A 144,179-nucleotide genomic window follows, 5' to 3' on the forward strand; every position below is an offset into this window, starting at 1 on the left:
CAAAACAAAACAAAACAAAACAAAACCCTGAAAACAACAGGGACATAGTGACTCAGCTGTAGAGAACAGTGGAGAAGAATCATCAGCTATAGGTCTCAGTATTAAACATACGGCTGAATTAATAACCATGGATAAATAATTTCAGCTATCCCAGCCTTCCCACTTGTTTTTCTTTCTAGATCACTTCTCCTCCTCCCTCAAAGCCAGCATGGGCTGGTTTCTCATCATTCAGTTGTCTGCTCAAATATCTACTCAGTTAGGCCTTTTTCTGAAAAGCCATAGCTGAAATAGCTCCCTTATTTCAGTTACTCTCTATCTCACTGCTTTGCTTTGTTTTCTTCATATGACTTAACATTATTGAAATTGTATAGGTTATTTATCTACATAATTGTTGTTTTTCCCCCTCTCTGAGAATCTAAGCCCCCTAAAAGTATGGACCTTATCTATCTCCTTCATCACTATTGGCCAAGTCCATCAAATATAGTTGAATAAATGAATGATTTAACCTACAAAATAGGATACACCTTGCCCTCCTAACCACCCAGGAATGTTATGAAGATTAATGAGTTCTCTGAGAAAGTTCTCAGGAAAGGAAAGAGCTTTGTACATCCAAAGAATTATTTAAAGTCACATTTCAGTAACAGAATTTCTGGACTGTATTCACTAGCTAAATGTCACTGGTGCATTCCTAAATATAAAGGTTTACCAAAAGGACATGGGCTCTACCCTCTTGAGAACTAAACGGAATTCATCTTTATTAAGTACCTGCACTGCACTATGTTATATGCAAGTTTCTAAGTTATATGCAGTTTCTTGTTTAGTTTTCAACAGAACTGAGTAAGATAAGGATTATTATCCACAATAATAGGCTTAGGAAGATTAGGTCACTTGCCCAAAATCACAGAGCTAGTGGAGTCAGGAATTAATGCCCACTCTACTGACCTCACTCTTTCTCCTAGTCTATGTTCTTTTGAGGAGCATGTGGCCTTCAGATCTATGTTTCTTAGGCCAAAGTTAACCATACTATCTCCATAGTTGAAACTGGTCTATCTGAAAATAGTTAGGGAAGAAAATAGAGCTTTGATAGCTTAGTTACTTGTTTGCTGAAATCCTAGTTGAAAGAGATCTGGGTAATTTGGAAACTTGTAGGATTGGAGAAGCCAAACTTTTTTACCCTAAACTAGGTTTTCTGAGAGCAAGGGCAAGGTGATGGGAGACTTATCAGGAAATAAGATTAGGGGCAAGAAAAGACTAATTTCCCAATTGGTATTGATGATGATAAGAATCATCTGGGATGTCTGGCAGAACTTTTTCAGGTCCCTCCACTACCCTGCCAAGAGATTTTGATTCATTAAATTTAAGGTGGGGCTCTGGAATTTATATTTTAGCAAGAATTCAAAGTAAACTCATTTCAGGTAAGTTAAGGAAATAATGACTCTGCCTTCAATTTCCACCTACAAGTCAGTGATTCTCAATGTTGGGTCCCAGGACCAACAGCATCAGTCTCCTGTGAGAACTTGTTAGAAATATAAATCCTTGGGCCCCACCTTAGACCTAGTGAAGCAGAATCTCTGTTGACGGGTCCCAGTAATCTGTAGTTTAACAAGTTCTCCAGGTGATTCTAATATGTGCTAAAGTTTGAGAACTACTATATTAAAGAAACCCCAGTCCTGGCCAACAACAAAAAAACCTGATTATTTAACCCAAGACAACTCTAAGGCACAAAAAATGGCATAAGATGAAGTAGACTGGTAAAGATGTTCATCCCCCTTAAAGTGCACCCATTCAAGATATGTCTCCAAGGGAGACCTTTTCAGAGAACAAAAAGAGGCTGGCTGACCAGAGAACCCCTGCCAGGGCAGAGAGTCTTTGTCTAACAGGTTAGGATATAAGCTTCGAGTCAGAAACCACTGTGTACTGTTTCCTATTTTCTCCCTTTTTGAAATGGTAGTTTTCAATATATTTCTTTGGTTATTTCTCCACAACTGCATATTGGCTATGTTGGGGTAAAGGGTAGTTTGTAACTTAATTACAAATGATGAGACCACTAGGATGATAGATCTGAAAAAGGCTTCATACCAACTGGAGATCCTAAATTTAATACTAAATGCAGTAACTGGATAAGACTTTAGGTTCTTTCTCCTCTGAGGACATGAATTCACTACATGTAGGTGTGGGCATTTTTGAAAGCAGATCTGTGGGAAGAATGGTGTCCATGGATGCTTACTACCTAAAGGAAGAAGCTATACTAAACATTTCTGATTAGTTCATGGCATTCACTCCACACATCACTGATTTTATTAGTAATCCATTTGGTTTTAGGGAGATATATCCTAGAGTTCAGGGATGGAACACATGCCTTGGCTAAGCCAATCAGTGCATTTTATCCATGAGACTTCAATGATTAGTCCAGGTAAGCCAATTCAGAATGCATCACAGGACATAGATTGTCTTTCTCTAGACTAGAACTGCTATAGCCTGGAACTGCTGGTCCAATTTTGCTACTGTGAAGAAAGGAAGCCTGAGAATGAAAATGACATACAGAGGAGGGACAATGCTAAAGAATCATAGACTGAGCCTGAAGACCAATCAAACTGTGCATGAAGCCCATCTAACCTCTGGATTATTTTAGTTACATGAATCAGTGGTGCTTGGTAACTGTTTAAACCTGTTTAAAATGGTCTTCCTATTACAAACAGGAAAGCATTCTGTCAGAAAAGGCAAATAAAAACTATCAGCATTAATTTGCATATGCCAGTAGATGTGAGTGCAAGCTGGAATAAAAACATGATTGTTCATGTCATTTTTGTATTGTTGATTATGTTACCCTCTTTTTTCCCACAGCTTCAATTTATAGTTGATTCTCCCTTATTTTCCCTCACTAAAAATAAACTGGCCTCTCTCAAGGGGATCCTTTAACAAATTTGATCATCTTCACATATATTTCACATTCTACTAATCATAAAAATTTGCCTGGAAGAAATAATGGGTTTTCAGGGACACGTAAGTTTTCATTAAATTAGGTTGAGGTTTGAAGGTTTGAATTAATTACACCTCCTTCCCTTATAGACTCAGAATCAACTAAAAAATATACACAGCAATAAAAGAGGGATTAAAATACCAGTTTTAATATATTGTTAAGTGAAAAAGCAAAATTCAGAACAGCATGTACAGATGCCACCATTTGTCTTAAAAAACCGATACACATACATATATAATATGCTTGTAAATACATGGATTATCTCTGGAAGGATAGATACCTAGTAACTGCTAACAGTGGTTTCCTCTGGAAAGTAGGACTGGGAGACTGAGGTCAGGAGTAGGAAGGAAGAAAGGATACTTACTTTTTACTGTATACCCTTTTGTATTATTTGGATTTTACCAGAGGCATGTGTCTTTTTTTCAAAAACAATTTATATATTAAAATTTTTAAAAGAATAAAAACAGATACCAGCTTTATTGCAGATAGATCTGGACTGGAGTACATGGTTTGGATTTCAGCCTGAAACGAGCTTCTACCCCAAGTCTAAAGACAACGAGATCTCACTCCAGAGGGAGAGAGGAGTCTATAGAGTGACATTTACCCAGCCACGTAGTGAAGGACTGCAGTCTTTCCCATACCTTACCATAAGGAATTAGCTCAAGAGCCAAGAGGGGCCTACGCTGCTTCTCCGTAATAACCATTTCCCCAATTTCACCAAGTTATTCCTCCTCCCATATGGAAGACTGAATGGGTGGCAAGTGGAGATGGGTAGAAATTTTCTTCCAAATATTTTTGAGAAGTTCAAGTCCTTTTTTTTTGGTCAGGATCATGGAGAGAGGCAGAGGATAGATCCCATCATACTCTTGGATCTTTATTCTCTTAAGCCACAGTGGTCAACACCCAAGACTATGGTTAACAAAGAGGGCTTGGCTGTCCCCTTTGGGGGAGACCAGCAATATCTTAGGAATGTCTTGATCATCTCTGTGTAAGACTGGTGAGTAGTTCTGCTTTTGCCCCTAGAAACCTCTGAAATAAGTTAGAAAAGAAGAGTAATTACATTAACTCCAAGGTTACATTACACTCTAGGCTGAAAATTCACTAGGTTAGTCTCGATTTACAATTATGTCCAGCCATATTATCTGGAATTAGCTTACAAAGATTATATAATGAGCCCCAAAGATAGCAATATAAGACTTCAAATAGTACAATGTCAACAACAATATAAAAATGCCTTAATTTGAACTATATGTAATCCATACCAACTATTAAACTCCAAGGGAGAAATAAATGCCCCAAATTAAATTTCTATTTAAAAGTCCAAAGGAATTAAAGTCCAAAATTCTGCCTTTCTCAATTTCTTGTTTTTCTCATTTCAGCCATACAGATCTCATAAAGATGTCTGGACAGATATAGGGTTCCTTCAGCAGCTGCAGCCTGGGCTGTCTTCCCCATGATTGGGTATACTTTCTTCAGGTCTTCAAGGGCTGAATTAATCTAACCCTACAACTGCATGTCATACATTTTTAAGAGTCCACAGGGTTAATAGGACATAAGACTATCACAGTATCAGCCTCACATCCAAAATATTAGAAAGCATAGTAATCTCCAGTCACTAGAACAGATATTCCAAGCAAATTTATGTCCCCAGGACTTAGTACATTGGGTAGTACAGATGCACATTGCTGTTGTCAGTAAAATATCTGAGCAGAGACTTAGGGGCATCAAAGATAAGAGAAGTAGACAGAGAAAACATAAGAGAAAAGAGAATATCTTTTTGGTTTCATCCTCAGTGGGCTGCCCGTCTGTCTGTGCTGGTAGTCTGGACTTTATGGCCTGTGAACCTAAACTAACTTGGAAGATATTTCCCAAGTGCTTGATTGTAAATGCCATAAGTCACAACCCCAAATTTTCAGAAGTCCAAGGCCTGTTACTGCTAATGTAGTTTCTATCAGAAGCTCAATGAGAAAGCATTGGCTTTGGCTAGGTGCTTCTCTCCAAAACCTTGCTTACTTTTCAATCTTGCTTTCCTAGGCTTTGGCTAACCTTCACTAAATCCTTCAATAATGGAAGGTACAAGGCCTGTTCCATTATTTATTTTTCTGCTACAGTAGGGCTCACCCTTATCTGCACAGGAGTTTCTTAGGGCCAGCCAACAAAGAAGGTAAAGTTGAAACACAACACTAACAAATATCTATTAAATTTCTATCTACCAATGCCAGCACTTAAAACATCATTAAGCCTATTGATCATCCAGCACTGATTCTAATCTATGTGTTCCACAGTCTTGCTAGGACACCATAATAGATGAGCCCACCAGTTCCTACATGGGAGCAAAGCCTATTTTCAGCCTCCCTTAGTTCTAGCAAATGCCTTGCACACCTCATATGCTGGAACTTGGAAGTCCCCTAGGAATCAAATCTAAAACCTAATCTAAAATTTCTCAGAGTCTCTCTTGGTATAGGAAAGAAATTTGTATCTCAGTCTGATTCCAAATTTTTGCTCTTTCACTTTGAGGTCTTGGACAGATCTACGAATCCTTGCTAAACCCAGCCTTTACCCTGTGACTGAGGACTCTACTTAGAACCTGGCTTAATGCTCCATTGGGCTGGCAAAGCCAATGTGTGCTAAAGTCTGTCTGCACAGCCTGCGTCTGTAAAAAACCACTCCATGTCTGCAGGCACCAGACAGAGCCATTGCAGACAACAGAAACCCTAAATGCCACTGACGACCAATCTTAATTTCTCCACTTCTAGTTTGGTTCCCAAATGCTTGCCCTCTTATCAATTTTGTAAAGTTTCTCAGCCTATGCTCATGTATTAAAATGCAAAGTAATTACCCTCTTGATTTTGAACCAAGTTGAGCAATAGGTTCAAGAATCAGAAAGGGGGCAAAATGTTAGCCTTACTTTTAGTACAGTTAGAACTGAAAACGCAATTTGGACAGGAAACCAAAATAGGCTTCCCACTCCTCCTCAAACCAGACTTTTAAAGCTACCTGAGGGGCCCGCCTGGTGGTGCAGCAGTTAAGTGTGCACGTTCCGCTTTGGTGGCTTGGGGTCCACCGGTTCGGATCCCGGGTGTGGACATGACACCACTCATCAAGCCATGCTGTGGCAGGCATCCCACATATAAAGTAGAGGAAGATGGGCACGGATGTTAGCTCAGGGCCAGTCTTCCTCAGCAAAAAGAGGAGGATTGGCAGATGTTAGCTCAGGGCTGAGCTTTCTCAAAAAAAAAAAAAAAACATACCTGAGGGGAGAGTTGAAGTTGCAAAGACACACAGCTAGTCACACTGAATATCTCAGGAAGCTTGACACTTCATTAAGTGCAGACAGTCCAATCGCCCAAAAGAATGAAGCAAGAAGTGTTTAGCTATCTTTAACCTATTAACACCACCAAAGATAAAAATATGGGCCAGTAGATGTCAGACTTTACTCTTTTCACTAATTAGATCAATCAAACATTCTCTTGGGAGGAGGAACTAAGTAAAAGGTTTGGAGAGAAGGGCAAAAAGTTTCTTCCAAAAATGTCTGAGAGGGTAGAAGTTCCAACTGGTCGCCAGGCAAAAGCATGCAAAAAGGGAGAAGATGGTTCTTATAAATTGGTAAGCAATCAAGACTTTCTGCGTGCACAAATTTTACAAGTAGTCTCACATATGTGGCAATTTTCAAGATGATCTCTAAAATGTTTTTACCAAATCATAGACATAGATATGGAAATCATCATCAAATTTGATGAAGTACACAGAGGGCTTTGCTTCTACCTGATGAATAACCATGCCTGTTCTCTTGGAGCCATCGTCTTTGGCATATTCCACCTGTTTGCCTACTAAGCTGTCTATGACTTCTCCTGGCTCCCTCTCTGAGGGAAGAGAATCAGGGGAATCTGGAAGAATGTGTAGGTCACTGTCTTCATAATCATCTAAGAGCTGGTACATATATAATACAAGATCTTTCTCATAGGTAATGTAAAACCACATGCTCATGATAGGTGCCTGAGCTAAGACCATTTCCCTCCATTCATTTTTGGAACCTTCCTCTGTCTCAAAAATATGTTCCACTGCTTTGCCAATCATAATTTCTGTTAAGTGTGTATCATTAATTCTAGATGATGCAACTTTACTAGGAAGGACTTCAAGTGAGGACACTCTTTCATCTCTGTGAAGTTCCAATCCATAAACAGTCAAATCCATCATATTTGATGAGATACAGAGAGGGATTTACAGGTACCTGATCCAAAACAGTTCCCTTCTACTGTGTCAGAGGTTCATCTCCATCCTTCCATCCATGCTGAATTCTGCAGCCCACGATGTTCCTCCGAGGCTGGGAGGTGGGTCTGCTCCTATGCTGCTTGTGGGCAACCTTTCTCTTCATCACGGTAACAGACACACTTGCATCACCTGTGCCTGTTTTGGACTGCTGCCCTGCATCTGCCTTTCCAAACGGGGTCTTCATGCCTGTGAGGAGCACAACAGCAAGGCGGGCCGAAAAACGAAATTAAGAAAAAAATTCAGTGCATGACACGGTGAGCTTTTTCTCCTACTTAGTGCACTCCGTGCCCCCGCGCCTGTTTTTCCCGAAAGCTACACAGGAAAGCTTGAAATCAGGGCCTCCTGGCTGCGTGCCTGCAGTAATCTTCTTCCCCAGCTCATTCCGCCTCAGCTAAAGCAAGGGAGGTGCGGTTAGAGTCAACGAAATAGGGCGAAGCCCCCTATTCCTACCGCCTGGCATCCAACACTGTCCAGGCCCAGGGGCACAGACTTCTCAAGGCCGAGAATCACAGGCCTCAAATCGGACACCTCGCTGCTGCCTCCGCTGTGAGCCTGTGGTGAAAGAGGATAAGCAGCCAAGGAGTTGGGTGCTTGTAAGACCTGGGAAGGCAGGATCCGTAGGCGAGGAGCGTGTGTTGGAGTGCGGCGGGGCAGGCGAAGAGGATGGTGTCTCCAGCGCTCGGCTCGCGGGCCCTCCACCTCCCTGTCGGCGGCAGCGGCCACTCCGCCACATTGGGCTCCCACCAGCCGCTGTCGCCACCGTGGCCATCTCCTCCCTCTTTCCGAGGGGCAGCTTCCCTCCAAGAAAGAGACCTCCCCTTCCTGCCAAACAGCGCGCGGCCCACCCTTTCCCCAATTCTCATGCCCACCACTGCCCTGGCCGGGAAGGCGCTCATTAGCTCCAGGTCCCGCCCCGCCCCTTTCCAAAATCAGCAGCAGCCGGCCCATAACCCTTCTGCCTAACTGCCTGGCTTCCCTTCCCGGTTCAGGGCTTCCAGGCTCCCCACCCTCACCCCCACCTCAGTGCCCCTGCCCCATCTGCTTTCCATCTTCTAGGACTTTGCTCTTCCCTTTCCCACGTGCCCTTCTGGAGTTATTCTTTATTTAGAGAACCCTCCCTTTCCCATCATTAAGGGGCTTTGAGGTAGGCGAGAGAAATGCGCTAGTGCTCAATCTGCCATCTTGACCCCATCTCTAGGTAATTTTTACCGACTGGTCATTCTTGGATTTTATTTCTTGAGGAGATTTTTTTCTTTTTCCTTTTTTCTCTTGTTCACCAATTGCAAATGAATTGTATGCACTATGTGGGCATGGCGTAAAATTCAGAAAATTTACGTGAAGAAGAAAATGATCAACTATAAACCCACCTCCTATTTCCAAGGGCTCGTAGCAAAATATTAACACTTTACATTCCATTTTTAATAAGCTCTTACAAAGTTGGGATAACTTTGCATATGCATTTTCATGGCATGCCCTTTTCCATACAGAATAAGCATTTGCTTAGGTTATTAGATACTATCTTAAACAGGTTTTATAGTAGTTTCATTAAAATCAGCATAAGAACATTTTCATAATTTAACCATTCCATCTGATCTTCAGATGTTTAGTTTTTAAAAAAAAAAGATTATAAATGATCCTTGCACACAAATTATTAGTCTGTTCTCTTGAACAGAATAATCTAGATAACAAACCTATAATCAAAACTTTTACTATAATTATAATAGGAATTTAGTATTTCAACACTAGATTTGTGAGATTATACATCTTTAATGACTCATTTTAGAAATGTTTCAACCATTCTTTCCATTACAGCTCTCCTAGTGGATGTAAAGTAGTATCTCCTTGTGGTTTCAATTTGCATTTCTCTAATGACTAATGATGAGCATCTTTTCATATGCTTGTTTGACATTTGTGTATCTTTGGAGAAATGTCTATTCAAGTTCTTTGTTTATTTTGAAATTGGTTTCGTTTCTTGTTGTTGTGTTGTAAGTGTTCTTTATAAATTCTGGATTTGAGACCCTTTATCAGATATGTGATTTAAAAATATTTTCTCCCTTTCTGAGGATTGTCTTTTCACTTTCTTGATAGCGTTTTTAATGCACAAAGTTTTTCATTTTGGTGAAATCCAATTACATATTTTTTATTTATTGCTGTTCTTTTGATGTCATTGCTAAGACGACATTATCAAATCCTCGGTCTTGAAGATGTACCCGGATGTATTCTTATAAATATTTAGTTTTAAGCTCTTATATTTATGTCTTTGATCTATTTTGAGCTAATTATTATATTTGGTGTGAGGAATAGGACCAAATTCATTATTTTACCCATGGATATCCCATTATCCCAGAACCATTTGTTGAAGAGACAGTTCTTAGCCAATTTAATTGTCTTGGCACCCTTGTTGAAAATCAATTGACCATAGATACATTGGTCTATTTCTGAACTCTCAATTCTATACCACTGATCTATATAGGTCTATCCTGTGCCAGGACCACACTTTTTTGATTACTGTAGCTGTGTAGTAAGTTTTGAAATCAGGAAGTGAGAGTTCTCCAAAAATGCTACTCTTCAAGATTGTTTTGGCAGATCACGGTCCCTTTCAATTCCATATGAATTTTAGGATTGACTTTTCCTTTTCTGAAAAAAGAATGGGCCATTGTGATTTTGATAAGATTTGTGTGCTGAATCTGTAGATAAATTTGAGGAGAATTGCCATTTCAACAATATTGTCTTCCAATCCGTGAACATAGGGTGTTTCATGAGCATGAGGTATCTTTCAATTTATGTAGGTCTTCTTTAAATTCTTTCAGCAACGTTTGTAGTTTTAGTTAAGTGTATTTCTAAATTATTTTGTAGTTTTTGTTTTTTAGACCGGCACCTGAGCTAACCTCTGTTGTTAATCTCTTTTTTTTTCTTTTCTTCTTCTTCTCCCCAAAGTGCCCCAATTGTAGTTGTGGTCCTTCTGGTTGTGTTATGTGGGACGCCACCTCAGCATGGCCTGATGAGCAGTGTCACGTCCGCATCCAGGATCCAAACTGGTGAAACCCCAGGCCACTGAAGCAGAGCGCACAAACTTAATCACTCTGCCATGGGGCCGGCCCTAGCTTTTGTATTTTTTGATGCTATCATAAATGGAATTGTTTTCTCAATTTCCTTTTTGAATTGTTCACTGACTGTGTATAGAAATACGATTGATTTTTGTGCATTGATATTGTTCCTGAAACTTGGCTGAATTCTTTTAATAGTTCTAATAGTTTTTCAAGGGTTCTTTAGGATCATCTGTATATAAGATTGCGTCATCTGCAAATAGAGATAGGTTTACATCTGTCTTTCTAATCTGAATGCCTTTCATTTATTTTTCTTGTCTAATTTCCCTGGCTAGAAACTACAGTATAATATTGAATAGAAATGGTGAGAGGAACTATTGTTCTCCTGTTAATCTTAGGGAAAGATTAAATATTTCACTATTGAATATGAAGTTAGCTCTGCATTTTTCACATATGTCTTTTATCTTGTTGAGGAAATCTTCTATTCCTAGTTTGTTGATTGCTTTTTATCATGAAAGGAGTTGGATTTTGTTAAATGCCTTTTCTTTGTCAATTGAAATGATCATGTGTTTTTAACAACTTTATTGAGATATCTTTGACATATAGAAATTATATGTATTTAAGGTGTACAACTTGATGTTAATATATATGTTTATATAAATATATATTCTCTTTGTCTTTTGATGTATGTATATACACACACACACATTGTGAAAAGATGACCACAATGAAGCTAAATAACTTATCCACATCTACATAGTTACCTGTGTGTATGGGGGGGGGTGCATGTGTTTTTTTTCTTCATACTATTAGATGTATTACAGTCATTGATTCTTTTTGGATTTTTTAACTGGAGTAAAATAGACATAACATAAAATTTACCATTTTAACCATTTTTAAGTGTACAGGTCAGTGGCATGAAGTGCTTTCACCTTGTTGTACAACCATCACCACACTCCATTTTCAGAAATTTTTCATTATCCCAAACAGGAAATATATACCCATGAAAAAATAATTTCCCATTACTCCCTCCCTCAGCCCCTGGTAAACTCTTTTCTCCTTTCTATCACTATGAATTTGCCTTTTCTTGATTCTGATTCCACTTCACATGAGTGGAATCATAAAATATTTGTTCTCTTCTGTCTTTTAATCTAGCATAATGTTTTCAAGGTTCATCCATGTTATAGTGTGTATCAGAATTTGATTCCTTTTTAAGTCTGTATAATATTCTATTGCACATGCCACATTTTGTTTGTCTATTCATCTTTTAGTAGACATTAGGGTTGTTTTCGACCTTTGGCTGTTGTGAATAATGATGTTATGAACATTAGTGTACAAGTATCTGTTCGAATTCCTGTTTTCAATTTTTTTGGGTATGTACTAAGAAGTAGAGTTGCTGGATCATATGGTAATTTATATTTAACATTTTGAGTAACTGCCAAACGTTTTTCCACAGTGGCTGCACCATTTTACACTCCCATTGACAATGCACAAAGATTCCAATTTCTCCATGTCTTTGTGCAGAGATGTTATTTTTGGTAAGAGCCATTCACTTGGGTATGAAATAGTATCTCATTGTGCTTTTCATTTACATTTTACTAATGATTAGTTATGCTGAATATCTTTTCATTTTCTTTTTTGTTTTCTCTGGAAGATTGGCTCTGAGCTAACATCTGTGCCAATCTTCCTTTTTTTTTCTTTCTTTCTCTCTGAAAAGCCCCAGTACATAGTTGTATATCCTAGTGGTAGGTCATTCTAGCTCCTATGTGTGGGATGCTGCCACAGCATGGCTTGATGAGTGATGCATAGGTCTGGGCCCAGGATCTGAACTGGTGAATCCCTGGCTGCTGAAGCAGAGCCTGCAAACTTAACCACTTGACAACAGGTCTGGCCCCCTCTTTTCATATTCTTATTGGCCATTTGTTCACATTCTTTGGAGAAATGTCTATGCAAGTCATTTGTCCAGTTTTTATTGGGTGGTTTGTTTTTCATTGTTGCATTGTAGGAATTCTTTCTATATTCTGGACATTAATCCTTTAGAAGATATATGATTTGCAAATATATTCTCCCATTTTGTGGGTCACCTTTTCGCTCTGTTGATAGTATCCTTTGATGCACAAGTTTTTTAATTTTGATGAAATAGAATTTATCTAATTTTTCTTTTGTTGTCTGTTTTTTGTGTCATATCCAAGAAATAATTGCCAAATCTATTATCATGAAAGTTTTCCTCTATGTTTTCTTCAAAGAGTTTTACAGTTTTATAAAACTCTTACATTTATGACTTTGATTCATTTTGAGTCCATTTTTTGGATGTGATGTAAGATGAGTCCAGCTTTATTCTTCTGCATGTGGATATCTAATTTTCCCAGAAATGATTGTTGAAAAGACTTTCCTTTTCTCATTTAATGGTTATGGCACCCTTGTCAAGAATCCTTTAATATAGAGCCAGCCCTGATTGCCTATTGGTTAAAGTTTGGTGCTCTCACTGCTTTAGCAGCCTGGGTTTGTTTCACAGTTGCAAAACTATGCAACCCATCTGTCAGTTGAGATGCTGTGGCAGTGGCTCACATAGAAGAACTAGAAGGACTTACAACCAGGATATAGAACCATGCACTGGGGCTTTGGTGATGAAAAAAAAAGAGGAAGATTGGCAACAGATGTTAGCTCAGGGCAAATCTTTCCCTGCAAAAAAAAATGGTTTGACATATATATGCAAGGATTTATTTCTGGACTCTCTATTCCATTCTATTGATCTATATATCTATCATCATGCCAGTACCACACTGTTTTGATTACTGTAGCTTTGTAGTAAGTTCGAAATCAGGGAGTATAAGTCTTTCAACTTTGTTCTTCTTTTTCAAGTTGCTTTTGCCTATTAGGGTCCCTGAGATTCCATATAACTTTTGGGATGGTCTTTTCTATTACTGCAGAAACATCATTGGGATTCTGATAGAAATTGCATTGAATCTGTAGATAGCTCTCAGTGTTACTGTCATCCTAAAGGACTAATTTTAGCATTTCTTTTAGGACAGGTCTAGTTAATGGGCTCCCTTGGTTTTTGTTTGTCTGAAAATATCTTTATTTCACCATCATTTTGGAAGGACATTTTTGCCATTATAGAATTTTCAGTTAAAGTTCATTTTATTTTCATCACGCTAAATGTATTATCTCATTGGCTTCTGGACTCCAAGGTTTCTGCTGATAAACAACTGAAAATCTTTCTGAAGATCCCTTACACATGATAAGTCACTTCTCTCTCTGTTTTTTTCTTACAAGCCTTGTAATTCCTTTTCTCATTTACAAAAGATCCACTTAATACCATGTTCAAAATTAATATTAGAAGGTAATTTTAATATAAGCTTATTACTTGTTTTTTCCCCCCCTCATAATACTAGAACTAGAATGGGAAAACATTACCTCCTTGGGCTTTTTTTGTATTTGAATAGAAGATATACTGTCTTATTCCTTCCTCTTCTCCACTATTTTAGAACAGAGCAGTAGTTTTGTTTCTGTTTTTGTTTTTTACCTGAGGTAATATCTGTCTATAACATAAGACAGATTTCAGATGTACAGCATTATAATTTGACTTCTGTACACACTAAATTGTATTCACCACCAAACGTCTAGCTGCCATCCATCACCATACAAATAACTCCCTTTACCCATTTTGTCCTCCCCTCACTCCCCTTCCCCTCTGGTAACCACCAATCTGTTCTCTGCATCTATGTATTTGTTTGTTTGTTATTGTTGTTTTTAATCTTCCATATATGAGTAAAATAATACAGTATTCATCTTTCTCTGTATGACATATTTCACTTAGCAAAATACCCTCAAGCTCTATCCACATTGTTGCAAATGACAAAATTCCATCTTTTTATGGCTGAGTAGTATTCCATTGCATATATGTATACTATATCTTCTTTATCAAATCACTTGTTGATGGGTACTTGGGTTGTTTCCATGTCTTGGCTATTGTAAATAATGCTGCAGTGAACATAGGGGTGCATATATCTCTTTTTTTCCAGTAATTTTATTGAGATCACAATGGTTTATAACATTGTGTAATTTGGGGTGTACATTTTTATCAATTTCTGAATAGAATTCATTGTGCTCACCACCAGTGGTCTCCTTTTTGTCCATCACCGTGCATATGTGCCCCTTTACTCCTTTTGCCCAATCCTGAACCCCCTTCTCCTTTGGTAATCACTAATCTGTTCTCTTTATCCATGTATTTGTTATCTTCCACATATGAGTGAAATCAGACAGTCTTTGTCTTTCTCTGTCTGGCTTATTTCACCTAAAGTCATACCCTCAAGGTCCATCCATGTTGTTGCAAATGGGACAATTTTGTCTTCTTTTAATGACTGAGTAGTATTCCATTATGTGTGTGTGTGTGTATATATATATATATATATATATATATATACTACATCGTCTTTGTCCACTCATTTGTAGAAGGACACTTATCTTGTTTCCATGTTTTCACTGTTGTAAATAATGCTGCAATGAACATAGGTGTGCATATATCTTTTTGAATTAGTGTTTTTGTATTCTTTGGATAAACACCCAGAAGTGGAATAGCTGGATCATACGGTAGTTCTACTTTTAATTCTTTGAGGAATCTCCATAGTGTTTTCCATAGTGGCTGCACCAATTGACACTTCCACCAGCAGTGTATAAGGGTTCCCTTTTCCTCATATCCTCTTTGTTATTTGTTGTATTTTTAATAATAACCATTCTGACAGGTGTAAGGTGATATCTCATTGTGGTTTTGATTTGCATTTACCTAATAACTAGTGATATTGAACATGTTTTCATGTGCCTGTTGGCCATCTGCATATCTCCTTTGGAAAAATGTTCAGATCCTCTGCCCATTTTTTTATTGAGTTCATTATACTTCACATCATTGTGAAATTTCAGTTCTACGTTATTTCCTGTCACCACATAAGTGTTCCCCTTAACCCCTTGTGCCCATCCCCACCCCCTTCTCCTGAAACCATTGAACTGTTTTCTTTGTGTGTTTGTTTATATTCCACATATAAGTGAAATCATATGGTGTTTGTCTTTCTCAGTCTGGCTTATTTCAATTAGCATAATACTCTCCAGGTCCATCCATGTTGTTACAATTGGAATGATTTTGTCCTTTTTATGGCTGAGTAGTATTCCATTGCATATATGTATACTATATCTTCTTTATCAAATCACTTGTTGATGGGCACTTGGGTTGTTTCCATGTCTTGGCTATTGTGAATAGTGCTGCAATAAGCATAAGGGTACACACGTTACTTAGGTTTGTTGATTTCAAGTTGTTGGGGTAGATGCTCAGTAGTGGGAAAGCTGGGTCATACGGTATTTCTATTTTTAGTTTTTTGAGGAATCTCTATACTGTTTTCCATAGTGAGTGCACCAATTTGCATTCTCAGCAGCAGTGCATGAAGATTCTCTTTTCTCCACACTCTCTCCAACATTTGTTATTTTTAGTCTTAGTGATTATAGCTATTTTAACAGGTGTTAGGTGGTATCTTAGCGTAGTTTTGATTTGCATTTCCCTGATAATTAGTGATATTGAACATCTTTTCATGTATTTATTGGCCATCTGTATATCTTCTTTGGAAAAATATCTGTCTATATCCTCTGCCCATTCTTTGATCTGGCTGTATGCTTTGTTGTTGTTCAGTTGTGTGAGTTACTTATATCTTATGGAGATTAACCCCTTGTCTGAAATATGATTTGCAAATATTTTCTCCCACTTGATGGGTTGTCTTTTTGTTTTCATCCTAGTTTCTTTTTGCCTTGCAGAAGCTCTTTAGTCTGATGAATTCCCACTTGTTTATTTTTTCTATTGTTTCCTTTATCCGAGAAGACATGCTATTTGAAAAGATCCTTTAAAGTTCTATGTCAACGAGTGTACTACGTATATTATATTCCAGGAGTTTTATGGTTTCAGGACTTATCTTCAAGTCTTTGATCCATTTTGAGTTTATTTTTGTGTATGGCACGAGATAATGGTCTAGTTTCATTCTTTTGCAAGGGTTTGTCTAGATATCATAACAACATTTATGAAAGAGACTATCTGTTCTCCTTTGTATGTTTTTTGACCTTTGTTGAAGATTAGCTGTCCATAGATGTGTGGTTTTATTTCTGGGCTTTCAGTTCTGTTCCATTGATTTGTGTGCCTGTTTTTGTACCAGTACCATGCTGTTTTGATAACTATGGTTTTGTATTACATTTTGGAGTCAGGGATTGTGATGCCTCCAGGTTTGTTCTTTTTTATCAGGATTGCTTCAGAAATTCGGGGTCTTGGGTTGCCCCATATAAATTTTAGGATTCTTTGTTCTATTTTCGTGAGTAATGTCACTGCGATTCTGATTGGAATTGCATTGAATCTGTAGATTGCTTTGGGTAGTATGTACACTTTAACTATGTTTATTCTTCCAGTCCATGTGCATGGAATCTCTTTCCATCTCTTCATGTCATCATCTATTTTTTTCAATAATGTAATAGTTTTCGTTGTATAAGCCCTTCACCTCCTTGGTTAAATTTATCCCTAGATATTTTATTCTTTTGCTGTGATTGTAACTGCAATTGATTCTTGAGTTCCCTTTCTCTAAATTCATTATTAGAGTATAGAAATGCAACTGATTTTGTACCCTGCAATTTTACTGCAGTTGTTAATTATTTCTAATAGTTTTCCAATGGATTCTTTATGGTTTTCTATATATAAGATCATGTCATCTGCAAACAGTGAGAGTTTCACTTATTCACTCCCTATTTGGATTCCTTTTATTCCTTTCTCTTGCCTAATTACTCTGGCCAAAACCTCCAGTACTGTGTTGAATAAGAGTGGTGATAGTGAGCATCCTTGTCTTGTTCCTGTTCTCAGAGGGATGGCATTCAGTTTTTCCCCATTAAGTATGATGTTGGCTGTGGGTTTGTCATATTTATTGTGTTGTGGTAATTTCCTTTTATCCCCACTCTTTTAGGAGTTTTTATCAGAAATGGCAATTGGCCTCCAGAACTGTGAGACAGTAAATTTCTGCTGTATGACCTAATTTGTACTACTTTGTTACAGCAGCCCTAGGAAACTAATACAATGTTTAAAGGTATTGTGGAATAAATGAACTCTCTTATAGTATAGAAACACTTTTCCAAAGTTTAATAAACCCCAGTTTTACTTCCATTTATATATTTTTCTGTAAAATTAAGTAAAATCTGTGGAATGGTTTATTTTCCTAATAATAGCATTATATGAGACTATTTTATGAAATTATTTCCATTTAATCCAAACACTTACCAACTGACCTCTTTCTGCATACAGGTTCAGAAATGTATCTGGAATGTGGTCACTTTATTTTAATGGTGGTGGATACTAAGTGGTAAGATTTTGGTTGATTGTTTTTCTCTTTATTTGTACTTGTTTTTGTTTGAAATGTTTTTCAATGGGCATGAATCCTTTATTTAAAAGTCCTAATGTTGCAAAAAAATATCCTTGTATTTCAGTCCATATCTACATATCTCCTTTTTTGAAAGCTATGGAACCTTAAATGGAGTTTGAATATTATTAGGGCTTATTCAAACCTGTGGTTAAATTCCTTTCTAGACTATAACAGTTTATAATCATACAAGCAATGCATTATGATGCCTGCCTTATCACACTATTGCAGCGCTTAGTATTATTATTAAAATTTCAATTCTGTGGACTGAAAAAAAAAGAAATGGCCATTGGATCTTGTGAAATGCTTCCTCTGCATCTATTGAGATGATCGTGTGATTTTTATTCCTCCTTTTGTTAATGTGGTGTATCACATTGATTGATTTAAGGATCTTGAACCATACCTGTGTCCCTGGTATAAATCCCAATTGATCATGATGTATGATCTTTTAGATGTATTGCTTTACTCAGGTTGCCAATATTTTGATGAGGATTTTGAATCTATGTTCATCAGTGATCTTGGCCTGTAATTTCCCTTTTTTTGTTGTCCTTGTCAGGCTTTGGTATCAGAGTGATGTTGGCATTGTAGAATGTGTTAGGAAGTGTTCCATCTTCCCTGAGTTTTTGGAATAGCTTGAGAAGGATAGGTATTATATCCTCTCTGAAAGTTTGATAGCATTCTGCAGGGAAGCCATCTGGTCCTGGGCTTTTATTTTTTGGGAAGCGTTTGATTGCACTTATAATCTCTTTACTTGTGATTGGTCTATTCAGATTATCTATTTCTTCTTGATTCAGCTTTGAGAGGTTGTACGAGTCTAAGAATTTATGCGTTTCTTCTAGACTGTCCATTTTGTTGGCATATAGCTTTTCATAGTATTCTCTTATAATCCATTGTAGTTCTGTAGTTCTGTTATTTCTCCTCTTTCATTTCTAATTTTGTTTATCTGAGCTTTCTCTCTTTTTTTCTTTGTATGTCTGGCTAGAGGTTTGTCAATTTTGTTTATCTTCTCAAAGAAGCAGCTCTTTATTTCACTGATCCTTTCTACTGACTTTTTTTGTTTCAGTTGTATTTATTTCTGATCTGATTTTTATTATTTCTCTCCTGCTGTCTTTGGGCTTTGTTTGTTCTTTTTCTTATTTAGTTAAGTGTAGTTTGAAATTGCTTATTTGGAATTTTTATTGTCTGTTAAGGTGAGCCCCTATTGCAATGAATTTCCCTCTTAGTACCACTTTTGCTGCATCCCATATGAGTTTGTATAGTATGTTCTCATTTCCACTTGTCTCCAGATATTTTTTGATTTCTTCTTTAATTTCTTCAATGATCCATTCGTTGTTTAATAGCATGTTGTTTAGTCTCCACATTTTTGTCCTTTTCTTAGCTTTTTTCTTGTAATTAATTTCTTGCTTGCTGCCATTCTGATTGGAAAAGACGTCTGTTATTATTCAGTCTTTTTAAATGTATTGACGCTTCCTTGTTTCCCAACATATGGTCTATCCTTGAGAATGTTCCCTGCGCACTTGAGAAGGATGTGTATTCTGCTGTTCTTGGATGGATTGTTCTCTATATGTCTATTAAGTCCAACTGGTCTAGCTTTTCATTTAATTCCACTGTTTCCTTGTTGATTTTCTGTCTGGGTGATCTATCCATTGATGTGAATGGAGTGTTGAGGTACTCTACTATTATTGTGTTGTTATTAATATCTTCTTTTAGGTGTGTTAATAGTTGTTTCATGTACTTTGGTGCTCCTGTATAGGGTGCATAGATATTTATAAGTACTATGTCTTCTTGGTGGAGTGTCCCTTTGATCATTATATATTGCTCCTCTTTGTCTTTCTTTCTCTGTCTTATCTTGAAGTCTACCTTCTCTGATGTAAGTATTCTGACACCTGCTTTCAGTTTGCCATTAGCTTAGAGTATCATCTTCCATCCCTTCACTCTGAGCCTGTGTTTGTTTTGGAGCTGAGATGTGTTTCCTGGAGGCAGCATAATGTTGAGTCTTTTTCTTTAATCCATCTCACGACTCTGTGTGTTTTTATTGGAGAATTCAATCCATTTATGTTTAGGTTGTTTGTTGATATATGAGGGCTTAATGCTGCCTTTTTATCACTTGTTTTCTGATTCTCCTGAATTTCCTTTGTTTCTTGTCTTGTGTTTTTTGGTTTATCAGTTGAGTTATGTAGTTTATTATGTTGTGTTTCTTTGTTTTATCCCTGTTTATTATTTGTGTCTCTGTTCTGCTTTTTTGTTTAGTGGGTACCATGAGGTTTGTATTCAGAATCTCATAGATAAAATGGTCCATTTTCTGATGGTCTCATCTCCTTCAACTAAACTGATTCAATCTCTTTCCTCTTCCCAACCTAAATTGTTTTTCTCACATCTTATTCCGTCTTGTGTTGTGAGTTTGTGGTTAAAATGACAAGATTGTCTTTGTTTTTGTTTTCCTTCCATTTATCTTTAATGTTATACTTGAGATTTGCTAGCCTCTTCTAATATATAGCTACAATTTTCTGATTTTGTCTACCTATTTATCTCCTTACTCCATGCTTTGTAACCCCTTTCTCTTTCTCTTTTTTTTTAAGGTATGAGGGCATTGTTGAGGATTTCTTGTAAGAGGAGACTTCTGGCTACAAACTCCCTTAGCTTTTGTTTACCTGGGAAAGTTTTTATTTCTCCATCATATCTGAAGGATATTTTCACTGGATAGAGTATTATTGGCTGAAAGTTTTTGTCCTTCAAAGATTTGAATATGTCATTCCAGTCTCTCCTAGCCTGTAAAGTTTCTGCAGAGAAATCCACTGAAAGCCTGCTATGGGTTCCATTATGGGTTATTTTCTTCTGCCTTCTCCCCTTAGTATTTTTTCTTTGTCATTCACATTTTCCAGTTTCATTACTACATGCCTTACAGTAGGTCTTTTTACATTGACATACTTAGGAGATCTGATAGACTCTTCCACATGGATTTCCATCTCCTTCTTTAGGTTTGGGAAGTTCTCTATTACTTCTTTGAACAAGCTTTCTTCTCCATTCTCCTTCTCTTCTCCCTGTTGAATACCTATAATTCTTATGTTGCATTTCTTAGTTGAGTCAGATATTTCTCAGAGACTTTCTTCATTCGTTTTTAGTCTCTCTTCTCTCTCCTCCTTTATCTGGAGCATTTCAATATGTCTATCCTCGATTATGCTTATTTGGTCCTCTATGACATCCACTGGAACATTCAGGGAATCCATATTTTGTTTTATCTAATTGATTGTGTCTTTCTTCTCCAATATTTCTGATTGAGTCTTCTTTGTAGTTTCAATCTCTTTTGTGAAGTAGCTCCTGAACTCATTGAATTGTTTCTCTACATTCTCTTTTAAGTAATTGAGCTTTTTGATGATAGCTATTTTGAATCCTCTGTCATTTAGATTATATAGTTCTGTGTCTTCACCACTGATTTCTGGGTACTTGTCATTTTCTTTCTGGTCTGGAGATTTAATATAATTTTTGATACTGCTAGAGGTTGTGGCTTTGTTTTTTCACATCCTGGTATTATTTGGTCTCAGTTACCACCTATTGCAACTGCATGGGGGTCAAGAGCCACATATTCTGAGCCTTCTGCCTTTTGCCAGGATCCCAGGCACTAGAGCTGGGTGCTGGGTGGGAAGGAGGAGAGCTTTATTCTGCATGCTCTTGCAGGCTTACTTGCTCTGCTCTTGTTATCTTCTCTCCTGGGTTGTTGGCTTGATGAGCTCATCCCCATGTCAGCTTTCACCTTGGCAGGGGCTTTCCCCTAGGCTTTGAGGAAGCTCAGTGATCTTTGATGTTCTCATGAATGAGCATCCCCTCCCACCTGCCTTCCCTCTTGGAGGCTGTGTGCAGTCCCAGATCGCTGTCTTTTGGGGAGTGAGTGAATTTTTCTCTTATCCCCTTCCACCTCCTCTGAGGGAGGCTCCAGCCTCTCCACCTTCTGACATGTGACTGCATGGGTCTCTCAGATGTCTTTTGTGTTGTATGGATGTCCTCTGTTGGAGTATGAATGTCTTTTTTATTGTATGGTGGAGGAGAGAGATTGCCACAATAACTCACTTCACCATGATACTGACATCCTCATGCTCATTTTTTAATCGTTTTTTTTTTTTTAGTTATATAAGTTCTTTATATATTTTGGATATTACCCCTTATTGGATGTATGATTTGAAAATATCTTTTCCCAATTGGTAGGTTATCTTTTCATTTTGTCAATGATTTCCTTCACTGTGCAGAAGCTTCTTGGTCCCGATGTAGTCCCATTTGTTTATTTTTCCTTTTGTTTCCCTTGCCTGTGGAGACATATTCAAAAAGATACTAGAGCAGTAGTTTTAATTGCTCCAAACTCAACCCAATATTTGACACTGAAATTAATTTTATGGTTAATTTTACTACACTTAGGACATAAATTATATTGTGAAAAAGCCAGCTTGTGAAAAATTTAAAAGCTGTCCACATTTCCCACGTGCCTCATCCTGCAGTTTACCGGTTAACGTTACTGTTTCTCTGATGAAAAGTATCAATTTTAGCAACACTTCTCCCTTTTTAATTTTACCATCATTTGAGGTTTCATACCTTGCCTGGAACTGCTTGTCAAATTCGGAGGTCTGAATGCTACAATCGTCTTACAGTCACTAACTCACTAAGTGTTTATTGTGGATTCCAGGATGCTCAACACTCTCTTGGCCTTGTAGGGGAGAGAAAATACCAGAAACCGTCCCTGCTTTCAAAGAACTTAAAGTCCACTTATGGGAGGAGGTCATGGACCAAAAAAACATTGTAAATAAAGCAGATTTAAGAGAGCAGCTCTGATATGAAAGAAGACATGCTATTTGCATCCTGAGTAGGAGAGACTGGGAATGGCAGGAATGGCCAGGTTGGGCTTCAGAGAAGAGGAGAACTTTGGCCTGTGTGTTCCAAGTTCACATCCTGCTTAAAATTATCTTCCTAGAGTTCCCTGACTTGGCACCCCCCCCCCCCAAGTCAATCATTCCCTTGTCTGGGTTAGCATTGTATTTTGGATATTCTTCTGGTAGTGCAATCATCATATTGCATGACAAATTGTAACTTTGCTTACCCTACTGAACTGGGAGTTCCACCAGCTCACAAGCTTTGTATTTTGGCAGCCCAAGCCCCCAGATCAGCCCAAGGACTCCAGAATGTGAACTGAATGAAGGAGGGAGTATTTAATGAAGGAGGAAAATGACTAGAGTACAGTGTGTGACACTTGGAGTGGGTCTCCCTTTCCCCCACCCTGGCCTCCCTTTCCCACCCTTCTAGGTTTGTATTTGCATATGGGGCCATGGGAAGCATGGTGGAAGAGTGCATCAGAAAGCCAGACAGGACAGGGAGTTCTCCCTAACGATCATCTGGGAGGGGAAGCTGAGCTCTGACTGTGTCTCATACATCGAGGATTCCCAGAGAATTCACACACCACTGTCCCAGTCTCTGGGACTTCAGATCCACCATATGAAAGCTTGGGAGGTTGAGTGTCCTCTCTTGATTTCCCGAAAACACAGACAAAAACAGAATTTGAGGTGGACTTTTGTGGGGAATGGCTCTGTGTGTGGCTAGGGTTGATTGATCTCCCCAGATCTGCAGGTCTGGGATCACCTGAGTCCATATTGTGAGCCTGGTGAGCAGACAGCTGTCAATGGTAGGCTTTTGATTGGATGGTTCCCTGCTGAAAACTGCTCTCCCTGGGCTCTTTCATGTTTCTGGGGTGGATGACATGAGATGATGTCTGGAATGCACCTGGCACTCAGTGAGTGCTCAGTGTGCTCAGATTAGGATGGCTAATCTTTTCATTGGCCCTCATGGCCAAGTATGCCAGGGAATGACAGAATCAGAGGAAGGAGCCTTCCAGGTTCCCTCTTCTTTGGTCTCCTCCCTCATAGGAGGACCGAACTGAAAGCCAAAACATTTCACTGTCTTCCCGGGGGGCCAGAAAGGAGGGAGGACTGGGTTGTGGGAGCTGGAGGAAAGAGGGGACCAGGTCAGCATGAGACCCTTGGGTAGGGTCGTGACACCCTGGGAGGCCTGAGTCCCTGGGAGAACATGCCTGCTGGAAGCACCCACTGGGAATAGCAGGAAGAGTGACCTGAGCAGGTAGTGAGAGTTATAGAAGGCTGGAGAACAGGGGACACTGAGGGTCAGGATCTCAGGAGACAGAGATACAGGGAAGAGGATGGAACCAGGAGAGAGGGCTGAGTATACATGGGGAGCTTCACTTTTCTGTCTCATTTCCCCTCAGAAATGGTCTCTTTATTCTTTTATAATGGATGTGTTTATAGCTAAAAATTTCTTTCTAACCACTACTTTCACTGCATCCCATACATTTTGATATGGTTTATTTTTGTCATCACTGCTAAGTGTTTTCTAATTTCCTTTGACCCCCTGGATATTTAAGTGTGTTATTTAATTTCTACCTACTGGTGAATTTTCCAGTTTCCCTTATGATATTGTTTTCTATTTTCATTTTTTTTGGTCACAGAAGATAGTTTGTATGATTTCAATCTTTTTAAACTTATTGAGATTTGCTTTGTGGCCTAACACATGATTTATCCTGGAGAATGTTCCATGTGCACTTGAGAAGAATGTGTATTCTGATCTTGTTTCATGGGTGTTCTACAGATGTCTGTTAGGTATCTTTGCTCTATCTTGGTGTTCAAGTCCTCTTTTCTTTACTGATGTTCTGTCTAGTTGTTGTAATACATTATTGATAATGAGGTATTAAAGTCTCCAACTATTGTTGTAGAACTATTTCTCCCTACATTTTTCCCTTTAATTCCCTCCATTTTTGCTTCACATATTTGGGAATCTGTTGATAGGTGTGGATATGTTTGCAATTGTTATATCTTATTTATGGATTGATCCTTTTATCAATATAAAATGTCTTTGTCTCTTAAAACAATTTTTGACATAGTCTATTTTCCCTTTTATTAGTATAGCAACCACGCATCATTTTTGGTTACTATTTGCATGGAATATTTTTTTCATCCTTTCACTTTCTACCTAGTTGTTTCTTTGGATCTCAAGTAAGTCTTTTGCTGGTGGCATATTTGGAAAGTTTGATTTATTTACATTTAAAGTAGTTACTGATAAGGAGCTACTTCTGCCCTTTGCTATTTGTTTTCTACATCCATTATACCTTCCTTACTCCTCAGTTTCTCCATTAGTGCCTGCCTATTCAAATGACTTTTTCTGGTGTTCCATCTTGTTTTCATTTGCATTTCTGTGATAGCTAATTTTATGTGTCAACTTAACTAGGCCGCAAAGTGTCCAGATATTTGGTTAAACAATATTTCTGGATATATGAAGGTGTTTCTGGATATGATTAGCACTTGAATTAGTAGATTTATTAAATCAGATTGCCCTCCCAAATGTGAGTGAGCATAATCAAATCCATTGAGGGCCCACATAGAACAAAAAGGCAGAGGAACAGAGAATTTGCTCTCTCTCTCCCTCGCTGCCTGACAGCTTGATCTGGGACATCAGTCTTCTGCTCTCAGACTATGACTTACAACACCTCCTTTCCTGGATCTCAGGCCCTCAGACTTCGCTTGAAACTCAACCACTGACTCTCCTAGGTCTCCAGCTTACTGACTGCAGATTGTGGGACTTAGCCTCCATAAGTGTATGAGCTCATTCCCTACAATATATGTGTACTATTGGTTCTGTTTATCTGGAGAAACCTAATACAGTAATTGGCACCAAGAAAGGAGGTGCTACAGTAACAAATATATAAAATGAGGAAGCAACTTTGGAATGGAGTAATAGGTAGAGGCTGGAGGAATTTAAAAGTACATGCTAGAAATATGGACGTTAAGGGCAATTCTAGTGAGAACTCAGAAGGAAAAGAGGAGAGCTGTAGAGAAAACATCCATCTTCTTAGAAAATATGTAAATAATTATGAACAAAATGTGGGTAGAAATATAAACAATAAAGGCCATTCTGGTGAGGTCTCTGATGGAAATGAGGAACACATTATTGGATAATAGAGAAAAGATGATCCTTGTAATAAAATAGCAGAAAATGTAGCCAAATGCTATCATTGGGTAGAATGTAGAACTTGTAAGAGATTCTGGGGACCTTTCAAACATTCTTTTTGGATATACCTTCTCTAGACTTTTGTGTGTAGAATCCTAATTAGAGGGGTTTGCTGGTTTCCTTTTTTTCAGGAGCTCATAAACTATTGTTCCCTAGGTGTTTGTCTGCTGTACCATATGAGTCTTTTGAAGCAGTGGCACACAACCTAGCTTTGTTTTGTTCTTAGTAGCCCCCAGGAATTTAGAATATGCCAGGTCTCGTCAGTGCCCTGTGTCAGGCTAGACAGAAAGAAGTCCCTGGGTCCACTCCCCTGGAAAGTGAGAATGTTGTATGTAGAATCCAGTCTTCTCCAGAGAGTGGACAGAAACTGGGAGTTTCCTTCCTATTGTGTGATTCTGTTGCAAAGGGAGAGCTATAGTGAGAAGGTGCCATAAATTTTCCTCCTGGCTTTGAATTGGTTGGTTTCACAATTGCCTAGAGTGCAGAGTCTCTTAACTGGTTTCTGGATTTTCCATAAAATAACAATTCTGTGTATTGTTGTCGAATCAGTGTTTCCAGGGGAGGAAGGAGGGTCTAGGACTTCCTATTCTGCCATCTTGCTGACACCATCCCTCTATTGAAGTACTTTTTCTCTTTAATCAAAAATAAATTGAGGGGCCAGCCCAGTGGCATAGCAGTTAAGTTCACATGCTCTGCTTCCATGGCCCAGGGTTTGCCAGTTAGGATCCTGGGCACGGATCTATGCATCACTTATCAAGCCATGCTGTGGCAGGCGTTCCACATATAAAGTAGAGGAAGATGGGCACAGATGTTAGCTCAGGGCCAGTCTTCCTCAGCAAAAAGAGGAGGATTGGCAATGGATGTTAGCTCAGGGCTAATCTTCTTCAATAAATAAATAAATAAATAAATAAATAAAGTAAGTAAGTAAGTAAGTAAGTAAGTAAGTAAATAAAACTGAGCATATTTGTGTGGGTCTAATTTTCAGTTCTATATTCTGTCCATTGATCTGTGTGTCTATCTTTCTGCCAATACCACAATGTCTTGACTAATGTAGCTAGATACAAAGCCTTAATATTGAGTAGATTGATTTATCCTTCTTTATTCTTTTTCAAAACTGTTTAAGCTCTTTTAGGGCCTATGCCTTCACATATAAATTTTATAATAAGCCTTTCTCTGTCTGTACCCAAAAAAATCTTGCTGAAAGTTTGACAGGAATGGCATTAAACCTATAGATCAAGTAGACAGCTGATATATTTACTGTGTTGAGCCTTATGATCTGTGAACATGGTATGTCCATTCCTTTATTTTGTTGTTAGTGCCATGAGTCAATTCTGACTCCTAATGACCCTGTCTATAGCAGAGCAGAAAAACCTTTCCCAGTCTTTTTTGCACCATACTCTCACCTTCCAGGTGCTATATCAATGTGTCATTACTATTTATAGGGTTTTCATGGCCAATTTTTTCAGAAGTGGGGGGCCCGCTAGATCCTTCTTTCTAGTCTATCTTTCTAGTCTGCTGAAACCTGTTCACCTTGGGTAACCCTGCTGGTATGTGGAATTCCAGTAGCATAGCTTTAAGCATTATACCAACACTCAGCCACCACAGTATGACAACTGACAGATGGGTGGTGTGGTTCCCTGACAGGGAAAAAACCTGGGCCATGGCGGTGAGAAGAGCCAAATATTAACCACTAGACTACCAATTATTTTATTTAGATCTTATTTAATTTCTTTCATCAGCATTTTTAAAGCTCAGCATACCAATCCTGTACATGTTTTGTTAGGTTTATTCCTATTTCTTTTTCATTGGAGTGATTGCTAGCAGTGTTGTGTTTTTAATTTCAGTTTGCATGTTTTCATTGTTAATATGTGAAAATGTGATTGTGTATATGCTGAGCTTGGATTCTGTGACCTTCCTGAACTCATCTGCACTCTATTAGTTGTAGGAACTTTTTTTCGATTCCTTAGGATGCTTTACATAGATAATTATGTCATCTGCAAATATACTTTTATTTCTTCCTTTCCAATTTGTATGCTTTTTGTTTCTTTTTCTTGTCTTATTATGCTGGCTAGAACTTCCAGTACTATGTTTAATAAAATTGATGAGTGTGAATATCCTTGCTCTTTTCCTGATCTTAGGGGAAAGCATTCAGTCTTTCATCACTAATTATGATGTTCCTGTAGGTTTTTTGTAGGTGTTCTTTGTCAAGTTGAGGAAGTTCCCTTCTATTCCCTATGTGCTTAAAGTGTTTTAAAATTGTTATTGTGAATAGATATTGCACTGCAACAAATACATTTTCTGCATCAATAGATATGATTGTATAATTTTTCTTTATCTTGTTGATATGGTAGATTATTAGCATTGTGTACCTGCAGCAAATCCCACTTGGTGGTTTAATTATTTTCAAACTTTGTTAGAGTTTGTTTGCTAATATTTTGTGGATAACTTTTACATGTATGTTCACGAGAATTATCAGGATGAAGTTTCCTTGTTTTTGATACTGTGGTTTTGATACCAGAGTAATATTGGCCTCAAAAAATGATTTGTAAAGTATTCCTTCTGCTTCCATTTTTTTTTTTGCAAGACATAGTGTATAATCGTTATCTTTTAAACTTTTGACAGAATTACCCAGTGAAACTATGCAGGCCTGGAGATTTCCTTTGGGGATATTTGCAAGTTATGTATTCAATTTCTTTTCTTTTCTTTTCTCTATCTCTTTTTTGTTGTTGTTGAGGAAGTTTGGCCCTGAGCTAACATCTGTTGCCAGTCTTCCTCTTTTTAGCTTGAGGAAGATTGTCACTGAGCTAACATCTGTGCCAATCTTCCTCTATTTTGTGTGTGAGATGCTTCCACAGCATGGCCTGATGAGTGGTGTGTAGATCCACACCTGGGATCCAAGTCAGTAAGCCCCAGGCCCTTGAAATAGATTGCATGAACTTAATCACTTCACCACCAGGCTGGCCCCTCAATTTCTCTTTTTAAAACATTGTTTGATTGAGGCCATATTGGCTTATAACACTGTATACATTTCAGGTGTACATTATTGTATTTCAGTTTCTGTATAGACTGCATTGTGTTCACCACCAATAGTCTAGTTTTTATCCATCAGCATATGTATGTGTTACTTTATCTCTTTTGTCCTCCACCCACCCACTGGTTACTCTGGTAACCACTAATCTGTTATCTTGTATACAGTATTTGTATTTCTCTGTCTGACTTATTCTGCTTAGTTAAATACACTCAAAGTCCACCCATGTTGTTGCAAATTTTGTCTTTTTTATGGCTGAATAGTATTCCATTTTATGTGTGTATGTGCCACATCTTCTTTATCCATTCATCCATTAATGGGCACTTGGGTTGCTTCCAAATCTTGGTTATTGTAAACAATGCTGCAATGAACATAGGGATGAATAAATCTCTTTGAATTGTTGATTTTATGTTCTTTAGATACAAAAGAACACTAGTGGGATAGCTGGGTCATATGGTATTTCTATTTTTAATTTTTTGAGAAATCTCATACTGTTTTCCATAGTGGCTTCACAAGTTTGCAATCTAACCAGCAATGTATGAGGGTTCCCTTTTCCCCACATCTCCAACATTTCTTATTACTGATCTTGTTAATTATAGTCATTCTGAGAGGTCTAAGGTGATATGTCATTGTAGTTTTAAGTTTAATTATCCCTAATGATTATTGATGTTGAACATCTTTTCATATGCCTATTGTCCATCTGTATATCTTCTTTTGAAAGAATGTCTGTTCATATACTCTGCCCATTTTTGGATAGGGTTCTTCATTCTGTTTTTGTTGAGCTGTACGAGTTCTTTATATACTTTGGAAATTAACCCCTTGTCAGATATGTGATTTGCAAACATTTTCTCTCAGCGTATGGGTTGTCTTCTTGTTTTGTTGATGGTTTCCTTTGCTGTGCAGAAACTTTTTAATCTGATGTAGTCCCATTTGTTAATTTTTTCTTTTGTTACTCTTGCCTGAGTATGCATGGTATTTGAAAAGATACTGCTAAGACCAATGTCAAAAGTATACTGCTTATATTTTCTTCTAAGAGTTTTATGGTTTCAGGTCTTACATTAAAGTCTTTAGTCTATTTTAAGTTAATTTTTGTGTATGATGTATGATAATGGTCTACTTTCATTCTTTTCCTTGTGGCTGTCCAGTTTTCCTGACATCATTTGTTGAAGAGACTTTCTTTTCTCCATTGTATGATCTTGGCTACTTTGTCGAAGATTAACTGTCCATGGATGTGTGGTTTTATTTCTGGGCTCTCAGTTTAGTTCCATTGATCTATGTGTCTGTTTTTCTGCCAGTACCATGCTGTTTTGATTAGTATAGTTTGTAGTTTAATTTGAATTCAGGGAATGTGATACCTCCAACTTTGTTCTTTTTTTCTCAGATTTATTTTGGGTATTTGGGTCTTTTCTTGTTCCTTATAACTTTTAGTATTCTTATTCTATTTCTGTGAAGAATGCCATTGGGATTCTGATTAAGATTGCATTGAATCTGTAGATTACTTTCTGTAATATGGATATTTTAACTATGTTTATTCTTCCAATCCATGAGCATGAAATATCTTTCTGTTTTTTATGTCTTCTTCAATTTCTCTCAATAATGTCTTAGAGTTTTCGGTGTATAAGCTTTCACCTCCTTGGTTGAATTTATTCCTAGATATTTTATTCTTTTCATTGTGAGTGTAAAAAGGGTTGTATTTTTGATTTCTCCTCCTGCTCTTTCATAATTAGTGTATAGAAATGCAACTGATTTTTGCATGTTTATTTTGTACCCTGCAACTTCACTGTATTTTAAAATTATTTGTAACAGTTTTTTGGTGGATTCTTTATGGTTTTCTATATACGGAATCCTCTCATCCAAAAATAGTGACAGTTTTACTTCTTCGTTTCCAATTTGGATATCTTTTGTCTCTTTTTCTTACCTAATTGCTCTGGTGAGGATTCCCAATACTATGTTGAATAAGAGTGACATGAGTGGGCATCCTTGTCTTGTTCCTCTTCTCAGAGGAAGAGCTTTCAGTTTTTGCCTTTAAGTGTTATGTTGGCTGTGGATTTTTCATATATGTCCATTATTATGTTGAGAGACTTTCCTTCTATAATCATTTTGTTGAGAATTTTTATCATAAATGGATGTTGGATCTTGTCAAATCCTTTTTCTGCATCTCTCATTAGCGTGATTTTTAGTGTTTGTTTTGTTAATGTGTGTTTATTGACTTGCAGGTATTGAACCATCTCTGCATCCCTGGAATAAATCCTGGTTGATCACGCTGTATGATCCTTTTAATGTATTGTTGTATTCAATTTGCTAATATTTGGTTGAGAATTTTTGCCTTTATGTTCAGCAGAGAGATTGTCCTCTAATTTTTCCTTTTTTGTGTTGTCCCTGTCTGGTTTTGGAAACAGGGTAATGTTGGCCTCATAATGAGTTTGGAAGCATCCTATCCTCTTCAATTCTTTGGAAGTCTTTGAGAAGGATAGGTGTTAAATTTTCTTTGAATATTTGGTAGAATTCACCAGACAAGCCATTTGCTCCTGGAATTTTGTTTTTTTGTAGATTTTTGCTTCCTGTTTCAATCTCTTTACTTGTGATTGGTCCATTCAGATTATTTATTTCTTCTTGGTTCAGTTTTGGAATGTTGTATGATTTTAAGGTTTTGTCCATTTCTTGTAGGTTATCCAATTCACTGGCATATAGCTTTTATAGTATTCTCTTATAATCCTTCGTATTTCTGTAGTGTCCTTTGTAATTTCTCCTCTTTCATTTCTGATTTTGTTTATTTGAGTCTTCTTTCTTAGTGAGTCTAGTGAAGGATTTTTCAAATTTGTTTCTTTTTGAAGACTCGGGTCTTAGTTTTATTGATCATTTCTATTTTATTTTAGTCTCTAATTTCTTTCTGATTTGAATTATATTTCCTTCCATCTACTGACATTGGGTTTTGTTTGTTCTTATCTTTCTACTTCTTTCAGATATAGTGTAGGATTGTTTATTTCAGATTTTTATTTTCTCAGGTAGACCTTTATTACTGTAAACTTCTCTGCGAGTACCACTTTTGCTGCATCCCGTCCATTTTGGTATGTTGTATTTTTATTTTCGTCAGTCTCTATGTAGTTTTTGCTTCCTCCTTTGTTTTCTTCATTGATCCAATGTTTTTTCAGGAGCATATTGTTTAGTCTCTACATATTTGTGACATTTCCTGCTTTTTTCTTGTAGTTGATGTCAAGTCTCATACAATTGTTGGAAAAGATACTTGACATTATTTCAATCTTCTCATCTTTATTGAAGATGGCTTGTTTTCCAACATATGGTCTATCTTTGAGAATGTTCCATGTGCATTTAAGAAGAACGTGTATACTACTGTTTAGGATCCAATGTTCTCTATATATCTATTCAGTCCATCTGGTCTAGTGTTTCATTTAAGGCTGCTATTTCCTTGTTGACTTTCTGTCGAGATGATCTATCCATTGATGTAAATGGGGTGTTAAAGTCCCATACTATTATTCTGTTGCTGTCAATTTCTCCCTTTTGTTCTCTTAATAGTTGCTGTATATACTTTGGTGCTCCTGTGTTAGGTGCATATATGTTAACAAGTGTTATGTCCTCTTGGTGAAATGGCCATTTTATCATTATATAATGCTTGCCCTTGTGTTTTTCTTTTTGTCTTGAAGTCTTTTTTTCTGATATAAGTATAGCTACACCCACATTCTTTTTCATGCCTTTTGCATGCTTTTTGCTTCTGTGCCTTCATTCTGAGTCTATGTTTGTCTTTAGAGCTGAGATGTGTTTCCTGGAGGCAGCATTGTTGGTTCTTGTTTTTTGGTCCATTCAACCATTCTGTGACTTTTGATTGATGAATTCAGTCCGTTTACATTTAGAGTGATTGTTGATATATGAGTTCTTAATACTGCCATTTTGTCTTTTGTTTTCTGGTTGTTCTATATTTCTAATGTTTCTGTTTCCTTGTATTTCTGTCCTGTCCGTTTGGTGGTTTTCTGTAATATTTTTCTCATTTTCCTTATGATTTGTGACTCTGCTCTCATTTTCTGTTTTACTATTACCATTAGGTTTGTATAAAATATTTCATAGTTGAGATAGTTCTTTTTCTGAAAGCCTCTTATCTCATTAGATTATGCAGATTCTGTCATTTTCCTCTTCCCCTTCTATGTTTTTGTCATCACAACTTATTCTTTATCCTGTTGTCAGTTTGTGACCAAATTGAAGTTGTTCTAGTTATTTTTGATGCTTTCTTTCCCTTTATCCTCTATGTTATAATTAAGTGTTAACCTACCTATTCTGATATAGAACTGCAATTTTCTGATTCTGTTTATTTATTTCCTTTCTCCAAGCTTTGTAAATCTTTGAATTTTTGTTTCAGGTAGGAGGGCTCTTTTCAACATTTGTTATAAGGCAGTTTTAGTGGTGATGAACTCCCTCAGCTTTTGTTTGTTTGGGAAAACTTTTATTTCTCCATCATATGTGAAGGATAATTTCACTGAATAGAGTATTCTTGGCTGATAGTTTTTGTCTTTCAATGTTTTGAATATATTATTCCACTTTCTCCTAGCCTGTAGAGATTCTGCTGAGAAATCCACTAAAACTTGATTGTGGTCCCTTGTAGGTTATTTTCTTTTCTCTTGTTGCCCTTAATATATTTTCTTGGTCATTGAGTTTTGACAGTTTTAATATTTATGTCTTGGAGAAGGTCTCTTTACATTAATGTAATTAGGAGTTCTATTTCATGTACTTGTATATCCAGTGCCTTTCCCTGGTTTGGGAAATTTTCAGGTATTATTTCCTTGAACTAGATCTCTCCTCCTTTTTCCCTATCTTCTCCTTCTGGGATACCTATTACTCTTGTGTTTCTTTTCCTGAGTCAGGTATTTCTCAAAGAATTTCCTCATTTTAAAACAAATCTTAGTTTTCTCTCCTCCGCCTTCATCATTTCTAGATTTCTATCTTCAAGCTAACTAATTCTCTCCTCCATATGGTTTCCTCTATTTTTAATGCTTTCTACATTATTTTTCATCTCATTAATTGTTCTTCATCTCCAGAATTTGTGGGGATTTTTTTAGAGTTTCATTCTCCTTGGTGAAGTACTTCTTCTGTTCATTAATTTGAACCCTGAGCTCATCGAAGTGTCTTTCTGAGTTTTCTTGCAACTCACTGAGTTTCTTTATGACAAGTATTTTGAATTCTCTGTCAGATTGTAATCTGTGTCTTCTAGTTTGGTTTCTGGAGAGTTGTCATTCTCTTTCTGTTATTCCATATTACTGTATTTTTTCATGGTACTTGATGAATTTATCCTCTGCCAGAACATTTTTGGTAGTAACCACCTTTCTTATTTGCCTATGTCTTTTGTTGATTTTGTTCTGAGCACCTTCTGGTTTTGAGTGTCTGCACTTTCCACTCTCCACTGCCTCTGCTAGAGGCATTGTGTGTGCCCTCCTTGTGCCACTTGTGCCTATGTACTTTCTAGTGCCTTGCTTCTTACAGTGTCTCTTCAGTCTCAGGTGTTGCCACTGGGGTCACTAGGGTGTGAACACTTCTGCTTCTGAGGTTGCCCGGGTCTAGTGTTCCTCCACTGGCTTTCTGCAGGCTCTCCACGAAATCATATGCTACTGCCCAGATGCCACCTCTGTTTCTGCTCCCAGTTTGTCTGTGGGTGCTGTCACAGGTGTTGCTGTCTCTGCTGGAGGCCCAGGGCTCCAGGGAGTTGTATGCAGCCCTCACTGCTCTTGAAGCCAGTGTCAGGAGTGCTGCCACTGCAGGCTGGGTCACTAGTTCTTCTGTGGTTCCTGAAGCATTTGATCACAGGTTTTACCTGCCTCTGCTTTGGGGGAGCAGGGGCTAAGCAGGAAGAGGGTGTTGGTGCTGCTTGCTCATGCAGCCTCTGTTTCTGGTGTTAGCTGGTGTGTTTTGAAAACTCAGGTCAGGTGGCCCCACCCCAGCTAGGAAAATTCGAGTTTTGCATGCTGTCCTCACTGTTGGAAAGACCTGGCCACTGCCAGGGAGAGGAAGGGGGAACATATGCTGAATCTATCCACAGATGGACAGGGAGCAAGCCACATACTTTTTTCTGCCCTTGCAGCATCCACTTGCAGGCAAACAGGCTGCATATTGTTTTTGCTCATGTAGTGTCCAATCAGAGTTACATGAGCCAGATCCACTGGGGGAGGTTTAGGGACCCAGTGGCACCTGCTGTATTGACTTCTGTAGTCTCTAGTCATAGGTGCACATGCTGGGTCCACTGGCAGGTGGACAGGGAGCAAGCTGCACCTGTTTTTTTCTGCCCCTGCAGCATCTTCTCACAAGTGTGCAGACCACGTATGCTAGGGGATGTGTAGAGATGCCTTTTGTTTCTGCTCCTGCAGTATCCTCTTTCAGGTACACATGTTGGTGTGAGGATCCATGCCCTGGATTACCACTGCTGGGGGAGGAGGAGGAGCCTGCTCTCCTAGTTCACTGCCTCCTTGGGGTCCAATGCACCCACCTTTTAATGTATAGATGCATGGCTCTCTTAAGCATCCTGTTGTGCTGTGTAGGCAATCCTCTGTTGGTCAGTGGATGTCTGATTCATTGTAACTTAAAGGGGAGAGACAAAGGGAATAACTCACTCCACTGTGTTGTTGACATCACTCAACTCAATTTCTTTCATTTTTATAGGACTATTCAGATTATTTTATCTTGGTTTTGTTTTGATACTTTGTGGTTGTTGAGTATTTGATACATTCCTTCCAAATTGTCAAATTAATGAGCATAATAGTGTTTATAGAATTTCCTTATCATTTAAATGGCTGTAAGAACTGTAATGATATCCTTTGTTGCATTCCTATTAGTGATTTGTGTCTACCCTCTTTGCATCTCTGTCCATCTTAGCTTGCTACATGTTTATCAATTTTATTGATATTTCTGAAGAATAAACTTTTTATTTTATTGACTTTTTTCAATTCTACCAATTTTTATTCTTATCTTTATTATTATTTTCCCTTCTGCTTGCTTTGGGAATAATTTACTCTTCTAATTCTAGTTTCTTGAATTAGGAACATGGATTATTGTTTCAAGGCCTTTCCCATTGTCGCATGTAAACATTAAGTGCTTTAAATTTTCCTCGTATCACAGTTTTAACCTCATCCCACAAGTTGTAATATATTGTATTTTAAATAGTATTTGGTTCTATGCATTTACATATTTTTATTTTTTTAAAGTGTATCATTCAAATTTTTTGACAAATGAATATATTTGTTTAACACAAATTCTTATCAGAAAACAGAATATTACCATCATTCTGGCAGTTCCCTCATTACCCTTCTTTCATCTCCACAACCTCAGAGGTAACTACTTTGAATTTTTTTTGTCAGCATAGATTAGTTTTGTCTGTTTTAGAATTTCATATAAATGTAATCACACAGTATGTACTTTTTAAATATATCTTCTTTCACTCAGCTTAATGTTTTAAAGCTTCGTCCACACTATTATGTGTATCAGAATTTTTCTTTATATTGCTGATTAGTATTCCATTGTATTAGTATACTTTATTTTGTTTAGCAATTAAAGCTGCTATGAATGTTTTTTTATGAGCCTCTTTGTGGAAATGCTTTCCCAAATCTTGGCTACATGCCTAGGAATGGAATTGCTAGGTTATGAGTAGGTGTATGTTTAGTTGCATAAGAAACTGTCAAACATTTTCCCAAAGTGGTTATACTATCAACAGCATATTAGAGTTTACATTGTTCTTCATTCTTTCAACATTTAGTGTTGTCAGCCTTTTTTTATTTTAGCCGTTCATGTGGGTAGTAATATCTCATTGTGGTTTAATTTGTATATTACTTGTGATTAATGGTATTAAGCATCTTTTAAATTGCTTATGGGCGATTTATATATCTTTGTGAATTGTCCTGTTCAAGTCAATCCAAAATGACTTATTTTTAAAAAACTTTTTGAGGTATAGGAATTCTTTACATATTATAGATACTGATTCTTTGTCAAAAATGTTTTGCAAACATTTTATCTCAGTCTGCAGATTGCTTCTGTATTTGATTAACTCTGTCTTTTTATAGGCAAAAATTTTACATTTTGTTGTAATCAAATTTATCAATTTTTATATGGTTATTGTTTTTTGTATCCTGTCTAAGAAATCTTTGCATACTTAAGTTGTGAAGATAATCTTCTATATTTTCTTCCAGAGGCTTTATAGTTTTCACATTTACATCTAGGTCTGTGATCCATCTTGAATTAATTGTTTGTGTATAATACAAGGTAAGAGTTAAGGTTTATTGTTTTTCCATTTGCATACCCAATTCCACTATGTAATTATTTTTCCAGCTATATTGAATATAATTAACATATAACATTGTATAAGTTTAAAGTGTACAATGTGTTGATTTTATACACTTGTATATTGCAATAAGATTAGCATAAAGCATTAGCTAACACCTTCAGTATGTCAGAAAATTACGATTTCTTTTTTGTGGTGAGAACCTGTAAGAGCTATTCTCTTAGCACTTTCAAGTGTATAATACAATATTACTAACTATAATCACAATGCTATGCATTAGATCCTAAGAACTTATTTATTTTATAACTGGAAGCTTGTACTCTTTGATCAACATCATCCCATTTCGCCCATACCCCAGTCCCAGATAACAACCATTCCAGTCTCTGTCTCTACAAGTTTGACATTTTTAGATTCCACATATAAGCATATAAGTGAGATCATACACTATTTGTCTTTCTATGTCTGACTTATTTCACTTAGCATGATGCCCTCAAGGTTCATCCATGTTGTCACAAATGGCAGGATTTCCTTCTTTTTTTATGGCTGAATAATAACCCATTATATCTATATATACACCACATTTTCTTTATCCATTCATCTGTCAATAGACACTTAGGTTGTTTCCATGTCTTCTTGGCTACTGTAAATAGTGCTGCAATCAAGGTGGGTGTTCAGATATCTCTTCAGGATCCTATCTTCATTTTTTATGAATATATGCCCAGAATTGGGATTACTGGATCATATGGTAGTTATATTTTCAGTTTCTTAAGGTACCTCCATACTGTTCTCCATAGTGGTTATACAAATTTACAATCCCACCAATAGTGCACAAAACATTTTTTCTACACCTCTTTGCCATAACATATCTCTTGTATTTTTGATGATAGCCATTCTCAAAGGTGTGAAGTGGTGTCTCATTATGGCTTTGATTTTCATTTCCCTGATGATTAGTGATGTTGAGCATTTTTTCATATACTTGTTAGTTATATGAGTGTCTTCTTTGGAAAGACGTCTACTTAGTTTCCATGCCCATTTTTCAATTGAATTGTTTGGGTTTTTTGTTAGAGTTGTATGAGTTTTTTCTCTTTTTGAAATGAACCCTTATCAGATATATGGCTTGCAAATATTTTCTCCCATTCTGTAGGCTCCCTCTTCATTTTGTTGATTTGTGTGTGTGTGTGTGTGTTGGAGCTTTTCAGTTTAGTCTAGTCTCACTTATTTATTTTTGCCTTTGTTTCTCGTGCTTTTAATTTCATATCTAGAATATTGTTTCTAAGACCAATGTCAAGGAGATTTTTCTCTGTTTGAAAATTTTTACCATTTCAGGTCTTATATTTCAGACTTTAATCCCTTGTGAGTTACTTTTGGTGAGTGGTGTAAATTATTGGTTCAATTTCACTCATTTGTATGTGGTATCCAGTTTTCCTACTCCACTCATTAAAGAAACTATGGTTTTTCCATTGAGTATTCTTGGTTCCCTTGTTGAATATTTGTTGGCTATATATGCGAGGTTTTATTTCTGGACTATTGACTCTGTTCCATTCAACCAAGTATCTATTATGGTACCAGTACCCCACTGTTTTGATTACTATAGCTTCGTAGTATAACTTGAAATCAGAACTTCTGATGCCTCCAGCTTTGTCCTTTTTACTCAGGATTGCTTTCGCTATCTAGGGTCTTTCATGTTTCCATACAAATTTTAGCATTGATTTTTCTATTTGTGTGAAAAATACCATTGGCATTTTGATGGAGATTGCATTGACTCTGTAGATCACTTTGGGTAGTAGGGATATTTAAACAGTATCAGGTTTTCCAATCCCTGAACATGGAATATCTTTCCATTCACTTGGGTCTTCTTCAATTTCTTTTACCAATGTTTTACAGTGTTCAGTGTACAAATGTTTTACCTCCTTGGTTAAATTTGTTCCTAAGTATTTTATTATTTTTGATGCTATTTTTAATGAGATTATTTTCTTTATTTCTTTTTCAGATATTTCACTAACATATAGAAAAACAACTGATTTTTGTATGTTGACTTTATATCCTGCAACTTTACTGAATTTGTTGATTAGTTCTAACAGTTTCATGATTGAGTCTTTAGGATTTTCTACAAGCAAAATCATATTATCTGCAAATAAAGATAATTCTACTTTTTCCTTTCCAATTTGGATGCCTTATGTATTTTTTCAACTAAATACAGACTTTGTTCATTTAAAAGTTTTTCCATTTTGTTCCAGAATCCAATCAAGGATCCCACATTGCGTTTAATCGTCATTTTTTTTTAGTTTCCACCAATCTGTGATAGTTTCTCCATATTTCCTTGTCTTTCATGACCTTGACACATTTGAAGACTACTGGTTATGGATTTTGGGGAAGGATAGCAGAGAGGTGACGTACATTCATATTTGTGTCATATCAGAGTGTCCATCACATCAACTTGAATTATCACTGGTAACCCTGATCACTTGGTTAAGGCGGTGTCTGCCAGATTCTCTATTGTAAAGTTATTCCTTTCCTCTTTCCATACTCTCCTCCGGAGGTCTGCAGTTTTTTTCTGTAAAAAGATGATAGCAAATATTTTCCTCTTTCTGGCCATATGGTTTCATCTGATAGACCATATTAACTCTGCCTAAATAGTAGAAAAGCAGCCATAGACAATACAAAATCATGTTCAAATGTGTGTTTCAATAAAATTATCTGATCTCTGCTCTTTTCATTAGAAGAGAGTCGCTAAATATATGCTTAAGGGGTGGGGAATTAAATTCTATATCTCTTGAGGGAGGAATATCAAAGTATTTGACATAAGTTAAAAATTATTGATTTATTGATTATCATAGTAATCAATAAATATTTTGGAGGAGATACTTTGAGGCTATACAAATATCCTCTTTCTTCCTAAAGTTTCTCCCACTAATTTTAGCATTCAGCAGTGAATCTTGCCTGAAGTAATTATTATTGTTCCATTCTCATGGTGATTTTTAATTTCCCTCATTTATTCTATAAGCTGTAATTATTTTGTAAGGAAGAGTTGTCCCTGCTCCATGTACTTATTATTCCAATCATTTATATATTAATATGGCGTCTTGGATATTTGTCTTATTCTTTGAGAAATGATCTATTATTTTATTTATTTTATTGCTCACATTGTCACAGCTTTTGCTATCAGGAGCCCATCTATTTGGGCTCCTGGTGCATGTTTTTTCTTTCCTGCCCCAATGCTAGAGTTGACCACTGCTCCAAAAAGCACTAGTTCCTTTTTTTGGAGAATGGTATTTAAAAACCCATATCTGAGATGTAGGTGTGTTCATTGCTGCTGGAGTGTTACTTCTTTTTGGTCCTTTCAGTAGACAGAGCTAGGGAATGTTATATGTTTACTAACCTATGTATAGGAATATATCTATATTTATTTATTTTTTCTTTTTATTTATGTATCATTCATTTATAACGTAAAAATTTCAAGTGTACATCATTATATTTCAATTTCTGTATAGACTACATTGTGTTCGCTACTCAGATTCTAATTGCCATCTGTCACCACACACCTATGCCTTTTTACCTCTTTCACCCTCTCCTTCCACCTTCCCCTCTGGTAACCACCAATCTATTCTCTATATCTATCTTTCACATATGACTGAAATCATTCGGTAATTGTCTTTCACCATCTGATATTTCATTTAGCATAATACACTCAAGGTCCATCCATGGTGTCACAAAAAGCAAGATGTTTTTTGTGTTTGTCTTCTGATTTTTTTTAAAGGTAGCACTAAGCATTTAATTGTTATTTAATTTTTTTAGGTTAGTCTTACTTTATTATCCAAACTGACAATCTGACATTTTTTAATTGCGGTAACATTGGTTCATAACATTATATAAATTTCAGACGTACATCACTATATATTTTCTTTTCTGTGTAGATTACGTCATGTTCACCAGCCAAAGACGAATTACAATCCATCACCACACGCATGTGCTTAATAACCCCTTTCTCCTTCTTCCTTCCCCCCTTCCACTCTGTAGCCACCAATCCAACCTCTGTTTTTGTGTGTTTATTTGTCGTTGTTTTTATCTTCTACTTATGAGTGAGATCCTATAGTATTTGACTTTCTCCCTCTGACGTATTTCACTCAGCATAATACCCTCAAGTTCCATCCATGTTGTCACAAATGGCTCGATTTCATCATTTCTTATGGCTGAGTAGTTTTCCATTGTGTATATATACCACATCTTCTTGAACCATTCATCCCTTTATGGGCACCTAGGTTGCTTCCAAGTCTTGGCTATTGTGAATAAAGCTGCAATGAACATAGAGGTGCATACATCTTTATGCATTCGTGTTTTCTTGTTCTTTGGATAAATACCCATCAGTGGAATAGCTGGATCATAACTATTTTTAATTTTTTGAGGATTCTCCACCTTGTTTTCCACAGTGGCTGCACCAGTTTGCATCCCACCAGCAGTGTATGAGGGTTTCCTTTTCTCCACATCCTCTCCAACATTTATGGCTTCCTGTCTGCTTAATTATAGCCATTCTGACGGGAGTGAGGTGATATAGCATTGCAGTTTTGACTTGCATTACCCTGATAGCTAGTGATATTGAACATTTTTTCATGAGTATTTTAGCCATCTGTATCTCTTCTTTGGAGAAATGTCTGTTCAGATCTTTTGCCCATTTTTTAATTGGGCTTTTAGTTTCTTTGTTGTTGAGTTGTATGTGTTCTTTATATATATTTGGATATTGACCCCTTATCAGATATATGGTTTGCAAATATCTTCTCCCAATTGTTAGGTTGTCTTTTCATTTTGTTGATGATTTCCTTTGCTGTTCAGAAGCTTTTTACTTTGATGTAGTGCCATTTGTTTATTTTTTCTATTGTATCCCTTGCTCAGTCAGACCTGGTACTTGAAAATATGCTGCTAACACAGATGTTGAAGACTGTTCTGCTTGTGTTTCTTCTGGAAGTTTAATGGTTCCAGATATTACATTCAAGTCTTTAATACATTTTGAGTTATTTTTTGTGTATGTTGTAAAATAGTGGTCTAGTTTCATTTTTTGCATGTGGCTGTCCAGTTTTCCCAACACCATTTATTGAAGGGGCTTTCCTTTCTCCATTCTTGTCTCCCTTGTCAAAAATTAGCTGTCCATAGATATGTGGGTTTATTTCTGGGCTTTTGCTTCTGTTCCCTTTGTCTGCGTATCTGTTTTTGTGCAAATACCGTGCTGTTTTGTTTACTATAGCTTTGTAGTATACTTTGAAATAAGGGAGTGTAATACCTCCAGCATTGTTCGTTTTTCTCAGGATTGTTTTGGCTATTCAGAGTTTTTTTGTTCCACATAAATTTTAGGATATTTTCCTCCATTTTTGTGAAAAATGTTGATAGGGATTGCATGGAATCAGTATATTGCTTTAGGAAGTATGGACATTTTAACTATGCTAATTCTTCCAATCCAAGAGCGTGTAGTATCTTTCCATTGTTTTTTGTCTTCTTCAGTTTCTTTCAACAATGTTGTATAGTTTTCAGTGTACAGAACTTTGACCACCTTGGTTAAATTTATTCCTAGGTATTTTGTTTTCAGGTTTCAATTGCTAGTGGAATTGTATTCTTAATTTCTCTTTCTGCTACTTCATTGTTAGTGTAAAGAAACATGACTCATTTTTGTATGCTGATTTAGTATCCTGATACTTGACAATATTCATTATTTCTAACAGCTTTTGGTGGATTATTTAGGGTTTTTTAGATATAAAATCATCTCATCTGCAAATAGTGACAATTTCACTTCTTTCTTTCCAATTTGCATCCCTTTTATTTCATTTTCTTGCCTGATTACTCTGACTAGTACTTCCAATACTACATTAGATAAGAGTGGTGCAAGTGGGTATCCTTATCTGTTTCCTATTTTTAGAGGGACACCTTTCAGTTTTTCTCCATTCAGAATGATATTAGCTGTGCGTTTGTCACATATGGAATTTATTATGTTGAGGTCCTTTTCTTCTATATCTATCTTATTCAGTTTTTATCATAAATTGATACTGTATCTTGTCACGTGCTTTCTCTGCATCTATCGAGATGATCATATGATTTTTATTCTTCATTTTGTTAATGTGGTGTATCATGTTGATTGGCTTGCATATATGGAGCCATCCCTCCATCCATGGACTAAATCACACTTGATCCTGGTGTATGATCCTTTTAATATATTGTTGTATTTGATTTGATTTGATCATATTTTGTTGAGGATTTTTGCATCCATGTTCATCGGTGATATGGGTCTTGTAATTTTCTTTTTTTTGTGTTGTCCTTTTCTGGTTTTGGTGTCAGGGTAATGCTGGCTTTGTAGAATGAGTTAGGAAGTTTCCCCTCCTCTTCAATTTTTTGGAAGAGTTTGAGAAGGATAAGTATTAAGTCTTCTTTGTATATTTGATAAAATTCACCAGTGAAGCTGTCCAGTCCTTGACTCTTATTTCTGGCAAGATTTTTGATTACTGTTTTGATCTCCTTACTGGTGATTGGTCTATTCAAGTTCTTTATTTCTTCTTGATCAGTTTTGGAAACGTGTATGGTTCTAACAATTTATCCATTTCTTCTTGATTATCCAATTTGTTGGCATATAACTTTTCATAGTATTGTCTTGTAATCCTTTGTATTTCTGAGGTGTCTGTTGTAATTACTTCTCTTTCATTTCTGATTTTATCTATTTGCACCTTCTCTCTTTTATTCTTGGTTAGTCTAGCTAAAGGTTTGTCATTTTTGTTTATCTTTTCAAACAAACAGATCTTGATTTCGTTCACTTTTTTCTATTGATTTTTAGTCTCTATTTCAGTTATTTCTGCTCTGATTTTTATTACTTCCTTCCTTCTACGGATTTTGGGTTTTGTTCTTCTTTTTCCAGTTCCAGTTCCTGTAGGTGCACTTTTAAATTGTTTATTTGGGGTTTTTCTTGTTTGTTGAGGTAGGCCTCTATTGTTATAAACTTCCCCCTTAGAATGACTTTTGCTGTATCCCATAGATTTTGGCATGTCATATTTTCATTTTCATTTATCTCCAGGTACTTTTTGATTTCTCTTTTGATTTCTTCATTTACTCAATCATTGTTCAGCAGCATTTTGTTTAATCTCCACATATTTATCACTTTTCTGATTTTCCTCCTGTATGTGATTTCTATTTTCATACCTTTGTGGTCATAAAAGATGCTTGACATTATTTCAATCTTCTTAAATTTATTGAGACTTGTTTTGTGGCCTAATATGTGATGAATCCTGGATAATGTTCCATGTTCACTTGAAAAGAATATGTATTCTGTGGTTTTTGAATGGAATGTTCTATAATGTAACTACTAAGTTCATCTGGTCTAATGTGTTGTTTAAGGCCAATGTCTCATATTGATCTTCTGTTTGGATGATCTATCCATTGGTTTATGTGGAGTGTTACAGTCCCCTACTATTATTGTCTTACTGTCTATTTCTCCTTTTATGTCTGTTAACAATTGCTTCATATATTTAGATACTTCTATGTTGGGTGCATAGATATTTATAAGTGTTTTTCCTTTTGTTGGATTGTTCCTTTTATCAATTTGTAGTGCCCTTCTTTGTTTCTTGTTACAGCTTTTCTTTTAAAGTCTATTTTTTATGATATAAGTATTGCGACCCCAGCTTTCTTTTCATTGTCATTTGCATGTAGTATCTTTTTCCGTCCCCTCACTTTCAGTTTGTGAGTGTCTTTACGTCTGAAGTATGTCACTTGTATGCAGCATATATTGTTCTCTTGTTTTTTATCCAATTGACCACCCTATGTCTTTTGATTGCAGCATTCAGTCCAGTGAAATTTAAAGTACTTATTGATAAAAATGTACCTATTGCCCTTTTGTTACTTTATCTCTGGGTGCATTAATAGGTCTTCTCTTTTCCTTTCTTCCCTTGCTCTCTTCCCTTGTGATTTGATGGCTTTCTTTAGAATTATTCTTTCTTTCCTTGGTCTTATATCTTTTGCATTTATTATAGGTTATTGATTTGTGATTTCCATGAGGTGCATATATAACAGTCTACACATCTAGCAATCTATATTGAGTTGATTGTCTCTTTAGTTTGACCTCTTTCTAAAAGCTCTATTCATTTGCTCCCCTCCTCCAACCTTTTATGTTTTTGATGTCATATCTAACCTCTTACTTTGTTTCTGGGTTTCCATTACCTCTTATCATTGTAGTAGATAATTTTCGTATTTCTGCCTTTTGTCCTTCATATTATCTTCATAGGTGGTTGGTTGGCTGATTTTACTATATTTTTGCCTTTACCAGTGGTTTTATTGCCTTATTTTTTGATAATTTTCTTATTCCTATTTGTGGTCTTCTTTTTACCACTTAAATAAGTCCCTTCAAGCATTTCTTATAAAACTATTTTCTTTGTGATAAACTCTTTAATTTTAGCTTGTCTGGGAATCTCTGTCCTTCCATTGTGAATGATAACCTTACTGGGTAGAGTATTCTTGGCTACAGGTTTTGTCCTTTCAGCAATTTAAGTATATCATGTCACTCCCTTCTGTCTCATAAGGTTTCTGTTGATCAGTCAACTGATAGCCTTATGGAATTTCACTTATATGTCACTTGTTGCCTTTCTCTTACAGCTTTTAGGATTCTCTCTTTATCTTTAATTTTAGACATTTTAATTATAATGTATCTTGGTGTGGGCCTCTTTGGCTTTATCTTGTTTGGTACTCTCTGCACTTCCTGTACTTGGATGTCTGTTTCCTTCCTTAGGTTAGGAAAGTTTTCAACTATTATTTCTTCAAATAGATTTTCTGCCCCTTTGTCTCTCTCTTCTCGTTCTGGGACACATAATACGAATTTAAATGCACTTGATGTTTTCCCAGAGTTCCCTTAGAGTATTCTTATTCTTTTAAATTCTTTTTTATTTTGTTTGTTCAGCTTGGCTGATTTCCTCTAGTCTTTTGTTCAGCTTGTTGATCCATTCTTCTGTAGCATCTATCCTGCTATTGAGTCTCTCTAGTGAGTTTTTCATTCCAGTACTGTATTCTTCATTTCTTATTGGTCTTTTTTGGATTTTCCAATTATTTGTTGATGTTCTCACCATCGTCTTTGAGTATTCTCCCAAGATCAGTGAGCATCCTTATGACTTTTTGCTTGAACTCTTTGTCAGATAGATTGCTTATTTCTGTTCCATTTAGGTGTTTTTCTGGGGTTTTCTCCTGTTCCCTTGCTTGGAATGTATTTCCTTGCATGATCATTTTGCCTGTTTGTGCTTATATCTATGTATTAGATGGGTCAGCTACGTCTCCTGATCTTGGAGAACTGGCTTTATGTAGGAGACACCTTTTGATGCCCAGTAGTGTGCTTCTCTCTTGTCACCAGTTCCAAATGTTCCAGGTGTGACCCCTGTTTGGGATATCACAGGGTTGTGACAGGGTTGCTCTTGCTTCAGCTGCCCAGGGAGTCCAGGATGTCCCCCTGACTTGCTGGTTGTAGTTCTCAGCTGCATGTGGCTCCTATGGCCTCTTCAGTCAGTTTGTCAGGTTTGGGGAGCCCTAGCACTGTTGACTACAAGTCCTAATAACACAATCCTATTGTAGTTTTTCTGTTCAGTAAGTAGGCCCCCTGTGTGGCTGGTTGCTAGGCTCAGGGGCTTACAATTGCTTTAGGCCTCTGGTCTGCAAGGCTGTTGTCATCCTTCTCAAGATTTCAGCTGAGTGGAGCAGGCCCCAAGCATGGGAGTACCCAGTTATTTCAGGCTTGGGAAACTGGGGCTCATGCCCTATGTGGCTGTTAGAGAAGCACAGGTATTTTACCCCTCATAAGCCCCATGGCCCACAGGCCCACAGCCACCATCAACACAGTCCTGGGCAGTGCACACTTCCAGACTCCCTGGAGAGGACCCAGTTGCCTCATTGTGGAGGCCCTCACACACTCCAACACCCCACACTCTCCAACTGCTCCCCATGTGTGCCTTGCCCCACAGATTAAGACCCACTTGCCTGCCTGCAGATGGTCCAATCACCCAGTCCATGCAGGCTGTAAGGTTGCCCAAGGGCTTGCTGTTGTGTGGGGTCATTCCCTAGGGTGGGCTGCCTGCCCTGGATGACTGGATTAAATCAGTGTTCTAGTCGGGGAGGAAGACCCTGGGCTAACAGGCCAGGGGAAGGACTCCAATGGTGTCCGCCAGTGTCTGTTCTCATTTCCTTTGGATTGACCTTAGGTGTGGAACTGCTGGATCATATGGCAGTTCTATTTTTAATACTTTGTGGAACTACCATACTGCCTTCCATAGTTTCTGCACTAATTTACATTCCCACTAACAGGGCACAAGGGTTTCTTTTTCTCCACATCCTTGCCAAGACTTTCTATTACTTGTCTTTTTGATAATAGCTATTCTAGCAAGTGTGAAGTGATATCTCATTGTGATTTTGATTTGCATTTTCCTGATAATTAGTGACATTGAGCATCTTTACGTGTACCTATTTACCATTTGGATGTATTCTTTGGCAAGTTGTCTGTTTAGTTCCCTTGTCCATTTTTAAATATGATTGCTATTTATTTATTTTTGCTATTGAGTTCTTTGAGTTTTTTTTAATATGTTTTGGGTAGTAACTATTTATCAGATATATGATTTGCAAATATTTTCTCCCATTTGGTAGATTGCCTTTTCAGTTTGTCAAGACCAATGTCAAAGAGCCTATGTTTTCTTATGGGAGTCTTATGGTTTCTTGTCATATGTTCAACTTTAATCCATTTTTTTGTTGATTTTTATGTATGGTGTAAGATAGTGTCCAGTTTTATTCTTTCGGATCAACATCATTTATTGAAAAGACTGTCCTTTCCCCATTAGATATTCTTGAGTCTTTTATCATAAATTAATTGACCATGAATGTATAAGTCTATTTCTTGGCTTTCTATTCCTTTCCATTGATCGATGTGTCTATTTTTATTCCAACACCATACTGTCTTGATTACTATACATTTGTAATATAGATGGAAATCAAGAACTGTGTGATACCTCCATCTTTGTTCTTCTTTCTCAAGATTGCTTTGGCTACTTGGAGTTTAGTGGTTCCATACAAATTTTAGACTTGGTTGTTCTATTTTTATGAAAAATCGCACTGAATTTGATTCTAGTTGCATTAGAATCTGTACATTACTTTGTGTAGTATGGACATTTTCACTTCCTTAATTCTTACAATCCATAATTGTGAAACATCTTTCAATTTATTTGTGTCTTCCTCAATTTCTTTTGTCAGTGTCTTATAGTTTTCAATGTACAGGTCTTTCACCTTCTTGGAACCCTTATTATGTGAATTTTGGTCTGCTTGATGTTATTCTGTAAGCCCCGTTAGCTATCTTCACTTTTTTTCTTTCTGCAGCTCTGATTCAGTGAGTTCTATTGCCCTGTTTTCAGGTTTGCTGATTCTTTCTTTTGCTTCATGGAGTCTGTTGTTGAACCTCTCTATTGTAGTTTTCCGTTTAGTTATTTTATTCTTCAACTCTGTGATTTCTTTTGTAACTTTCTTATATTTTCTATCTGTTGACATTCTTACTTTGTTAATTTATTGTTCTCCTGACATCAATGAGCATCTTTATGATTATTATTTTGAACTCTTTATCAAGTAAATCACTTATCTCTGTTTTATTAAGGTCTTTTTCTGAGGTCTTATCTTGTTCTTTCATTTGTAACATATTCCTTTGTTTCTTCATTTTTCTTGACTCTCTGTGTTGGTTTCTATGCATTAGATAAAACAGCCACTGCTACTAGTCTTGAACAAGTGGCCTCATGTAGGAATAAACCTTATTGTTTAACCCTGTCCTAGCTCTTTGTTGTCTCTCAAACCTTTGTGATTGTCTGACTAGCCTACTTTGTTCTTAGGGCTCTCAGTAGTTGATTGTGTGACAAGACCTGCCAGTGTCTCAAAGGGAAGAAACTCGATCAGCACCTAGATTAAGGCTGATTGGAAGCCAGACACTAAGGAGGCAACTTTTACCTCTTTCAGGGGAAGAGTGGGAAACGGGTATTTCTATCTTCTCCCTTTCCACTGCGTCCTGTGGTAATAGCCGGTGTTTCTTTGCTTGCTACCATCTCATTGAACCCATGAATACAAGCCTTGCTGGCCACCAGAGCCAGGCTACCAAGGGATGTGTCTTCTGGGAAGCAGCCAAAAAACCCAGCATGCCATGCCTGTGCACCAGCTGCTTTCTCAGCGACACTGGAAACCAAACATGGGGCAAAGGGAGAGAGTGAAGGTGGCAGCCACCAGCATCCATAGTCTCTGGAAAGGATTTTAGTCAGCCTCTAGCTGTGTGTTAAACTACAAATCTGCCCTTCAGGCCACAGTTATGAAGATAAGCTAATAGGCTGCTTTCACAGAAAGGCTGCATGCACTCCATTCAGTCAGCTGCCTCTATGCTTATCCCTGGGGCAGGTGAGTCCAAGCTCACATGCCCTTTAAGAATTGTTTATCAGTTTGCTATAGCCTGTGTGCCTCATGGATGCAAGCCCCATTGGCTTTCAAAGATAGATGTTTTGGGGGCTCATCTCCCAGGAGTAGTTTTTAAAAGTTGGGTTTCAGATGTGGAGTTCAAACCTTCCACTCCTCAGGGAGAAACGTAAAGTTTTTCATTCCCTCCTGATTGTAGGTTGCTGCACCAGGGGTGGAGTTTATGATGAGGTTGTCTGAGCCTTTCCCACCTGCTTTGGTGTGGGATTTTTCTCATTTGCCTGATGTGTAGGAGTCGCTCAGCTAGTTTTTGGGTTTCTTTGAAAGGAAATTGGCTTGTGTTGAAGCAACTAATCCATTATCAATTTATAAATAAAAATTGAAGTGAGGTTATTATGAGCCCATTTGAGGACTATAGCTCATGAAATCTTTTCCACCCAGGAGGGAAGCTCTCTAAAGAAGTGGGATGTACAGAGTGGTTATATACCATCTTGGAACAAGGAACATGCATTACATATGACTGGAATATCTCTTTTACTCCTGTCATGAGATACTTAGCTAGCACAGCAGGTCAGTAGTCATAAGAACACAGCAAGTCAGCAGTCAGCATATCAATGGTCACAAGATGAGTTAAAGCAGGTCAGTAATAAATCCTTAGTTTCTGGTAAGAAATGTTTATCCTTAAATACATACTGATAAGGGGGAGGCAACATCCCTATCTTTAAGGGCATCATTCTTGGCTTTGGGACATAGTAAATGTTTAAAGCAGGTGTACAATGCATGCTCAACAGGAACATCAGGCTGTTCTGGAAAAACAAGGTCAGACCAAATTAGTTTTAAGCCAAATAGCTCCCTCATATATTCCAATATATCCAATTACTTTTCATTTATTTGTCATCTGTATGTAGCTGTAGATTTGGTGTGCCTGTGGGAGGAGGTAAGATCCTCCTACATCACCATCTTGAACCAGAATTCCTATGTATTTAAAAATTTCTCTTGATACTTCCTTTTCCATCATGGAGTATTTAAAAGTATGTTGTTCGATTTCCAAGTATTTAGAGATTTTCCTTTTGTCTTTTTGTTATTGACCTCTAGATTGATTCCCTTGTGGTCGGAGATCATACTTCATATGATTTCAATTCTTTTGAATGTTGAGGTTTGTTTTGTGGTCCAGGATATGGTCTTTCTTGGAAAATGCTTCATGGTTACTGGAAACAAGTGTATTATGTTCTTGTTGAGGGGATTGTTCTATATATGTCAATGAGATTCTCTTGGTTGATGGTGGTGTTCCATTCTTCTATATCTTTTAAAAATTTCTTGTCTTGTCATTCTATCAGTTGTTAATTGTGGGATGTTGAAGTCCTCAGCTATAATGGTGAATTTGTATCTCCTTCAGCTGGGTCACTTTTGGATTCATGTAATTTGAAGCTCTGTAGTTTGATGCATACCCATTTAGGATCAGTGTGCTTTCTTCGTGATTGATCCTTTTGTCATTATCATTATTCCTCTTTTCTCCTTGTATTGTTCTTTGCTGTGTTATTTATTTTTTCCTGCTGCTGTTGTGACCATGCATGCTTTATTTTAATGAAAGTTTGCATGATACATATGTTTTTCCATTCATTTACTTTTAGCCTCCTTATTGGTCATGTTTTTTATCCACTTAGCAAATTTATCTTGTAATTGATGTATTTTGATTATTTACATTTAAAGTAATTATTGCTACGTTAGGGCTTCAGTTTGCCATTTTTTATTCTTTTATGTTCACTTCATCTGTTTCTTCTTCCTATATTTCTCCTTCTTTTTCATTTCTGTGAGTTACTTGAACATTTTTTAAAAATTCCTTTTTGATTTTTATAGTGTTTTTGAGTACACCACTTTGTGTAATTTTCTTAGTAGTTGTTCTTATTATTACAATATAGATGTATATCTTATCACATTCTACTGGTTTTGGCTTTTTACTATTTTGATTGAAGTGTACAAACCTTACTTCCATTTAAATTCCTTTTTCCTCCCCACTTTTTCAATATAACCATCTTAAATATTCTATCTGCATGCATTGAGCACCACTTCAACTGTTATAATTTGTGCTTAAATCATCAAATATGAATTAAACAACTCTTGAGGAGAATTTTAATCTTATCTTTACCCATAGTTTTACCCATTTCAAAATTCTTTTCTTCCTGAGGTTCCAAGACTTCTTCTATTATCATGTCTTTTCTGTTTGAAGGACTTATTTTAGCCATTCTTTAAGGGTGATATGGGAGCAACAAATTCTCCTAAGTTTCCTTTTCTAATAATGTTTGTGTCACCTTTATTCTGAAGCATATTTTTACCAGATATAAAATTCTTGATTGATAGTTATTTTCTTTTAGCGCTTGCAAAATAGTATACCTTTTCCTTTGGAAGTCCATGGTTTTAGATGAGGATTCTGCTGTTATTCATATTGATGTTATCTTATTAGGCAATATGCCATCTCTGTCTAGCCTCTCTCATAATTTTTTCATTTTCTCTAGGTTTCAGAAGTTTGATTATGATGTGATTTGCTGTGCAATTCATTTGGTTTACATTGTTTGATGTTCACTACCTTCTTGAATCTGTAAGTTTATGCCTTTCACCACAAGTGGGAAGTTTTCAGTCAGTCTTTCTTCAAATATTTTTTTCAGACCCACACTTTTTCTCTTCTTCTTGTGGGACTCTGATGATGCAAAAGTTGGATCTTTTGTCATTGTTCCACAAGTCCAGAGACTTTGTACCCCTGCCTCATTTTAGTCTATTTTCTCTCTGTTGCTCAGATTAGATAATTTCTTTTGGTCTTCTTTTGGGTTCATTTTAATTTTGAATCCATTATTGTACTCATCCAGTAAAATTTTTATTTCTGTTATTCTATTTTTCAGTTATAAAAGTTCCCTTTGTTCCAGCCCCAGTGGCCTAGTGGTTAAGTTCAGGATGCTCCACTTTGGCAGCCCAGATTTGGTTCCCAGGCACAGACTTACACCACTCTGTTAGCAGCTGTGCTGTGCTGGTGGCCTACATACTAAAAAACAATAGAGGAAGATTGACATCTATGTTAGCTCAGGGTGAATCTTCCTCAGCAAAAAAGTTCCCTTTAACCCTTTTTCTTATTTTCTATATCTGAACTTTTATTTTCTACACTTTCATTTGTTTTAAGAGTGTTAGTAATTGCTCACTGAAGGATTTTATGACTTTGCTTATAGTGCTTGGCAGTTACTTCTAACATCTGAATCCTGTCAATGTTGATGTCTGTTGATTATCTTTTCTTGTTCAAGTTTTGATTTTCTTGTTTCTTAGTATAATGAGTAATTTTCTGATGTATCCTGGGCATTTTGTGTATTATATTGTTAGAATTGGAATCCTAATTAATCTTCCTTTTTTGCAGATAGTCACCCTGTTTAGGTGTTGCCTGCCATTCCTGGTGCTGGAGGATGTTCAGATTTCTACTAGGCCCTACTGTCACCAAAGAAGTGGAAAGTGAAGGATTGAATTTTACTATATTATTTGGGTGGAAACTCAGCTCCCCACTGGGCCTTGCTGACACTGGGATGAGTGAGGAGTGCTGTCTAGATCAACCTCTCATTGCTTTATTCTGCCTCACTGATGCCAAGAGAAAGTGGAGGCTCAGCTTCCCTGCTGCCTCTTCTTGCTACTGCTCTGGCTAAGAATTGGAGTGCTGGCTTCTTTTTCCAGACATGGGATCGAAAATAACCTTTCTGCTCAGTTCCACGGGCACTACCCTAGGAGGGGAGTTGCAGCATCACCTATTTCCACTGGGTGGAGGTGGGACGTTCAACTGCCTGTTCAACCATGCCAACATGACTCTGGTAAGTAATTGGATAATCTCCCACTTCTGCGGAATGGGGGATAAATCATCTCCCCATTTATCTTTACCAATATTACCATGGTGGAGTAATTGGAGCTCTGCTGCCTACTTCCAAGAGACAGGAGCTGGGTAAAAGATCAGCACTCCACTCTGTCCCACTGAAATTGATGATGGAGGTGTTTTTCTCTTTGTACTTGGCTAAGATAGGGTAAGTATTGCCAAAATGTTTTTCTATTCTATTAGGCCACACTTTTCTCAGTTTTCTGGATAGAGTGAACAGGCTTTTCTTGGAGCCGTTTTTGTCTGTGCTTGTTGGCAGTACTGGTTTTGAGGCCTCTGCAATGCTTTGTCTGGGATATATGGGAGGCCATTAAATTAACAGAGAGAATGCACTGTCAAGTCATTTCTCAGGACTGAGGTTCCCTAGATAGTTCACCTACTTTTTTCCACTTGTCAGAGATTTCCTATATTTGTAGTCTTATGTCCAGGGATTTTTACTTGTAAGGAGGAGAACCTGGGAGGAGTGAGGCTACTCCATCTTGGCCAGAACTGAAAGTTCCTCTGGACCAGAAACACACTCACTTAAGCTATCAGGATGAAGCCTGGTCAGTCCTCAGGCTAAGAAGTTCCAAGAATAGCGGATTCCACTAATGTAATTTTTTTTTAAAGATTTTATTTTTTCCTTTTTCTCCCCAAAGCCCCCCAGTACATAGTTGTATATTCTTCATTGTGGGTCCTTCTAGTTGTGGCATATGGGACGCTGCCTCAGCGTGGTTTGATGAGCAGTGCCATGTCCGCGCCCAGGATTCGAACCAACAAAACACTGGGCCGCCTGCAGTGGAGCACACGAACTTAACCACTCGGCCACGGGGCCAGCCCCATTCACTGATGTAATTTTAAGACATAATAATTTTATCTGTGCTCACAAGCATGAGATAAAAGACAGAAATATATGGCTTGGGAGAAATATATGGCTTTGGTAAAATTCGTAAACGTCTCCAGAGAGCAGTTTTCATTATTTATAAGCTATAAAAATGACCATTACCTGAGCAAATAGTTCTACCATTAAGATCTATCATGAACAAACAAACAGAGGTACAGTAAGTGATTCAATTTAGAGGGCATTCATTTTTAAAAGAGAGGTATATAATTAATTGGAAATAATATAAATCCCCAGTGATATGCTAATGGTTACATGATGGCACATCCATGTATTAGTATTTGCACTATGTACATAAAATTTCAAAGATTATTGAATGACTTGAAATGCTTAAAATATACTATGCTAAACAGTATCACATAGAATGTGTAACAGAACATAGAAGCAGTAGCACATAACACATATTTGCATATAACCCCAATGTAGTAGAAATATTGAATGTCTTTATGTGTGTGTGTGTTTAGTATATTTGTGTATATATGTTTAGTACAGGATTTATCACTTTTTAATGTAAAAATAGTCAATAGTCGTGGTAAAAAATGTGAGAAGTGAAGAGAGGTATTTATTGACTCTGCCTGATCTTAAGTTTCAACAAAGTTTCCATACAATGCTGCAAAGTGACTGTATTAGTTAAAATGGTTTTGGAGGCAAACCATAGAAACTGAACTCAAAATAGAATGCATGGTTAATTTATTTTCTCATGTAATACAATTCTCAAATTTGGTCAGGAGACTGTTTTGTTAAGACACTCATGCCTTTTCTCTAGTATTCTCTTAACTCTTCCTTCCTCTATATACTGCCTTGATCCTCAGTCTGATTTCTCTTATAGCAGTGACAAACCAAGTTACATGCTCTCTTATCATAGAAAGAAATAGAATTTATTCCACAAACTCTGAACTACAGTATTTTTATTTGGTGATTCTAGATGTATCTTTGAAATTAGACCTGGGTTACTTTAATAATTTACATTGATAAAGAGAATTACATTAACATAAGAAGCTTATATTAGTCAGAACCCACCCAAAGAGTGTGGTATGTCGCTGTTCCACAAGGGGAAATAGGAGAATAGATATTTCAGACAATACCACATTACCCACTCCAGGGTTATGGAGTCTATTATTCTTTGCCTTCACATTTCATTGATTGGTTTAGTAGGATTCCTTTTACTAGGGGAAAGAGATGAGATTCCTTTGGGAGCATATGAAACCAGGACAGAGAGTCTGGAGATATAAATGACCTTGTTATTATGTCATTTAAGAACTACTAGAACAGAATTTCTTAGGAGCTGTCAGTTGTCCGTTGTTCCTACTAAAGGAAAAAACACTGGAAATGGGAAAATTTTCTAGTATTCTATCCAAAGAGAGTAAACTAAAAATAAGATACATATACAAAGTTATTTTAAAACTCCAGCATTCAAAGCCTTTCACAATTAAGCATCAGCCTACTTTTCCAATTTCATGTCCTGTGACTTATTTCAATCAATCATATTCTTTAGCCATATTGTACTAGCCACCATACTCAAAACAGGGCAATTTTAATTTTAAGCATAAAAAAAAAGCATAAAAAAAAGCAATTGTAATTTTAAGCATAAAAAACTTTCCTGGTGAAAATCTGTACACTGAAAGCTATCAAACATTATTGAAAGAAACTGAAGAAGACATAAAGAAATGGAAAGATATTCCATGTTTATGCATCATAAGAATAAATATAGTTGAGATGTCCATATTACCTAAAGCAATCTACAGATTCAGTGCAATACCAATCAGCATCTCAATGACATTCTTCACAGAAATAGAACAAAGAATCCAAAAATTTCTATGGAACAACAAAAGATCCCGAATAGCCAAAGCAATCCCGAGAAAAAAGAAAAAACCTGGAGGCATCACAATTCCTGACTTCAAAACATATTACAATGCTATAGTAATAAAAAAAACATGGTACTGGCACAAAAATAGACAAGTAGATCAATGGAACATAATTGAAAGCCCAGAAATAAAACCACACATCTATGGAATGTTAATTTTTTATAAAGGAGCCAAGAACATACAATGGAGAAAGGAAAGTCTCTTCAATAAATGGTGTTGGGAAAATTAGACAGCCACATGCAAAAGAATGAAAGTAGACCATTATCTTTTGTCATACACAAAAATTAACTCAAAATTGATTAAAGACTTGAATGTAACTCCTGAAATCATAAAACTCCTCGAAGAAAATATAGGCAGTACAGTCTTTGACATCTGTCTTAGCAGTATCTTTTTGAGTATCTTTCTATTCAGGCAAGGGAAACAGAAGAAAAAATAAACAAATGGGATTACATCAGACAAAGGTTTCTGCAAAGCAAAGGAAACCATGAACAAAATGAAAAGCCAACAGACCAAGTGGAAGAAAATATTTGCAAATCATTTTCCAACAAGAGGTTGATCTCCAAAATATATAAAGAACTCATACAACTGAGCAAAAAACCCAAACCAAAACAAAACAAATAGCCCAACCGAAAAATGGGCAGAGGATATGAATAGATAGTTTTCCAAAGAAGATATTCAGATGGCCAATAGACACATGAAATGATGTTCAATATCACGAATTATTAGGGAAATGCAAGTCAAAACTACAATGAGATATCACCTTACCCCACTCAGAATGGCTATAATTACCAAGACAAAAAACAAATGTTGGAGAGGATGTGGAGAAAAGGGAATCCTCATACACTGCTGGTGGGAATGCAAACTCATGCAGCTACTATGGAAGACAATGTTGAGATTTCTCAAAACATTAGAAATACCATATGAGCCAGCTATCACACTACTGTATATTTATCCAAAGAACTTGAAATCAATGATAAAAGGAGACTTATTCACCCATATGTTTATTGCAGACTTATTCACAATAGCCAAAATGTGGAGGCAACCCAAGTGCCCTTCTACACATGAATGCATAAAGAAGATGTGGTATATGTATACAATGGAATACTACTCAGCTATAAAACAAGACAGAACCGTCCCATTTGCAGCAACATGGATGGACCTTGAGGGTGTGATGTTAAGTGAAATAAGCCAAACAGAAAGATAAATACTGCATGATTTTGCTCATATGTGGAAGATAAATACTTGGATAAAGAGAACAGTTTAGTGGTCACCAGAGGGGAAGGGGTTTGGGGGTGGGCAAAATGGATAATAAAGGGGTACATATGTATGGTGATGGATAAAAATTAGACTACCAGGGATGAGCACAATGAAGTCTATTCAGAAACTGATAAATAATAATGTACACCTGAAATTACACAATATTATAAACCATTATGATCTCAATAAAATTACTTGGAAAAAAGCTTTCCTGGACTCAATATTTAAATAAAATAATACTATATCTTTTTTAAAATCAGAAATCTAGCAGATTAATCAACTTTCCCCCCATCATGCATGTAGGAGAAGAGGAATATATCAATGGCCATTTTATGATTTGATAGAGCAATTTTAGAAATATTTACTTTAAGATCACAGAGATATAAATTAAAACATTATTACCAAGGAAAAATTATCAAATATGACAATAAATCAGAATTACAGAATGATTCATGAAGAATACACTTACTGGACATGGCAACAATTTCTTAAACTTAGGCGTTCTTAAACAATCTTTTATTCAAATTATACTTCTAACGACAGAGTTCTATTAACAGAGAACAGAATACATTGGTAAAGCTATGAATATTAACAGGTTGGAAAAAAATTAGTAATTATGTTAGCTTACTGGGCCTGCCATAATAAATTACCACAACTGAGGCAGCTAAAACAACAGTAATTTATTCTCTCACAGTTCTAGAGGCCAGAAGTCCAAGGTTTCAGCAGGGTTAGTTCCTTCTGGAAGCTCTGAGGGAGAATCTGTTCTATGCCTCTAGCCTAGCTTCTGGTGGTTACCAGCAATCTTTGGAGTTCCCTGGTTTGTAGACACATCACTCCAATTTCTGCCTCCATTTTCACATGGTATTCTTCCCTGTGTCTTTTGTCCAAATTTCTCTCTTGTAAGCATACCAGTCATTGAATTAAGGCCCACCATAATCCAGTATGACTTCATCTTAATTTGATTATATCTGCAAAGACTTTATTTACAAATAAGCTCATGTTTACAGGTGCTGAGAGACACGACTTAAATATACCTTTTGAGGGAACACAATCCTATCCATTACACTGACAAAATACATAATGATGGCATTGTATTATAACTGATGGTATAAACTAAGTATTTTTAGTTCATACTGCTAAAAAATAAATAATTTAATTAATAAAGGAGAAGAGACAGCTATGACTTATGGAAAAATTCCAGTTAATAAATGTAGAAGGATTGAGGGAAATATAAGATCACTATCAGACAGACACCACAATAATAATTTTTACCGGCAAGATTTACCAGTAAATGCTATAATTGGTGGGCAAAAGTTGTAAGAGAAACAGGATATTTGCAAAGATTTAAAGTATTTCCTCCAAGATATTTATTAATTATAATGAGAAAAAGGGTAAATTTACAGTGGAGAAAACCTTAACCAAGTAATCAAGTTTATAATCAATAAGTCATAGCAGTATCACGTACTCCCTAACATAATGCACTGAAGAGGATAAAATATTTCTTCTATGATATTCTTGCCAAAGATGCATGACCTCCACCTGCTTGACAGAAAACATCAGAAAGCACAAATTGAAGGCTATTTTACTTCAAAAGTGAATCAGTATATTGCTTTAGGAAGTATGGACATTTTAACTATGCTAATTCTTCCAATAGAAGAGCATGGAATATCTTTCCATTTCTTTGTGTCTTCAATTTCTATCAACAATGTTTTTTAGTTTTCAGTGTACAGATCTTTCAACTTTTTGGTTAAATTTTTTCCTGGATATTTTATTCTTTCCGTTGCAATTGCAAATGGGATTGTATTCTTAATTTCTCTTTCTGCTACTTTGTTGTTAGTGTATAGAAATGCAACCGAGTTTTGTATGTTGATTTTGTATCCTGCAACTTTACTGTATTCATTTATTATTTCTAGACATTTTTTGGTGGGTTCTTTGGGGTTTTCTCTATATAAAATCATGTAATCTGCAAATAGTGACAGATTCACTCCTTTCTTTCCAATTTGGATCCTTTTCATTTATTTTTCTTGCCTGATTACTCTGGGTAGGACTTCCAATACTATGTTAAATAAGAGTAGTGAACATGGGCATTCTTGTCTGATTCCTGTTCTTAGAGGGATAGCATTTAGTTTTTCTTCATTGAGAATGATATTAGCTGTGGGTTTGTCATACACAGCGTTTATTGTGTCGAGGTACTTTCCTCCTATACACATTTTATTCAGAGTTTTTATCATAAGTGGATGCTGTATCATGTCAAACACTTTCTCTGAACCTATTGAGATGATCATGTGATATTTATTCTTCATTTTGTTAATGTGGTGTATCACGTTGATTGACTTGTGGGTGTTGAACCATCCCTGCATCCCTGGAATAAATTGCACTTGATCCTGGTGTATGATCTTTTTAATGTATTGTTGTATTCTATTTGCTAGTGTTTTGTTGAGGACTTTTGCATTGATGTTCATCAGTGATATTGGCCTGTAAGTTCATTTTTGTGTCATGACCTTGTCTGGTTTTGGTTCAGGATAATGTTGGTTTCATAGAATGAATTAGGGAGCTTCCCCTCCTCTTCAATTTTTTGGAAGACTTTGAGAAGGATAGGTATCAAAGTCTTCTTTGAATGTTTGGTAGAATTCACCAAGGTAGCTGTCTGGTCCTGGACTTTTATTTGGGAGACATTTTTGATTACTGTTTTGATCTCCTTACTGGCCATTGGTGTATTCAAATTCTCTATTTCGTCTTGATTCAGTTTTGGAAGGTTGTATGATTCTAAGAATTTATCCATTACTTCTAGATTATCCAATTTGTTGGCGTGTAAGTTTTCATAGTATTCTCTTATAATCTTTTGTATGTCTGAGGTGTCTGCTGTAATTTCTCTTCTTTCATTTCTGATTTTATTTGCACCTTCTCTCTTTTCTTCTTGGTGAACCTACCTAAATGTTTGTAAACTTTGTTTATCATTTCAAAGAGGTAGTTCTTGATTTCGTTGATATTTTTCTGTTGTTTTTTTGGTCTTTGTATCATTTATTTCTTCTTTTATTTTTGTTATTTCCTTCCTTATACTAATTTGAGGCTTTGTTTGTTCTTCTTTTTCCAATTCCTTTAGGTACACTGTTAGATTTTTTATTTGGGATTTTTCTCTTTTGTTAAGCTTGGCCTGAATTTCTATAAACTTCCCTCTTAGAACTGCTTTTGCTGTATCCCGTAGATTTTGGCATGTGGTATTTTCATTTTCATTTGTCTCCAGGTACTTTTTGATTTCTCCTTTGATTTTTTCATTGACTAAATCGTTGTTCAGTAGCATTTTGTTTAATCTCCCCATATTTGTGGCTTTTCTGATTTTCTTCCTGTAGTTGATTTCTATTTTCATACCTTAGTGGTCAGAAAAGATGCTTGGTATTATTTCAATCTTCTTAAATTTATTGAGACTTGTTTTGTGGCCTAATAAGTGATCAATCCTGGAGAATGTTCCATGTGCATTTGAAAAGAATGTGTATTCTGTGGTTTTTGGGTGGAATGTTCTATATGTATCTACTAAGTCCATGTGGTCAAATGTCATTTATGGTCAATGTTTCCTCATTGATCTTCTGTTCAGATAATCTATTCAATGGTGTAAGTGGAGTGGTAAAGTCCTGTACTATTATTGTGTTAGTGTCTGTTTCTCCATTTTTGTTTTTTAATAATTGCTTTATATATTTAGGTGCTCCTATGTTGGCTGCATAGATATTTATAAGTGTTATGGCCTCTCGTTGAGTTGTTCCCTTTATCACTATGTAGTGCCCTTCTTTGTCTCTTGTTACAGTGTTTGTTTTCAATTCTTTTGTTTTTGATATAAGTATTGCTACCCCAGCTTTCTTTTCTTTGCCGTTTGCATATAGTATCTTTTTCCATCCCTTCACTTTAAGTTTTTGAGTGTCTTTAGGTCTTAAGTGACTCTCTTGTATGCCGTATATATATGGGTCCTGTTTTTTTTATCCCGTTGGCCACCCTATATGCCTTTTTATTGGAGCATTTAGTCCATTGAAATTTAAAGTAGTTATTGACAAAAATGTACTTATTGATACTTTGTTACTCTTTCTTTGGGTGTTTTAGTAGGTCTTCTATTTTCCTTTCTTCCTCTGTTGCTGTCTTCCCTCGTGGTTTGGTGGCTTTAGTGTTACATTTGAATTCATTTCTTTTAATTTTTGTGTGTTTATTATTGGTTTCCAGTTTGTGATTTTCATGAGGTTCATATATAACAATCTACGTATTTAGCAATCTTTGTTCATTTGATTGTCTCTTTAGCTTGACGTCGTTCTAAAAACTCTTATCTTTTGCTCACCTCCTCCAACATTTTCTGTTTTTGGTATCATATCTAACATCTTATTTTATGTCAATGCCTCTTATCATTGAAATAGAAAATTTTAATACTTTTTTCCTTTGACCTCCATATTATCTTCATAGGCAGTTGACCTACTACCTTTACTGTATTTTTTGCCTTTTCAGTGATTTTATTGCCTTTTGAAAATAATTTCTTATCCATATTTGTGCTCTTCTATTTCCTACTTAAATAAGTCCCTTTAGCATTTCTTGTAATACGAGTCTCTTGGTGATAAACTCCTTTAATTTTAGCTTGTCTGGGAAATTCTGTATCTCTCTTCCCATTCTGAGTGATAACCTTGCTGAGTAGAGTATTCTTAGCTGCAGGTTTTTTTCCTGTCAGCACTTTAAATCTATCATGCCACTTCCTTCTAGCCTGTAAGGTTTCAGCTGAGAAGTCAGGTGATAGTCTTATGGCATTTCCTTTGTACATTTGTTGCCTTTCTTTTGCAGCTTTTAGGATTCTCTCTTCATCTTTAATTTTGGACATTTTAATTCTAATTTTGTCCTTGTGGGCCCCTTTGGGTTTATCTTGTTTGGTGCTCTCTGTTCTTCCTATACCTGGATGTCTGTTTCCTTCCTTAGGCTAGGAAAGTTTTAAGCTATTATTTCTTAAAATAAATTCTCTATCTCTGTGTCTTTCTCTTCTCCTTCTGGGACACCTATAACACAAATGTTAGTGCACTTGATATTGTCCCATTGTTCCTTATACTGTTTTCATTCTTTTTAATTCTTTTTTCTTTTATCTGTTCAGCTTGGGTGATTTCCTCTAGTCTTTTATCTACCTCACTGATTCATTCTCTGTATCATCTACTCTGGTATTGAGTCCCTCTAGTGGATTTTTCATTTCCATTATTGTATTCTTCATTTCTATTTGTTCATTTTTATATTTTCCAATTCTTTGTTGATGTTCTCACCATGTTCATCTAGTCTTCTTCCGAGATCAGTGAGCATCCTTATGACATTTTGCTTGAACTCTTTGTCAGGTAGATTGTTTATTTCTGTTCCATTTAGATTTTTTCTGGGGTTTTGTCCTGCTCCCTTGCTTGGAACATATCCCTTTGCCTCCTCATGTTGCCTCTTTCTCTTTGCTGTTGTCTGTTTATTAAGTGGGTCAACTATGACTCCTTATCTTGGAGAAGTGGCCTTATGTAAGAGACACTTTCTGAGGCCCAGCAGTGTACTTCCCTCTTCCCACCACTTCCAAATATTCCAGGAGTGACCCCTATTTGGGCTGTGTTTGTCATTTTGTTATGATAGGGTTGCTTTTGATGCAGGTGCCTCGGGAGTCTATGCTGTCCCCCTGGCTGGCTGGTTGTAAAGCTAAGTTGTATATAGCTGCTGTGGACCCTTCATTCACTTTATCAGGTTTGGGGAGCCCCAGCACAGTTGGCTGCAAGGTCTAATAGCACACTGCTGTTACAGTTTTGCTCTTAAGTGAATAGGCCCCCAGCATGGCTGGTTGTGAGGTTCAGGGGCATACAATTTCTCTAGGCCTCTGACTTGCAATGCTTTTGTCAGCTCTCTCAGGACTGCAGCTGAGTGGGGCTGGCTCCAGGCATGAGAGCACCCTATTGTTTCAGGCTTTTGAAGGCAGGGTTCATCCTCTATGTGGTTGTTGGAGAAGCACAGGTCTGCCCCTGATAAGCCGCTTGGCCCACAGGTCCACACACACCATCAATACTGTCCTTGCCCATGCACATGTCTCGACCCCCTGGTGTGTACACAGTTGCCCCACTGCAGATGCACCCACGCACTCCAACAATGCCCCACCCACTCCACTTGCTCCTCTCACATGCCCTGCCCCACAGAGGCAGACCCCTTCACCTGTCTGCAGAGGATCATTCACCTAGACTATGCAGGTTGAAAAGTTGCCAAGGGATTGTTGTTGGGTGGGGCTAGCCTCTAGGGAAGGCTGCCTGCCCTAGAAGAGCTGGATTGAATCAGCAGTCTAGTGGGCAGGGAAGATCCTTGGCTAACAGGCCTGAGGAAGAACTCCAACGACATCTGCCAGTGTCTGTGTCAGTACACCTGTACTAGGTCACAGTAATGGCTGCTGCCAATTTCTCAGTCCCTGGAGAGGTCTCACATCTCACCAAGATGCACCCATAGCCTATCAAATTAGTGTCTTTTCACCAAAGGACACTTTTCTTTCTGGTGATTTTAGATTGCTTTCTGAAACAGGTGAATTTATGCATTGGCCCTTTAAGAGCTGTTTCTTTTCTGCTTATGTGGAACAGGTTTTCTAGGGGTATTCCCTGTTGCAGTTAATAATGAGCAAAGCCAAATATTATGATACTCATCTCAGTTGTGCTGAGTCTGAAGGATGCTTATAGTGATAATTTTCCACCACTCAGGTTCCGCACTGCTCACGGGAAGGCTGTGTACCTTAGGATTGCTCCTGGATGGCTGTGAAGTGCCATGGCTTATGAAGGTTGCTTTTTTCTCTCCAGAAAGGGATTTCTGCCTCTTCCATCTCAGTCAGGACTGTCCCTGTTGCAGGTTATTTTTATCCACTGTTCAATTCTCTCTCAGGGGTAATGTTTGCAAGAATAGTTTCAACTTCGTTGTGTTTGTGGGAGAAGGTGAGCTCAGAGTCTCCCTATGCCACCATCGTGACGCTAACTCCTGGTGTGTGATATTCTGACCCAGCTTAATGGCAGTTGTCACTGTAGTATATTGGATTGTATAGGTGGCCCTTATCCACAAAAATTATGAGCTCTTACAAGGCAAAGACCACTTCTTACTAACCTGTGCCTCCTCAATACCTGGCACAGAGCTGGAGACATTATTGTCTTATCAATACCTGGCAAATATGTGCACAGGCACACACAGCAGAGGGTGAGCTAGGATAATGGAAGACACTTAAAAATGTATGATTTAATCATGTTAAGGTCTTCCTTATGAAATGCAAAGGGAGGGCAGAGAGGGACTCCACAGAAAACAGGAGAACCCTTCTGAGGGAAGTGAGGCCTAGGTCTCTAAGGAATACTGTCTTGAGTCAGATGACTCCCAGGACTTCTGATCTACCTGCACCAGAGCAAATTCTCCTCAATCTGCATGCAAACTACTTCCTCCTTTCAATGGATAAAATAGCAATGGGCTTCCATGGATGATATTTTTACATGTCTAAAAGCTTCACACTTCTGTTTCAACAATCAAAAATAGAACATTGTCTCCTAAGCTCAGAAAACTAGGGGTCCAATTGATGACAAACACCAAGAAGATATCTGAAGAACAGGTGAGTGGTAAAAGACAACGTATCAATCAAGAGGAAAACTACAGAGATAGGAAAAAAATGCCTCCTTAAAGGAATGATATTCATTATATCACTGAATCTACATCTATCTCCTGTTCCTTCCCAGGAAGAAACTGATTTCACTATCTTTTGTGTCTCTCCTTGAATAGCCATCTCAATTTACCTCAGAAATATATTTCTGAAGACAGAAGATAATCTTGATACTAGAGAGAGAGAGAGAGAGAAGGGAAAAATGGAATACATATTCCAAGATAAGATTGGATTTTCATTAAATTTCTCTTCAAAATATTAAAAACCTAAATTATATTCAACACGGTCTGATTTGTATACTTCCACATCTTTCCCCTGTTCAGATAAACACATATGCAATAGGGCTGCTTTCATATTATATCTATTATTATGAAATTTACTTACTCAGGAATACATTATCTTTGTCACTCCCCACCAAGATAAGTAGCTATAAATCTATCACATAAAACATAATTTTATATTGAAATAGTTTGACTCACAAAAATTTGAAAAATTTTACAGAGTTCTCTTCTGTTTCACCTAGGTTTCCCTGGTGATAATACCCTTTCATTTTTATTTTGTGCAGCTTCATTAGCATATAATTGACAAAAAATCCTTGTAATATAAAGTGTACAACGTGATGTTGATATATATATATGTGTATATACATTGTGAAAGGATTCCCACAATCAAGTTAATTAACAGCTCCAACACACACGTACTTCTTTTGTTAAGAACATTAAAGATCTACTTAGCAAATTTCAATTATAAAATAAGTATTATCAATTAAAGTCACAATACTATTCATTAGATCTTCAGAACATATTCATCTTATAACTGAGAGTTCATACTCTTTCATCAACCTCTCCGCATTTCCCCACCCCGCCCCATCCCCTGGAAACCACCATCCTACTCTGTTTCTTTGAGTGCATTACATTTATTCCATTTGTAGGTGATACTATGCAGTATTTGTCTTTCTTTGTCTTACTTATTTCACTTAGCATAATGCCCTCCAACTTCATCCATGTTGTCTCAAATGGCAGCATTTCTTCTTTTTTGTGGCTGAGTAATATTCCATCATATATGTATACACCACATCTTCTTTATCCATTCGTCTGTTGATGAACACTTAGGTTGTTTCCATATCTTGGCTATTGTGAATAATGCTGCAATAAACATGGGAGTTCAGATGTCTCTTCAAGATCCTGTTTTCATTTCCTTTGGATGTATACCTAGAAGTAGGATTGCTGGATCATATGGTAGTTCTATTTTCAATTTCTTAAGGAACTACCATACTGCTTTCCATAGTGGTTATACCAATTTACATTCCCACTGTGAACAAGGGTTCCCTTTTATCCACATCCTTGGCATAGCTTGTTATCACTTGTTTCCTTTATGATAACCATTCTTAAAGTTGTGAGGTAAGATCTTACTGTGGAAATGATTTGTATTTCCCTGATGATTAGTGATGCTGAGCATTTTTTTCATGTTCTTGTTAGCCATTTGTATGTCTTCTTTAGAAAAAAAAAATGTTGGGGCTGGCCAGGTGGCGCAGTGGTTAAGTTTGCACGTCCCGCTTCTTGGCAGCCCAGGGTACGCTGGTTTGGATCCCAGGTGCAGACGTGGCACCACTTGGCATGCCATGCTGTGGTAGGTGTCCCACATATAAAGTAGAGGAAGATGGGCACGGTGTTAGCTCAGGGCCAGTCTTCCTCAGCAAAAAGAGGAGGACTGGCAGTAGTTAGCTCAGGGCTAATCTTCCTAAAAAAAAAAAAAAGAAAGAAAAATGTCTATTCAGTTCATCTGCTCATTTTTTAAATTGGAATATTTGTGGCTTTTGTTAAACTTGTCTGAGTCCTTTGCATTTTGGATATTAACTCCTTATCAGATATATGGTTAGAAAATATTTTCTTCCATTGCATAGGTTTCCTATTCATTCTGCTGATGGTTCCATTGCTATACAGAAGATTTTTAGTTTGATGTAGTCCCACTTGCTTAGTTTTTCTTTTGTTGCTGTGCTTTTTGTTTTGTATACAAAAATTTGTTGCCAAGACCAACGTGAAGGTTTTCCCCTATGTTCTATTTTAGGATTGTTATGGTTTCAGGTCTTATATTTAAGATTTTAATCCATTTTGAGTTGATTTGTGTTTATGGTCTAGGATGGGGGTCCAGGTTTATTCCTTTGCTGTGGACATCCAATTTTACCGGCACCATTTATTGATTAGACTGTCCTTTCCCTATTCTGTATTCATGGTGCCTTGTCAGAAATTAATTGACCAAAAATGCATGGGTTTATTTCTGGGCTGCCTATTCTGTTACATTGATATATTTCTTTTTTTATGTCAATACAATATTGTTTTGATCATTATCACTTTGTACTATAGTTTGAAGTCATTCGGAAGCATGATACCTGCAGCTTTGTCCTTTTTTCTCAAGATTGCTTTGGCTATTTGGAGTCTTTTGTGGTTACATGTGAATTTTAGGATTGTTTGTCTTTCATCTGTGAAAAATGCCATTAGGATTTTGATAGAGATTGCGTTGAATCTGTAGATGACTTTGGGTAGTAGGGACATTTTAACAGTATTAATTTTTCCAATCCAAGTGCACTGAATATCTGTCCATTTATTTGTGTCTTCTTCAGTTTTTCATCAATGTTTTATAGTTTTCAGTGTTCAAATCTTTCACCTCCTTGTTTAAATTTATTCCTAAGTACCTTATCCTTTTTGATGTTATCGTAAGTGAAATTTTCTTAATTTCTCTTTCCAATAGTTCATTATTAGTATATAGAAATGCAGCTGAATTATGTGTATTGATTTTATATCCTCAATGTTACAGAACTTAGTTCTAACAGATTTCAGTAGATTCTTTAGAGTTTTCTATAAATAATATCTTCATCTATAAACACACATTTTACTACTTCTTTTCCAATTTGGATGGCTCTTATTTCTTTTTCTGACAAATTGTTATGGTTAGGACTTTCATTAATATCTTAACTAGAAGTAGCAAGAGTGGGCATCCTTATATTGTTCCTGATCTTAAAGAGAAAACTTTCAGCTTTTCACCGTTGTGTATGATGTTAGCTGTGGCTTGTCATATATGGCGTTCATCATGTTGAGCTACATTTTAACTAAACCTAGATTTTTGAGAGTTTTTATCATGAAAGGATGACAAATTTTGTCCAATGCCTTTTCTGCATCTATTGAGATGATGACATAATTTTTATCCTACATTTTGTTAATGTGGTTTATCACATTTATTGATTTGTGTATGTTGAACCATCCTTGCACCCCACAGTTAAATCCCACTTGGTCATGGCGTATGATCCTTGTATGGTATTGTTGAGTTCATTTTCCTAATTTTTTTTGAGGATTTTTGCTTCTCTGTTCATCAGAAATATTGGTCTGTAATTTTCTTTTCTTGTAGTCTTCCTGTCTGGCTTTGGTATCAGGGCAATGTCCTCATAAAACGAGTTTGGAAATATTTTTTCCTCTTCTACTTTTTGGAAGAGATTGAGAAGCATTGGTATTAATTTTTAAATGTTTGGTAGAATTCACTGATGAAGCCTTCTAGTCCTGAACTTTTCTCTATTGGGAGATTTTTGATTACTGGTTCTAGCTCCTTAGTCATTATTGTTCTGTTCATATTTTCTATTTCTTCATGATTCAGTCTTGGTAGATTGCAGTTTCTAGGATTTTATCCTTTTGTTCTAGGTTTCTAATTTGTTGGCCTCTAATTGTTCATAGCAGCTTCCTATAATACTTGATATTACTTTCTTATTAGTTGTAATGTCTCCTCTTTCATTTATGGTTTTATATATTTGAGACACCTCTCTTTTTTTCTCAGTCTAGCTAAACTTTTGTCAATTTTGTTAATCTTTTCAAAAACCCCTTAGTTTTATTGCTGGTTTTGGATGTTTTCCTATTTCATTTATTTCTGCTCTCATCTATTATTTCCTTCCTTATGCAAACTTTAGGCTTCATTTGTTGTTTTTCTAGTTCCTTATAGTTTAAAGTTAGGTTGTTTTTTTGAGACCTTTCCTTTTTCTTAGAATACAAGTTCATCGCTGTAAATTTTTTTCTTAGAATCACGTTTGTGGCATCCCTGAAGTTTGGTATGTTGTATTCCATTTTCATGTGATTCAAGTTATTTGTTTTTAATTTTGCTTTTGATTGCTTCTTTGACTCATTGGTTGTTCAGAAACATGTTGTCTAATCTCCACATATTTGTGAATTTTCTGGTGTTCCTCTTGTTATTGATTTCTAGTTTCATAGCCTTGTGGTTGGAAAAGATGCTTGCTGTCATTTTAATCACCTTAAATTTCTGAAAACTTCTTTTGTGCTCTAAAATATGATCTATCCTGGAGAGTGTCCCATGTGCATTTTCAAATAGTGTATATTCTATTGCTGTTGGATGAATGTTCTATTTATGTCTGGTGGGTTCCTCTGGCCTAATATGTAGGTTAATTTCAGTGAGGATCTATCCATTGATAAAAGGGGGGTATGTAAGTACCTTACTATTATTTTTATTGCTGCATATTTCAGAGCTGTTAGTGTGATCTTAATATTGTTAGGTGTTCCAGTGTTGGGTACATAAATATTTACAATTGTTATATTGTTTTGATGAACTGAACCATTATATAATGACCTTCATTGTCTCTTCTTACAATTTTTGGCTTAAACTCTATGTTGTCTGATGTAAGTGTACCTACTCCTCCTCTCTTGGTTTCCACTTGCATAGAATATCTTTTCCATCCTTCTATTTCAGTGTATGTGTGTTCTTAAAGTTGAATTGAGACTCTTGTAGGCAACATACAGTTGAGTCTTTTCTAAATCGATTCAGCCAGTCTGCTCTTTGATTTTAGAATTCATTCCATTCATATTTAATGTAACTATTGATAGGTAATGAGTTACGATTGCCATCTTGTTTGTTGTTTTATGGCTGTTTTGTTTTTCCTTTGTTTCTTTCTTCCTCTTTTGCTCTATTCCTTTGTGATTGGATGATTTTGTGTAGTGGGATGCTTTGATTCCTGTCTCTTTTCATTTGTGTCTACTATGGGTTTTTGTTTTGTAGTTACCTTGAGGCTTACAGAAGACATCTTACAGATATAATTGTCTATTTTAAGCTCATAACAACTTAACTTTAAACATGCAAAAACTCTACATTATTGCTCTCCTCTTCCTATCTTGTGCTTTTTAAATTGAATTCATAAGCGTTTACAACATTGTGAAATTTCAGTTGTACATTATTAGTTGTGTGCCACCTTTTAAGTTCTCACCTTCACCCTTTGTGCCGACCCACAGACCCCCTTCACCCTGGTAACCACTGAACTGTTCTCTTTGTCTGTGTGTTTATGTATCTTCCACATATGAGTGAAATCATCTGATGTTTGTCTCTTTCTGGCTTATTTTGCTTAACCTAATATACTCCAGATGCATTCATGTTGTTGCAAATGGAATGATTTTGCATTTTTTGTGGCTGAGTAGTATTCCTGTGTGTGTGTGTGTGTGTGTGTGTGTGTGTGTGTGTGTATGCCACATCTTCTTTATCCAATCCTCGGTTGATGGGCACCTGGGTTGCTTCTGGTTTTGGCAATTGTGAATAATGCTGCAATGAACATAGGGGCACATAAGTCACTTTGAATTGTTGATTTCAAGTTCTTTGGATAGATACCCAGTAGTGGGATAGCTGGGTCATATTTCTATTTTAAGTATTTGAAAAATCTCCCTACTGTTTTCCATAGTGGCTGCATCACTTTGCATTCCCACCAGCAGTGTATGAAGTTTCCCTTTTCTCCACAAATTCTCCAACATTTGTTATTTTTTGTCTTAGTGATTCTAGCCATTTTAATGGGTATAGGGTAATATCTTAGTGTAGTTTTCATTTGTATTTCCCTGATGATTAGTGATGTTGAACATCTTTTCATGTGCCTACTGGCCGTCTGTATATCTTCTTTGGTGAAATGTCTGTTCATATCCTCTGCCCATTTTTTGATGGGGTTGTTTGATTTTTGGTGTTCACTTGTGTGTTTTCTTTATATATTATGGACATTAACCACTTGTTGCATATATTATTTGCAAATGTTTTCTCCCAAATGGTGGGTTGTCCTTTTGTTTTGATCTTCATTTACTTTGCCTTGCAGAAGCTCTTTAGTCTGATGAAGTCCCACTTGTTTATTTTTTCTTTTGTTTCCTTTGTTCAAGAAGACATGGTATTCGGAAAGATCATTTTAATATTGATGGCAAAGAGTGTACTACGTATATTTTCTTCTGAAATTTTTATGGTTTCAGGTCTTACCTTCGAGTCTTTGATCCACTTAGAATTTATTTTTGCATATGGCATAAGATAATGGTCTACTTTCATTGTTTTGCATGTGGCTGTCCAATTTACCCATCACCATTTATTGAAGAGACTATCTTTTCTCCACTGTATGTTCTTAGCACGTTTGTCAAAGGTTAGCTGTCCAGAGATGTGTGGTTTTATTTCTGGGTTTTCAGTTCTGTTCCCCTGATCTGTGTGCCTGTTTTTGTACCACTACCATGCTGTTCTGATTACTATAGCTTTGGGGTACATTTTGAAGTCAGGGATTGTGATGCCTCCAGCTTTGTTCTTTTTTCTCAAGATTGCTTTAGCTATTTGGGGTCCTTTGTTGCCACATATGAATTTTCAGGTTCTTTGTCCCATTTCTATAAAGATTGTCTTTGGGATTCTGATTGGGATTTCATTGAATATTTAGGTTGCTTTGGGTAGTATGGACATTTTAACCATGTTTATTTTTCCCATCCATGTGCATGGAATATCTTTCCATTTCTTTATGTCATCATTGATTTCTCTCAGTAATGTCTTATAGTCTTCATTATATAGATCTTTCACCTCCTTTGTTATTTTTATTGCTAGAATTTTTTTTCTTGTTTTTGCAATTGTAAATGGGATTGCATTCTTGAGTTCACTTTCTGTTAGTTCATTATTGGAGTATAGAAATGCAACTGATTTTTGTAAGTTGATTTTGTACCCTGCAACTTTGTTGTACTTGATTATTTCTAATAGTTTTCCGATGAATTCTTTAGGGCTTTCTATATATAAAATCATGTCATCTGCAAACAGCAAGAGTTTCACTTCTTCATTTCCTCTTTGATTCCTTTTATTTCTTATTTTTGTCTAATCGGTCTTGCCAAAACCTCCAGTACAATGTCAAACAAGGGTGGTGAGAGTGGGCACCCTGTCTTGTTCTTGTTCTCAGAGGGATGGTGTTCAATTTTTCCCCAATGAGTATGATCTTGGCTGTGGGTTTGTCATATATGACCTTTATTATGTTGAGGTACTTTCCTTCTATTCCCATTTTGTTGAGTTTTTATCATAAATGGGTCTTGAATTTTGTCAAATACTTTCTCTGCATCGATTGAGAAGATCATGTAGTTTTTATTCCTAATTTTGTTAATGTGGTGTATCACATTGATTGATTTGTGGATGTTGCACCATCCCTGTGTCCCTGGTATAAATCCCACTTGATCATGGTGTATGATCTTTTTGACGTATTGCTGTATTCTAGTTGCCAATATTTTGTTCAGGGTTTTTGAATCTATGTTCCTCAGCTATATTGGCCTATAGTTTCTCTTTTTGTGGCATCTGTGTCAGCCTTTTGTATCTCGGTGATGTTGGCCTTGTAGAATGTGTTAGGAAGTGTTCTGTCTTTTCTAATTTTTTGAGATAGTTTGAGAAGGATTGGTATTAAGCCATCTTTGAATGTTCGGTAGAATTCTCCAGGGAAGCCATCTGGTCATGGACTTTTACTTTTTGGGATGTTTTTGGTTACTGTTTCAATCTCTTTACTTGTGATTGGTCTATTCAGATTATCTATTTCTTCCTGGTTCAGATTTGCGAGGTCATAAGAGTCTAAGAATTTATCCGTTTCTTCTAGATTGTCCAATTTGTTGGCATATAGCTTTTCATAGTATTCTTTTGTAATCTTTTGTATTTCTGTAGTATACATTGTAACCTCTCCTCTGTCATTTCTAATTTTATTTATGTGAGCTTTCTCTCTTTTATTATTTTTAAGTCTGTCTAGAGGTTTGTCAATTTTGTTTATCTTCTCAAAGAACCAGCTGTTTGTTTCATTGATCCTTTCTACTGTCTTTTTTGCTTCAAGTACATTCATTTCTGCTCTTTTTGTTATTATTTATGTCCTTCTGCATACTTTCAGCTTTGTTTGTTCTTCTTTTTCTAATTCTGTTAGGTATAGTTTAAGATTGTTTATTTGGAATTATTCTTGTTTGTTAAGGTGAGCCTGTATTGTGATGAAGTTTCCTCTTAGTACCACTTTTTCTGCAACCCATATGAGTTGGTGTGGTATGTTTTCATTTTCATTGTCTCCAGATATTTTTTGATTTTTCCTTTAATTTCTTCAATGAACCATTGGTTGTTCAGTAGCATGTTGTTTGGTCTCCACGTCTTCTTCCCTTTCTCAGCTTTTTTCTTTTTAATTTCTATTTTCATAGCATTATGGTTGGAAAAGATGCTTGGTATTATTTCAATCATTAAGTTTATTGAGGCTTGCCATGTTTCCAAACATGTGGTATATCATTGAGAATCTTCCATGTGTGCTTGAGAAGAATGTGTATTCTGCTGTTTTTAGATGGAGTGTTCTATATATATATCTATTAAGTCCATCTGGTCTAGTTTTTCATTTAATTCCACTGCTTCCTTGTTGACTATCTGTCTAGATGATGTATCCACTGATGTGAGTGGAGTGTTGACATCCCTGACTCTTACTGTGTTATTGTTAATGTCTTCTTTTAGATTTGTTAATAGTTCCTTTGTGTACTTTGTGCTCCTGTGTTGGGTGGATAGATTTTTTTTTAAGTACAAAGACTATGAATTTTTTAAAAGATAGTCCCCTGAGCTTACTTGTGTTGCCAGTCTTCTTTTTTTCTTTCTTCTCCCCAAAGTCCCCTAGTGCATAGTTGTATATTCTAGTTGTAGGTCCTTCTGGCTGTGCTATGTGGGACACTGACTCAGCATGGCTTTATGAGTAGTGCCATGTCTGCATCCAGGATTTGAACTAGAGAAACCCCAGGCTTCTGAAGTGTAGCATGCAAACCCAACCACTCACCATGGGGCTGGCCCATGAATAGAAATTTATAAGTGTTTTGTCTTCTTGGTGTAGTGTCCCTTTGATCATTGTATACTGCCCCTCTTTGTCTCTTTTCACCTATCTGATCTTAAAGTCTTCTTTGTCTGATATACATATTGCATCCTCTGCTTTCTTTTGTTTGCCATTAACTTGGAGTATCATCTTCCATTCCTTCACTCAGAGCCTGTACTTCTCATTGGAGCTGAGATATGTTTCTTGGAAGCAGCATATGGTTGGGTCTTGTTGTTTAATCCATCTCACCACTCTGTGTCTGTTGATTGGAGAATTCAATCCATTTACATTTAGAGTGATTATTAATATATAAGGGCTTAATGCTGCCATTGTATCCCTCATTTTCCAGTTCTCCTTCATTTACTTTTTTTCTTGCCCTGTGTACTTCAGACTACCAATTCACTTAGGTAGTTTTTATGATGGTTTTCTTAGTTTTCTCCTTATTTATTATTTATGTCTCTGTTCTTCTGTTTTGTTTACTGGGTACCATGAGAGTTGTAGGCAAAATTTCATAGATGAGATAGTCCATTTTCTGATGACCCCTTATTTCCTTAGACTCAACCAATTCAGTCACTTTTCTCTTACCCTCCTATCTTTTTTTTGACATCTTATTCCATCTTGTGTTGTGAGTTTGTAGTTAAAATGACAAGATTATCTTTGTTTTTGGTGTTTTCCTTCCCTTTATCTTCAATGTTTTACTTCAGTATTTGCTAAGCTGCTCTGAGGGATAGCTACAATTTTATGGTTTTGTCTACCTATTTGTCTCCTTACTCAGGACTTTGTAACCCCTTTCTTCCTTTTCTTCAGGTATGAGGGCCTTCTTGAGGATTTCTTGTGGAGGGATCTTGCGGTGATGAACTCCCATAGCTTTCGTTTATCTGGGAAAGTTTTTATTTCTCTATCATATCTGAAGAATATTTTCTCTGGATAGAGTATTCTTGGCTGAAAATTTTTTCTTTCAAAGATTTGAATATATAATTACACTCCCTCTTATTCTGTAAGGTTTCTGCTGGGAAGTCTGCTGAAAGCCTGATTGGGGTTCCTTTGAGATTATTTTCTTCTGCCTTGCTGCCCTTAGTATTTTTTCTTTGTCATTGACTTTTGCCATCTGCACTACTGTATGCCTTGCAGTAGGTCTTTTTACATTGATATTGTTAGGAGATCTGTTGAACTCTTCCATGTTGATATCCATCTTCTTCCCCAGGTTTGGGAAGTCCTCTGCTATTATTTCTTTGCACAAGCTTTCTGTTGCATTCTCCTTCCTTCTCCCTCTGTAATACCTATAATCCTTATGTTGCATTTCTTAATTGAGTCACATATTTCCTAGAGACTTTCTTCATTTCTTTTGAGTCTTCATTCTTTCTCCTCCTCCATCTGAAGCATTACCATATTTCTGTCCGCAATTTGCTGATTTGTTCCTCCATGATATCAGCTCTATTGTTCAGGGAATCCATATTCTTCTTTATCTCTGCCATTGTGTTTTTCATCTCCAATATTTCTGATTTGTTTTTCTTTATAGTTTCAATCTCTTTTGTGAAGTAGCTTCTGAATTCCTTGAACTGTCTATCTGCATTGTCTTTTAACTCATTGAGTTTTTTAATGATAGCTATTTCAAATTCCCTGTCATTTAGGTTATAGGTTTCTGTTTCTTAAGGATTGATTTCTGTGTACTTGTCATTTTCCTTCTGCTCTGGATATTTAATATATCTTTTTATACTGCTGGACAGCATAGATTTGTGCTTCCACATTGTGGTAGTATTTGTTCACCACTCCCAACTGTCACCAGTGGGTGGGGTTCAGGAGCTGCATATTCTGAGCCTGTTGTTACCTGAAGGACGGTGCCCAGGTGTTGGGCTGGGCCCCTGGACAGGGGCAAGGGGCACTTGCTTTCTCTTGCATGATCTCAGGTGCTTCTCATTCTGCCATCACTCTATTCTCTCCTGGTGTGTTTGCTTGATGAAGACACGCCTGAGATAGCTAGTCACTTCTGTGTGGGCCTTTACCCTGTGCTGTGAGGGACCTCAGAGATTTATGGTGTTCCTGCAGAGGGCTGCCACTCTTCCCTCTCTTTCCCCTCAGAAGGTGCATGCAATCCCTGGGTCACTGCCCTTCAAGGAGCATGAGAAGCTTTCTCTTACCTTGTTCCACTTCCTTGTGGGGGCCTCTCACACCTCCACCTTTCCACATGTGGCTGCATGGATCTCTCAGACATCTTTTATGTTGTGTGGATACCCTTTGTTGGAGTATGAATGTCCTTTTCATTCTATCTTAGAGGGGAGAGTTTACAGGGAGGGCTTAGTCTGCCATGATGCTGACGTCACCTCCCCCATCTTGTGTTTTTGATGTCACAATTTACATCTGTTTATATTGTGTATCCATTAACAAATTAGTGTAGAAATAGTTACCTTAATACTTTTGGTTTTCAACCTCTACATTTAAGTTGTTATTTATGCACCACCATTACAATATTCAAGTATTCTTTGTTTTACTATATATTTACCTTTAGCATTTTCATGGTCTTTCATGTCACTAATTTGCATCATTTTGTTTATGCTTGAAGAACTCCCTTTAATATTTTTTATAAGGCCTATCTAGTGGTGATGTACTCTTTCACCGTTTGTTTTTCAGGGAAATTTTTATCTTCAGTTCTAAAGGACAACCTTTCTGGGTAGAGTATTCTTGATTGGCAGTATTTTTCTTTCAGTGCTTTGCATTTATCATCCCATTCCCTTCTGGGCTGCAAGATTTTTCCTAAAATATCCACTGATTGCTTTACAAGAGTTCCCTTGTATGTAACAAGATGATTTTTCTCTTGCTACTTTTAAGATTCTGTTTTTCTTTAACTTTTTACAATTTAACTAAAATGTGTCTTGATGTTTCTCTCTTTGGCTTCATTTTATTTGGTATTCATTAGATTTCCTGGATCTGGATATCTATTTCTTTCCTTAGGTTTGGAAAATTTTCAGCTACTATTACTGTGATAGGCAAAAAACATAAGCTTTTTCTTTCCTCTTTCTCTCTTTTCCTTTCTCTCTTTCTGTAATACCTATAATGCATATATTGATCCATTTGATGGTTTCCCATAAGACCATTAAGCTATCTTCCATTTTTTATTCCTTTTTTATTTTTGTTTCTCTCAGATTATCTCCACTGCCCTGTGTTCAAGTTTGCTAATCCTTTCTTCTGCTTGATCTTGTGTATTATTGAACCCCTAATTAAATTTTTCTGTTCACTTGTTGCATTTTTCAGCTCAGTGTTTTTTATTTGATAATTAAAAAAATATTTTATATCTCCTTGATGAAATTTTTACCTTTATATGCATTGCTCTCCTGACCTCAGTGAGCATCTTTATGACTATTATCTTGATCGCTGTGTTTGGTATAAGTCACTTATATACCTTTCATTAGGGTTCGTTACTGGAAACTTATGTTGTTCTTTTGTTTAGAACATATACTTCTGTTTCTTTGGTTTTCTTGACTCTCTGTTTTGGTCTGTACATTAGATAAAACAGACTTGCCTCATGTACAAGATGAACTTCATCACTTAGCCCAGCCTGTGCTCCTGGTTTCTCTTAAAGCTTTGTGATTGTCCAAGTTGCCATCTTTTTTGCTTAGTGGCTCCCAGCAGTGTCCAAAATGCATAGGAAATGCCCACACACCTGTTCAGACTCCCAGAGGGGTACTAATTGCCTGGTCCTTCAGTTCTTTGATATAAGCTAATTGAAAGTTGACCTTCAGCATCTTGTAAAGTCAGAACATTAGATATGAAGTCTAACCCCTATGATGGAGAAACCAGGAGCAGGATGATTTTCCTCCTCACTCTGTACTGAGCCAGAGGGAATAATCACTGGGAGTGCTCATGTGCCCAAATAGAACCATCTCTTTGTTGTGTGTGGTCCCAAGGGACTCATGAGTGCCAAAGTTCATCAGCTCCCAGATGTAGATGAGTTGGGATCCTGTTCCTCAGGTGGCAGCCACTGATTGGGAAAGTATGCAGTCAAATCCCTTCTTGGAAATAACTGAGGGATGAATGGTTTTGCCTGCTCCCTCTGCACTGAGCCTGGGGGTATAGATTTAGGAGTCCTCACACACATGTTTATAAACTGCTTCTTTTGCTATAGTCCTGTGGGACTTGTGAATGCAAGCCTCATTGTCTACCAGTGCTAAGAGATTTCAGGGCCCATTCTTCAGTGGTAGCCTTAAAAGTCAGGGTGCTAGACATGTTTTCTAAATCATTCACTTCACTCTTTAGGGAGAAGCTGGGAGTTGAGGGTTTCCTCCTTATTGTAAGACACTGTGCCAGGAATGGGCTTCATGGTGAGAGTATGGCTCAGCCTTTCTTACCCATTTTGTTGTAGATATTTTCTCAGGTGTGCAATGTGTAGGAGTCAGTCAACTAGTTTCTGAATTTTTCTCAGAGAAAATTGATCCATGTACAACCATATATTTAGTTCATCCATGCAAGGAGGAAAAGTCAGGAGCCTCCTATCTGGCCATTTGGTGATGTCAGCAGAGATAATACATTTTTAAAATTACTTCTTTGCTGTTTAAAATAAACATAACTAAAATGTGCCGCTTTACCATTTTATTTTTGGTGAGAAAGATTACCCCTGAGCTAACATGTGTTGTCAATCTTCCTTTTTTTGCTCAAGGAAGACTGTTGCTGAGCTAACATCTGTGCAAATCTTTCTCTATTTTGTATTTGGGATGCCACCGCAGCATGACCTGAGCAGTGTTTAGGTCCTCACCCGGAATCTGAACCTGCCAACCCTAAACTGCCAAAATTGAGTGCATAAACTTAACCACTATGCCACCAGGCCAACCCCCATTTTACCCATTTTTAAATGTATAATGTAGTGGCATTAAATACATTGACACTGTCATGCAACTATCAATACCATCTATCGACAGAACTTTTCATCTTCCCAACCCAAAACTCCATACCCATTAAACAATGACCCCCATTCTCCTCTTCTCCCAACCCCTGCCAACCACCATTCTACTTTCTGTTTCTTTGAAATTGACTTTTCCAGGTAACTAGTATAAGTAGAATCATACAATGCTTGTCTTTTTATGTCTAGGTTACCCCAGCATGATATCCTTAAGGTCCATCCATTTTGTAGGTATCATAATTTTATTTCTCTTTAAGGTGGAGTAATATTACATTATATGTATATATCACATTTTTTTAGTGATTTACCCACTGATGGACACTTGGATTACTTCCACCTTTTGGATATTGTGAATAATGCTGCTATGAACATGGGTATACATATCTCTTAAGCATCTTATTTTATTGTTTGGATATACACCCAGAAATAGAACTACTGGATTATATTCAAACTCTAGTTTTAATTTTTTGATGAATTGCCATACTGTTTTTAATAGTGACTCCACCATTTTACATTCCCCCCAACTGTGCACAATGGTTCCAATTTTTCCACATTCCCACCAACACTTGTTCTTTTCTCTGTTTTTTTAAATAGCCATACTAATGGGTATGAGATGATATCTTATTGTGATTTTAATTTGCATTTCCCTGATAATTACTGATGTTGAGCATCTTTCTATATACCTGTTGGCCATTTGTACATTTTCTTTGAAGTAATCTCTATGCAAGCCATTTGCCCATTTTTAACAGAGTTTTTTGTTGTTGAGTTGTGGGAATTCTTTATATATTGTGGATATTGACTACTTATACATAATTTAAAATATTCTCTCCCATTCTATAGGGTGCCTTTCCATCCTTTTGATTGTGTTCTTTGATACACAGAAATTTTAATTTCGATGTCTTCAAATTTACCTATTTTTACTTTCATTACCTTCACTTTTGGTGTCATATTCAAGAAATCATTGCTAAGCCAATGTCATGAAGTGTTTTGCGTTTGTTTTTTTTTAAGAGTTTTATATTTTTAGTTCTTATCTTTATGTCTTTGATCCATTTTATGCTCATTTTTATATGGGGTGTAGGATAAGGATCCTACTTCATTTTTTGGATGTGGATATCCAGTTTTCCGCCACTGTTTGTTGAAAAGACTGTCCTTTCCTCATTGAATGGCCTTGGCAACCTTGTTGAAAATCATTTGGCCATATCTGGGAAGATTTATTTCTTGCTTGTCTATTTTACTACATCAGTCTTTATGCCAATACCACAGGATTTTGATTATTGTAGCTTTGTCATAAACTTTAGAGTCAGGAATTGTGAGACCTCCAACTTTATTCTTGTTTTTCAAGATTGTTTTGACCATTTAGAGTCCCGTGTGATTCCATATGAATTTTAGGAGTCATTTATCTATTTCTGCAGAAAAATCTATTGGGATTTTGATAGAGATTGCATTAAATCTGTAGATTGCTATGGATGCTACTGACATTTTAAGAATAATGTCTTCCAATCCATGAACACAGGATGTGTTTCTGTTTATTTTTTGTTCTTTAATTTCTTTCAGGAACACTTTGCATTTTTCTTTGTACAGGTCTTTTATCTCCTTGGTTAAGTTTATTTCTACATATTTTAATCTATTTGATATTGTAAATGAAATCAATTTTTTTAACTTCCTTCTTGCATTGTTTATCATTAGTATATAGAAATGCAACAGATTTTTCACGTTGATTTTGTATCCTGTAACTTTTCTGAATTATTTTATTAGTTCTAACAGGGTTTTTTTGTGAAATATTTAGGATTTTCTACATATAAAACCATGTCATCTATGAAACAAGATAATTTTATTTCTTGCTTTCCAGTTTGAATGCCTTTTATTTCCTTTTAATGTCTGATTGCTCATGTTAGGACTTCCAGTACTATGTTAAATACAAGTGGCAAACATGAGCATCCTTGTCTTGTTTGTGATCTTAAAGGAAAAGCTTTCAGTTTTTCACCATTGAGTATGATGTTACTTGTGGGCTCTTCATATATGGCCTTTATTATGTTGAGATATTTTCTTCTAATCCTAGTTTATTGAGTGTTTTTATCATGAAAATGTGTTGAATTTTCTCAAGTGCTTTTTTTATCAATTAAAATTATCATGTAGCTTTTTTTCTCCAGTTTGTTAATGTGGTGTATTACACCTATTGATTGTCATATGTTGTACCATTCTTGCATTCCCAAAATAAATTCCATTAGCTCATATTGTATAGTTATTTTAATATGCTCCTGAATTTGATTTGCTAGTAATTTTTTGCATATTTTTGCATCAATATTCATAAGGGATATTTCTCTGTAGTTGTCTTGTCTCTGTCTGACTTTGGTATCAGGAATGAGTTACAATTTGTTCTCTATTTTAATATTTTGGAAGAATTTCATAAGGATTGGTTTTGATTCTTTAAATATATGGTAGAATTTACCAGTGAAATTATTTGGTCTCAGGTTTTTCTTTGTTGAGAGGTCTTTGATTACTGATTCAATCTCCTTATGGGATATAGGTCAAATGGGATTTTCCACTATTTTACAATTTAATTTTGGTAGACTTTGTTTGGCTAAGAATTTGTCTATTTCATCCAGGTTATCCAATTTGTTGGTATACAATGGTTTCTAATATGCTTTTATAATCCTTTTTAGTTCTGTAAAATAGATAGCAATATCTCCACTTGTATTTCTGACTTTATAATTTGAATCTTCTCTGTTCTTTCCTTTGTGTTCTTAGCTAGTCTTTTCAATTTTGTTAACTTTTTCCAATGACCAACTTTTGGGTTCATTTATTTTCTCAATTTTCTAGTCTCTGTTTTATTTATCACCACTCTATTTCCTTCCTTCTGCTATCTTTGAGTTTGGCTTGCTTTTCTTTTACTAGTTCGTTAAGATTGAAAGTTAGATTATTTTGTTGTTTGTCTGCTTTTAAAATGTATGCATTTGTAGCTGTAAATTTCCCTCTTAGCTCTACTTTATTTGCATTCTATAAGTGTTGGCATGTTATGCTTTTTATTTTCATTTGTTTCAAGGTATTTTCTAATTTTCCTTGTGATTTTTTCTGATATATAAATGACAACAAATAAGATATATTGGAGTATATGAGGAAGCCATTTGGGTTAAAACTAATTTGGCCTGACCTTGTATTTCTAAAAGGGCCTGATGTGACCTGTTGAGCATGCATTGTACATCTGCTGTAAATATTTAGTGTGTTCCAAGGAGAAGAGAATGATGCCCTTCAAGATAGGGATGTAAATTTCCCCATTGGGCATTTCCTTAAGGATAAGCATCTCTCACTAAACTAAAGATTAATTACTGACCTACTGTGCTCACCTTGTGAGCACTCACCATCTGACCACCAACGTACTGTGTTCACCAATCTGATGTGCCAGCAAAGCAATCTTATGACTATTATAAAAAGGACATTCCTATCATATGTGATGTATGCTCTTTGTTCCAAGAAGGTATGTAACCACTCTGTACCCCCCACTTCTTTGGAGTGCTTCCTTCTTTTGTGAAGGGACACTCCTAGGCAATCTGGTCCTCAGGGTTGGCTCATAATAAACTCACTCCAATTTTGATTTATAGATTGTTTATGGATTATTTGCATCACAGTTCTTTGACTCATTGTTTAAGAGTGTTATTTATTTTTTTACATATCTCTGAATATTCTAGTTTTTTCTTATTTATGTCCAGTTTTATTCCACTGGGATTGGAATATACTTGTATGATTTCAATATTTTAAACTTAATAATACTTGTGGTTTTACCTATTATTTTGGTCTATGCTGGAGAATCTTCCATGTACACTTGAGAAAAATGTGTATTCACCTTCTGTTGGATGGAATGTTCTGTATATGATTGTTAGGTCCAATTGATTATTTTTTAAGTCCATCATATCCTTATTGATATTCTATCTGGTTGTTTTATCCATTATTGGAAGTGGGATATTGAAGTCTCCGATTATTTTTCTAGAACTGTGTGTTTCCCCTTCAATTCTTGTAATGTTTGCTTCATATATTCATCATGATGTTTGGTGCATATATGTTTATAATTATTATATGTTCTTGATGAATTGATCCTTTTATCAATATATAATGTCATTCTCTGTGTCCTTTAACAGGTTTTGACTTAAAGTCTCTTTTTCTCATATTAGCTTAGTCATTTCAGATTGTTTTTGTTTATGATTTGGACAGAATATTTTGTTCCATTCTTTCACTTTTAACCTATTTGTGTCTTTAGATCAAGTGAGTCTCTTGTATGAAGCATATAATTGGACCAGGGTTATTTAAAACTGATTCTTCCAATCTAAGTGTTTTGATTTGGAGAGTTTAATTTATTTACAGTTGAAGTCATTACTGCTATGGATTACTGTTTTGTGTCAGTCTCAGCCTATTGATAGTAATGCTATTGGCTACAAATGCCTGAGGGCACTCACTTAGGCCCTGGTGAACTCCCCACAGGCATCTCCCATTTTGAAATCAATGTTACAACTGGACCAAAACTTTTGGTTCTCATTATGATTACAAGATGCCCTTCAAAACAACCATTCCGAAATTTTGAAGAAAAAAGGAGTTTATATTACCTGCAGGCCCTGAAGCATACAAGGCACACCTGGCACACAGCAAGGTTGTAGGTAGAGATAGAGAATGGGCCTGGGGTTGTGCTTTTATCCGTGTTGAGGGTGTGAGTCTAAGGTTTCACAGGCTCACTCATTATTGGCCAATTTTTTTAATTGGCCAATTGAAAACATAAGTGCAGGAATTTAAATCATAGGAAGAAAGAAAAAGAAAAAAGCAGCCCAAATGGCCAGTTATCTAAAACAACAAAGATTTCTAAAACCAGTTTGCCTCATGGTGGGGGTGGGAGTGCACATCCTAGCTCTTTGTCTAGTCAGATGTCTGGCAACGTGTTTATTTGAGATAGACTTTGATGAAGTGGATGCCTCTTTGAAATGGATGCCTTGGCAATCAAGGCTTAAGTCAAGTACTTGCATTACAAAAATTAAATACAACTGTCAGGGCTTATACTACAATCCACCCTGTGATGCCAAGGCTTCAGAGTCAATAGTGAGGACATTAACAGCCTGGGTAACAGATATGTTAAAAGTCAGGAGTAGGATGCATTGTAACCAAGAAAATATACATCTAAATAAAATTATAGGAATGAGTCTTATAATAATTATACAGCCAATAATCTGAAATACAGTCCATAGCCATTGTCCCAAACTTGAAGGGTCCAGCCATGAAAATAGGTTGGTGATCTTGGGGGCCCTGGGAATCTGTTCAAAGATTTGGGTAATATTGGGTCATTTGCTGTAAGTAGGCTTGAACCTGTCCTGAGTTGTTGATTTACATGCTGTAAGTGGTCTCAGGGAGGGCACAAACACCTCCCTCCTTGGCCAATAGATAATCTAGGGCCAAGCAGTTATTCAAAACCATTTTAGCAAATTTATAAGACTGTTGTACAAGGACAAGTGTTTTATGGAGTCACTGTACATGTTGGGTTAAGGTGGCCAATAATCGTTGGTTGGCCTCAATTACCTGATTCTGGGTGGCTAGGGCCATTGCACCTGTGCCCAGTTCAGCTAGTCCTAGTAAGAACTAAAATACCCAGGACTAAAGGAATGAAAATAGCTCTTTTGGGTTGGTGGTAACCAGCCAGGTTAACAAATGCAGGGGATTTTTAAACTGCAGGACAAACTTCCAGTAGCAAACCAAGGGAGACAATGGTGCCTTGTAATATGTGGCCAGGGGGAAGCTGATCAGAGGGCCGAGAAAGAGAATAATGCACTAGGTGAGAGCCTTGCAACATGGGCCCTCAATAAAATCCAAAAGTGGAAATTCCCAGTGTAAAGTATTCACTAGAGCCTCTGGCAAGAAACCCGAGAATTTGTACCCATTCATTGGCCATCTCTGCTGTATGAGTTCTGGTGGTACAGTAAAAGGGGTCTACAGGCCAACAGCTGCTTGTGCCTGGGCACAGAATGAACAAGGTGGCCTCAAAGGCTACTCCAAAATGACTCCTTGAGGAGTAATTGGAGTGAAAAATGGGTGGGGCATCTAATTGATGAAGAGTCTGGGGCTATAATGTTGTTGTTAGAGTTGGCTGAAATTGAATATATCAGCTGAGTAAGCATTTAAGGTGGGATACAGGTGGTTCAAGACCAAACAACAAGTCTAGCAATTTCTGACTCCCAGGATGTAGGTAGCCTTCTCAGCCCATTGGATGAAAATGTTTGTGGTGTTTGTGAAGTGTTTTGCCAGTGTCATGAAAGATATAGAGGGAAGTGTGGTGAAAGAGGTCATAGTGGCATTGGAGTAATCATGGAAGAGATCATAATAGTCTTGGAGGAAATCATGGTAAGAGCTTAAGAGCTTGCTCTGGCCAGCAGAAGCCATGATCAGGAATTCCTGTGTAAGCACATAAAATTGGAAAGTCAAGGGGAGCCCGTAAGGGCCATAGTCTAAATAGGCTGTATGTGTAGGCTGGGGAGCTATCTGCTTCTGAGTGCATATTTTGGCCTGCCACAATGAAGAAATATGATGCAATGCTGCCCTGCAGTCAGCAGGAGACATACTCATAGTCTTACAGCCTTCTTGGTATAGGGTAAGGTCAGCTGGCAAGCACCAGGCAAATATGGCAAAATAATATTCCAGTGGACCATCCCTTGATTCTGTCAGGGCAATACATTTTGTCCACTGTTCCTAGAAAGTCTTAGTCCCCCTTTTGGTGTTCTGCGGAGCTTGCTGTAAATTGGGAAGTGGTGCCATCTGGATGAGCGGTACAGTCTCCAATGTGGTGATATGTCTCTGAGGTGTCATCTCCAGTGTAGGAGGCACAGTCATCTCCAGCAGTGAGCTCTTGGGTTGTGGCAATGTCATCTGAAATGGTGTCCTCTCTAGTGATGAGTCTGTTTCCTTCAGGAGTGAGGTCCTCTGGAATGGTGGCCACTCAGGGGCGGGTGATCCTCCTATGCTGCTATCTAGTTGGGGTATTGGTCATTGGCTGGGGGTAGGCTAGCCTGATATAACCTGGAGGCTTCCCTGAGGATTGAACTGAATATCTGATGCCTTCCGCTAGTGTAAGACATTGTTAAGAGCTCGCTGGGGTCATTAAGGACACATTTAGCCATGGAATGGGTGGCTGCCTCTTCATTCTCTGAGGAGTTCATCCAAAGCACATAAGGCTTCTGGGCACATTTATATCCCAAGCTAAGGGAAATCTTATGGATGCTATTTAGGCATTCTTAAGACTAACCCATGATGGCAATGGACAAATCGTGAGAGCACAGTCCTTGTAAGCAGATGGTTTTATGTACAGGCAGTCACCGGGCCAGTTAGCTTCTAGCAATATTTTATGTACAGAAATCAGGGGGGATGAGTGTCATTTAAACATCACATCCAGAGGGCCCATTCCCTGTAAAAGGATTCAATCCTTTTGTCAGTCAGACTCAGTGTCATGCTAGCCTGAGTCCCTCCAAGAGGGCTCTCTAACATTCCCTGCTTTTCTACCCTGTGATGCAACTGTGAGCTGGATCAGTATTATTCCAGCATTATATCTGTGTGATGGTTAGGCCCAAGGGGTCTACCAGTAACCCTATCACCCAGGCCATACAAGGCAATAAGAATAGACATAGCCATACAGAGCATCAACACTTGATGAGTTTGGGTTGGGTTCTTTCTGGCTGAGCTACTTTTATATTGATTAACAGCTGAAGGTGGTTGCTCTCAGTGAGAAAAACATGGGTTACCTCTTCTAGCCTGGGGTAAGGCCACAATTTGTAGCTTTCTCACCATACTCTCATCTCTGAACATGGCTTACATCTACAAAGTGGAGAGCTTCTTTTCCTCTTTCAGACACCCAAACTGAGCCACTGGTTGGTCTTGGAGTGCTGATTTCTACTTCCCGTAAATTAGGAGCAAAATTTAATTTTATCAGCCAGCACTTTTAGGCACTATATTCAGAAAAAGTGGCCAGCGTGTAGGTGGCTCTGTCATTGACTAGTAGCCCTGAGGAACTCAAGGGTTTGTTTGGAAGTATTTCACTGTTTTTCCAAATTGTTTTTTCCTTTTGTTATGTTAAGGAGATGCAATCACCAACCACCCTGAACCAGACCAAGCCTCACCATAAAAGCTACACCTATGGCCTTTGCCTTAGTTTTAGTGCTAAGATCTCTCCAGGGGGAGCTTAGGCCTTATTGCTGCAACCTGCAGTTTATGTGGAAGCATGTTTGCCAACTGAGCATGCACAAGTGAATACCCACCTCTCCCTCTTGAATATTCATTCTCCATCTGAAATAAACGTTCTCTACTTTCCTTTGTTCAGGGACACCATTACTTTGGAAATGATTCTGCATGGTCTCCTATTTGCTGCATATATACTTTTCTGTGTGAGACACTACTTCTGGTGGAGAGTCTTATTTAACTTGCCAAGAGATGAACCCACTTTGATTTTGGTAACAGCTCCTTTGGGAGAGTCCTCACCATTGTCAGTATTTTCAAAGAAATGATCTTGCACTAACTTAGTGGGCTTTTGGCCAGTGGGCATTCAATGGTGAGAGGCTCATACTGGAGTATCCACCCTGGATTAGGTCAGCGTGAAGCAGATGGTGAGATGATAAAAAATTCATAGTGGAAGAGGGAAGTGGAGTCAGAGGACAAAATAAAAAGGACATCATCTTGGAGGGTAAAAGCTTGAGAATTGCCAGAAATGAGAAAAAGTGGAAATTTGAGGGGTATATAATAATTGATATATGGGGTATGAAGGCCCAGGGGGTGAAAATTAAGTAAAATGAGGGCATGGAGCAAGAGTTAATTCTATTTCAGGGACCATTTGCCTGAAAATAATTAAAGTAGTGTCTCTTTAAGAAGGCCGTTGTGATGCTCAAGGAGGCCAGCCGCCTTGGGGCAGTAGCCTAGATGGAAATTCCAAAGAATATTATGATGGAAAGCCCATTGTTGAGTCTCTTGAGAGGTAATGTGGGTGCTGGTGGTCAAAGTCAATAATGTCTGGTGATCCAAAATGAATAAGAATAAATTTACTAATAAAAGAGATTACCTCTTTTGAGGAGGAATTCTGGGCAGGAGTCGCCAAGAGTCACCAATACTTTCTGTGAAAGTATTAATGATTGTGATGGCATCTGGAAGCCTCAGCAGAGGGGTTCAGTGAGCCAATAAAATCAATCGGCCAGGGGAAGTATGGTCTGTCTCCTTGGGGAATATGTCCCCATCTGGATAGTTTCCAGTATTTGGTTTGGGAACAGTGAATGCACTCATCTATCACAACTTGGCTGCTGCTGAGAGGGAAAGTCCCCTTACTTGAGCCCAAGTTGTTAAGGCATAAATTTTCTGATGACCCAAGGTTGTGTGAGCCCATTTCATGAATTTCTTGGAAGGGTTGTTACCCTGAAGAGTCTGTACCTGGCAAAATATGGAGGGCTTAGTAAAGAAGTCTGAAATATTGTTAAAAATAGCTTCTGGTGTGGAGTAGTTAGTGTGTGTGGAAACATGAGTAACAATTATAGGAATTGGGGGCTCTGCTAATTTCTTCTATATCTGGGCACCCCAGATGGGCTTGCCTCTTATGAGAAAATGGTCCCTTAGCTATCGGCCAATCAAACTGCCAGGCCATTATCAGCAGCTCAGGAATCTGTGATAATGTAAAGCTGCAAAAACCCCTGTTTTATGGCTTTCTTAGGGGCTAGGTGAACAGATACAATTTCCACCAATTGGGCTGAGCCGGGAGTGCCCTCCTTGCCTGGAGAGGTACCAAAGGGCAGGTGGAATGCCCAAGGCCTCCAGACAGTTACATTGCATACAACGGTGGTGCTGTCATCAGTGAAGAACACTGATTCTTTGTCCTTCTCAGACAGTTGGTCCAAAGGGGCTCCTCAAGCATCTAGACAGAGGGGGTGGTGCTGCTATGACTTCCTGAAGGCTCTAGGGCAAGGGGCTGAGTCTGGTGAAAGCCACATCCTCCTGTAATTTGGAAAGGCCTTTGACGTCAGATTTAGCTCTCTCCTGAAGTTACCATTTCCAATTCACCAAAGAGGCATCAGTGGTTGTGCTGAGCTTCTCCTTGGAGGCATCTCTAACCCAGGGGATTATAGGAACTTGTGTACAGAGTAGTACTGGGTGGGGGCTGGTTAGGACCTTGGTTTCTAAAAGAGACCAAGAAGATGCAAAATCCGGCATTCAAGGAAGTGTGTCGTGCTGCCATTGGGGTTAGACCCTCAAACAAAAACTCCATAGGAAGCCAGGTGAAGTCATGTTTGGTCCAGAGACTCCAGGAGGCAAAATCAGATGTGGCCAAGGACTCGACTTGGGATGTAGAGCAAGGACTAAAAGTAAGGCTTGTTCGATGGCCTACTAAGAAGTGTTGATGAAAATAATCCATAATCAATCTATAAAGTGAAAATTGGCGTGAGTTTATTCTGAGCCAGATCTGAGGACGAGCTTAGCCTAGGGCCTTCCTTACCCACGGAAGGAAGGACATCAAAGAAATGGGATGTACAGAATGGTTATATACCCTCAAAGAGCATGTTTCACATCTGATTAAAATGTCCCTTTTACAATAGTCACAAGTTTTCTCTCTTGGCACAATGATTGATGGACACAGCAGGTAGTAGGTCTGCTGTCTTGGTGAACACAGCAGGAAGCAGATCTGTTGCTCAAGCTGGTTGGTCACAGGTGAGTGCAGCAAAGCAATTCCTAGCCTAGGGAGAGATGCTTATCCTTAAGGAAATGCCAATGTGGGGGAAGTTGCATCTGTATCTTAAGGCTATTTGTTCTTCTCTTTGGGACATAGCAAATGCTTAAAGCAGATATACAATGCATGCTCAGTGGCCATGTCAGGCTCTTTCAGGAAAACAAGGTCAGGCTGAATTAGATTTACTCTAAATGGCTTCCTCATCTACTCCAGTACATCCTATTGCTCACCATTTGTTTGTCAGAAGCTTCCAAAGCACGCTGTTGAGTTTCACCCTAATGGCAGATGGCAGACTTGTGTATGATTGCATATATAGGGTGAAGAATTAGTGAGAGATGAAGGATGAGTTGTCTCTACAATATAAACAAATCTAGTATGTATTGTGCCTAAATGTGGTAGCTGGTTTAATGGTGAGCAACTGATGTTTGACTTGGGGGTAATTTCAAGGCCCTGAGAGGACCAGATGATGCCTAGAAATTTGACAGATGAGGTGGGGCCTTGGGTCTTGTGAGGAATGATCATCCAGCCATGCTGGTGTAGGTAGTCTGTGAAGGTGTGCAAATCTGCCTGTACTGCTTCCTCAGAGGGATCCTTTAGCATAATACCATCAATATAATGACAAAACAGCACCTTTCCAAATGTAAGGTTTTTAAATATTGGTGGAAGAGGTTATGTGCAGTTGCAGGGCTGGTTAAATATCTAAATAGGAGCTGCACAAATGTATATTGAGTCCCTTCAAAAGTGACAGCAAATTGGGCTTGACCTTCCTCTGTGATGGGAACAGAACATATTAGCTTGATCAATGACTGGGAAGGATTCTCCATGGGCCTGCTGTATAGCCTCAATCAGTTCTATAATATTAGGAATTGGAGCCTTAATCAGGGGAACTTTCGCATTGAGATTCCAATAGTCAATGGTGTGGTGCAATACATTACAGCCTGGCTTAATTATTAGCCAGATGGGGCTAGTGGAAGAGGAGATTGTGGGCCTAATGATTCCCCCTCTCCAGCATATCTTTTATTTAATTATTTTATTGAGGTCTTATTGGTTTATAACATTGTAAAATTTCAGGTGTACATTATTATATATCAGTTTCTGTATAGACTGCATCATGCTCACCACCAATAGTCTAGTTTTTATCTGTAACTGTGCATATGTACCTCTTTATCCCTTTCACTCACCCCCCCCCCCAACATCCTTCCCATCCAGTAACTACTAATCTGTTCTCCTTATTCATATGTTTATCTTCCACATATGAGTGAAATCATATGGTGTTTGTCTTTCTCTATCTGGCTAATTTTGCTCAGCATCATACCCTCAGTTCTTGGATTTATAAATTCATGTATTTATCAAATTGGTTAGTTAGCCATTATTTCTTCAAATAATTTTTCTGCAACTGTCTCTCCCTCTTCTCCTTCAGGGACCCCCGTAATGTGTATGTTGGTCCACTTGATGGTTTCCTGCTGTCCCATAAGCTCTGTTCATTCCATTCTTTATTCTTCCTGCTCAGACTCAACAATTTCATTTATTCTATCTTTGTGTTCACTAATTCTATCTTCTGCAAGTTGAAATCTGCTGTTTCTCCCCTCTAATATTTTTTTCATTTAATTTATTGTACTTTTGAGCTCTAGAATTTCTGTTTGGTTCATTTGTTTAATTTGTATCTTTTGTTGACATTCTTATTTTCACACTATATCATTTTCATAATTTACCTTCATTCTTTGTTCATATTTTCCCTTTGCTCTTGAGTATATTTAAAATTTGTTTTAAAGTCTTCATTTGACTTATTTCACTTAGCATAATACCTTCAAGGTCTATCCATGTTGTCACAAATGACATGATTTTGTCCTTTTTTGTGGCTGAGTGGTATTCCATTGTTCATATATACACCATATCTTCTTTATCCCTTCATCTGTTGATGAGCACTTGGGTTGCTTCCAAATCTTGGCTGTTGTGCATGTTATAAACCAATGTGACCTCAATAAAATAAGAAATAAATAAAATAAATTAAAAAATAAAGCCTTTGTGTCTTAAATCTTATGCTTGTTTCCTTTTTGTGTTTTTTGTGAAGATTACCTCTGAGCTATCATCCACAGCTATTCCTCCTCTTTCTGCAGAAGAAGAATGGCTCTAAGCTAACATCTGTGCCCATCTTCCTCAATTTTGTATGTGGGACACCTACCACAGCATGGCTTGATAAGTGGTGGACACGTCCATGCCCAGGATCCAAATTGGTGAACTCCAGGTCACTGAAGTGGAGCATGTGAACTTAACTGCTACACCACCAGGCCAGCCCCTGATGCTTGTGTTTCTTCAGGGATAACTTCTGCCACTTTATTTTCTTTCTTTGAATGGGCCATATTTTTATATATCTTTGTACGGTTTGTCAACTTTTCTTGAAAATTAGATATTTGACTATTATAATGTGACAACTGTGGAAATCGAACTTTTCTAAAAGTTATTTGCAAAGACTATTGCTTGTCATGTGTGATCACTGCAGTTTGTTTGCGTTTAGCTTGTGTTCAGTTAATATATGGCAGATATTTCCTTATATGCCAGGAGCTTGAAGAAACAAACAGAAAATACACAAAAAATAGAGCTTCCATCAGTATTTTCAGAATAACTCCGTGGTGGAGTAGTCCTTCACTGATCAGCAAGATTTGCTCTATGCCTTAAGGACCAGACTAAGTTAAAAGCTAAAGATCTTCTGAAGTCTTTCCTGAACATGTGTCTTGCCTAGGCAGGTGTGTGGCTTTTCAAATTCCTCCATATTAAAAGTTTCTTTTGAATTATCTAATTTTCCAGAGTCTTAACCTAGCTTCTCTATGTGTATCTCCATCTATAATCTCTTACCTTAGGCACCTGTAGGTTTGTAGTCTGCCTTGTGTCTTTTACAGTCATTGCCCACTGTTTTTTCTGCTTCAATCTTGAGTTGTGCTGAACAAGTACCTCGCTTAGGTCCTTCAGACATTCCTCAGACTCTTTAGAACAGACATACTCAATAATTTGCAAACAAGGCCTGCTATGCTACTTCCTGTTTGAGAAGAGTACTGGTAACCAAGCTGCTGCCTGCTTAAGACCTTGTTCACAGCCACTGGGTCAGGGTGGGAGGACAGTATATAAAAACACCACAAAACTTTTTCAGTATTTCAAAGATGAAATTTTCTCGATTATGCTTGTTGTTTGGTTGCTATAAACATTGGTTCATACAGCTTTTTATTGTTTTCTCTTGATGTTTCTGTGGCAGAATGAGAGCTTGGAGCTTCTCAGTCTGCTATTCTGCTGATGTTACTCTCCATTTTTGAAGGATAATTTTACTCATAACAGAATTATTTCTTCAATTTTTCTTTTCTTTCAGCATTTTGACTATGTCATCCCATTACTTCCTGACCTCTATGGTTTCTCATGGGAAATCAGTGATTAATCTTATTGAAGATCTCTGTACATGATGAGGCCTTACTCTTGCTGCTTTCAATGTTTTCTCTATGGTTGTGTCTTTCAACAGTTTGATTTCTGTTTGTCTACATGTGGATCTCTGAATTTATCCTACATCAAGTGGAGCTTCTTGGATATGTAGATTAATGTTTTTTATAAAATTTGGGAATTTCTTGGCCATTGTTTTTTTCACATACTCTATTTTCCCCTTTCCCCTGTAATTCTGGGACTCTCTTTATGCATATGTTGTTATGTTTGTTTCTATACGTTTCCAATGTTCTTTTCATTCTTCATTCTATTACTTTGATTTGATAATCTTAATTCACCTATTGCCAAGTGTGTTGGTTTTTCCTTTTTCCAGCTCAAATCTTCTACTGAGCCCCTTTAGTAAATTTTCCATTTCAGTTATTGTACTTTTCATCTCCAGAATTTCAATTTGGTTTTTTAAAAATAATTTATATCACTTTATTTATATTCTCTAATTTGTCATTGTTCTCATACTTTACTTTTGAAGACAATATATTTTTGCCATTTGAACATTTTAAAAATAGCTGATTTATGTCTTTGTCTTTAACTAAGTCCAACCTCTGCACTTCTTCAGGGATAGTTTATATTGATTACTCTTTTATCTGGTATATGGTATATGCTTTCTTGTCTCTTGCATGTTTCATAATTTTTCTGAAAAATGGACTTTTCAGATAACATTGTCGACGAAAATAATCCATATCCAATCTATAAATGAAAATTTGGGTGAGTTTATTCTGAGCTTAAATCTGAGGATTATAACCTGGGAGAGTCTTTCCACAAAGGAACAGAGCACTCCAAAGAGGTGGGGGGGGGGTATACAGGGTCATTATATACCCTCAAAGAGGATGTTTCACATATGATTGGAATGTCCCTTTTACAATAGTCGCGAGACTACTCTGTCGGCACAGCGATTGACGGAAATAGCAGGTAGGTCTTCTGTCTAGGTGAACACAGCAGGGTGGCAGTCTGTTGTCTACAGCTGGGTGGTCACAGGTGAGCTGGGAGGTGAGTGCAGCAATTAGTTCCTAGCCTAAGGAAAAATGCTAATGTTGGGGGGAAGTTGCATCTTTATCTCAAGGGCCTTTGTTCTGGCCATAGGAAATGTCTAAGCAGATATGCAATGCGTGCTCAATAGCCAGTCAGGCCCTTTTAAAAGGAGGAAAAAAAGAAGTCAGGCCGAATTAGGTTTATACCAAATGGCTTCCTCATATACTCCAATATATCCTATTGCTTGCCATTTTTATTTGTCAACATAATATGGCAACTTTGGAATTAAGTTTATCCTCCTTCCTCAAGGTTTGTTTTGTTGCTGTTTGTTACAGTAGTTGTTGGGTTTTTTCACACTTTTCTCAACCAATTCTGTAATATTTATGCTTTTTCATGTGTGGCCATTGAGGTCCCAAATTCAATCAGCTTAGCAGTCAACAATAATCTGTCAGTGATTTCCTTAATCACCTGGGAGCAATAAGTCTCCCAGTCTCTGAGTACGTTGGGGCATACCTCCAACACTCCACCAGGTAGTTTACCACTCTGCCTTAGCTTTTGTTTACTGCTTTCAGAGATCTTAAAGGTCCACCATAAGTCAGAATTTAGGGCCTTCTAATGTCTTTCCTGAGCATGCATACAGCCCTACAAATGCAGGTGGCCTTCCATATTCTCATGAATATATCAGAGATTATCAAAGCCTCTAGGGACACTTCATTCATTTATTTTAAGCTATTTAGTCTATTGTTTGCCCCCAACTGTTATCTATTGCCTCAGGCAGCCATAATGTGAAAACATTAAACAAATGCCCCTCCTCCCCCTCAAGAAGCTATTAGTAGTGGATAAGTTTGAGTGAGGTCAACAAAAGACAAGCCTTTGACTGATGTCTTCCAGAGAGCTACCAAACAAGTCAATTTATGTCTCTTCTTTGGGAACAAGGCTTTGAAAGAGCTTCAGCCTCATTCTGCTCTCTTCAGTACTCAGAATGTAGCCTGTTACTAGTCAAGCTACTGAAGACTGGAGAATGGGAGATGAGACTAGGATTAGTTACAATACCACAAAGCTCACTGTTCTTACTGAGATTCATTCATTTTTCTTGACTAAATATTCCCTGGGTTGCTACAAGCCTTTGATTAATTTCCAGAGTTCTCAAAATGTTGATTCTGATAACTTTTGCCTACACTGCTTTCAGGTAGGGGCAAACATTTGGAGGTCCTTACTCTGACCTTTTTATGGACGCCTCCACTATTAACCTTTTTAAAAGAAATTAATTAAATACATAACATAAAATTTGCCTTTTAGCAATTGTTAACTTACTATATTTCTGAATTTGCCATATTTAATCTATGAGTGAAATCATACAATATTTGTTATTTTGTGTTTGGCTTATTTCACTTAGCACAAATTTTTCATTGTTCATCAACATTGCAGCATGTCTCAGAACTTCATTCCCTTTTCTGACAGAGTAATATTCCATTTTATGTCTATATTATATGTCTTAGTCAATTCAGGCTATTCTAACAAATTACCATAACATATGTCTTATAAACTAAAATTTATTTTTCAACAGTTCTGTAGGCTGGAAGTCTGAGATCAGGGTGCCAGCATGGTTTGGTTCTGATGAAGTTCCCAACTTGATTATTTTTCAATAATCAAGGTTGATTATTTTTCTTTCCTATGTATGTTATAACGTTTTTAGTATATGCTTATACCTACTAAAAAGATAGAATTGTCTTGAATGTTTTAAAATTTTCATTAATGTTAGCAATCTTCATCCAGGCAGAGACTGCTTCCTGTTGCTAGAGACTCCATTTGGATAGTCATCAGTCCCATAGCCTTATAGCTCAAAGAGGTCATTACAGCTGTGGGACCCAAAAGGTAGAGAGCATGACACAGCTTGCTGGACAGTTTCCATAGCAAAATGTTGCTTTGGGTCCCACTCAAAAGATGACTATTTGTGGGTGTCTGATATAAAGGACCAAGCAGAATGCCCAAAGAATCACAAAGAACTTCCAATATCCAAAGTATCGTTAGGTGCTGGGCCTCTTTTTTGGTGGTGTGGGGATGAAGAGAGAATTTTTCTTTGCCTGAAAGACTGAGTATTGCAAATATGCTTACGTAGTACTTGGCAAGCAGGCTCCTGAATTTTTTTGGAGATTTTTGGCCACTCTTCCTGGGGGATGTGTGACACCACAGGCTGGGCTGTTGAGACTGAGGCTTCTGACTACCAACCATCAGGATATCATGTATATAGTGAAAGTTTTGGAAAACAGAGTGTAGCAGCACTTGTGCTAAATCCTGACCTATCTAATTTTGGCAAACGGCAGTGGAGTTTACATAACCCTGAAAAAGTATGAGAAACACATATTGGAGACGTTTTCACATGCATGCAAAAAGATCTTGATTCTCAAGTGCCAGTAGTATGGCCCGTACATGCCAGTACAATGTTTAAAACAGTGTACCATGAGTCATTAGTGTGTGTAATGGATTCAGTTAGAATCACATTGTCTGAGACAGCTGAGACTATAGGAGAAACAACTGAAGTTATTTGAAAACAATCTACTATAAGCCTTCAGCTCCCCTTAGACTTTTGCACATAGCTGTCCTTGAACCTTTTACTACCTGTGCTTCCTTTTAGTCTTTAATCTGGGATGTGATTTTTTTTTTTTTCCTGTTGGGATTCTATACACTCCAGAGGGTGCAGGGAGGCTGGTGGAAGAAAGATTTATGTGTTCCACTAATACTTCCCTACATGTAGCTGAATCTTATCTGGCACTTTTGGGGCAGGGAAATACAAGCATCTCTTCCAACTATATATTCAGATTTAGAGGTAATACCTAGAGTGCACAGAACTGGCACAAAATGTTTCACTCACAAGGCTATATTGGCTTCCTTTCCCCACTGTAAACCCAGCCCAAACCCCATTAGCTCATTTTCTTTTTTTTTTCCCCTTAGGAAGATTGGCCTTTAGCTAACATCTGTTGCCAATCTCCCACTTTTTATTTTTTCTCCCCAAAGCCCCAGTGCAGTTGTATAATCTAGTTATAAGTCCTTCTAGTTCTTCTATGTGGGATGCTGCCACAGCATGGCTTGATGTAGGTGTGTAGGTCCAAGTCCAGGATCCAAACTGGCAAACACCTGGCCATTTAACCAGAGTGCATGAACTTAACCACCATGCCACTGGGAAAGACCCCCATTAGCTCATTCTTGATGTCATTTTCTTCCACAGGTCTGAGTGGAATAGTGACTTGAGCATCCATATCTAATAGGGCCCTAAAAGTTTAATTCTCTCCCTTTGCCAAAATTCCCCAGTATATTCAGATAGGTGCATATGACCTTTGATCTCCACTGGGTACAAGGAGTTCTCAGCTCTTATCCTGCAACCACTTCCCCAAATCCTCCTTGTTAAAAGAGGGGGGACTATTTATTGCAGAGTTTGTCTGTACATTGACCACCAATGCTCATAAATTACCCTCAAATTCTATTAATTGGCTTGTGAGGTCCTCATTCTTCTTCTTACAGAAAGCCATTCTTTGTCAGCATCCTATCCTCATTGCTACAAGTATCAAGAACTGTGAAAATTATTAAAGTTTACTCTATTTTTGAGCTAACAAGGTAGGCTGCCAGGTTTCTCAGATGCTGGTAGAAGATACAAGACTTCTAGATCAGAGACAGAGAATATTTATTATTCACAGTAATAGCAATAGCCTAAATACCTGCATTTTCGCCCTAGAAGCCTGAATTCCACTTCCCACAGGGTGACACAAAATGGTCACATGACACTCATATAAAATAGGTTTGCATTACAGGAGAGAAAACCTCAGTTTGGGAACCTCAAACTTTTATAATGGGCAGTAAGCATCCCTTCCCTTTGCTCTTGAAGGACACATTATCCTTATTATATTGGAACAAGCATTCTTGTCCTTTGCTCCACTCTCTTATCTTCCAAAGATTCTAAGCAAACCTGCTCTTTACTTCAGAGACACACATTGTCTCTATCTTCCAAAGCTGTTTGCCATTCAAACATCTTTTAAAAGGTAGCTTAAAACAAAGAATAGTCAGTGTCTTGCTTGCAAGATATAGAGAAACATGTGAGACACATGCAGAATTGCCTTCCAACAATACCTGACTGAAATTGCTGGAAATATGCCATCTTCAAACTCACTAGTTAATGGCAAATTTCTCTCTGACTTAAACTCTCACCTACAGTGTATAGGACCTCCCACTTGTTTAACTGGTCAGTACATACTTTCAAACTTCACGTGTGTTGCTGATCCAACGTGTGTGAAATCAGGTTATATTAATTTCCATTTTCCTACTTACTGATGAGATTCACATAGTAAACGAATATTTATTAAGTATCTATTATATGCCAAGTACTCTTCTAAGGACTGGGGAAACATTGGTGAGTGTAAAGGAAGAAAATCATGCACTTTCAGGGGTTACATTCTGGTAGGGAAACAACCATATTAACAAAGTAAACTATATAGGATGTGGGAAGATGATATATGTTATGGAAGATAGAATTAGGTAATGGGGAACAGATACATGTTTATTGACCTATTTGTGAATTGCTTGTTCATATTTTTTGCCAAGTTTTCTATGGACCATTTTTTTTCACATTGTATATATATATATATATATATTTGCTAAAGGTATGCCTTTTTTGTGTGTGATCTGACCCTGAGCTAACATCTGTTTCTAATCTTTCTCTTTTTTTTCCTCCCCAAAGCCCCAGCACATAGTTGTATATCCTAGTTGTAGGTCATTCTAGTTCCTCCATGTGGGATGCGGTGACTGCATGTCTTGATGAGCTGTGCATAGGTCCATGCCCAGGATCTGAACCGGTGAACCCTGGGCCACTGAAGTGGAGCCTGTGAACTTAAACACTTGGCCATGGGGCCGACCCCTGAATGTATTTTTATTTCATTCATTTTAACTATCAAAGTTTGTAGCCTGATCTCATTTTACTCTACTTGTATATGATGATTTTGAAATTAGGGGCTTGCATATTTTAAAATAATCAAATTTACCAAACTTTACCTTTATTATCTGTGCACTATAATTCCTTTAAACAAAATCTTCCCCATTTCCATAAAAATAATAAATATCCTCTTACATTTTCTTCTAAAAGTTTTATAATGTTATTTTTGAAATTTAACTACTAACATTTTTTCACTTAGAATTTATTTTGTGTAAGACCATATTAAAAAAGAGATTAATCCTGCATCGTTTATTGTATAAAATGCTTTTTTGTCATTCATTAGAAATGTCATCACTATTATGATTCCAGTTTCCTATATGCAAATCTGTTGCTAGGTCTCCCCTGTTTCATTGGCATATGTAGCCTCCCTTTTTCCATCCTTGACCTCCTTACAGACTAAGCTCCAGAGTTGCCAGTGTGATCCTGTTAAAATATGAGACCAATCCCGTCACACCTCTGCTGAAAATACTCGAATGGCTCCCCATCACACTCTGGGTAAAAGCCAAATTCCATTCTCTGACCTCCAAGGCTCTGACCTATCTGCTTCTCCTGGATGCCCATCACCTCTCTGAACTCACTTCCTGATATTCTCTACCTTGCTCACTCAGCTCCAGCCATGCTGGTATCCTCAATGTTTCTCCAACATGCCAGCTCCACTCCTGCCTTGGGGCCTCAGCACTTGCTGTCCCTCTATCTGGAATGCTCTTTCCCTAGACAGCCACAGGGTTAGTTCTCTCATTGCCTTCAGCTCTTTACTCAAAAGCCATGTTCTCAGTGAGAAGGCCCTGGCCTCCCTATCTATCCAGTATCGGCCTGCTCTCTGGGAATTTCAATTTCCCATTCCTTGCTTTACTTGTTCCTTCTTAACACTTGTCATTTTGAAAATACTTTATATTACACTCATTTTATCTGGGCTATTGTCTGTCTCCCACACTAAAATGAAAGCTCCATAAGGGTAAGATTATTTGCTTCTTTTGTTAATTATCATATCATAAGTACCTGTGCCTAGAAGAAAGACTACCTGGCACAGAGCCTACCTGAAGAAAGCATGGGCAGGGAGTAGGGGGTGGGGGAATGGGGGCAGGTTGGGGGGATGATGATAAAGCAAATACATTAAAAAGCAAATGGGGTCAAAGTAAGCCAAGAGGGGGGCTAGGCAGTTTCCCTGGGTCTAGCCCCAAAGCTACAAAAGCAAATGCCTCCAGGGGACAACTTGGCATTTTATTAGAGTGAAGCAGGCCAGCTGGGGGTGTGGCCAACTTGAGAAAGCACTCAGAGTCTAAAATGGGGGCAGCCCTACCTCAGACCCAGCTGCCAGTGTCCTTGTTGGAATGTGGGTCCTAATCCTCAGTTTATTGTTTTTGTTTTTCGGGGTTTTTCCAGGTGAGCCAGAAATGTGGATTTTCATAATGTGAAATCTCCCAAATGTCTAAGTAGCTACTTTAAAAACAGAAAACGATAAAAGCACAAAGATCAAACAAAACATGACAGCTGGCTGAAACTGGCTCATGGGTGGCCTGCAGGTACCTGTTAGATTAAATTGTGTGATGTATGAAAGTAAACTAATCCTTGCTATGGTGAGGTGGGCTTGCCTTGTGTAATTCTTGAGGCAAACAGTTTGATGTCAAGTTGGGTAGAGAGAATGAACTGGAATTACCACTTTCTTCCAACTCCTGAAAGCTCCCTGCCTCCCCCTCCCCCTGCTATGCATGGAGTTAGGGAAGCCTGGGCAGTGGGAAGTCACTAGGACTCTTTCTTTGAGGGCAAGGGTATATTTTAGTGAAGTGTAGGGTGGGGAAACCAGAGAGAGGGTTTTGAAGGGAACTTCCACAGCAGGACGGGGGAAAGGCAACGGGGATAGAAGAGAAGGACACAGACTTATGTCTGGACACCCTATCTCTGAGGGACTTTATGGGGGTTATCGCACCCTCTCCCCACCAACCACCACCCCTCTGCATGGCACTATACAGCCGAAGGAGTTAGTTATACAGAGTCACAACTCCCAGCCCAACTGTCCCATGCCATCTATCTCACCTGGAAACAGAGGTGCACAAACTTCCATCACAGCTCCCTGTGTGCTTGGGGTGGGCAAGACTGGCCAGGAGGTACCTGTGAAGGGTGGTCAGTAGCCACCAGCTTTGTCAGGGTATAGCCAAGATGGGGCTTCTGGAGGCAGCAGACCTCCATTTGGTGGAGCGCTTGGTGGAGCCACCTGTGGTTTCAGGCAGCTGCTGAGAGAGGCATGCACTGTCAAGTGCTCCCCATGCCCTGGAGAGAAACATTCTCTGATGCCCCTCTTCTATAGGGAAGAACAAGGTACAGTCCAGCAGGAGGAAGAACTGCGAGGGGACTGCTGTACCTGGGGTCAGCAAGCTTCCATTTTTCTGGATAAAATACTTTCCAAATGCAAGGTGGCACATCTCTTCAAGTCCTGAGTGCCCCACTGACCCATTCCCCCCAAGAATTGTTCATCCAGTGTAGGGGAAACAAACCAAGGCCTTCAGGTCCAAGATTTACTGCACTGGGTCTTCTGGGAAATGTGAGAAGGCGACCCACAGCCCTGTGCTTATGGGGTGCCATGTTAATGTGTTTAGGCTGAGGGTTGGGGTTCGGCTTGGCAGGTGTGGCGCAACTCCCCGAAATAAGAAAAGCCTTTCAGGTATAAACTTGGCTTCTGCTTAACTATGGAGTCATTCCTGTCACACCACCCTTCTAGGGAACCACCAGTCCATCTGGCTTCTTGAAAGTTGCCACATCCTTTCCGCACAGAGCCAGGGAGGGCATCATGGATACTGCCAGAAGTTCAACTTTTTCCTGGGGCCTTCCTATCTCTCATGGGCCCCAGTCCCTATACCTCTTTTTCTGTATTCTCACTTCCTTTGTCAGCCTTTCTTCTTAGAATTCTTCCTTCCTCAGTGTCCCTCCCCTTCTGGCCCCTCACTCATGCATAGACCCTCCCTGTGAGTATCCTTTAGCTTCTCCCCAGATCCCTGCCAACTTTGTCTTTCTCTCCCTTGCTCTGGACCTCTTCTAAGCTTCCTTGTGTCCATCTCTACTCAATTTATTCTGTCTGTCTTCCTCTAGGCCCCAAGATCTCACTCTCCCTCTGTTATTCTTCAACCCCTCCCAGGTGGGTGCCTCCCTCTCTTAAGTCATCCCTCCCCCCCAGGGATGGGGGTAGGGAGGGCCCCTCCCCACCTCTTCCTAAGCAGTCATCTCCCCTTCTCCCTTCCCCTACAGTCCATCTCTAGTTCCTTCTCCTTCCCCCTCCCTAGACCAGACCAGCTAAGTCCTCTTCCATTTTTAGATGGCTGACTATGATACTCACTGACCTTATTCACAGCCTGAATTTACAGCTGTTCCTTCCTTCATGCCCCATCTGCCAAACACACCCAATCTTTTCAACATGACAAAGTCCTGACACACAGCATGTCATGTCCACATACACTTGTATTTTTCAGAACAAAACAACAGTTAGGCGGGCAAAGATGCTGAATTAACAGGGACCCTTGAGCTTTCGGTACACTGAAAAGCAACATTATTTTGCATGTTTATAAAGTATACACTTTCCACAAATGTGGCAAGGTTTACCCAAACAGTTAGGACTTTTTCACCAAATCATAGACATAGATATGGAAATCATCATCAAACTTGATGAAATACACAGATGGTTTAGCTTTGACTTGGTGAATGACTTTACCTGTCCTTTTGGAGCCATCTTCTTTGGTATATTCCACATGTTTACCTATCAGGCCATCTATAACTCCTTCTGGCTCCCTCTCTGCTGGAGGAGACTCACTGGACTCTGGCATAATACGGAGGTCTCCTTCTTTATAATCGTCTAGAAGCTGGTACATGTACAAGACAGGATCTTTCTCATAGGTAATATAAAACCAGGCTTTCATGATAGGTGCTTGGGCTAAGACCATCCCTCTCCATTCATCCTTAGAACCATGTTCACCCTCAAACATATGTTCCACAGCTTTACCAATTATGGTATTTGCAAGGCGTACATCTCTAACTCGAGAAAATGGCACCTTATCAGGAAGGATTTTAAGTTTCAAAATCCTTTCATCTCTGTGAAGTTCCAGTCCATAGACACAGTCAATTCCATCATATTTCACCAGATAAAGAGAGGGATTTATAGGCACCTGATCCAGAACGGTTCCTTTCCACTGGGTGATGGGCTCATCACCTTCCTTCCATCCGTGTGAAATTCTGCAGCCCACGATGTTTCTGCTGGCCTGGGATGAAGGTCTGCACCTCTGCTTCTTTTGAGAGTTCTTTTTCTTCCTCATATTTGCCGATCGGGTGTGATGATCGACAGCTTCCCTGGTTTGCTGCCCTGCAGCTGTCTTTTTGTGAGGGGTCTTCATACCTGCAGTGGGAGGAAACAAGCTAGGGAGAAACATTTAGTGTATTATAGCGTGAGATTTTTTTTCTCTGTATTGCAAAGTCCCTGGGCACCAGGTACTTTGCTAACCAAGTTATTCAGATGTGTCCAGCCGGAATACTGGATATCAAGACACTATTGGATGCTTGTCTGCAGTGCCCTCCCTCCAGGCTCCTTTGGCTGTGCTGTAGGGTTAGAGAGGTGGTTGTGGTGGTTGAGGCCCCAACAAGAGAGAGCAGGCTCCTTTGCATAATGTCTGATCCTGTGTTGCCATCCTAGCATCCCCACACCAAAGACAAATATTTACCATTGCTTACCCCAATCCATCTCTCCATTTCCAACAATATAGTCCCCTTGTCCCCTGACCACTGCCATCTGCTCTTCATCCCTTTTGCCTCCCATCCTCACGTCTTCTGCGTGGTATTCGCCGCTCCTTTGCGTCTCTTCTCGGTCATCCCCTTGTTCACGCTGGGCGCCCACAACAAACCTATTTCCCTTCTGGCTACCTTTGTACACCATCCAGGTGCTCTTTGGCTCCCCCTCTCCCAGTCCACAAATCACCCTTCTCAGTTTCCCTCATCTCCCATCCAGCACTTACCCCAATTTTCCCGCCTTGCACCCACCGACCCCGTCCTCCGGTTTTCTAGGCCCGCGCCCACCTCCCCAAGGCCAGGGATCGCGGGCCTCACGTGCCCAAATTGGACACCTTGCTGCTGTCTCCGCTGTGAGCCTTTGGTGAAAGAGGATAAGCAGCCAAGGAATTGGGTGCTTGTAAGACCTGGGAGGGCAGGATCCGTAGGCGAGGAGCGTGTGTTGGAGTGCGGCGGGGCAGGCGAAGAGGATGGCGGTTGTGTCTCCAGCGCTCGGCTCGCGGGCCCTCCGCCTCCCTGTCGGCGGCAGCGGCGCCTCCGCCACATTGGGCTCCCACCAGCCGCTGTCGCCGCCGCAGTCTCCTCCCTCTTTCCGTAGCGCAGCTTCCTGCCAGGAAACAGGCCTCCCCTTCCTGCCAAGCAGCCCGCGGCCCACCCTTTCCCCAGTTCTCACACCCAGCACTGCCCTGGGCCGGGAAGGCTTTCGTAGGCTCCTGGTCCCGCCCCGCCTCTTTCCAAAATCAGGAGCAGCCGGGCCCACAACCCTTCTCTCCAACCACCTAGCGTTCCCTCCCAGACTCCCCACCCCCACCTCAGTGCCCCTGCCCCTTCTGCTTTCCGTCTTCTAAGAATTTGCTGTTCTCTTTGCCAGGTGCCCTTCTGGAGTTATTCTTTATATAGAGAACCCTGTTTTTCCCGTCATTTAAGGGGATTTGAGGTAGGATGAGAGAAATGCGCTGGTGCTCAACCTGCCATCTTGACCTAATCTGTAGGTAATTTTTACTGTATGGTCGTTCCCAGACTTTACTTCTTGGAGATAATTTTTTCTTTTTCCTGTTTTTCACCGATTGCGAAAGAAATGCATGCACAATGTGGACAATGTGTAAAATCTAGAAAATTTACTCGAAAATAATCTACCCTAAATTCACTTCTCATTTCCCAGTGCTTGCAGCAAAATATCAATACTTGTTATTTCCTTCACTTTTTTCTAATCTCTTAGAAATCTGGGATTATTTTGCAAATTCAGTTGTTAAAAAAATCTTCCTGAAATCATTTTCCGATATTTTGAAAATACAGTAGAAATAACAATAATGGAAATACTAAATACTCTCCGTTCAAAATTAATTTTACTTATTTTTATTGAGGCATTTAAAAGTAGAAATAAAATATTACCAATAAAACGTAATTATTTTTTCCTCTAGCTCTGATCCTATTTCCTTCCCCCTAACACTGTCGCTCAATTTTTGTGTATCTTTAACAATATGTTTATATATATAATTATATAAATATATATTTATATTTACAAATGGATACTATGCATTTTTTGTCTCATATTTACTTTTTAAGTGTGCACTACGAAGGATCATTACTTCATACCGTGGGGCAAAAAGAATAATTCTCTTTCAATGGCCCACAGTTGACATTTCTGGGAGATGGCCCTGGGTCGTTATGACCCAGGTGTATATACTGTGCAACTAACAAGAATATGACATCTCTACACTTTGTAAAACTAACCAATATGTACTTCATTAAACAATCTTATTTAGCACTTTTTTTAACTATATAAATCCACTGTTACAGATATTCAAGATAGTGTTTTGTTTTTTCTTAATGGTTATATTGTCAGCAAGCCTCAAATAGAATTATGATATGTCTCATAATGTAACTTGGCTGAGATTTATTTTAAATGTTTTATCACATGTATGCTATTTTTCTGCATCTTGCTTTTGCTACTCAATATTTTGATTTTTAAATTTCTCTGTGTTGTATCTCTAACATTCCTTGTTACCTTCATACTTTATTGCAGAGTATACATATATGACATTTTTGTCATCTATTGAACAATATATTCAAACATCCATTCTGCCCTTGACGATCATTTTGGTTCATTTCAATATTTCATTATTACAAACAATGCTACAATGAACATTATATATTTTCAACAAGTACAGTATATCTTCCTGTACTTGTTCCAGAGTTTCTGCAGTGTATACACTAGAAGAAGAAATATTGATGTATGTATAAGCACTTCAAAGTTCCCAAATGGTGCCAAATTGCTGCATTAATTAACTGTGCTAAGTTATGGTATAATCAGCATAATAGGTATTCCATTTTCTCTACATCCTAGTCACCTTTTTATATTTTCATATTTTTAGTGTATGCCAAACTAGTCAGTGAGGAATGGCAGCTCGTTGTTTTAGTTTACAGTTTTCTGATTATTACTGAGTTTAAACTTATTTTCCTGCGTTTTTTGACCATTCAGTATTCCTATCATATGAGTTTCTCGTCACATATTTTTGAATTGTTTACATATTTTTTCATTCATGTAAACATTGATGACTCTAAAGTTAGTCAGTTTCACATATTCTATATAAAATTTTGTATTTACACATAAAATATTGGAATCCCTTCCCTTTTTAAATGATTAGAATACTGCAAATAAATATTTACAAGCATTCACAATCACAGTTGTTTACTCCTCTGATTGTTATCCTTGTTATGAACTTGTTGTTTTGCCTTTTCTACTTATGTACCCATAGAAAATATATTTTGCATATCAGTGTATGTGACATAATATTAATTTTGAAACGCACTTTTATTTTGTATGCTAATAAAAAATGACCACCAATTAAACTGTGATAAGCCGTGAAGTGTAAGATATATAACACATTTAGAGATGTTAAAATGTGAAAAACTAAAATAAAGGAAAAAATAAAGAAAGTAAATGGGTATAATAGAATGCTACTCTTTTCTCTAAAAACATATTTGAAAATTTTTTCTTAAATTAGATGAAGTATGGCATTATTGGTAATTTCTTTTTTTGGAAGGAAGATTGGACTTGAACTAACATCTGTAGCCAATCTTCTTTTTGCTTGAGGAAGATTGTCGCTGAGCTAACATCTGTGCCAATTTTCCTCTATTTTCTATGTGGGACGCTGCCACAGCATGGCTTGATGAGTGCTGTGTAGGTCTGCACCCTGGATCTTAACCTGCAAACCCTGGGCTGCTGAAGTGGAACGTGTGAACTTAACCACTATACCACTGGGCCAGCCCTTATAGGTGAATTTTTTAAAAAATAAGATGTGTCATGTTTCTTCTGTTTTCTACAACTTGCTTATTTTTGCATCAAGCAGTATGTTTTTGGGTTATATCAGCATAAAAACATGTGAATTTTTCCATCTCAAAAACACCCTCCTTCTGATTCCACTTACATTTCCAGCTACCACCTCATTTTTCTACTCCCTTTTGCAATGAAACTCCTTGAAGGAATTGCCTATTCATTGTCTTCAATTTTTTCCTCCCATTGTCTCTAAAACGTACTCCTACTGTACTCTGGTTGCCCCGCCCGCTTCCCCACCACTCCATGAAAACTGCTCTTCTTAAGGTCATCTGTGATGTCCAATTTTCATTTATTAATCTCCGTCTAACTTTATCAGCAGCCTTTGGTCATCTCATCTTCCTTAAAAAACTTCTCTATTTGACACTCAGGATCCCACACTCTCCATGTTTTTCTGGGAACTCACTGGCTATTGCTTAGCCTGTTTTTATTCACTCTTCATTATCACTCCCATATCCTAACGTTTTATCTCAGGGCTCAGTTGATAGACATCTTTTCTAAGCTCTTTCCTTTGGTAATCTCATGCAGGCTCATGGCTTTAAATGTCATCTATAAGTTGAAAAGTCTCAAATTTATATCTCTGGTCTGACTTCTCTCTGTACTTCAGACTTGTAAGTCCAGTTACCTACTTGACATCTCTGTGGGGCTGTCTAAACAAAGTCAGTATACTAGAACTGAGATTCTTATATTTCCCCTAAAACCTGCTTCACCCACAGACCTACCTCTCCGTCACAGTAGATGGCAAATTCATCTTCCCATTTGCTCAGGCTATAGACTTAATGTCATTCTTTCTCACAGCCTATGTCTAATTCATCATCACTATGTTGCCGCTACTTTCAAAATTTATCCAAAATCTAACCATTTTCATCAAACTAGCACCACCTTAATTTGAGTCATCATTCCATAACTAGTTCATTGCAAAGGACTCTTTACTAGACTGATTGCTTGCACTCTTGTTCCTTTATAGTCTGATCTCATATATCGGTGAAAACCTACAATGGCTCCCCATTTCACTCAAAGAAAAAGGCAAAGTACTTGTAGTTTCTTATAAGACTATATATGATCCATCCTTTTTGCCCCTACTCCATTATCTTTCTGATATCATCATCTACTACTCTGGCTCATAACATTGACGTATATAAAATTTCTGTGTTCATAGATCAGATAGGTTGAATATCAGCAATTCCAGATGGTTCGACATATCATCCAATTGTGCTCCTTGTACACTGGCATCATTGGTGCTCCTTGAACAAGCAACATGTTCTTCCACCTCCAGGTCTTTGCACTTGCATTCCTTCTTATTGAATATTCTTATTCATTATCTTCAGTTTTATGCTCCTCATATTCAAAATGAGGGCTACCTTGAAGACTTCATTTAAAATCACTACCTCAATGCTCCCAATCTTCATCTTGCTCAACTCTTATGCACATTACTTGTGTTAATCAGTGTATGCTTACTTCTTTTACAAATACTATCTGAGCCTTAAATAAAAAGTGTAAAATAAAAGAAGATATTTCTCACACATGAAACAGTTCAATGCAGGTGTTTCTGGTCAGTGGGCAGATTTCCTAGAAGTGGTAATTCAGGGAAGAAGTCACTTGATCTCATCAAACCTCATCCATTTTTTGTGACTTCCTGGTCCTCAGCCAAATTCTCTCCATCCAACTGGCCAAGAATTGAAGAAAGAGAGAGATAGGAGAGGTTTTCTAGAGAAATGCTGTCTAATAGAAATATTAAGATGAGTTCTAGGCTGAAGAGAGCCAAGAATACTCAATGGAAAAAAGACAGTCTCTTCAATAAATGGTTCTGGGAAAACTGGATATTCACATGCAAAAGAATAAATCTGAACCCCTATCTTACACTATTTATAAAAATTAATTTGAAATGGATAAAAGGCTTAAATGTGAGACCTGAAACCACAAAATTCCTGCAAGAAAATGTAAGGAAAAAACTCCTTGACATCAGTCTTTGCAATGATTTTATGGATACGACACCCAAAGCACAAACAACAAAAGCAAAAATCAAGTGGGACTAAATCAAACTAAAAATCTCCCACACAGAAAAATTAACAATCAACAAAATAAAAGGCAACACACAGAGTGAAAGAAAATATTTTCAAGCCCCATAGCTGGTAACAGGTTAATCTCCAAAATATATAAGTAACTTATACAACTCAATAGTCAAAAACCAAAAAATCCAATTAATAAATGGGCAAAAAAAGGACATTTTTCCAAATAAGATATTCAAGTGGCCAATGGGTCCATGAAAAGCTAGTCAACGTCACTAATCATTAGGGAAATGCAAATCAAAAGCGCAATGAGATATGACCTCGCACCTGTTAAGATGGCCCTATGTTCATTGCAGCATTATTAACAATAACCAAGACATGGAATCAACCTAAGAGTCCAATGATGGCTAAATGGATAAAGAAGATGTGAGATATATTTATATGAGCGATAAAAAAGAAGGAAATCCTGTCATTTGCTGCAACATAGATGGATGTAGAAGGCATTATGCTAAGTGATTTAAATCAGACAGAGAATGACAAATACTGTATAATTTCATTTATATGTGGAATCTAAGAAACCCAAACTCATAGAAACAGAGAACAGATTGGTAGTTGCCAGGGTTGTGGGGTGTGGGGTGGGAAATGGGTGAAGGTGGTCAGTTATAAGATGAATAAGTTCTCAGGATGTAATGTACAGCATGGTAACTGTAGTTAACAATTTGTTGTTAGTACCATCAAGTTGATTCCAACTCTTAGAAATCGTGTACAGCAGTGCTGAACCGTACCGGGTCTTTTTGCACCATCCTCTCACTTTCTGGCACTGTATCTGACAAGGCTCTGTTGCTATTCATAGGGTTTTCATGGTCAATTTTTTTGGAAGTGGATGGCCAGCCAGGTCCTTCTTTCTAGTCTGTCTTAGTCTGGAAGCTCTACTGAAACCTGTCCACCATGGGTGACCCTGCTGGTACTTGGAATACTTGTGTGATAGCTTTCAGCATCACAGCAAGATAAAGCCACCACAGTACGACAATCGACAGGTGTGTAGTGTGGTCCCCTGACCAGGAAACAAACCCAGGCCATGGCAATGAGAGCACCTAATCTTAACCACTAGACCACCAGGGCTGGCTATAGTTAACAATACTGTGCTGTATAATGGAAAGTTGCTAAGTGAGTAGATTTTAAAAGTTCTCACTACACACATTTAAAAAAATGTAACTGTGAGATGATGAATGTGTTTAACCTTATTGTGGTAATCATTTTGAAATATGTACATATGTAATGTCACTACATTGTGCACCTTAAATGTATACAATGTTATATGTCATCTCAATAAAACTGAAAAAATGTCATATGTGTAATTTAAAATTTGTAAAACTATCACATTAAAAAAGAAAAGGAAACAGGTAAAATTAATTGCAATAATGTATTTAACCCAACATACCCAAAATATTGAACTTTAACCATCAATATAAGGATTATTAATGAGATATTTTGTTATTTTTTTATACAAAGTCTTCAGAATCTAGTGTGTATTTTACACTTATAACACATCTCAATTCAGACAAGCCATCTTTCAAATGCTTAATAGCCATATGTAGCTAGAGGCAACCATATTGGTAGGCATAGCTCTAGACATCTTATGGCATAGGCCTTTAAATGGTACCTATCATTTCTACCAAAATTCCATCTGGCCAGGACTCGGACACAAATTCCCAATCTAACTGGAAGAGATCTAGGAAATTCAAATTAGCTGAATACTTCAGGAAAAGATGAGAAAAAACAATATATCTGAACATAATTTCTGCCACAGTACTAAGTGGGGTGAAATATTGAACCTTTCATAGTTCTCGGCAAAGGTGTTCTTTCTCTCTCATTTATTTACTTATTCAAACATTTATTAACATCAATATGGACTCATAGATATTTATTGAATTCTCTGGGTAATAATCAAATACAAATTTATTTTATGCCCAATAAAGTATTCAATATTATTCCCAAATTATTCCCAATGTGACAATTGGGGACATGTTCAATTTGATTATGTTGACCACAGAATTTATTCAATTATTTATTTGCTTATTTGTAACTTCTTTATCCAACAGTGAGAAACCTGGGTCGTATTATCTGCAATGTATTTAATTAACTGTTCAACCCATGGACATGTAAAGTGGTTTTAGAATTTCTAACCCATGCCCATGTAAGAAACAAATTTCCCAATTTGCCAACTTGAATAGATACTGGTCTTAGAGTATAGTTCTTTTTGTCTCTAGCCACACAGTATTCAGATAAGATACTGTTTTCCAAAGTCACTTAGTTACAGTTACTTTTCTTCCCCATCCCTTTCATTGTGCTTATGTCATTGTAATAGAGTTGGGTTCATTTGTCACTGTCTGTATCTTTGGTTTTACTGATATTCTAGTTGTTTTTTTCTTTTGGTTCACATACAGTAAAATTCACTCTTTTCGGTGTGCAATTCTATGGGTTTGACCCATTCGTGAAACTATATGTCCAATACCATAGCACCATACAAACAGTTCCATCACTTTTAAAAATTTCTTCATATTGCTTATTTGTAATCAACACCTCCTCCCACTCCAAATCACAGGCAACGACTCATCTCTTTTCCATCTCCATACTTTTACCTTGTTCATGATGTCATTGTAAATGAATCATACATATGTAGCATTTGGAGTCTGGCTTCTTTCACTTAGCAAAATTTATTTAAGATTCATTCATGATGTATGTGAATGAATAGTCCATTCCTTTTATTTCTGAGTAGTATTCCATTGTATGAGTGTATCACAATTTATTTATTCCTTTTGATGGACATTTGAGTTGTTTTCAGTTGTTGGCAATTAGAAATAAAGCTGTTATAAACATCTGAGTAGTTTTTTGGGAACATAAGTTTTAATTTATTTGGGTAAATAGATAAGAGTGGGATTGGTGGGTTGTATGGTAACTGTATATTTAACTATAAGAAACTTCTTATGAAGTTTTCCAAAGTAGCTTTATCATTTTGCATTCCTTCCAGCAATGTACAAGTTTCATTTGCTCTGCATACTCGTCAACATTTGGTATTGTCAGAATTATTATTTTAGCCAGATTCATAGGTGTGCAGTGACCAGTTGCATCATGATATTAATTTGTATTTCCCTAATGATTAATGATGCTGAACATCTTTATATGAGTTTATATGTCATCTGTATATTTTCTTTGGTAAAGTGTCTTGTCTGAATATTTGCCTTTTTTAAAAATTGAGTTTGTGTTTTCTTATTGTTGAGTTTTGAGTGTTTTTATCTATGTGATTTATAAATATTTTTCTCTCTGTCTGTAGCCTGTCCTTTTAGTCTCTTAACAGTGCTCTTCACAGAAGTTTTTGATTGTAATAAAGTCCAATTAATTTTTTTAAAAACTAGATTGAGCTTTTGGTTTCATATCTAAAACTCTTTGCCAAACCAATGTGGATTTTCTCCAATGTTTTCTTCTATAAGTTTTACATTGTACATTTAGGTGTATGACCTATTCGAGTTAACTTTTGTTTAAGGAACGAGGTATGTTTTGAGGTCCCCTTTTCCCATGTGGTTGTCCAGTTTTCCAGTACCATTTGTTAAAAATATTACCTTTTTTCATTGAATTGCCTTTGCCTCTTTGTCAAAAATCAGTTGACCATATTCGTGTGCATCTATTTTGGCCCTTTTTATGTTGTTCCACTGAACAAGTTGTCTATCTTTTCGCTGAAATCCCACTCCTTTTATTCCAGCTTTATTGAGATATGATTGACATATCCTATCATATTGTACAACATGAACTTTTAAGGATGTACAATGTGATGTTTTAATATATGTATACACTGTGAAATGATTACTACAATCAACTCAAATAACACATCTCACCTAGTTTCCTTCTTTTAAATAAAAACTCACTCTCTTGATTACAGAGCTTTAGAATAAGTCTGGAAATCGGACAGTGTGACTCTTATAATGTTGTCCTTTTATTTTTCTACACTTCTTTGGCTGGTCTAGTTACTTTGCTTTTCTATACAAATTTTTTAATAAGCTTGTTGATATCTACAAAAATCTTGATGGATTTTGTTCAGTCTGTACATCAAACTGGAAGAATTGATATCCCAACACTATTAGCATTCTTTTCTTTTTTTTTGAAATATTTTCTCTTTGGTAGGAGAGTACTTCTTAGTGTTACCCTTTTCTCCTAACGAGAAAAATCCATTAACATTAGGCAGCCAGGCAGATTATATTGAAGTAGATCTTGTTACAGTTTTCTGAGAATAGCCTATAGAGGAAGACAATAAGATTTAAATAAAGTCAAATTACCACTGTCCCAGGACAGATTCTTCTAATAGATACAGTTCTTGACATTCAGTAATCTTTATTTATTCTCTTATTACCATTTAATGTCTGACCCAGTGACCTGAAAGATTTAATGCAGGTACTGAATGTGCCTAATTTTCACTGGGCAATGGCTTATACTTGGTAATTGCTGTGCTAATGTTAGGTTGGTTTCCTTGGGGCTCTAAGCTTTATCAATTAAAATGGAGTTGATGTATGGCCCCTCAGGTACACCTATGATTATCATTGTTCCATTGCCGTGAAAATAAGAAAGTCATATTCTGGAACATTTAGAATATATTTACCTCTTCATGATGAGACAGGTTGGTGATGAAGAATTGATATCCCAACTCTATTAGCGTTCTAATCCATGGTTAATTTGTTGCTAAGATGTATGAGTTCTTTATATATGTTGGATATTAACCCTTTATCAGATATATGATTTGCAAATGTCTTCTCTCAGTTGTGAGGTTGTCTTTTCATTTTGTTGATTTTTTCCTTTGCTGTGCAGAAGCCTTTTACTTTGATGTAGTCCTTTTGTTTATTTTTTCTATTGTTTCCCTTGCCTGGTCAGACCTGGTACTTGAAAATATGCTGCAAAGATTGATGTCGAAGAGTGTACTTCCTATGTATTCTTCTGGAAGTTTAATGGTTCCAGTTCTTACATTTAAGTCTTTAATCCATTTTGAGTTAATTTTTGTGTTTGGTATAAGACAGTGGTGGAGTTTCATTCCTTCCATGTGGCTGTCCAGTTTCCCCAATACCATTTCTTGAAGAGACTTTCCTTTCTCCGTTTCTTGTTCTTGGCTCCCTTGTCAAAAATTAGCTGTCCATAGATGTAAGGGTTTATTTCTGGGCTCTCAATTCTGTTCCATTGATCTGTGTGTCTGTTTTTGTGCCAGTATCATGCTGTTTTGGTTACTATACCTTTGTAGTATATTTTGAAATGAGAGAGTGTGATACCTCCAGCTTTGTTCTTTTTTATCAGGATTGCTTTGGCTTTTGGGGTTTTTGTTGTTCCATATAAATTTTAGGACTCTTTGATCTGTTTCTGTGAAAAATTTTGTTGATAGGGATTGCATTGAATCTGTAGATTGCTTGAGGAAGTATGGCCATTTTAACTATGAGAATTCGTCAAATCCAAGAGCATGGAATATCTTCTCATACCTTTGTGTCGTCTTCAATTTCTTTTAACAATATTTTTCAGTGTACAGATCTTTCACCACTTTGGTTAAATTTGTTCCTAGGTATTTCTTTGGGTTGCAATCGTAAATGGGATTGTATTCTTAGTTTCTCTTTCTGCTGTTTGGTCGTTAGTGTAAAGAAACATGACTGATTTTTGTATGTTGATTTTGTATCCTGCTACTTGACTATATTCATTTATTATTTCTAATAGTTTTTGGTAGATTCTTTAGGATTTTCTTTATATATAATCATATCATTTGCAAATAATGACAGTTTCACTTCTTCCTTTCCAATTTGGATCCATTTTATTTCTTTTTCTTGTGTGATTGCTCTGGCTAGGACTTCCAATACTATGTTAAATAAGAGTGGTGAAAGTGGGCATCCTTGTCTGGTTCCTGTTCTTAGAGGGATAGCTTTCAGTTTTTCTCTATTGAAAATGATATTAGCTGCAGGTTTATCATATATGGCCTTTATTATGTTGTGGTACTTTGCTTGTATACATATTTTATTCAGAGTTTTTATCATAAATGGATGCCGTATCTTAAGTGCTTTCTCTGCATCTATTGAGATGATCATGTGATTTTTATTCTTCATTATGTTAGTGTGGTGTACCACATTGATTGATTTACAGATGTTGAACCATTCCTGCATCTGTGGAATAAATCCCACTTGATCCTGGTGTATGATCTTTTTAATGTATTGTTGTATTTGATTTGCTAGTATTTTGTTGAGGATTTTTGCCTTGATGTTCAACATTCATATTGGCCTGTATTTTTCTTTTGTTGTGTTGTTCCTGTGTAGTTTTAGTATCAAGGTAATGTTGGCTTCATAGAATGAGTTAGGAAGCTATCTCTCTTCAATTTTTTGGAGGAGTTTGAGGATAGGTATTGTCTTCTTTGAATGTTTGGTAGAATTCACCAGGGAAGCTGTCGAGTACTGGAATTTTGTTTTTGAGGAGGTTATGATTACTGTTTCTATCTCCTTACTGGTGATTGGTCTATTCAAAGTCTCTATTTCTTCTTGATTCACTTTTGGAAACTTGCGTGATACTAAGAATTTATCCATTTCTTCTAGATCATCCAATTTGTTGGCATATAGATTTTTGTAGTATTCTCTTGTATTTCTGAAATGTTTGTTGTAATTTCTTTTTCATATCTGATTTTATTTGAGCCTTCTCCTTTTCTTGGTGAGTCTAGCTAAAGGCTTTTCAATTTTGTTTATCTTTTCAAACAATCAGATCTTGGTTTCATTGATTTTTTCTATTGTTTTCTGTTTCTATTTCATTTATTTCTGCTCTGATTTTTATTTCCTTCCTTCTGATGATTTTGGGCTTTGTTTGTTCTTCATTTTCCAGCTCTCTTAGGTTCACTATGAGATTGTTTATTTGGGATTTTTCTTCTTTATTGAGGTAGGCCTGAATTGCTATAAACTTACCTCTTAGAACCACTTTTTACTGTATCCCATAGATTTTGGCATGTCATATTTTCATTTTCATTTGTCTCCAGGTATTTTCTGGTTTCTCCTTTGATTCCTTCATCATCCCAGTTATTGTTCAGCAGTGTTTTGTTTAATCTTCACATATTTATGGCTTTTCTGACTTTCTTCCTGTAGTTGATTTCTAGTTTCATACCTTTGTGGTCATAAAAGATGCTTGGAATTATTTCAATCTTCTTAAATTTATTCAGCCTTGTTTTGTGACTTAATATGTGATTAATCCTGGAGAATGTTCCATGTGCATTGAAAATAATATGTATTCTGAGGTTTTTGAATGGAATGTTCTATAGGTATCTACTAACTCCATCTTATCTAAGGTGTTATTTAAGGGTAATGTTTCATGTTGATCTTCTGTTTGGATAATCTATCCATTGGTTTAAGTGGAGTGTTAAAGTCTCCTACTGTTATTGTGCTATTGACTGTTTCTCCTTTTTTGTCTGTTAATAATTGTGGTATATATTTAGGTGCTCCTATGTTGGATGCATAGATATTTACAAGTGTTATATCCTCTTGTTGGATTGTTCCTCTTCTCACAATGTAGTCCTCTTGTCTCTTGTTATGGTTTCTGTTTTAAAGTCTGTTTTGTCTGTTATACGTTTGCTACCCCAGCTTTCTTTTCTTTGCCATTTGCATGGAGTATCTTTTTCCTTCCCTTCACTTTCAATTTGTGAGTGTCTTTAGGTCTGAAGTGTGTCTATTATATGCAGCATATGTATGGTTTTTGTTCTCTTATACAGTTGGCTACCCTATGCCTTTTGATTGGAGCATTTAGTACATGACGTTTAAAGTAACTATCGATAAATATGTACTTATTTCCATTTTGTTACTTTTTTCTGGGTCTTTTAGTAGTTCTACTTTGTCCCTTTCTTCTTCTCTTGCTCACTTCCCTTGTGGTTTGATGGCTTTCTTTAGTATTATTTGGGTTCCTTTATCTTAATTTTTTGTGTATTTCCTATAGGTTTCTGGTTTGTGATTTCCATGAGGTTCACATATAATATTCTATGTATATTGTAATCTATATTCAGTTGATGGTCTCTTTAGTTTGACCTCTTTCTAAAAGCTCTACTCTTTTGCTACCCTTCTCTCACCTTTTGTTTCTGATATCATACTAACCTCTTATCTTCTGTGTGTGTATCCATTAACCTCTTATCATTGAAATAGATAATTTTAGTGCTTTTCTTTTTGCCCTTCATATTATCTTCTTTGGTGGTTTATCTAACTTTACAGTATTTTTGCCATTACTAGTGATTTTCTTGCTTGTTTTTTTTTTTTTGGATAATTTTCTTATTTCTCTTTGTGGTTTTTTCTTTCCCACTTAAATAAGTCCCTTTAACATTTCTTGTAAGTCCTGTTTTTTTGGTGATAAACTGTTTTAATTTTTGCTTGTGTGGGAAACTCTTTATCTCTCCTTCCATTCTGAATGATAACTTGCTGGATAGAGCATTCTTAGTTATAGCTTTTCTCCTTTCAGCAATTTCAATATATCATATCACTCCCTTCCTAGCTTATAAGGATTCTGCTGAGAAGTCAGTTGATAGCCTTATGGGATTTCCTTTCTATATCACTTGTTGCCTTTCTCTTGTGGCCTTTTTCTAAAGGCCAAATTCTAATTCTCTCCTTATCTTTAATTTTGGACATTTTAATTATAATGCCTCTTGTTGTGGGCCTCTTTGGGTTTATCTTGTTTGGTGGTCTCTGTGCATCCTCTACTTGAATGTCCATTTCCTTCCTTAGGTTAGGAAAGTTTTCAGCTATTATTTCTTCAAATAGATTCTCTGCCCTTTTGTCTCTCTCTTCTCCTTCTGGGACACCTATAATACGAATGTTACTGCACTTGATGTTGTCCCAGACTTCTCTTAGACTGTTCTCATACTTTTTAATTCTTTTTTCTTTTATCTGTTCAGCTTAGGTGATTTTCTGTAGTCTTTCATCCAGCTTGCTGATCCATTATGTATCATCTACTCTGCTATTGAGTCCCTCTAGTGAATTTTTCATTTCCAGTATTTTATTTTTTATTTATGATTGGTTCTTTTTTATATTTTCCAATTCTTTGTTGATGTTCTCACTGTCTTCACCTAGTCTTCTCCCAAGATCAGTGAGCATCCTTATGACTTTTTGTTTGAACTCTTTCTCAGGTAGATTGTTTATTTCTGTTTCATTTACTTCTTTTTCTGGGATTTTGTCCTGTTCCCTTGTTTGAAAGTATTCCATTGCCTCCTCATTTTGTCTCTTTCTCTGTGCTTATATCTATGTATTAAGTGGGTCAGCTATCTCCTGATCTTGGAGAAGTGTCCTTATGTAGGAGACACCTTTTGATGTCCAGTAGTTTGCTCTCCTATCACCAGCTTCAAATGTGCTAGGAGTGACCCAGGTGTGGGCTATGTGTGTCCTTCTGTTGTGACAGGGTTGTTCTTGCTGCAGTTTCCAAGGGAATCTAGGCTGTCCCCCTGACCTGCTGGTTGTAGTGCTCAGTTGTGTGTGGCTGCTATGGATGCTTCAGTCATTCTATTGGATTTGGTTAGCCCCAGCACAGTTGACTTCAAGTTATAATACCACACTCGTGTTTCAGTTTTCCTGTTATGTGAGTAGGCCCCCAATGTGGTTTGTTGCTAGGCTCAGGGGCTTAAAATTGCTATAGGCCTTTGTCCTGCAAGGCTGTTGCCAGGTTTCTCAGGATTGCAACTGAATGTAGCTGTCCCAGGCACAGGATTACACAACTGTTGCAGGCTTTGGAAGCCAGGGCCAATCCCCTATGAGGCTGTTTGAGAAGCACATGTCTTCTGCCCTTGATAAGCCCCATGCTCCACAAGTCCACACACACCATCAACACAGTCCTGGCCAATGCACACTTCCAGACCCCTTGGAGTGGACCCAGTTGCCCCACAGCAGAGGCCCTCTCCCACTCCACCACACCCCATACTCTCCACCGACTCCTCATGCATGTCTTGCCCCACAGAGGCAGACCCACTTGCCTACATGCAGAAGATCCATTCATCCAGTCCATGCATGCTGAAAGGTTTCCCAAGGGTTTGCTGTTGTGTGGGACCAGTTCCTAGGGTGGCCTGCCTATCTTGGCTGAGCTGGATTAAATTGCTGCCCTAGTGGGTGGGTAAGACCTTCGGCTAACAGGCCAGGTGAAGTACTCCAATGGTGTCTGCCAGCATCTGTGTCAGCATGCCTGTAGATCACAATAATGGCTGCCACCAATGTCTCAGTCCCTGGATAGATCTCACCTCTTACTGAGATGCACCCAGAGCCTACCAGGTAAGTCTCTTTTCACCAAAGGACTATGCACCTTTCTTTCTGATGATTGCAAGTTGCTTTCTGAAACAGATGAATTTATGCATGAGAATTTTAAGAGCTGGCTTTTCTCTGCTTCTGTCCAATACCTTTCCTTAGGGTATACCCCATTGTAGTTAATAGCCAAGAAAACCAGATATTGAGACTATTTCAGTTGTGTTGAGTCTGAAGGATGCTTATAGTGGCAACACCACCCTACTCAGCTCCCCCACTTCTCCAGTGAAAGCTGAGTACCTTATGATTGCTCCCAGCCAACCAGCCATGAAGCTTTGTGGCTCATGAAGGTGGCTTCTTTTCTCTTCAGACAGGAATTTCTGCCTCTTCCATCTCAGTCAGGACTGTCCCTTGTTGCAGGGGTTCTTTTTATTCAGTTTTCAGTTCTCTGTCAGGGGTAATTGTTCCAAAAATAGATGTAATTTGGTTGTGTTTGTGGGAGGAGGCGAGTTCAGAGTCTGCCTACACCACCATCTTGCCACTTTCTCAGGTGAATTTATTTTTAAGAGTTATTTTTATATTCTCAATTCTCTTGCATTGATATTTGTGTCAATCCTAATGCCAGACTTCTTAGTTGACTGTTTTTTTTCGTTCAGAACTTTTAATATATCGTTCTACTGCCTTCTTGCCTTCATAATTTTGATGAGAACTCTGCTCTTAATATTATTGAGGATCCATTGTATGTGCTGAGTCACTTTTGTCTTGCTGATTTCATGATTCTGTAATGATGGATATCTCAGGTCACATGGGAACTTTGTGGCCCATGGTTAAGTGTTCAATCTCTACTAAGGCCCAGTAGCAGGTGAAAAGCTGTATCTCAGAGGGAGAGTAGTTACCTGCAGATTATGGCAGGGCTTCCCTCCAAAATCCTAAAGATATGTGCTGTGATTCAACTATGGAAGCCTGCCACAGTCTCCCAACAGCATCCCTATCTGCCACTGATACTTTAATCACCATTTATTCTGCAGGTCAATTTCACCCAAGGGGCAGAGCAGCTTGCACAACAAACATTACCTTTTGCCTAGCTTTCTGTTGTTCTGAGCCCCACTCAAAATTCAGAGCTTTTTGTGTCACTTGGTTAATGAGCCAGAGTAGCACAACCAGTTGAGCAACAGGTGACCTTCAAAATGCAAAAAGGCCCACTAAGTGTTTTGTCTCTTTTTTGATTGTAAGAAGAGCAACATACAAAAACTTCTGCTTAACATTAGAAGAGATATCTCAACATACCCCACACCACTGGAACCCTAGAAATATCATTGAGTTAGAAAGTCCCTGAATTTTTGTCAGATTTATTTCCCACAGTGTGACTTACAAATGTCTTATGAATAAGTCTAGTGTAGTTGCTACTTCTTTCTCACTAGTTACCATCAACATAATGCCATCAATGTAATAGACCAGTATGAAATCTTGTGGATGAAAAAGGTGGCCAAGACTCCTGTGAACTAAATTATAATGTAAGGCTGGAGAGTTGATACATCCCTCAGGTAGGACAGTAAAGGTGTTTTACTGGCCTTGCCAGCTGAAATCAAACTACCTCTGATAAAGTTTATTGACAGATATGGAGAAAAAAGTCATGCACCAAATGATTAACTGCATACTAGTTACCAGGGAATGTACTAATTTGCATAAGCAATGAAATCACATCTGATATAGCAGCTGCAGTTGGAATCATCTCTCGGTTAAACTTATGACAATTCACTGTCATACTGCAGGATCCATCTGTCTTCTGCACAGGTCAAAGAGGCAAGTTAAATGGGCATGTAGTGGGAATCACCAGTCCTCCAGCAAATGGTGATACTAATGTCTGCAATCCCTCCAGGAATGTGATATTGTTTTTGGCTTACTATTTTCCTAGGTAGAGGCAATTCTAGTGGCTTCTATTTGGCCTTTTCCACCATAACAACCCTCATTGCATAGGTCAGGAAACCAATGTGGGGATTCTCCCAGCTACTGAATATGTCTATTCCAATTATGCATTTCAGAATTGGAGAAATAACAGGATAGTTTGAGGCCCCACTGGCTCCACTGTGAGATGGATCTGAGCTAAATCTCCATTGATCACTTCAGCTCCATAAGTCCCTACTCAAAATGGTGGACTGCGGTGCCTTTTTGGGTCTCCTGCCGGTAGTCTGTTCAGAACCAGTATCTCATAGTCCTCAAAAGTTTCAATGTTTTCCCCACAATGTACAGTTTATCTGGTGACAAATAAAAATTGCAATCAATAGGATATATTGGAGTATATGAGGAAGCCATTTGGTATAAACCTAATTCGGCATGACTTTATTTTTTCCAAAAGGGCCTGACTGTGGCTATTGAGCACGCATTGTGTATCTGCTTAGACATTTCCTATGGCCAGAAAAAAGGCCCTTGAGATAAAGGTGCAACTTCCCCCCACATTGGCATTTCCTTAGGGATAAGCATCTTTCCTTAGGCTAGGAGCTGATTGCTGCACTCACCTTTGACCACCCAGCTCACCTGTGACCACCCAGCTGGAGACAACAGACTGCCACCCTGCTGTGTTCACTGAGACAGAAGACCTTCCTGCTATTTCCATCAATCGCTGTGCCAACAGAGCAGTCTCGTGACTATTGTAAAAGGGACATTTAAATCCTATGTGAAACATCCTCTCTGGTTGTATATACCCACTCTGTGTACCCTACTTCTTCGGTGCCCTTTCTTCCTTAGGGAAGAAAGGACCCGGGCCATGGTCCTCAGATTTCAGCTCAGAATAAGCTCACCCAAATTTTCATTAATAGATTGGTTATGGATTATTTTCGTCGACACTGGTAAAGATCATAGGTCACATTAGGAAAGACTGAGAAAAAGATTATCAGTAGAAATTTTTGGACCAAAGTTCTTCCATTAGCAGTTCCAGCCACCTTTTCACTCAACAAGTTTGGCTTTGTAAACTGGCTCAAGTCTGGGAGTAATGGAGGATTTGTGACTTTCTTATGATTCAATTTAGATTTTTGTTTATTTAAACTAGAAATTTTCTACTTATACAGATTAGGTGAGAATTTAGTAGGCTTCTTATCTATTTCATTTCTGGGAACTCCATGATCAACTAGTCAATGCCATAGACCTCTGTGAGTTGGACTATTTTGATTGCTATTTGTCTCTCCTCTTCATTATGATAACCTCTCCCACCTTGCTTTTGGCAGTTTATTGCTGCCACTTTGCTCCTACCATCCTGGTAACCAATTACTCCCATTGCATTTAGATTTCTCAATTCAGTGATGTAGTTCCCACTGTAAATTCTGGCCTACAGAGATTGATCACAGAGCTCTTCAAGGATGCCAGGACTTTCACAAACTTGTTTCTCACGCTGATGGTGAAAAGTACATCTTCTGGACCTTCTCCAGGTTGGTGAATATGTCTTAAATGACAAATTTATTCTAACATTTCAGTCCTTCTAAGCTTTTGAATCCTTTCCTGTACATTAAACAAAGGCGAGAATTTTTAACCCCCCCTGGGCCACCTTTTGGCCCATGTTTCAGTTAATCAAACAAACTGTTAGAGTTTTTGCTAATCTCTGAGCTGCAACATACAGAATCTCTGCTTAGTGAGCCCGTATCCATAAATTCAGTGTGATCCAAATTTGTGTTCCTTCCACCATTATCCCACACTCTTAATATCCATTCCCCTACATGTTCCCCAGATTTCTGTCTGTGAAAACTAGAAAATTTAAGTAGTTCTTCTGAAGTATAGTATAACTGCTCATGAGTCACACTTTGCTTCTCACCCTTAGGGCCCTGCAGGTTCTTGAGTCTAGTGACAGGTCTAAAAGCAAAGAGGGGTTGTGGGGGTGCGTCTTAGAGAGAATCAGTATTGTCTTGAAAGGCAACTGCCTCAGGGAAGGCCATTATAGTTTTCTCAGTCAATGAATGAGTAATCTCCTGAAGTGGGCATAGTTTGCCTGGGAGTGGAAGGGCTACTTCCACTGGGAGTTGGGGAGGCTGCATCCACTGGCAAAGAAGAAACATAAGAATTAGCAGTTCAATGTCCCCAGTTTCATTAGAATCTTCCCACATGCCTCCATTCCAACTTTCAGGATCCTATTCCTTCCCAATCAGGACCTCTCTTTAACAGCAGACACTCTGTGAAGGTGAGAGTTCAACTTGTGTTGTAATTCAGCCTTCACAGGATGAGATGCTGGTTTTGATTTTCAATAATCTTAACCCTGAAGCTACAGTAAATAAGGGTCTCCTTCAGGCACATATGAAAGCTCTCAGGTCATTTATGCAGTGTTTGAGCTGGGAATTCAAATCTCAAGGCTTATTTGATTATGGAGGCCAGCAAGCCCCCAAATCTGCAGGTTGAGTCAGTAAGCAGGAGACCCAGGAAAACCAATGGTTTCATCCTAGTCCATGTTCAAAGGCCTGATAACCAAAAGAGCTGATAGTGTAATTTTAGGGTGAAGACCAGCAGGCTCAAGATTCAGGAAGAATCAATGTTTAAATTTGAGTCTGAAGGTAGGAAAAAATCCTGATACTCTAGTTCAAAGGCAGTCAGGTAGAAGGAATTCCTTCTTATTCAAAAGAAAGGTAAAGATTCTGGGAAGATGGCAGAATAGGACTCTGAACTCACCTCCTCCAATGAACACAACAAATGTACAATTACCTGTGAAAAAATTTCCTCTGAAAGAAATGGAAACTGGATAAGAACTTCCACAACAAGGAAAATCACTGACAGGGGTGGAAGAGGCAGAAATACACATCTGATGAGAAAAAAAACATATCCTAGCCATGGCGCTTCATGATCAGGAGCAATTTAGAGTTATGAAGCTTTTCCAAGAGCAACACAAGGATCTGAGTAGGGAATCTATGCCATAATAATCACCTCAGCCTTTAGATTCAGCACAACTGAGACAAGATCCCATAATGCCTGGCTTTGCTCTCTTTGAAAACCAACAGAGAATACCCCCAGAAAAAACTATTGAACTTCAGAGAAAGTAAAACCTGGTCTTAAAGGCCCACACACAGATTCACCCATTCCAGAAACTAGCAGAAAAAATTAGAAAGAAATTTGCATAGTCCATTGGTAAAAGAGACTCACTAAGCTCTGAGTGAATCTCAAGAGAGGCAGAAGTCACCTGTGTCCAATCGCCCAGGAACTGAGACCCTGATGGCAGCCAGTATTATTACCTACTTCAGTTGTGCTGATACAGACGCTGGCAGGTGGCATTGGATTCTTTCCTCTAGCCTATTAGCACAAGGTTTGCCCACCCACTACAGTACCAATTTAATCTAGTACAGCCAGGGCAGGCAGCTAACCCCAGGGATAAGCACTGCCAACTAGCAAGCCCTTAGCAACTTGTGGGTCCACATAGGCAGGATGTGTGGGATCCTTGCAGCAGGGTGAGTGGGTCCACATTGATAGGGCATGTGTGAAGGGCAGGCATGCATTGGTGGTATGTGTGGGCCCATGGGCAGTGGGGTGTGTTGGCTGAAGCAGACATGTGCCACTGACCATCACAATCATACAGAGAACCTACCACACTTTCAAATGCCTGAAATGATTCTGTGCAGCTGTACCTGGGGCCAGCTCCACCCATTGGCGCTCTTGAGAGAGCCAACAACAGTGACACCCTGCAGGGGGCTGCAACAGAGGACTGCAGCAATTGTAAGCCCCATCCTAGCCACAAGAAACATGGGGGGCCTAACTCAACAGCAAAACAGCAGTAGTTGTGAGCTATTAGACCTCACAGCCAGGCTTGCTAGGGCTGGCCCTACTGAATAAAGTGACTATAGCAGCCACACATGGTTAAGCCTTACAACCAGCCAGCCTGGAATCCAGCCTAGCCTAACCATGTGAACACAACCATAGCAACCCTGAGACAACAGAAGGGCATATGTAACCCAACACCGGATACACTCTTGGAGCATTTGGAACTGGTGATGAAAAGGAACCACGTTGCTGCTCCCCATAAAGAATCTCTTACATAATGCCACATTTCCAACATAGGAAGATGTAGCTGAGTGACCTAATACACAGACTATAAGCAAAGAGAAGTATGCAAAGTGAGGAGACAAAGAAATATGTTCTGAATAAGGGAACAGGACAAATCCTCAGAAAAAGAACTAAATCAATCAGAGATTAACAATCTACCTGATAAAGAGTACAAACTAATAGTAATAAGGCTGCTCACTGATTTTGAGAAAAGAATAGATGAACACAGTGAAAATTGAAGAAAAGAATTGGAAAATATAAAAATGAACAAATCAGAACTGAAAAATACAAGAATGGAAATGAAAAATTCAGTATAGGGTATCAACAGCAGAGGAGATGACACAGAAGACTAGAAAGAGGAAAAATAAAAAGAATGAGGAAATCTAAGGGACCTCTGGGACAACATCAAGCATACTAACATCTGCATTCTAGGTGTCATAGAAGAAGAGAGAGACAAAGAGGCAGATAACCTATTTGAAAAAGTAATAGCTAAAACCTTTCCTAACCTAAGGAAGGAAACAGATGCCCAGGTACAGAAAGAACAGAGAGCACCAAACAAGATGAACACAAAGAGGCACATTATAATTACAATGTCAAGAATTAAAGATGAAGAGAGAATCCTAAAAGCTGCAAGAGAAAGGCAACAAGTTACATACAAGGGAAACCCCATAGGGTTATCAGCTGACTTCTCAGCAGGAACCTTACAGGCTAGAAGGGAGTAGCATGATATATTCAAAGTGCTGAAAGGAAAAAAAACCTTACAGCCAAGAATACTCTACCTGGCAAGTTTATCATTGACAATGGAAAGAGAGATAAAGAGCTTTCCAGACAAACAAACCCTAAAGTAATTCATCACCTTACAAGAAATGCTAAAGGAACTTCATTAAGTGGAGAAGAAAAGGCCACAAATAGAAAGAAGAAAATTTTCAAAGAAAAAATATCACAGGTAAAGTCAAATATATAGTAAAGGTAGTGGATCAACCACCTCCAAAGCTAATATGAAAGCCAAAAGAAAAAAGTACCAAAAATATTTATCTCCATAATAAAAGGTTAAGGGATACAAACACACACAGAAATGAGGTTAAATATGGTATCAAAAACAAAATATGGAAAGAGGGGAGTAAAACTGCAGGGCTTTTTAGTAAGAGGTCAACCTTAAGGGACTATAAACTTAATATAGATTGCTATTTACCAAGGTTATTATGTATGAACCTCATAATGATCACAAACCAGAAACCTACAATAAATATATGAAAATTAAAGAGAAAGCAACCCAAGCATAATACTAAAGAAATCCATCAAAACAGAAAGGAAGTGAGCAAGAGACGAAGAAAGAATAGAGAACTACTAAGTCATCAAAAAAAGTAACAAAATGGCAATAAATGCATACTTATCAATAGCTACTTTAAATGTCCAAAAGTGCCAATCAAAAAGCAGAAGGCGGTTGATTGGATGATAACTCAAGAACCATATATATGCTGCATACAAGAAAGACACTTTAGACCTATAGACACTCATAAGCTGAAAGTGAAGGGGTGAAAAAAAATACTCCATGCAAATGACAATGAAAAGAATGCTGGGGTAGCTATATTTATATCATACAAGATAGACATTAATACAAAATTGTAACAAGAGGCAAAGAAGGGCACTACATAATGACAAAGGGATCAATCTAACAAGAGGATACAACACTTGTAAATATCTACACACCCAACATATTATCAGGTAAATATATAAACCAATTATTAACAGACATAAAAGGAAAAATCGACAATAACACAATAATAGTAGGGGACTTTCACAATCCTATTATGTCACTGGATAGACAGTACAAAAAGATCAACAAGGAAACATTGGCCTTAAATTACACTCTAGACCAGATGGTCTTAATAGATAAATTCCAACCAAAAACTACAGAATACACACACTTTTTGGTTGCACATGTAGTGTTCTCCAGGATAGATCATGTATTAGGCCACAAAATAAGTCTCAATATATTTAAGAAGATTGAAATAATAGCGAACATCTTTACTGACCACAAGGCATGAAATTGAAAATCAACTACAAGAAGAAAGCTGGGAAAGCCACAAATACATGGAGATTAAACAAAATGCTACAGAATAACCATTGGGTCAATGAAGAAATCAAAAGGAGAAATAAAAAAATACCTAGAGATAAAATAAAATGAAAATGTTACATGCCAAAATTTAAGGAATACAGCATAAGCAACACTAAAAGGGAATGTTTTTTTGAGGAAGATTAGCCCTGAGCTCTCTGCTGCCAATCCTCCACTTTTTGCTGAGGAAGACTTGCTCTGAGCTAACATCTGTGCCCGTCCTCCTCTACTTTATATGTGGGACACCTACCCCAGTATGGCTTGCCAAGTGGTGCCATGTCTGCACCCAGGATCCGAACCAGTGAACCCTTGGCTGCTGAAGCAGAACATGCAAACTTAACTGCTGTGGCAACAGGCCAGCCTCTAAGAGGGAATTTTTAGAGTCCTAGCTCAAGAAACAAGAAAAACCTCAAAAACAATCGAGCAGTGCACCTAAAAAACTAGAAAAAGAGAAAAAAACAAAGCCCAAAATCAGTAGAAGGAAGGAAATAACAAAACAGAGCAGAAAGAAATGAAATAGAGATTAAAACAGAAAAATTAGTGAAACTAAGAGTTGGTTCTTTGAAAATATAAGCAAAATTGGCAACCCTTAGCTAGACTCATCAAACAAAAAAGAAAAAAGATTCAAATAAATAAAATCAGAAATGAGAGATTACAATGGACAGCACAGAATTACTAAAGATTATAAGAGAATACTATGAAAATCTATATGCCAACAAATTAGATAATCTAGAAGAAATGGATAAATTCTTAGAATCATACACTTTCCAAGACCAAAACAGGACAAAGTAGAGAATTTGAATAAACTACCAGGAAGGAGATTGAAAAAGTAATCAACAACCTCCCAAAAAGAAAAGTCTAGGACCGGAGAGATACCTGGGAAAATTCTACCAAACATTCAAAGAAGAGTTTATACCTATCCTTCTCATACTCTTCTAAAGAATTAAAGAGAAGGGGAAGCTTCCTAACTCATGCTACAAGGCCATCATTACACTGATACCAAAACCAGACAAGGACAACACAAAAAAAGAAAAATGGCAGACCAATATCACTGGTGAACAGAGATGCAAAAATCCTCAACAAAATATTAGCACATCAAATACAACAATACATTAAAATTATCAGACACCATGGTCTGGTGGTATTTATTCCGTGGATGCATGGATGGTTCAACATCTGAAAATCATTCAGTGTGACAAAATAAACAGTTTTATTTTATTTTTTGTTAATAAACAATATTTAACCAAATAAAGAATAAAAATCACATTATCATCTCAATACATGCAGAGAAAGCATTTGACAAAACACAGTATCCATTTATGATAAAAACTCTGAATAAAATGGCTATAGAAGGAAAGTACCTCAACATAATTAATGTCATATATGACAAACCCACAGTTAATATCATACTCAATGGTGATGAAATGATATCTACTCCTCTAAGAATAGGAAGAAGATGAGGATGCCGACTCTCACCACTCTTATTCAACATAGTACTGGAAGTCCCAGCCAGAGTAATCAGGCAAGAAAAAGAAATAAAAGGGATCCAAACTTGAAAGGAAGAAATAAAATAGTCACTATTTGTGGATGATATGATTTTATATATAGAAAATCTTAAAGAAACACTTTAGAGTTTTTATGTGCCAAAAAACTTTATCCACCAAAAAAGCTATTTGAATTAATAAATGAATATGGTAAAGTTTCAGGATGTAAAATCAACATACTACAATCAGTTACATTTCTATACACTAACAACAAAATAGCAGAAAGAGAAATTAAGAATACAGTTCTTTTACAATCACAACAAAAACAATGAAGTACTTAGGAATACATTTAACCAAATACGTGAAAGGCCTGTATGCTGAAGACTATAAAATATGGTTGAAAGAAGTAGAAGTACTCACAAAGAAATGGAAAGATATTTCATGCTCATGGATTGGAAGAATTAACATAGTTAAAGTGTCCTTACTTCCTAAAGTAATCTACATATTCAATACAATCCCTATCAAAATCCCAACAATATTTTTCATAGGAATAGAACAAAGACTCCAAAAATTTATATGGAACAACAAAAGACCCTGAGTAGCCAAAGTAATTCTGAGAAAGAAGAACAAATCTGGAAGTATCACACTCCCTGATTTCAAAATATACTGCAAAGCTATAATAATCAAAACATCATGTTACTGGCACAAAAACAGACACAGAGATCAATGGAACAGATTTGAGAGCCCAGAAAAAAACCAACACATCTATGAACAGCTAATCTTTGACAAAGGAGCCAAGACTATATAATGGAGAAAGGAAAGTCTCTTCAATAAATTGTGTTGGGAAAACTGTACAGTCACATGCAAAAGGATGAAAGTGGATCGTTTTCTTACACTATATGCAAATATTAACTCAAAATGGAGTAAAAACTTGAATGTAAGACCTGAAACCACAAAATTTGCAGTAGAAAACATAGGCAGTACACTCTTTGGTATCCATCTTAGCAGTATATTTTTGAATACCATGTCTCACCAGGCATGGGAAACAAAAACAAAAATGATCAAATGGGACTATATCAAACTAACAAGCATCTACACAGCAAAGGAAGCCATCGGTAAAAGGAAAAAACAGGGGCCTGCCCAGTGGCACAGTGGTTAAGTTTGCACGTTCCACTTCACAGTGGCCCAGGGTTCACTGGTTTGGATCCCAGATGCGGACATGGCACTGCTTGGCACACCATGCTGTGGTAGGTGTCCCACATATAAAGTAGAGAAAGATGGGCACAGATGTTAGCTCAGGGCCAGGCTTCCTCAGCGAAAAAGAGGAGGACTGGCAGTAGTTAGCTCAGGGCTAATCTTCCTCAAAAAAAAAAAAAAAAAGAATAGAAAAAACCTAAAACTTGGCAGAAGATATTTGCAAATCATATATCTGATAAGGGATTAATAGCCAAAATATATCAAGAACTCAGAGAACCCAAGAACAAAGAAACAAACAACACAATTAAAAAATGGGCAAAGGATCTGAACAGACATTTTTTCCAAAGAAGACATACTGATGGCCAACATGCACATGAAAGGATGTTTAACATCACTAATTATTAGAGAAATGCAAATCAAAACTAGAAGATATCACCTCATGACTGTCAGTATGGCTATAATTAACAAGACAAAAATAACAAGTGTTGGAGTGGATGTAGAGCAAAGGGAACCCTCATTCGCTGCTGGTGGGAATATAAACTTGTGCAGCCACTATGGCAAACAGTATGGAGGTTTCTCAAAAGATTAAAAATTGAAACACCATTTGATCCAGCTATCCCACTAGTGGATATTTATCCAAAGAACATGAAATCAACAATTCAAAGAGATTTCTGCATCCCTATGCTCATTGCATCATTATTCACAGTAGCCAAGACTTGATAGCCACCTAAGTTCCCATCAATGGATGAATGGGTAAAGTTGTTGTATATATACACAATGGAATACTACTCAGCCACAAAAAAGATGAAATTTGACCTTTGCAGCAACAGGGATGGACCTTGAGGGTATTATGCTAAACCATGTAGGTCAGGCAGAGAAAATCAAACACTGTACAGTTTCCCTCATAAGTGGAAGATACAACAACTACAACAGTACACAAACACATAGATGCGGAGATTAGATTGGTGGTTATCAGAGGTTAACAGGGGAAGGAGGAGTGTGAAAGGGGTAATAGAGCACTTATTTATGGTGACAGATGGTAATTAGCCTTGGAATAGTAAAAATGATATAGTCTACAAAGAAATCAAAACATGATGTACATCTGAAATTTATATAATGTTATAAACCAATGTTACCTCAATAAGAAAGGAAAACGGATATAAAAAGAGTGGATACCTTGTATTCTGTGAAAGGAAAACATTTCAAATTAAAAAAAGCTATAAAATTAAAAAAAAGGTTAGCCTTTCTGTTCTATTGAAGCCTTCAACTGATTGGATGAGGCCCATTCACATTAGGAAGGGCAATCAACTTTTCATAGTCTGCTGATTTAAAATGTCATCTCATTAAAAATGACTCTCACGGAAACACCCAGAATAATGATTTACTGGATATCAGGGCACCCTGTGGCCTGGTGAAGTTGACACATAAAATTAAGCACCACAACTTTGGTCTAGTAAGTCTTCTAGTCTTTGTTTAGAGGATCTCTGTGTCTCTTGGGGCATGTCTTCAATGTTCCAGCAGACTGTTTATAACTCTTCCTCAGCCTTCACTTTTTGTTATGCAGATCCTCAAGGTCAGGCCAAGTTGAGAGCCTAGGGCCTTCTTAGGTCCTTCCTGAGCATACGCATAGCTCTGCACGTGTGTGTGGCCTTTTAGGTTCCCAGGAATATGTCAGAATTTTTTGAAGCCTCCTAATAGCATCTATTTTCTCAGTTTTCCTTTTAGGTTTTTTTTTTCTAGTGGGTTACCCCCAAGTACTTTATCTGCCTTAGACAACTGCAGTGTTAAACAAATGTTGTTGATTGTTTTGTTTCTGTATCCCTGTAGATAGTGGTATTCCTAGAGAGTGGACTCTAAGATCAAATAAATTCATGTCCTGAGAATGGAGATTTTTGAGGAGCTGACAGGCATATAATTTACATTCTCTGGAGATGAAGATTTCAGAAAAGTTCCAAGCCCATTCTGTCCCCTCCAGAGGCTTTTAGTCTACTGATTTATACATCTGATCTTGCTGTAACATTGTTGGTTTTCAAGGATACCATAGAACTGGGAGGGTGTTGGGAACAGAGGAAGATTAATTTCCACAAAGCACTCTGTTCTTACTGAGATTCAACCATTTTTTTCCTTCAATAAACACTCCTGTGTTGTTTCATGCCTTTTCTTAATTTTCCAAGTTCTAAAAACACTTATTTCAAGTCTTTGCCATTGCTATAGGTTTTATGAATAATTGGATTTTTGAAGGTCCTTATTTGTCATTATGGAAAATACCTCAATATTCATTGATTTCTGAATGTTAATCTTTTCTCTCCTGAAATATACACAACTTGATCTTTATTATTTCCGGATTACACTTGCTAATATCTTGTTTAGGATTTTTGTGTCTATGTTCATGAGAAGTATTGATGTGTAGCCTTCTCTTGCAGCATTTCTGTAAGGCTTTGATATCAGTAATGCTGGGTTCACAATATAACTTAGAAGGTGTTCCCTATTCTATTTTTTGGGAGAGTTTATGTAGAATTGGTATTATTTCTTCCTTAAATATTTATTAGAACTTTCCAGTGAAGCCATTAGAGCCAGGGCAATTTTCTTTGAAGATTTTTTAACTATGAATTAGATACAGTTAATACAGAATAATGTATGATTATTCAGGTTGTCTTTTTTTTCTTGAGTGAGCTTTAGTAGTTTTTATCTTTCAGGAAACAGGTCCATTTTGTTGACATTCTCAAATTTGTGTCCATAAAGTTCTGTATCTTGTAACTATCATTTCAACATGTCTATGGTCTGTGGTGATATCCCTGCTTTATAACAGATATTAGCAAATTGTGTTTTTTCTCTATTTTTGGATGTGTTACTAGTCATTTATCAGTTTTTGTACTTTAGTTGAACCCATTTTAATTTCATTGTTCTTTCCATTTTTATTTTTATTGATTTCTCTTCTTTTTACATTATTCCTTTACTCGTATTTGATCTGGGTTTAATTGAAATTTATTTTCCTATTTGTTGTGTTGGAACATTAGATCATTGATTTGAAAACTTTCTTTTTGTAGCATGTAATATATAAATTTACCTTTAAACATTGCTTAGCTACATTCTACAAATTTTGAAATGTGTTTTCATATGCTTTATCTTCAAAATTGTACTAGTTTTTAGCTTTGTATTGCTTCGTAACAACCACAAATGCAGTGATTTAAAAGAGCACAAATATATTATCTCAGAGTTTTGTATGTGAGATGTCTGGGAAGGCTTGAAAGGGATTCCCTGCCCTTGGTCGCACAAGGCTTAAATTCAGATTACTGGACTGGAATCTTACCTAGAAAGTGTACGGAAGAATGCGCTTCCATGCTTACGTATGTTGTTGGCAGAATTCAGTTATTTGCAGTTTTAAAACTAAGGTCCCTATTTCCTTGATGACTGCCAGCCAAAGTTTGCCCTTATCTTCTATAGGGGACCCCCATTCCTTTACATATGACCCTCTTCATCTTTTTTAACTGAGTATAATTGACATACAATATTATATTGGTTTCAGGTGTACAACATCATGATTCATCATTTGAATACATTGCACAATGATCACCACAATAAGTCTAGTTACCCTCTGTCACCACAAAAAGTTAATACAATATTATTTACTAGAGTCTCCATGCTGTACATTACATCCCCATGACTTATTTTATAACTGGAACTTTGTACCTCTTGATCCTCTTCACCCATTTCACCTACTCATCAACCTCCCTCGCCTCTGGCAACCACCAGTCTGTTCTCTGTATCTGTGAGTCTGGCTTCGTTGTGTTTCTTGTTTGTTTTAGATTTCATATATAAGTGAAATCACACGGTATTTGTCTTTATCTGGTTTATGTCACATAGCATAATACCCTCAAAGTCCATCCGTGTTGTTGCAAATGGCAAGATTTAACTTCTTATGGCTGAGTAGTATTTCATTGTATACATACACCACATCTTCTTTATCCACCCTTTTATCAATGGACACAAATTGTTTCTGTATCTTGGCTACTGTAAATAATGCTGCAATAAACATAAGAGTGCATATTTCTTTCTGAGTTAGTCTTTATTTCCTTTGGATGAATACCCAGAAGAGGAATTGCTGGGTTGTATGGTAGTTCTATTTTTAATTTTTCGAGGAACCTCCGTATTGTTTTCCATAATGATGGCACCAATTGACATTCCCACCAATAAAGCACCAGAGTTCCTTTTTCTGCACATCCTCTCCAACACTTGTTATTTCCTGTCTTTTTGATAATAGCCATTCTGACAGGAGTGAGGTGATCTCTCATTATGGTTTTGATTTGTATTTCCCTGATGATTAGTGATGGTAAGCATCTTTTCATGTGACTGTTGGCCATCTGTATGTATTCTTTGGAAAAATGTCTATTCAGATTCTTTGCCCATTTTTTTTCAGGGAAAGAATTGCCCTGAGCTAACATCTGTTGCCAATCTTCCTCTTTTTATTTTTGCTCTCCAAAGCCCCAGTGCATGGTTGTATATCCTGGTTGTAACTCCTTCTAATTCTTCTATGTGAGCCACTGCCACTGCATGGCAACTGAAATATGGGTGGTGTGGTTCTCTGACCAGGAAATGAACCCAGGTCACCAAAGTGGTGAGAGCACCAAACTTTAACCACTAGGTCATCAGGGCTGCCTTTGCTCATTTTAAAATCAGATTGTTGGTCTTTCATTGCTGAGTTGTATGAATTCTTTATATATTTTGGATATTAACACCTTATCAGATACATATTTGCAAATATCTTCTCCCATTCAATAGGCTGCCTTTTAATTCTGTTGGTGATTTCCTTCACTGTGCAGAAGATTTTCAGTGCGATGTAATCCCATTTGTTTGTTTCTGCTTTCGTTTCCCTTGACTTTGGAGTCAGATCCAAAGAAGTATCACTAAGAGTGATGTCAAGGAGCTTACCACCTATATTTTCTTCCAGGAATTTTGTTTTCAGGTCTTACATTAAGGTCTTTAATCTATTTTAAGTTAACTTTTGTGTATGATGTAAGATAGTGTTCCAGTGTAATTTTCTGCTGTCAAGTTTTCCCAACACCATTTATTGAAAAAATTGATTTTCCCCATTGTATATTCTTGCCTCCCTTTTCATAAATTAATTGACCACGTATTTGTGGGTTTATTTCTGGGCTCTCTATTCTGTTCCGTTGACATATATGTCTGGATTTATGCCAGTAACATACTGTTTTGATTACTATATCTTTGTAATATAGTTTGAAATCAGGGAACATGATGCCTCCAGCTTTGTTCTTCTTTCTTAATATTTCTTTGGCTATCCAGGTTCTTTTGACAATGTTAATTCTTCTAATCTGTGAGCATGAAATATTTTTCCATTTATTTCTGTCATTTTCAATTTCTTTCATCAATATCTTATAGTTCTCAATGTACAGGTCATCCACTTCCTTGGTTAAATTTATTCCCAGATATTTTATTCTTTTTGATCCAACTGTAAGTGGATTGTTTTCTTAATTTCTCTTTCTGATAGTTGATTGTTGGTGTATAACAATGCAAGTGATTCTTGTATATTGATTTTGTACACTAAAACTTTACTGAATTTATTAGTTTAATAGTTTTTTCATGTAGTCTTTAGGGTTTTCTATATATACAATGATCTCATCTACGAATAGTGAGTTTTACTACTTCCTTTCTAATTTCAATGTCTTTTATTTTTTTCCTACCTGATTGCTCTGGCTAGGACTTCCAATACTATGTTGAATAGAAATGTTGAGACTGGGCATCCTTGTCTTGTTCCCCATCTTAAAGGAAGGACTTTCAGCTCTTCACCATTGAGTATGATGTTAGCTGTGAGCTTGTAACATATGACCATTATTATTTTGAGGTACATTCCATCTATACCCACTTTGTTGAGAATTTTTTTCATAAAAGAAGGTTGAATTTTTTCAAATTCTCTTTCTGCTTCTATTGAGATGAGCATATGATTTTTATCCTTCATTTTGTTAATGCAGTTTATCGCTTTGACTGATTTGAGGATGATGAACAATCCATGCATCCCTGGAATAAATCCCACTTTTTCATGGTATATGATCTTTTTAAGGTAGTGTTGAATTTGGTTTGCTAATATTATGTTGAGAATTCTGCATCTATGTTTATCAAGGATAGTTTTCTGTAAATTCATTTTTTGTGGTGTTTTTTTTCTGGTTTTGGTATCAGGGTAATACTGGCCTCATAAAATGAGTTTGGGTTCATTCTCTCCTCTTCAAGTTTTGCAAAAGTTTCAGAAAGATAGGTATTAAATCTTCTTTGAATGTTTGGTAGAATTCACCAGCGAAGCTGTTTGGTCCTGAACTTTTGTTTGTTGGGGCTTTTTTGATTACTGATTCAATCTCCTTACTACTAATTGATTTATTGAGATTTTCTATTTCTTCATAATTCAGTCCTGGAGGATTGTATGTTTCTAGGAATTTACCCATTTCTTTTAGGGTGTTCAATTTGTTGGCATATAATTGTTTATAGTAGTCTCTTATTGTCTTTTGTATTTTTTTGGTATCAGTTGTAACTTCTCTTTCATTTCTGATTTTATTTATTTGAGGCCTATTTCTTCAGTGAGTCTCTCTAAAGGTTTGTCAATTTTATCTTTCAAAGAACCAGCACTTAGTTTAATTAATCTTTTCTATTGTATTTTTAATCACTGTATCATTTATTTTACCTCTGATCTTTATTATTTTCTTCCTTCTGTTAATGATAAGCTGTGTGTGTTCTTCTTTTACTACTTCCTTTAGATGTGAACTTAAATTGTTTACTTGGGATTTTTCTTCTTTGTTAAAGTAAGCATTTGTTCTTATGAACTTCCCCCTTAGAACTGCTTTTCTTGCTTCTCATTGGTTTTTATATCTTATATTTCCATTTTAATTTGTCTCAAGACTTTTTTTGGGTTTCTACTTTGATTTATTTCTTTACCCACTCGTTATTCAGTTTCATATTGTTTAATCTCCACATAGTTGTGTTTTTCCAGTTTTCTTTTTGTAATTAATGTCTAGTTTTATACAATTGTGTTAGAAAAATATGCTTGATATGATTTCAACCTTATTAAAGTATTGAGACTTGTTTTGTGAGCTAACATATGATATATCATGGAGAATGTTCCATGTGCACTTGAGAAGGAAGTGTATTCTGTTGCTTTTACATGGAATGTTCTGTAGATATACCAATTAAGCCCATGTGGTCTATAACGCTTCCTTTTTTTCATTTATTTGGTATTTCATTTTATATTTTTATCTTTTTTAATGAAGTAACATTGGTTTATAACATTATATAAATTTCAGATATACATCATTATATTTCAATTTCTGTGGAGACTTCATCATGTTCACCAACCAAAGACGTCTGCCATGATACCCATACACCTTTTTGCCCTCCTGTCTCCTCTCTTCTCTTCTGGTAAACACCAATCTAACCTCTGTATCTATGTGCTTTGTTGTTGTTGGTTTTATCTTCTACTTATGTGTGAAATCATACAGTATTCGACTTTCTTCATCTGACTTGTTTCACTTAGCATAATATCCTCAAAGCCCATCCATGTTGTCACAAATGTCAAGACTTCATCTTTTTTTATAGCTGAGTAGTTTCCAATGTGTATATATACCATATCTTATTTATTCAACCATTGATGAGCATGTATTTTGTTTCCAAGTCTTGGTTATTGTGAATAATGCTGCAATGAACATACAGGTGCATATATCTTTTCTCATTTCTGTTTTCATGTTCCTTGGATAAATACTCAGAAGTCGAATAGCTGGATAATATGGTAGTTCCATTCTTCACTTTTTGAGGAATCTCCATACTATTTTCCTAGTGGCTGTTCCAGTTGCACTCCCACCAGCAGTGTATGAGAGTTCCCTGTTCTCTACATCCTCCCCAACACTTGTTATTTCTTGTCTTTTTGATAACAGCCATTCTGATGGGAGTGTGGTGATATCTCGTAGTTTTGATTTGCATTTCCCTAATAATTAGTGATGTTGAACATCTTTTCGCGTGCCTGTTGATCATCTGTATATCTTCTTTGGAAAAAGATGTCTGTTCAGATCCTTTGTCCATTTTTAATTGTGTTGTTCATTTCTTTCTTGTTGAGTTGTATGAATTCTTGATATATTTTGGATATTAACCCCTTATGAGATATATGATTTTCAAATTTCTTCTACCAATTGTTAAGTTGTCTTTCATTTATTTGATGTTTTCCTTTGCTGTGGAGAAGATTTTTAGTTTGACATAGTCCCTTTTGTTTATTTTTGCTTTTGATTCTCTTATCTGGTGAGACATGGCATTCCAAAAGATGCTGCTAAGACCAATATCAAAAAGCATGCTGCCTATGTTTCCTTCTAGAAGTTTTATGGTTTCAGGTCTTACATTCAATTCTTTAATGCATTTTGAGTTAATTTTTGTGTGTGGTGTAAAATAATGATCTACTTTGCCTTTTGCATGTGACTGTCAGTTTTCCTACCACAATTTATTGAAGAAACTTTCCTTTCTCCATTGAATATTCTTGGATCTTTGTCAAAATTTAGCTGTCCATATATGCATGGGTTTATTTCTGGGTTTTTGATTCTCTTCCATTGATCTATGTCTGTTTTTGTGCCAATACCAGCTGTGTCGCTTACTATAGCTTTGTACTACATTTTGAAATCAGGGAGTATGATACTTCCAGCTTTGTTAATTTTTCTCAGGATTCCTTTGGCTATTTGGAGTCTTTTGTTGTTCAATATACATTTTAGGGTTCTTTGTTTTATTTCTGTGAAAAATGCCATCGAGATTTTGATAGGCATTGCATTGAATATGTAGAGTGCTTGAGGAAGTATGGACATTTTAACTATGTTAATTGTTCCAATCCATGAACATGGAATATCTTTCCATTTCTTTGTGTGTTCTTCAATTTCTCTCAAGAATATTTTACAGTTTTCAGCGTGCAGGTCTTTCATCTCTTTGGTTAAATTTATTCGTAGGTAGTTTATTCTTATTGGCAATTACCAGTGGGATTGTATTCCTAATTTCTCTTTCTGCTATTCTGTTGTTAGTGTATAAAAACGTAACGGATTTTAGTATATTGATTTTGTATCTTGAAACTGTACTGTATTCACTTATTACTTCTAACCAGTTTTTGGTGGATTATTCAGGGCTTTCTATATATAAAATCATGTCATCTGCAAAGAGTGACAATTTTCCTGCTTCCTTTCAAATTTGGATCCCTTTTCTTTCTTTTTCTTGCCTCATTGCTCTTGCTAGGACTTCCAATAATATGTTAAATAAAAGTGTTGAAAGTAGACATCCTTGTCTGGTTCCTGTTCTGAAAGAATAGCTTTGACTTTTTCTGTGTTGAGTATGATATTACCCTTGGGTTTGTCTCATATAACCTTTCTTAAGTTTAGGTACTTTCCTTCTATAACTATTTTATTCAGATTTTTTTTTTTTTTACCATAAATGGATGCTGAATCTTGTCAAATGCTTTCTCTGACTCTATTGAGATGATCATGTGTTTTTTTCTTCATTTTGTTAATGTGCTGTATCATGTTGATTGATTTGTGGATTTGAAAGATGCTTGCATCCTTGAAATAAATGCCTCTTGAGCATGGCGTGTGATCTTTTTAATGTTGTATTCAATTTGCTACTATTTTCTTGTGGATTTTTGCATCTGTGTTCATGAGTGATGTTGGCTTGTAATTTTTTTGTGTGTGTTGTCCTTTTCTGGTTATGGTATCAGGGTAATGTTGGCCTCATAGAATGAGTTAAGAAGCTTCCCCTCCTCTAAGTTTTGGAACAGTTTGAGAAGGATAGGTATTAAGTTTTCTTGTAATGTTTGCTAGAATTCACCAGGGAAGCCATCTGGTCCTGGACTTTTGCTTTTTGGGATGGTTTTGATTACTGTTTCAATCTCTTACTGGTGTTCAGTCTATTGAGATTGTCTATTTCCTCTTTATTCAGTTTTGGAAGGTTATATGATTCTAAGAATTTATCCATTTCTTCTAGATTATCTAATTTGCTGATGTGTAGCTTTTTGTAGTATTCTCTGGTAATCTTTCATATTTATGAAATGTTTGTTGTAATTTCTCTTCTTTCATTTCTGATTTTATTTATTTATTTTTCTTGTATTCTTGGTGATTCTAGGTAAAGTTTGTCCATTTTGTTACTCTTTTCAAAGAACCAACTCTTAGTTTCATCATTTCCTTATCTATTGCTGTTTTTAGTCTCTATTTCATTTTTTTTCTGCTCTCATTTTTATTATTTCCTTCCTTCTGTGGATTTTGGCTTTTGTTCTTCTTTTTTCTAGTTCGTTTATGTGCACTGTTAATTGTTTATTCAAGATTTTTCTTGTTATTTAAGGTAGACCTGTATTGCTACAAACTTCTCTCTTAGTATTGCCTTTGCTGTAATCCATACATTTTGACATGTCATGTTTTTATGTTCTTTTGTCTCCAGGTATTTTTTGATTTTTCCTTTTATTTCTTCATTGAACCAATAGTTATTTAGCAGAATTTTGTTTAATCTCCACATTTATGGCTTTTCAAGCTTTCTTCTTGCAGTTGATTTCCAGTTTCATATCACTGTGATCAGAAAAATTGCTGAGTATTATTTCAATATTCTTAAATTTATTGAGACTTGTTTTGTGGCCTAATATGTGATCAATCCTGGAGAATGTTCCATGTGCACTTGAAAAGAATGTAATTTATGCAGTTTTTGGATGGAATGTTGTGTATATATCTAGTAAGTCCATTTGGTTTAATGTGTCATTTAAAGCCAATGTTTCCTTATTGATCTTCTGTTTGTATGATCTATCCATTGATGTAAGTGGATTGTTAAAGTCCCTTACTATTATTGTGTTACTGTAAATTTGTCATTTTATGTCTGTTAATAATTTCTTTATATATTTAGGTGCTCCTCTGTTAAGTACATAGATATTTCCAAATATGTCCTCTTGTTGGATTGTTCCCTTTATCATTTTGTAGTGCCCTTCTTTGTCTCTTATTACAATTTTTCTATTAAAGTGTATTTTGTCTGACATAAGTATTGCTACTCCAACTTTCTTTGCCTTTGCATGGAGTATCTTTTTCCATTCCTTCAGTTTCAGTGTCTTTAGGTCCAAAGTGTGTCTCTTGTATGCTACATATATATGTCTTGTGTTTTTATCCATTCAGCCATAACTATTTTATTGCCTTTTTATTGCAGCATTTAGTCCATTGAAATTTAAAGTAGCTATTGATAAGTCTGTACTTATTGTCATTTTGTTACTTTTTTCCTGGGAGTTTTAGTAGTTATTCTCTGTTCCTTTTTTCTTCTCTTGTTCTCTTTCCTTGTGATTTAATGGCTTTCTTCAGTATTATGTTTGGGTTACTTTCTCTTAATTTTTTGTGTATTTATTATATGCTTCTGCTTCATAATTATCATGAGGTTCATATATAGAACCCTATGTAAATAGCAATCTAAACTGTTGATGGTCTCTTACATTTGACCTCTTACTAAAAGCCCTATTTTTTATTCCCTTCCTTCCACATTTTATGTTTTTGATATGATATTTAACCTCTTTTTGTGTGTTTATCTTTTAACCACTTATCGTGGAGATAGATATTTTTGGTATTTTTGTCATTTGACCTACATAGGAGATTTGTCGGTGGTTGATCCACTAACTTTACTGCATATGTGCCTTTACCAGTAGCATTTTTTCTTTCATGACTTTCTTATTTCTATTTGTTGGCTTTCTTTTCCCACTTATCACAGTCCCTTTAGCATTTCTTGTAAGGCTGGTTTGTTGGTGATAAATTCCTTTAGTTTTTGGTTGTCTGGGAAACTCTTTGTCTCTCCTTCCATTCTGAATAGTAATTGTACTGGGTAGAGTATTCTTGACTATAGATTTTTTTCCTTTTGGCACATTGATTATATCATTCTCCTCCCTTTTATCTTGTAAGCTTTCTGCTGAGAAGTCAGCTGATAGCCTTATGGGGTTTCCTTTTTATGTAATTTGTTGCCTCTCTCTTGCATGCAGTTTTTAGAATTCTCTCTTTAATCCTTGACATTTTAGTTTTAATGTATTTCTCTGGGCCTCTTTGGGTTCATCTTATTTGGTGCTCTCTGTGCATCCTATACCTGAATGTCTGTTTCCTTCCCCAGGTTAGGGAAGTTTTCAGCTATTGTTTCTTCAAATAGCTTCTCTGCCCCTTTGTCTCTCTCTTCTCTTTCTGGGACACTTATAATATGGATGCTCGGGTGCTTGATGTTGTCCCAGATGTCCCTTAGACCATCCTCATTCTTTTAAATTCTTTTCTATGTTCAGGCTGGGTGATTTCCTCTACTCTTTCATCCAGCTTGCTGACCCATTCTTCTGTGTCATCTACCCTACTGTTGATTCCCTCTAGTGAATTTTTCATTTACATTATTGTATTCTGCAGTACTCATTGGTTCTTTTTCATATTTTCCAATTCTTTGTTGGAGTTCTGTGTTCATCTATTCTTTTCTCACTGTCAGTCTTCATCATTATGGTTTTTAGTTTGTAGACTATCAGATAGATTGTTTATCTCTGTTTCATTTAGTTATTTTTCCTAAGGATTTCTCCTCTTCCCTTATTTGGAGCATATTCTTTTGTCTCCTCATTCTGCCTACTTCTCTGTGTTTATGTCTATGTATTAGGTAGATCACCTACATCTCCTGATCTTGGAGATGTGTCTTTATATAAGAGATGTTTTCCTCTCATCACCAGTTCCAAATGTTCCATGCATGTTCCCTGGGTCTGCTACATGTCCTTTTCTGTTGAGGTCGCATTGCTCTTGCTGCAGGCACATGGGTAGGCTAGGCTGGCTCCCAGGCCACCTGGCTGTAAGGCTTAGCTGTGTATGGCTTCTACAGTCACTTTAGTCACTATATTGGTCAGGGCAAGCCCCAGTACAGCTGGCTGCAAGGTCTAATAGTACACATCTGCTGCTGTTTTACTGTTAAGTGGGTCACACCCCCAGTGTTGCTGGTTGCTAGCCTCAGGAACTCACAATTGTTGTAAGCCTCTAGACTGCAAGGCTGTTGTTAGCTCTCTCAGGAGTGCAGCTTGGTGGGACCAGCCCCAGGTGTATCAGCAGACAGTCATTTTGGGCTTTGGAAGATGGGACAGATCTCCTGTGTGGCTGTTTGAGAAGGCCAGCAGCACAAGTCTGCTGCAGCTGATAATCCTCACTGCCCTTGGGCCCATACAACCCACCAATGCAGTCCTGCCACCCACATAAGCCCTGCCCTACTGAGGCAGATCCACTCACCCTGCTACAAAGGTGCCATACAACCAAGCTACAGGGACCTACAAGTTCCACATGGGCTTGCTGGTGCATGGGACCAGTCCCTATGGCATGCCGCCTGCCCTGGCTGAGCTAGATTAAATTGGTACTCTAATAGCTGGGGCAAACCTCTGTGTTAACAGGCCACAGGAAGAAATTCAACATCATCTGCCAGCACCTGTGTCAGCAAGGCTGTATTAGGTCACAATAATGGCTGCTGCCTGTGTCTCAGTCCCTTGGGTGTGGGCCCAGGTACCTTATGCCTCTCTAAGATGTGCTCAGAGCTTTTCAAGTGAATCCCTTTTACCAAAGTACTACGCATCTTTCTTTCTGGTTTTGTGTTGCTTTCTGTGTGATTTTGTGTTGCTTTCTGGAAAAGGTGAACCTGGGCATGGGGCCTTTAAGGGCAGGCTTTTCTTTCTCTTATGTTCAATAGCTTTTCTGGAGGTGTTCCCCATTGGTCTTAATAACCAGCAGAGCCAGGTTTTATGACGGTCATCT

At 37.3% G+C, this 144,179-nt stretch overlaps 1 protein-coding gene across 4 annotated transcripts; it reads right to left on the minus strand.

Annotated features, from left to right (window-relative positions):
• Positions 1 to 102,652: 102,652 nt before the first annotated feature.
• On the minus strand, positions 102,653 to 104,666 carry LOC100061670 (spindlin-2). 4 transcript variants are annotated; one of them, XM_023633436.2, is made up of 2 exons: positions 104,212 to 104,666; positions 102,653 to 103,618 (listed from the first exon to the last, which is right to left on the minus strand). In XM_023633436.2, the coding sequence occupies exon 2, from the start codon at positions 103,594 to 103,596 to the stop codon at positions 102,820 to 102,822; it is 777 nt and encodes a 258-aa protein (XP_023489204.1). In that variant the 5' UTR covers positions 103,597 to 103,618; positions 104,212 to 104,666; the 3' UTR covers positions 102,653 to 102,819. The 4 variants fall into 4 exon arrangements, with proteins under 4 accessions (XP_023489204.1, XP_023489202.1, XP_023489203.1 ...); XM_023633434.2 differs by having other exon boundaries at positions 102,653 to 103,598; positions 104,212 to 104,656; XM_023633435.2 differs by having other exon boundaries at positions 102,653 to 103,598; positions 104,392 to 104,622.
• Between the last annotated feature and the right edge of the window lie 39,513 nt (positions 104,667 to 144,179).

This window comes from Equus caballus, chromosome X (genome assembly GCF_041296265.1).
Source record: "Equus caballus isolate H_3958 breed thoroughbred chromosome X, TB-T2T, whole genome shotgun sequence".
In the NCBI taxonomy this organism is placed as follows: domain Eukaryota; kingdom Metazoa; phylum Chordata; class Mammalia; order Perissodactyla; family Equidae; genus Equus; species Equus caballus.

Excerpts from the sequence above, each read along its gene's own strand:
- LOC100061670 (XM_023633434.2), bottom strand. The coding sequence starts at position 104,530 with ATGTGGCGGAGGCGCCGCTGCCGCCGACAGGGAGGCGGAGGGCCCGCG. Across the intron at positions 103,599-104,211 it reads TGCAAGGCGGGAAAATTGGG|GTATGAAGACCCCTCACAAA; the intron begins GTAAGTGCTGGA and ends CTCCCACTGCAG.